The sequence below is a fragment of the Xenopus laevis genome, chromosome 3L, assembly GCF_017654675.1.
Source record: "Xenopus laevis strain J_2021 chromosome 3L, Xenopus_laevis_v10.1, whole genome shotgun sequence".
NCBI classification, from domain to species: domain Eukaryota; kingdom Metazoa; phylum Chordata; class Amphibia; order Anura; family Pipidae; genus Xenopus; species Xenopus laevis.
The window spans coordinates 20927278-21069631 of NC_054375.1; the positions used below are offsets into that span (position 1 = coordinate 20927278).

A 142354-nucleotide genomic window follows, 5' to 3' on the forward strand; every position below is an offset into this window, starting at 1 on the left:
TAACGCCGACTACTCCAACGCCGAAAACGCCCACGCTAGTTGCTGCCGATATGGCTACTCCATCCACCACTTCTGGTCTGCGAATTCCTGCACCGCCTCTCTACAGCGGCGACCCTCAAGCCTGTCGTGGTTTTGTGAATCAGTGCCAGATCCGGTTCGCCCTACAACCTGCGGAATTCAACTCTGAACGAGCAAAGGTTGGTTTCGTGATCACTCGTCTGGCGGGGAAAGCTCTTGAATGGGCTTCTCCACACTGGGAGAAGGAGTCTCCCTTAATTGACGATTCCAAAGCCTTCCTTCATGAATTCCGGACGGTGTTCGATGCTCCCGGTCGGGTGGCGACGGCCGCTTCTCGTCTGTTCCAGATCCGCCAAGGTAATCGCAGTGTAGCGGAATATGCCATTGAATTCCGTACCCTCGCTGCAGAGACTTGCTGGAACAATGATGCCTATCACGCTGCTTTCTACAATGGTCTCTCTATCCGCCTCAAAGATGACCTGGTCTCCCGTGAATTACCCACGCAAGTTGAAGATCTCATTGCTTTGTCTGTCAAGGTGGACACTCGTCAGAGAGAACATCAAGCTGATAAGGACAGAGTCAAGAAATTCCCACCCATGTTGGCTCCTCGCTTTCAAAGACCTCTATTACCTCCTACCTCCTCGCAGCCTTCAGTTATCCCTCCGGAGGAACCTATGCAAGTCGGAAGAGCTCGTCTCTCTGAACAGGAGAAACTCCGGAGACGTACGGCTGGACTTTGTCTCTACTGTGGGGGTCATTCTCACTTTGCCAACTCCTGTCCTGTGAAGCCTCTGAGTTCCCCTCTTCAAGGTAACCTTGCAAAGACTCATGTAGGGGGTGTTACTCCCAAGTCACAAGAGAACTCTCATAGGTTTCTTCTGCCTTTACAGATTCGTCTGCCATCTAAGACCATTGTTGGCTCAGCTTTTATTGATTCTGGGGCTGCTGGTAATTTCATGGACGCTCTCTTTGCCAAGCATATGAATGTTCCCCTGTTTCCATTGACTACTCCTCTCCGTGTCACTGCTATTGACGACAGACCCCTGGAGGCTGAATTCATCTCCATGACGACTGGGGAATTGCCTGTGCAGGTTGGGACGCTGCATAAAGAAAGACTTTCGTTCCTAATTATTTCCTGCCCATCCGTTCCAGTTGTTTTGGGGCTCCCTTGGCTGCGTCTGCATAATCCCTCCATTGATTGGTCCGCTGGACAGATTTCTCGTTGGAGCCCATTTTGTCAGCAGCACTGCCTTCCTGCTGAACCCCTCCAGAGGCTGAATATCTCTTTGTTGGATCTAAAGACTTTACCCTCCTTTTACAAGGACTTCGCTGATGTATTCTGTAAGAAGTCTGCAGAATTCCTTCCTCCGCATCGACTATACGATTGTCCTGTCGATCTCCTGCCTGGAACCATGCCCCCTAGAGGTCGTACTTACCCTCTCTCTCCAGCGGAGACCACTGCCATGAAGCAGTATATCCAAGAAAATCTCCAGCGGGGGTTTATTCGCCCTTCTACCTCTCCTGCCGGGGCTGGATTCTTCTTCGTGGAAAAGAAGGATGGAGGCCTACGTCCTTGCATCGACTACCGGGGTCTTAATAAAATTACGGTTAAGAACCGGTATCCCTTGCCCTTGATTGCCGAACTCTTTGACCAACTGAAGGGGGCTAAAATCTTCACTAAGTTGGATCTCCGTGGGGCGTATAACCTTATCCGCATCCGGGAAGGTGACGAATGGAAGACAGCATTCAACACTCGGGATGGGCACTATGAGTACCTCGTAATGCCCTTTGGTCTCTGCAATGCCCCCGCTGTCTTTCAAGAATTCGTGAACGACATTTTCCGGGATCTCTTGGGAAAGTTTGTGGTCGTGTACCTTGATGACATCCTGATTTTCTCCAAGGACCTTACAAGCCATCGTTCCCAGGTGAAGGAAGTACTCTCTCGTTTGAGGAAGAACTCTCTCTTTGCCAAACTGGAGAAATGTGTGTTTGAAGTGTCCAAGATCCCTTTTCTGGGCTATATCATCTCCCCAGAGGGTTTCGAGATGGATCCTGTGAAAGTGTCTGCAATCCAAGAGTGGCCCCTACCGCTGAGCACCAAGGCAATCCAGAGATTCATTGGTTTTGCCAATTACTACCGGCAATTCATTAAGGGATTCTCTTCTCGTATTGCTCCTATCCTGGCCCTCATCCGAAAAGGGGGTAAACCCAGCTCATGGCCCCCGCCTGCTATTGAAGCTTTTCAATCCTTGAAGGATGCCTTCACTTCTGCTTCGGTTCTCTGCCATCCTGATCCGGAGTTACCTTTCTTCATCGAGGTGGATGCTTCTGAAGTTGGAGCTGGAGCTATCCTGTCCCAAAGATATCCCTCTGATGGGAAGCTGCACCCATGTGCGTATTTCTCTAAGAAGTTCTCTCCTGCAGAACAGAATTATGATGTTGGAAATCGAGAACTCCTGGCTGTTAAGCTTGCCTTAGAAGAGTGGCGTCACCTCCTTGAAGGTTCCTTGATTCCAGTCACGATCTACACGGATCATAAGAATCTTGAGTTCATTCAATCTCTCAAGAGGCTGAATCCCAGACAAGCAAGGTGGTCTCTCTTCTTCTCCCGATTTAACTTTGTCTTGACTTTTCGCCCTGGCTCCAAGAATCGGAAAGCCGATGCTCTGTCTCGAAGTTTCACTCCGGTGGATCGTACTCCAGAAAGACTAGAGCCTATTATCCCTCCTGTCAAGATCATCGCTTCGTTGTATCCTCAGTTTGCTGATCAAATCCTGGCTGGTCAATCTTCTGCCCCTCCTGATACCCCCATTGGAATGGCTTTTGTACCTCCTGAACTTCGGCTACCTATCCTGCAACAGACTCATAGTTCCAAACAAGCTGGACATCCTGGTCCTGTTAAAACTCTTGAACTTTTACGTCGTCTAGTTTGGTGGCCGACAATCCGTAAAGATGTCAAAGACTTTGTTTCTGCCTGTACCGTTTGTGCCACTTCCAAGTCCAGTCATTCTCGCCCCAGTGGGTTACTACAACCGTTGCCGGTTCCCTCTCGTCCTTGGACGCACTTGGCTATGGACTTCATTGTTGAACTTCCTCCCTCCAGTGGAAACACAGTGATCTGGGTTGTCATTGATCGCTTTAGCAAGATGGCCCACTTCATCCCTCTACGGAAGCTTCCATCTGCAGTGGAGTTGTCACAGTTGTTCATCCAGTTCATTTTTCGCCTGCATGGCTTCCCGGCCGAGATCGTTTCTGACAGAGGCTCCCAATTCACTGCAAAGTTCTGGCGTTCCCTGTGCAAAGATCTGGGTATTAATCTTCATTTCTCCTCAGCTTATCATCCCCAGACGAATGGAGCGGCTGAGCGAGTGAACCAAGCCTTGGAACAGTTTTTGAGAAACCACGTTTCCCTTTGTCAAGATGATTGGTCTGATCTCCTCCCGTGGGCAGAATTTGCTCATAACAATGCCTGCCACACTTCCATTGGAAGGTCCCCATTTATGTCGGTGTATGGTCAACATCCTCAAGCCTTCCCACAAGACTTTGTGTTGTCCGATGTTCCGGCCGCTGATGACCATGCAGCCCACATGTCTGCTATTTGGGCCGCAACCAAGTCCAACCTGGAGAAGAGTGCTCTGGTTCATAAGACGTTTGCAGATCGTAGATGTAGACCCTCTCCTCCCTACAAGGTCGGTGATAAAGTCTGGTTGTCTTCCAGGAACATTCGGTTGAAGGTACCATCTCCTAAGTTGGGTCCGAGGTTCGTGGGTCCTTTTTCCATCCTGGAGGTGATCAATCCCGTGGCTGTCAGACTTCAGCTTCCCCCTGAGATGCGAATTCCCAACGTGTTTCATGTCTCCTTGTTGAAACCCGCCACCTCCAACCGCTTTTCCGTTGTCCAGCCTCCTCCTCCTACCATCTCTGTGGATGGCCAACAGGAATATGAGGTGGAAAAGATCCTTGACTCCAGGATCTCCAGGGGCTCTCTTCAGTACCTCATCAAGTGGAAGGGCTTTGGCCCTGAAGAATGCTCCTGGGAAGGATGCTCTGATGTCCATGCTCCTCGTCTGGTGAGGGAGTTCCATTCCAAATTTCCCCAGAAGCCAAGTCCTGGTGGTCCAGAGGCCCCCCGTGAGGGGGGGGGTACTGTAACGATCGCCGCCCGGAGCAGGCCCAGGAGCTCCGGGCGGCGCGTCCATCCTTGCCGGCGTCGCTCCCAAAATGGCGGCGCCCATGGCCGCCACGTGGGTAGCGGCGCCGGGCGATGACGTCAGCGCGCCGACGTTGGCGCAGAGCGTCAATGACGTCGGAATGGCGCCAAATTTGAAAATAAAAACGCCAACTAGACGCCAGAATGGCGCCCCAGTATAGGATTACTTTCCCTAAGCATATCCTGGGTTCCCTGTGTGCCTTATTGCCTTATCCTGTTCCTGCCTTGTATCCTGACCCCTTGCCTGGACTTTGGACTTCGTTGTATTCTGCCTGCCTGTGAACTGTTGCCTGGATCCTGACTATTCTTCGTTTAACCCTTTGGACACCGCGACCTTGTTCCCTCAAGAGGGCTTCCTCCTTGATCCTGACAACCTCCCTGGAGGGAGCTCCCGGCTCCCTGACAGCCTTTTCCATGGCTTTTCATCCACAATCCAATGGGCAGACAGAGAGGACTAACCAGACGTTGGAACAATACCTCCGTTGTTTCTCGTCCTTCCTCCAGGACAATTGGAGTGAACTTTTACCTTTGGCTGAGTTCTCCTACAATAATGCTCTTCACTCCTCCACCAAGCAAACTCCCTTTTTCGCTAACTATGGTTTCCATCCACACGTGCTTCCTAACCTTCCTAAGGGAATAGAGGTGCCCGCGGTTCAAGAGAGACTTTCTTTTCTTCTTGATAATACCCTAAGAATTCAACAAGCAATGTCTCAAGCACAGAACAACTTCAAGGTTTTTGCTGATCGTAAGAGGAGGAAGGGTTCTGAGTTTCAAGTTGGAGACCTGGTGTGGTTGTCTACCCGGCACATCAAACTTCCGTGTCCGTCTAAGAAGTTGGGTAAACGATTTTTGGGTCCTTTTTCCATTATTCGACGCGTGAACGAGGTAACTTCAAAGCTCAAATTGCCAGCTACTTACAGAATTCATCCTGTTTTTCATGTAGCTTTATTGAAACCAGTGGTGAAGAACACTTTTTCGGGGAGAGATCACAGTCCTCCAGCTCCAGTATCTATTGAAGGTGTCGAGGAATTTGAAGTGGAGGCTGTCTTGGACTCTAGATTCCGACGAGGTCGGCTTCAATACTTGATCCAGTGGAAAGGTTTTCCTCCAGAAGAAAATTCCTGGGAACCCGTGAGTAATTTACATGCTCCTCAACTTATTGAGTTGTTTCATAAATCTCATCCTGACAGGCCGGCTCCCACATGCACCCGGAGGTTGCATATTGAGGGGGGGCAATGTCAGGTCCCAGCAGATCTGGCTCAAGCTGAGCCGACGTCTCCTCGGGCCAATATCCCCACACCGGCGCCTGTTGCTAGTTCAGGCGCGTGTTCTGATTCGTGCGCACGTTTTGACGCGGGGGCGCGCATTTGCGTGCGGGCGCGCGGTTTGACGCGAGTGCGCATTTACGTGCACGCGCGCGTTCTGACGCAGGCGCGCGTTCTGACGCAGGCGCATGCGTCCTGGGGTTAAAAGGTCACTCCGGCCTAGGCTCAATGCGAGGTGATCGTCTCTACTGACACTAAGCGTATTTCTACTGATGAATTATTCTGATTACGACTACGGCTTGTTCCTGACTACTCTCCTGATTATCCCTGGATTCCTGTATTTGCTTCTCCTGATCTCGACCTTGGCTTCCCTGACTACTCTACTGGATTTCCCGAAACTGGCGCCTGTTTCTTGATTGTTTCCTGTGTATGACCCGGCTTGTTCCTGACTTCGCTTCTTCTACTGCAGATAAGTGCTGAGTCCCTATTACGAACTGTTATTTCTGCGGGCTCACTTAGCACTCCTGCTATTCCTTATCTGGGACCGTCCTGTACCAACCTTCAGGGCGCAACTCAGTGGGAAGCGTGGGGGAGGCTCATACCTTCAGACTCGCCTTGTTTCCATAAGGCATGTAATACATTAAAAGGAAGTTGCTACTTTGAAAGCTCAGCCAATGATAAAACTCCAAAGAATTAAGAGGGGTTCCCATACTTTCTCATATGACTGTAATTATCTATTGGGTATAGCTGACAGTTGCAGGGAGCTTGTGGGGAAAAAGTAAGAAACAAACTGAAAATAATATTACAATTTAGCTTCTATTAGCATATAGTGCCGACTGAACAAAAGGTGTTTTATTTCTTTGCACCAGTGTTCCAGACCAGTTTTGATACCAGTTTTGTGGAACAAAAATACTGATTTTCTGCTCTTGTACTCTGAAAATTGTTCAAGGAGTTTAAACTTTTGTTTGATTCCTGTTTATTGCAGTCATAAGTCTAGCCCGAGCACTTTAACTGCTCCGTGCTTTGTCTCTTCCCTGGTAACTGAACACTATTTTAACTATCCACCACTTGCAAAAATGACTACTGACTTCACACCCTCTAGCACAGGACTCTGACCTTTGCTTTTCACTTTCCTCTTCCTCTGAAATATATTATACTACAGAACAGTTTTCAGTCGCTGGCAGCATTTGAGAGTTTCTATCACTGTTTTCCAGCATTTCATCTGCAGTGTTTATGCTAGAGTAGCCATGAACTGCCCATTTACTCTTTGCGAATTTGTTTAAAGCAATGGTATTTATATATATTTTTTCTACTATGAGAGCTGAGTATATGTGTTGTATATAAGTCAATGGGAGAGGTCCCTATACTATTTGGAAGTTTCTATGGTCTGCACCATAGGCTTTTTGGGAAAAAGACTGAAAAAAATGTAAGATTCGGGGAAAAACTTCAGAATAAAAGGTACGATTTGGGTTTTCGCTCAATTTTATCAAATTTCCCCCCAATCCAATTAAATTGTGCTTTATTAATAATAAATGTAAAATCATGGATTCTAGTTTGGTCAGACTTTTTTATTTTAAAAAATCTGAAAAATTTGGATTTTGATAAATAACCCCCTGCAAGATCAGTTGCAGCATATCTACACAATAATGTCTATTGAGGGAGTTCTAGATGATATGTTCTTTTTCAAGAGTTGTACATGAGGGGATCTATCAATGAACCGCTACTTGAAGAGTTCAATTTTTGGAGTGTTGGAGGATTCTACTGGAGGAGGTCCGCATGAAAGTGAGTATTATCTGCTGGTGGAGGTCCCCTTGAAGAAGAGTACTACCTACTGGAGGTGATCCTACTAAAAACAAGTACTACTTAAAACATAAGCAATTATTTTGGAGGATTCAATATTTGGCATTGTAGAAGTTCTAGTGAGGGCATCCAGTTCCCTTACATTATTTTAAAAACATTATGTTAGGCTAATTGGCTTCTCATAACATTGTCCTGTGTGTGTGTATTTCTGTGCCTTTGGTAGAAAAATTAGATTGTATGTTTCACTGGGAACAAGTTCCGTAAAACTGGTGTGACGGTGTGAACTGGTGTGAAGGTGTGAACATGTTCAGTAAAACTGTGTAATATACACTACTATAAACTTAAAGGATAGTAATTATGAAGTGAGTTTTATTTACTAAAACTGTATAATTGGCATACTACCAGTCCCTTAAATATATTCAGTCATGCCAAGGAATGTTTTGTGGTCCATTGTCTCTCTTACATTGAAGTGTACATGTGAACTGGATGCTAGAGTTATCATAGGTACGTGATGGTGTTTGTGAGTACATAGACCACGGTTTCCAAAACCATCAAGTAAGTGTCAGTTTTTCCTATTAATGCACCCTGGTTTCTTCATCCCAAGGGGGCTTCTTTTGATAGCAGAGAAACTAAATTTGGCTAATAAAAGGTGAAGGTACTTCATCATGTTTTGGGGTGACCCCGTTGACACACACAGATGTATTGATGTGTTTCTCTGCCAGACCATGAATCTAGATAAGACTTTATTGATTGCTTGAAGCATCTCCTATTTATCACAGGGGTTGATTCATTAGTCTACAATGCCATATAGACAAGCAATTTAGCAATGATGTTAAGAGACACTCACTCTGTTGGTAAACCTATTATACTTTTCTATTTCCAGATTAGAAGAAAACTACAAATGGAGCGTTTGTTGCTCCTTCCTTAAACAGTGTGTTGGTGCATTCAATAATATTTAGTCAAGGCCACTAATCATTAGATGTGTTTATTTGCTTGGCCGTGTATTCTTAAGAGTCCTGTCTGAAGTCCAGTTGGGTGAGCTTTGGGGTGAACATTCTTGGGACAATAGCCAGATGACTTAACAAACAATATTTACATAGGCAGTGGTGAGCATTGATGTCTTGCAACGTTGGGGTCCTTGAGCCAAATTCCTGCCAGGGTATGCAGTGCAGGGTGTAAAATGCAAATTTCAGACGAAAATGCAATAGTTTCTAACCACAATGTATGACTATATAAGTAAAGGATAAATATAATAATAGGTTGGCCAAAGTCGGGCTTGACCAAGTGGTCAGCAACAGGAGAAGAGGAAGTTCAAATAAAATTTGAATTACTTTGATTTTAATTCATTTGTGAAAACGTATAAGTATTGTGAGCATTAGCAAACACCCTCTAAATAACAAGGCCAACTTCCATTATATCTATCCATAGGAAATAGTAAAATATACACTATTTCAGGGTTATGTTTATGTACCATTTATCTTTCTTCTAACTGACAGTAAAACATTTAGGCACATAGAGAGATTTTCTAAGGGGGAGAAATATTTCCTCTGGCACATTTTCACCATTTACAGCGTCTTTTCAACATTTAATCAGAAATTGATCTGTTCTGGGGCATGAATGTTTCCAAGGTGAGAAGATTTGAGGTGTAAAAAAGCAACTTGCAAACTAGTCTCGTGAGAATTCCCTGGAATTCACATCTGAAAAATTGACATTATTTGAAACTTTCCCTTAAATGGATATAAACCTGAACATTTTTGAAATCTAAAAATATGTAATGAATGCATTTTGCAAAGATGCTTAGAATGACAGTTACTTTCATCCGTTAAGAATTTTTTTATTTATTTATTTTACTATCATGCAGGCAGTTATTTTCTAATACACTTTGTAGTTGGTCGGTTTTGTTTTACTTACTGTTTGTAGTAACCAGCCAGTGGTTGCTACACCCCCATCTTAACCATCATTTCTTATAAATCCAACCCTGATTTGCCCACCCAGGCCTGGATTTCAGCCTTGGTCTACCCTGGGTAGCCATCACAACACAATTCTACACCATCACTGCCCTCACTTTAGAGAACCACCTATGCTGCTTCAACAGAAAGTTCAGTTCCTTAAGTGTAAAGTCCCATCCAAGTCGGATTCTTTGATCTTTCTATGGTAAAGATCCCCAACTATCTTCCTGTAATGTTCTTGTAAAGAGTAATCATGTCCCCTCACAAGCACCTTTTCTCCAGAGAAAACAACCCCAACTTTGACAGTCTGCACTCTCTTCAGCTCATTTATATCCTTCTAAGGGCAGATTCGGGGAGATTAGATGCCCCGACGACAAAGCTCCTCTTCTTCGGGGCAACAATCTCCCCGAACTGCCTTACCTAACCTTCCTTCTGGATATAATGAAAAATCACCAGCGGGATGGCACTCGAGGTGCTTAGGCCCGGATTTGTGGCGAGGCCCAAAAAACCCGGGCCCAGGGCGGCAAGACTGTGGGGGCACTACTAGCTAGTGCTCTGGCCCATGCATGCACGCATGAAAACTGGTGGGTGCTAGGACCCTGCTGCGCGACGACGGGAGGTAGCAACTAGATACCTACTTAAATTTCAAACTGGACAGCTGCTAAACAAAAAGCTAAAGCATCAAAAACCACTGAAAATAAAAAGTGAAGTTCAATTGAAAATTGTCTCAGAATATTAATCTCTACATCATACAACCCCAACAAACTACCATTTAGTGTATAACTCACATTTATATCATGCTAGAATTTTAGGGTGAATTACCCCTATAATTATTTGGAGAGCTATAGGGCACATAAGAGCGAGTTTTAAGCTGGCCATAGATGCAAAGATCCGATCGTATGAATCGAGGATTCTCGGTTTTCATACGATTTTCGGACCGTGTGTGGAGAGTCCCGACATTTTTCGTTTGGTCGATCGGACAGGTTAGAAAATTTCTGTCGGCTGCCGATAATATCTCTGTATGTATTGCTGTTTGTACGATTTTCAGTGGGAGACTGTCACTAGCTTTGTCGGACATAACTATCGTACGATTGCTGTCAGGTGCAGAACATCGGCTGATCTGTTCTCTAACTACTTTATTTGATCTGAATGGTAAGACTTTGATCTTAAAGGACAAGGAAAGGCAAAAAAATAAAATCCCATTTTTACTTTCATAAATGAAAAACAAACCTATCTCCAATATACTTTAATTAAAAAAATGTGTACCGTTTTTATAAGAAACCTGACTGTATGCAGTGATATTCTCCCTTCATTTACTGCTGTGGATAGGAATTGTCAGATGGTCCCTAACTGCTGAGCAGGGAAACAATCATACTTATGAACAGTAGGGGGGAGCCCCCGCCTTACTTCCCAGCCATGCAGAATTCAAGCAGCTTTGTTATGACGATCCCTAAGCAGCCCAGACCACACTGAGCATGTGCAGGGTCAGGCAAAGATCTTTAACAAAGTTACAAGATGACAGCCCCCTGTGGCCGACTTTGAAAGCATAAATCATTTGTTTGATTAGGCTTTGTGGTGCAGTAAGTTCATGCTTATGTTTAATATACAAAATAGAGCATTTCTAGCATTATTCTATTTTAGACTTTCCTTGTCCTTTAATGGTTTTTTGGCAGGTCAGGAGATGGGAAAGTCCGGTCATACATTGATTTGTACGATCGGATCTTTGCGTCTGTGGCCAGCTTTAGGGAAGGATAGTTTTCTTTAATTTAATTTAATAATATGGCACAATAACAGTAATGTAGCCACAAGTTGAATTCTGACTGAAGGATATGTTGGGTCACCATGTAAGACAGATGGAAAGATACAGATGGAAAGATACAGATAGATAGAGAGCACAGTTTATTTGCCTTGCAATGACAATAAAGAGTTGAATAAAGTCAAATGACACTGCTATAAATCTAAGTAGCAGTCCTAGACATGTTCATGCTTTATGCTGCTGCCTTATCCTGTTACCTGCTGGCAAGAAAACAAGGTTTGAGGATTCTTTCTGGAACACAGATTATGCAGATGCAGAAGGTGCTATGTTGCGTCCTAACCCTAATTTAAATGGGACGCTACCATCTAATTTAATAGGGGAGTGACTTAATTGCAACCATTAGCCATTAGCATGCACATAAAGGGAACCCTATTTGCTTGTATAATTTGTTATACCGATTCACAGGACTACAATTGTTGCATACACCAACATATTATTAATTAATTACATATGCTGGAGGCTGAGATTAGTGGGCCTTGATATACGTTGTATTGAGCATGTATTATTATTATTTTTATTATTATTATTATCATCATTATTGCCTTATATAGTGGCCACATATACAAAAGTACATACTTTTCAAAACCAAATATAATGCATTCACCCTTGCTCTGTTCCTCTCCTACCCAATTGCTGCATGATAGGAGAGGGGTAGCACCCAACCTGCATAACTATATATACTGTATATATATATATACTGTATATAGGCATCTGTGGGCCCAGGGCCGCTCCGGCCATGAGGCAAGGTAACTTTAAGAGCCGAATTTCCGTTTTTTAAAACGGAAATTCGGCTCTTCTAGCGCAGCGAGCGCAATAGCGCTCACTGCACTAGCGATGCGGCCCCTCCTCCACCCGGGGCGGCATTGGGGCTGCTGCCTCAGGCGGCAGCAGCCCCTTAAAACGTGCCTGTGTGGGCCACCTCTCTGAAGCCCTAGATCTCATTGGTCTATATAGGAAATACAGCCCTCGTTCCTTTCTGCGTTGAGTTTTAATTAAGGATGCACCGAATCCTTCTGCCTGGCCAAACCGAATCCGAATGCTCATTTGCATATGTAAATTAGGGGTGGGGACTTTTTGTCACAAAACAAGGAAGTAAAAATGTTTCCCTTCCCACCCATAATTTGCATATGCATATGCAAATTAGCATTTGCATATGCATCTGCCAATTAGGGTTTGGATTTGGTTCAGTATTCAGCCGAATCTTGCGTGAAGGATTCGGGGGTCCGGCCGAATCCAAAATAGTGGATTGGGTGCATCCTTAGTTTAAATTTTGTGCTCACGTTTGTAAATTAACCCTATCCCAATACTAGGACTCAAGGAAATGTGATCAATCTGTTATCATAGAAGCTAATTTTCTGTTAAACCTTATCAATCTGCTTAGCGGATGAGATACCTTGCTGATAGTAACTGCTAATTATTTTGAACAGGCTTCTGGCTCTAAGTAAGATATCAGATGTGCCAGCTGCTTCTTTGTACATCACAAGCTGCTCAGTAGGGCCAAAGATTATGGGGGTTATTTATCAAAGGTCAAGTTTTAGAACTTTGTGATGTTTTTTATACCTAAAATGAACTCATGCGTCGAATGTTTTCTGATTTAGGAAAAAACTTGAATATAAAAAACTCAAATCTGTGAATTTGGGGTGAAAAAATGAATTAATTGAGTTTGCGATTGAACCCCACTGAAAAAAAACCCCATACATCATGAAGGGTTTTTTTTAAACTTTTTTTTAAAACTTTCTTTAAGATTTATTATACCCCGAACCTGGAAATAGCTTGAATCCCAAAATACTCCATCTAAAACTGTTGAGGTCACGTAGAAGTCAATGGGATTCATACAATAATTGGGATTTTAACAAGACTTTTCCAACCAACTTTTTCATGCTGATTATTTGATAAATTAGTTAAATTCATGGATGGGAGTTAGGTTGACTTTGTTTTAATAAAAAAATTAGATACATTTGAGTTTTAGTAAATAACCCATAATACTTAAAATATATAAATTACTGAATCTGACACTATGGATGTTCAGACCACTACAGCTGGTATCTCTGTTATTTATATATTTATTGCTTTTAGACTTTGCATTTTATAATGTCCAACAAATCCCATTGCATTAATTTATTTTTCTCCTTTTTCTTGCCATTTGGTAATTTAATATTCATTGCTGATGCAATAAAGATGCTAATACTAATTTTCCTTTATCTTCAGATTTAGACTTTGGTACTGATGGTTCTGGCTACATTCTTAACAATAATTATATTCTTTTCATTTTATATCATATTGTTACTTGACAGGTTCAAGTACCCCCCTTAAGAAACCCCATGTTTAGAGTGAATATAAGGGGGCTACAAGGTCAGTTCCTTTAAAGGGGTGGTTCACCTTTCTGTTAACTTTTAGTTTGTTATAGAATAGCTAATTCTAAGCAACTTTTCAATTGGCCTACATTTCTTTTATAGTTTTTTAATTATTTCCCTTCTTCTAAATGTTTCCAGCTTTCAAATGCAGTTTATAAACTAATACAATGATAATATAAGATATAGAGAAAGGAACATAAGAAAAAGTTGTAGTTGACACCACAGAAGAAAAGAAGAAATGTTGACTTTTCACTTTTTCAAAAGGAAAAGGAAAATAAGCCAATGGAAATAAAATAAAAGGGAAGACAAGAGGAAAGGGGATAAAAAGGAAAAAAGGAAAGGGATGTAAATGATCTTTCTTAAACAATGATCCATTCTAAACCCTAATTTGACATTTGTATTAAAGTTCAATAAAAACAAACACTGACTTTGTTTGATATAGTGGATATTGTATTTAGATAGCCACCACCCCAGGTCTTCAGTGTACATAGCCCATACATACATACATACATACATACATACAATACATACATACACTGAACATAGCCCAAAGACTCCTGTTGCTGGCATTCTCTAGTGGGTGCATCTGTATGGTATACACACACAGTGGGTTAAATACTAAAATCCTAATTTCTCTCATAATTAAAATAAAAAAAGCTTGACCAAACTCCCATGCCTGATTTTACTTTATTTATTATATAATAACTCAAATAGATCGGATCTGGAAAAAAAACAATAAAATTGTGTGATTGTGTACGATTTTTTCTGATTTTTTTCCTGAATCGCTAAATTTTTTGGATTTTTTTCCTGAAAACTCCAAATTTATCATATTATTGGGCTAAACAAACCACAGTATCTTCAAATTGGGATAGAGACATCTCCCATTGACTTATACATGACATTGACAGGACTGAGATGACAGATTTTCAGATTCAGGCTTATATAATAATATATCTTGAAAAATTCACTTTTTTTTCTCCACAAAAATGTGAGGTTTTGCCCAGAAAAGCCCAACCTGATAAATTCATGTTTAGTAAAATAACCTCTGCGGTGGCAATGCAAGTGGCATCTTATTTATATAAAGGCGCAGATTCTGCACCTTCACCCACCAATCACTGGGCAGGTGCAAAGTACATAAAACAATGTGCTCTGTTCCTGCTTTTTGCACTCTGTACCCCATCCAGGGGTTTGTTAATGAAGCCTTAAAAACCAACAACCCATGCATTCCTGACACTTAATTGCTCTGAGAATGTACAAACAAAGAGTTGTTATGTTAAGCCACATAACTGGTTGTCATAAATACATAATTATTATCATTATCCAGCTTTATGATGCCCATAATACTGTCTTGGGAAAAGCAGAACAACGGGCAGAATGTCCAACCAACAAAATGTATGTTCACAACACCGACCTGTGGCTTGAGAGATGACATAGTCCAAGTCTGTTTATTCCAGCACCAAGGACAAAACTCATTTTCTAAGGCTAATTGAAACCCTTTTATACTGTTGTTAATTCCTGGGGTTTGTGTGTGGAGGGGGGAGAGCTGATTTATATGCATAGGAATTTTTTCACTCTCTCTGGCCTTGGGGCCAGCAACAATAACAGTCAATAATTCACACTATAGTAGCTCTGGCTGGGGATTAACATTTAACTAATAAACATTTATTTATAAAAAAAATAACAAGAAAGATAATATAAAGCATTTCTCATCTCGACATATGAAGCAATTCTACAAACCTGGGTTCTTGTTAAAACAGAAACTGTTTTTTAAACATTTAGAAAAAATTCTTAAAATAACAATTCTCCGTTCTCTGTATAATTTGCAGATTGACTTTCAACCTACATAGAATAATTAGGTCTCTTCAAACGGGACATAAACTTCATCCACCTAAACCACACCTATGTTACCACAAGACCATGTCCACCTAAATTGTGGTAACACACAGTGGTGCTCAGTGGTGCTCAGTGGTGCTCACTGCAGGCATATCACTTATCACTCATATGTGAAAAATGTAAAGTCATATTAAGATATGCCCTTAAATCCATATGCATTCTCCTCCTCTGTCAGTAAAGTAATTATGGGGTGGTGGGCCTGGGTGCAGATCATGCAGCTTGGTCCGCCCACCAGCTGACCCCCCCTCGGGTAGTTTGTTTTTCAGAGTTTTTTCGCTCAAGCGAATTTCCAGAGGGCTCGCAGGCGGTGCGGGCCCTGGTAATTGTATCCACTGCTCCCCCTTAGTTCCGCCACTGTTCCCTGTGGATAACACAGCTCCCCCAGCACTTGATTCATACAATAGGGGCCCCTAAAAATTATTATTTTTTTTTTTTCAACTTTCTGTTTATTGAAGTTAACACAAGATCGACAAAATGCAATTAACTTTTCCTGTTTACATACACAGCAATAAAAAATTTTCTAAGACGCAATCTTTGTCTATCGCATTATTACACACTCATAAACCTATGTATGTGTTAACAAATTTACAACAAATCCTTATAAAAAAAAAAGGAAAAGGAGAGGGGGGAAAAGGGTGGGGAGGGAGGGGTTGAGGGAGTCCTTCTGGTGGTTGAGGTATTATATTTGTCTGAGCAATAACCCTTCTCTATATAGCCAAATATTCCATACATCCTCAAATTTACTGAGCCTATTATTCATTAAAGCTGTAAGTTTCTCCATTTCGATAGACCACCATAACTTGTTTCGGATTTCCTGCATAGTAGGAGGTGGGCCCTTCCATCTTTTAGCTATTAAGCCTCTCGTGATTAGACAGAGTTGAACACAGAATTTATGTTCATTGTGTGTTATCTGTTCAGGTTTACGCAACAAAAGAGCTAGCCAAGGATCAGGTGGCATCACCGTCGCCAAGGTGTCATTTATCGTTTTAAAGACTTCCTCCCACAGTCTGTATATCATTGGACAAGTCCACCACATGTGCATTTCATCTGCCACTTCCCCACAACCCCTTGGGCATAGATCAGAAGAGTTGAACCATTTATGCAACTTCTTAGGAGTATAATACCAGTCATGATAAATTTTATACGCATTCTCTTTAATATATGTATTTATAGAAGCTTTTGCCATTACCTTGTGAATACTCTCCCACTCCACCATTTCTATGGACTCCCCTAGTCTCTGTTCCCATTTCAGCATAGTAGTAGTTTTCCCCTGAGTATATGCGGCTTCCACAAGACAAGAATATAAAACACTGATTTTATGTTTGCGTAAGGGATGGTTACATAGGGATTCGAAGGAGGAAACATCGGGATATGTCCGTCCCAATAACCCAGAAGCGTAATGAAGGAGCTGTTGAAATCTAAAATGTTCCCTCAGTGGTATATGATATTTGGACCGCAGAATATCCCATGAAATGGGTTTAGAGTTGATAAACATATCCTGAACCCTGGAGAACCCATTATTGATCCACCATGTAAATGTAGCGGAGTCCATCCCTGGAGGGAAAGCAGGGTTGTGAAACAGTGGAGTAAGAGGGGAGGGGAGCGTCCGTGAAGACAGGGTCAATTTAACTTTATCCCATTCAGTCACTGAGTACTTAATAAACACATTCCTCATACTTTGTCTAGGTCTATATTTATGCTCTAGCCATAGTAAATCCGCAGCTGTGTTGGGAGTGGTCAGTTGGTTTTCAAGTTCTACCCATCTGCATTCATTAGGATCTGAGTGCCACTTAGATATTTGAGCTAATACAGCTGCTTTCCTATAATTCTCCAAATTAGGAAAGGCCAGTCCCCCCCGTGTGGTGGATTGATAGCAAATTTTTTTATTTATTCTGTGTCGTCTATTCTGCCAAGTGAAATCGAACAGCTGAAGTTGCAGCTTCTCCAGATCTTTCTTGGGAGGAGGCACGGGCAGTGCCCTGAACAAATACAAAAGTTTAGGAAGTAGATTCATTTTAACAGAGCAGATCCTACCCATCCATGATATTGGCATTCTATGCCATCTTTGGAGATCATGGCGTAAGGAGGTTACCAGTGGGGTGTAATTAATGTCTGCAATTTGACTGGTCATGGGAGGGATCTTCACCCCCAGATATTTTAGACCCTTTTTGACCCATTGAAATTCAAAGTTCAGTTCCAGGAGTTTCTGAGTCGGTTTATCAAGCGTGAGATTAAGTGCCTCAGATTTGGTGTTGTTAATTTTGAACCCAGATACCTTGGCAAAGTCATGCAGCTCTTTATATAAATTGGGCAATGTAGTCAGAGGTTTGGTTATAGAAAAGATTGTGTCGTCAGCAAATAGCGCCACTTTATACGTATAAGAACCTATGGTAATCCCTGATATATCCGGATTAAGGCGAATTCTATGAGCAAGGGGTTCTATACACATTGCGAATAGCAGTGGCGACAGTGGGCACCCCTGTCTGGTTCCATTTTTGATCTGAAATGGGGATGAATAATAGCCACCCATCGCTACACGGGCTGATGGAGCATGATAAAGCTTCATCACTGCCGAAGTAAATACCGAACCACAACCCATTCGCTGCAATGTGTATCGCATGTATCTCCAGTCTATGCGGTCAAATGCTTTCTCCGCATCTAACGTTAAAAGCATGGATTGGAGTTTGTCATTCTCGACCGCTTGGACTATTTGTAGAATCCGCCTTATATTATCAGTAGCCTCTCTGCCCCGTATAAAACCCGTTTGATCTGGGTGAATGATGGTGTGAAGATGTCTATTTAGTCTGTTAGCCAAGATCTTCGCATAAATTTTGAGATCCAGATTAATCAAAGAGATAGGTCTATAGTTCTGACATTGATTGGGGTCCCGGTTTGGTTTCGGAATCACAATAATGTTAGCTCTGGACATATCCCTAGTTATTTCCACATCTGAAGTAAGGAGCTTATTAAATAGGTTAGTAAGAGATGGCATAAGAGTGGTCTGGAATTTCCTATAATATAATAGGGAAAGGCCATCTGGGCCAGGGGCTTTAGAGGGTTTATGCTGGGATATAGCTAATGCCACTTCTGCATCGGAAATACCCGTTGATAGATCCTCCCCTTGTTCCTCTCGAAAGTGAGGCAGCTTGGATTCTTCCAGATATTTTTGTATATATGAGTCATCTAATGTAGGGGCTGTGGTTGTCCCATCATACAATTTCGCATAAAATTGCGAGAAAACATTCACTATAGATTTAGGATTATTGACGGTTTCCCCCTTATCCGATTTGATTGCTCGAATAAGGCCTAATCGTTTTTTGTCATTAAGAGCTCCTAAAAATTATTTTTAAATAATAAACCCCCAGAATAAATACCATGCTTATGTTCCACAGGCAGAGCAAGGCACACACAGGCAGAATATGGCACACAAAGGGACCATAGGGTAGGCAGAGTATGGCACACACAGGGACTATAGGGAAGGCACAATATGACACACACAGGGAGCACAGGGAAGGCAAAACAGAGCAGGAGACAGGGAAAACTATCAGGACCACTCTAATATGTACTACATACAGTGACACAATGTTGGTGCTCCTCCAGCAGTTTGTATGAGTGTGAACAGGTGAACAATGTGGGCATTTTCAATCTGGGTCTCAGGAGTGAACAGTAGAGTGTGAATGAACAACAGAGGTGTTACAAGTGTGAACAATTCAGGGGATTACAGTCTGAATTTGAGGTTTAGGTTTAAACAATGCAGGGGCCAGTTTATCTCTGTAGTGAAACCTTTTAAAATGTACACATGGTAAACAGACACAGCAGGCAGACTTTGATGTGGGGGCCACACAATGGGGGTCACAAGCCACATGCGGCCCACAGGGCACCAGTTGAACAGCCCTGCTCTAGAGTGTCCTTTGATGAACGGGTGTCCTGGCCCTAAACCCTTTTCATGATATGCTTTTTTTATGCACCTGACCCCACTCCCCTCTAATGACTCATATATGGGTGGGAGGGGTTAGTATTATTGCATCACCAAAGGGTAGGGTCAGTGCTTAAAGTTTCACCCACCACCCTTCTGAACCCAGGCCTGGAGCTCACTTTCTTGGCCCAAACCTACCGAAGCTGCAGGCAAACCCACTCATCAATAGTGATGAATGCAATTGTAGAATTTTTATTTGACACAAGCTGATAGTAGTCTCCCCCCTTGGCACCTTGGTCTCTAAGCTGGGGGTCTGTGAAGTTGCAGGTTTCCTGATACCTTTACATATCGTGTTTCTAGAGGACCTCAAATACGTTGAAACCTTTCCTCTAACAAGTCCTAATTCACACGATCCCCTCTTCCTAAAGCCACTTGCCCCATCTTCACTGGGGTATCACACCCCAAGCAATAGGCAGAGGGTGATTTTAATGTTTGGGAGGCCAATAGGGAGGACCTTTTTCTCCCACAGATTACTTCAAAGTGTACCTTCTAGAACACCTCACAGGATAAATGTAGTGCAAATGGGCAAATAACCCCAGAAGACATGGCAAGATAAATATGCTACACATTTCATGCATCCCAGAACACATGACAGAATAAATATAGGACTAATTCCCAATATAATTCCCCCAGAACCCACCATATTATAACTACACTGTTAAATCCATATATACAGTTATTCCTCAGGATACATGGTAGAATAAATACAGTGCCATGTTCATGTATAATACCCCTGGAGAAATAAATACAGTGACAATTGTATGTATAATATCCCCAGAATGGCAATTTCATGTACGATACCTTCATTGCATAATATATAAGGTGGATATCCCCAACACTAAATAAAGAATGTGGGAAAAATATAAAATAAAAAAACATTTTTAAACTTGGACATGATAACTCGATTTTCAGTTGAGTCTTTGTCCAGACAACTTTAGTTTTTAAAGGGGACATAAACCTTCCATAGCAGAGCTGCTCCAACCAAGGGGCAGATTTACTAAAGGGCGAAGTGTGCTTTTTTAGTGAAAATTTGCCAAAATGACAATTTGCAAAGACATTGCCAATTTATGAAAAGGCAAACTAGGCAATTCCCTAGTAATAAGTGGCCACTTCAAGCAATTTCACCAACATCACTAATAAAGACATACATATGACTTGTATGTACCAGCCTTATTTACTGTAAATTGATGTAAGCTTAAGTAAGATAAAGTTTCTCTAGAGAAAACTCGCTAAAAAACTTTTGTGCTGACAAATTTTCGCTAGCAAAAGTAGGCCAGCGTTCATTTGCCAAGACAAATTTTTGCATTTTGATGAATATGCATACTCGTAGCGAAATAACATCTGACATAGTTGCCCAAAGTATTGCAAAGCTTTCCGAAGTGAAAATTCGGACCTAAGTAAATGTGCCCCCAAATGTTTCTGGATTGCAACTTACACTAAATGCTTCACAGCCAAAGCCCTAACATTCCATCACTGGAATCATACACCAAACATTTACCCTTGATAATGTATTGTAGCCTACTGCTCCCTGTAGCCCATCACCATTTGAGGAGCTCACAAGGGTTAAGGGTTTACATCTCTTTTAAAAGATGGTTTGCAACCTATGTTTTCCTTAGCTACATCGACACAACAAGATACAAGTTATTTTTGCATTCGAGGTTGTTTAACTTCAACAAGTTCATTATCTTCTTTTGGCTTCAGCTAGGGGCCAATTCATCACACTAAGCTGCGGTAATGCAGTTGCCTGAAGATGGAGCTTTCATTGACTTGGAAAGCATCAAGAACTCAAAGCAGCAAATGCACGGTAAACAAATAACAGCTTGACAAATGGCCTCCCGCACAATCAATCTAATTATTTCAGCGTCGGAAGTTGGTCGCATTATGGTGAACAAGTTGGAGCATACAAGAAAATATGCAGCAAATAAAATATACTGATAAAGGGGACTTCTGTATATTTGGGGGCAAGCTTAGAGCAGATCCTGGGGAAAAGGACAGTGCAGAGTGGGTAGGCCGTCTCCTAATTTGATTGGAGAGAGATTCATCATGTCCCCGTCAGATGTACAGGAGATCTAATAAAACCATTAATAATAACCAAAGTTGGGCTGCCAAAGGTGAGCAGAACCTGGGTCAAATATTTCCACCAACCCCCAACCAGATACCTTTGTACATGACTCCTGATCTATACCTGCCATAGCAATTGTGTTGAGCCACTGACATCTTCCCATATTAAAACTTCCAGTATAAAACCAAGGGTTAACCTTTTTTAGAATTTAAAGCTTAGATTTAAGAATATATGGGCCTCACATAAGTAGGATTGTGCTGTTGCTATAGATTGTTCTAGGTTCAATTCTGCTCTATGCTGTGCAGCGTGTTTACTGGCAATACCTAATGGCCTGGCACTTAAAGAGTTAAACATTTCTTTGAGCCCAATAAACCTATGTCAGCCCTTCTGACTTTTATTACTGTAAATCAACAATCAGAGTAAGCTACCTATGTTAGATAAAGGCAAGGAGATTTGGAAGGCAGGAATCTGAATGGATATTCCTGGTGGTGCTGAAATTTATTTTGGACATGAAAGTTACTGTATAATGTACGTGAAAAGATGTTGTGAATAATGAGTCTGGTGAATTCTTTACACCTATTTATGTGTGGCTTTATTACATTTTTGCAGTATTTGTTTATGATATTGGGTTTTCAATAAACTGCTATAAAAGTTATATTGAGATACATTAATAATTTTAGAAAAATCTATTTTAGTGGAAGCACTTAGAAGATTTTATTCTGTCCTTTTACTTTGTAATCCTCCCATAGCACCCCCACTCCCAGTTTATTACGGCTGCATGACTGCCCCTAGCACTGCCACTGCAGTTTTAGCTGCTTACATTTCATCACCAATCAGAAGAGAAATATGTATAAAAGTCTGCTCTTTGTTCATGTGATGCTGGAAGCAACTGAATTTTCTGCAGTGTCAAACACACAAACTTCATTATGTTCTCCCTCCACTTATTTGATCACAGTGTCATATCAGAGAGGTAAAATTACTCATTAGGTCCCCCCCCATGAGTTGCTGCACCCCCACATATGCAAATAGTTGTTTTCTCCTGTGCAACTGCACCTCATGTCCACTGGCACTCAGAATAATTGGGTGCAAGCAAGGGCCCCACACGTGGCCTCCAATGTGCCACACGTGCAAGCCTTACATGGCAGGTACGAGTTGCTGAAAAATCTTCAACAAAAAAATTGAACCCTGTATCAGGACTATTAGTAGTGGGTGTAATTTTTAAATAACTGGTATTTTGGGTTTAGTGCTCCTTTCAAATATGTTCCAACTGCTCTGCTGAAGAGCATAATAATGAGATCTCCCCAAAGCCAGGAGTGGAATCCACCACCCGAAACTGCCCCAGGGCTGTACAACAACTGTGAAAGACCCAAGGCACCGTCCCTGACATTTCAAGTCCCTCTGATAGGAACATTATATTGTACTATGGGGAGACACTGACATTTTGCCACTGCCATGTTTGTCACCATATCGTATGCCCTAGCCTTTCTGGGCCCAGGTAATATGGTACTGTACCAGGGACACCTCAATGAATGCCAGTAAATAGGTTTCCCTGTGTTTAGAGTATGTGTCTCCTCTCATCTCTATGATTTATCCTCTGATACTCAGCAAGATATCCCACGCTCCTGTACATGGTCAGGTTGAACTCAAGCAAGTATCATGCCCATTCTGTGAGTGGGGTTGGGCATTTTCATTTTCCCCTACTGACAGTTCCATAATAGCTCCATGTGCCTTGAATAAGCAGGAGACTGAAGTAAACAAGTCAGTTGCTATCATTTCTTTAGGCCCTAGAAGAATTTCCAACCAAGTGAAGCCCACGGACTGTTTGTCATGACAATTTCTTAAGATCTTTGATCCCTAGGGAGACAAAACCAAACCAAATTAATGACCAACATGAAGGCTTCGAAGTGAAACCAAAAGCTCATCAATCAGAAGGAGAGGAAACCTATGACAAAGCAATTTCAAACCCTGGCCCAGTGTTCTGTCATTATTTATAAAGCCGTCCTGATCCACCCAAACCTGAGGTCATAAAGGCAGGCACTAGGGTTGCCATCCTACTTTATGGGGAAATCCGGGTGGGGAGGCAGATGCTGATGTCATGGAGTGGGGTGATCATGTCACAGGGGCAGGGAGTTGACATCACAAGGATGGGGCTATGGCTTGACGATGAGATAGTGGCCATTCACCACATCAATCTAATTTGGAAAACTGGGCAAGTAGTTTTAACCCAGACAGTCCTTCCAAAAAGCCAGGCTTTCCAAAACTGGCAGCTGGCAACCCTAGCAGGTGCGAGTATATAAATAAATGACGATAGGCGCCTAGAGGATAGGGTGTGCTAACATCGCCACCAACTAAAAAAGACTTACTCTGCCCAAATCCTCCAGACTACTGGGTTCTGGGTCAGCCAATGCCATACTAGTACCCCTGTTCAGTTTTCAACTCGGTAATTTTAATCAATGGGGGGTGCCTAACAAATCACCACTCCTAGTGATTAACCCCCTTCCTTCTTTTTCCTGGAAGAAAAAGTCCCAGGGTCTTGAACAGGAACTTCATAAAGGGAAGCCTGATTTATTTTCTTTGCTCATATCCCATGCATTGTGCCATACTGACTGATGCTTCATTTATATTTTTTATTAAGACACCTCTTATCAGCCCCATTGCTTCTGCCCATGATTAGCACTGAATACACTGCCTGGCAGATGGAATATCTGTGCCGGATACACAAAAGCATATATTCTGCTCATTCCCCACTTCATTATGTTGTCTTTTCACAGCCACAGCCTGTTTTGCTGGTAGGGGGGCCTGGGGTTTGTAGCAATGTAGAATCCACTGATGGTCTGTCTGGTCGCTCCCCCCCCTTTATTAGATCAAGTGTGACATTCTGTGATTGGCCACTGCACTGGGCTCCTTGGAACAGAACACTATTTAAATAGCACTTACTCCACATTGAGGAAGATGCAGGCGTGCAGCAAGGGGAGATACAGAGGGAGAAGGCATTCCGAGGAAGAACGCTGGATGCATATTGCATGGTAAGACACTGGATTTTATTTCCCTGTATGTATATATGGTAATGGCAGATATCATCTCAATTTATATTGTAAATTAGAATATCAAATGCAATACCAGTTATACCATTCGCTTATTGTTATGATAGGGGGATATGATTAATATCTATGAAGCAGTATTATAAAGGGCTCATTCATGAGCTTGCCATACTGCTTAACCTGCCCCTATTGGTGCCATGTTCCAGTACCGATATCAGCATGGGTCATTTGGTCAGCCTGGGAGTACTAAGCTTTGTCCCTGTGGTTTTAAGATATTTACTGTACTATATGCCAGCACCAAGCTAATGATTTGCCAGTGATAAATATTTGTGTGTAATCATTACACTCAAGCAATTTAACTGATTAACAAGTTGATCAGCTTGTGTTCAGCCCTGATCAATAGCTTTCAGGATACATCTTCCCTTTCCTGCTATGTTGCAACAAAATGAATGGAATGGTCTAACCAGGCAAATTAAAGGCAAATGAAAGAACCTACAGTTGCAACCAGAGTTTGTATGTGTTTGTGTGGGGTTTCATATTGGTTGACCTGATGTGATTCACTCAAATGGGTTTGCTGTGAGTCAATTAGATTATAAACTCTATGGGGCAGGAGATGATTAAATACAATACCAATGACAGTACAGTAGTAGAACTGTCTTATGTCTAATGAAGTCACTCCAAGCAACTGTACCTTTAAAATGAAACATTTTCAATTGTTATTTGCAAATATTATTGAAACTGAAAGTGGTGTTTGTTTATCCCTTTCTCTTCTCTGGGTCTGACTCTGGAAACAGTGCAGAAGAAGTCCGTTCTCCTCCAGGTGTAAACATTGTTACAGTGTTTTCATAGGCAGGACCAGCAATCGAAAGAGTGCACACAGGCAGGTTCTGCTTTCAATTGCAGATACAAATCCCTTAAAAATTTAATTATTGCTTATCATAGAGGTTCTTAAAATTACACGTTCCTGTTACATGTTTTTAGGTAGAGTTTCCCTTTAAAGTGTTTTTTTTTTTGGACATTTTAGAAACAATTTGCAACTAGATTTAATTTTTGGGGTGACCTTTTTGTTTTATGTATTCTGCCTAAGTGACCCCAGTAATTGGAATGCTGAATAACCCTGTGGTGAGATTTGTATTGTTATTATTATCTTTTATCATTCTATTCAGACTTTTCCCTTATATCACCCAGTCTGCTGCTGAAACCATTTTCTGGTTTGTAGAGTAAGTGGGACCCTAGCAACCAGGTAATAGTTTAGGTTACGAACAACACAGCCTCAGAACTGTTAATCAATTAAAACATAAAAATAAAAACCAACTGCAATTTTTTTAGGATACCACTGTCCCTTTAAAATGTGTAACATACCAAGTCCATTATGGGAATATTTCTGTTGAATATCTGTTGAATCCTGCATTAGAGGCTATTGTTAAAGTAGTACTTGGAAACAAATGAAATAGGCTTGCTAATTAAAGGACACGCAAGACCCATTTTTAAATGGTGGCTCCATGCAGGGGTGGGTCCCAATTCCCTCTTTCCCTGTTCCTTGGGAGCAGCTCAGCCTGGTTGGCAGCCACCATGTCTGGACACATCACAACCAATGGACAGGATCCGCTATGGGGACCACTGTCTACAGAACAGGTCCATTTGAGGGGTGGGTATTGTGTGCTGCACACCACCTAAAACTTTTGTTGCATTACACCAGGCCTCATTAAAAATCAGAACCGGGTGGGAAATTCTTGGGGTGCCATGGTCCCCCTTGGTTCTGATGCTTATGCCAGGAGCATATCCATTGAAACCCAGGACTAGATTGGCAGCCTCCTGCCCCACTTTGAGGGGGGGGGGAAGATTCTTATGTGAGCAGCTGTGGTGTGGGAAGGGGGGACCTGTACGAAGAGGGGGGCATACTTTTACATTTAAGGGGAATTGTAAACATAGTAGCAAGTTTTTAATTTTCTCCTTATACATTTTAGTGAAGATTAACAACACTGAGTTTAGGAGATGTTCCTACTCTGCTTATTTGCATTTGTTGCACATAAGTAGGAGCTGCCATGTTGAAGCATTCTCCCTAGACCTCAGCACAACACAGCCATGTACTTTTGTCCATTAGTCATTGGAGCTGTACAGTATTGTATCTGGAATGACTCAGCCAAGAGAATCATTATGGCATTTACTGAAGAGTTACTGACAATTTGCTGTACAGTTTAGGGGGGAAATGTCATCCTAATAAATATATATTGTCTCTTTAAATGCAGAGGGGAATTGAATGTGAGCTTTGCTGACAGCGAATTGTATCATCAAGACAAACAGTGTCCCCTTTAATCTGTAAATTTAAGTGGCTTTCCCCCAAGGTAATAATCCATGACTGGAGGGACCCCGGGTCACGCGCAGAAGTCAAATAAATGCGCTTGACATGGGGGCACAGATTGTCTGCTCTGTACAAATGGCTTAAGTGCCAAGCAGATCATGTATAAGAAAGAATCGCATTTAAAGGAATAGTTCAGTGTGAAAATAAAAACTGTATAAATAATTAGGCTGTGCAAAATAAAAAATGTTTCTAATATAGTTAGTTAGCCAAAAATGTAATCTATAAAGGCTGGAGTGACTGGATGTCTAATAAAACAGCCAGAATCCAACTTCCTGCTTTTCAGCTCTACAACTCTGAGTTAGTCAGCGACTTGAAGGGGGGCCACATGGTACATTTCTGTTCAGTGAGTTTGTAATTGATCCTCAGCATTCAGCTCAGATTCAAAAGCAACAGATATGACCCATGTGCCCCCCCTCAAGTCTCTGATTGGTTACTGCTAAGTCACCAGGGTAACCAGTCAGTGTAAACCAAGAGAGCTGAAAAGCAGGAAGTAGTGTTCAGACTGACTTGTTATACATCAAATCACTCCAGCCTTTATATATTACATTTTTGGCTAACTAACTATATTAGAAACATTTTTTATTTTGCACAGCCTGTCTATTTACCCAGTTTTTATTTTTACACTAAACAATTCCTTTAAGCAAATGTTTTTTTCATGCTTGAGTGTATCTAGAGCAGGACCCACGCATTGCTCATCCTACAAGAAAATCCAATTTGAGAAAGAAATATTCAACTCAATGGGAGTGTTTACCCTTTCCCTTTGAATTTTCTACAAGTATCCAAAATTGTTCTCATCGACAGAGCAGGTTTGGGTGGATCAGGTGCAGTTACCCACAACAGCAGGTCTGTCTCCCACTGTCATAAAATTGAACCTAAGTAACCTAAATTAATGCTCCAGTGAAATATCATGATACTAATCTCCAGCATTTTTAAAATATGGCAACTTTCCTCACTGCACTTGGACTTTTGATGACCCCTTTTCATTAAATATATTAAAAATAAAAAGCTCTTTAAAGGAGCCCCTCTATTCCTCCAGTTGTCTGTGTCTCAGGTTTACAGAAAAGGAGGAGTGCCTTTTCCCAAAGAGCCTAACTGTTTCTGAATTCAATACAATTGCTCTGAATGACCAAGGAAATCAGGAATTGAAAGTACTTGTATTCTTACTGTTCTGTGCTAATTGGAGCAATAAATAACAAATAGCATAGACATGAATTAAACTAGGTAGAAGTATGTTCGGGAAAAACCATATTCATTGTTCCCTTGAATATTGCCCCTTTAATGCCTGAGGGTCTCCCAGCTGAGACTCCTGCTGGTTCTGTGCACAGTCAAATCAATGTTCTGTGTTTATGTTTCCATCCCTGGGGCATTAAACACCTCAGTGAAGCACCTAAACAGGACATTTTCTGCTCTTCTGATGCTTCTTACCAAGTTTTCCACATCAGTTTCCCTATATTAGAGAACACAGGAATTAAGCACTGGTAGGCAAGTTTCTCACCAGAGAATTCTTTTTGTGCATCATAAATCGTGTTAAGGAGTGACTATATCTAGACATGGGGCATAACCTGGGGGACCAGGTGAACCCCCACAAAAATCACGTGTGAGTAGGAAGCAGACCCTACTGTGTCCCCTGCTCTCCCTCATGCTTCCTCAGTAGTTATGCCATTGACCTAGACTGATTTTAGGCATTAGCAAGATGGCACGAAGCTCCATTTAAGTGGACCTTAACCAATGCTTTTTAGACTCCTTCAGTTCAGGCCCCCTATTGGCTCATAACAAGGTTACACATATGAGAAAATATTAATATACCAGTCTGAATTTATAAAAATGGAAACAAGTTTTCACCCCAAATCTTACCCTAAATAACCTTAAAAATTATGTATCTAGACCCAAATCTTACCCTATCTGGCCTTCAGGCTAAGTCCCCCTTGCTGCTGCTTCAAACCTCAGAGTGCAGCCAGCCCCACAGGTTACATAGTTACATAGTTAAATCGGGTTAAAAAAAGTCCATCAAGTTCAACCCCTCCAAATGAAAAACCAATATCCATACACACACCCCTCCCTACTTTCACATAAATGATATATACCCATATCTATACTTACTATAGAATTTAGTATCATAATAGCCTTTGATATTATATCTATCCAAGAAATCATCCAAGTCACTCTTGAAGGCATTAACAGAATCAGCCATCACAACATCACCTAGCAGTGAATTCCACAACCTCACTGACCTCACTGTAAAGAACCCCCTAATTTAGTCTGAAGGGGTGGCCTCTTTATGGGTAGAAAGGTCCCCTGCTATTTGTCTATAATGTCCTCTAATGTATTTGTAAAGTGTAATTGGGAACTTGTTAGAAAAATCTGCCAATGACCATTCAGGGTTCAGAGGAATGTGATAAGTTTTATACTCGCTGCGAGGGGACAAGCAATACAGAAGTAAGCTGCAGGTTGACCAGCTAATACAGAAAGTAGCTGGCTTTTATAGATACTGTAAAATGTTACAATCTTTCTGCAGCTGATCTGGCCCCACATTCATGTCATTTATTCAGGGGACAGTTAGCTGTGTACAAATGCACTGTTTCAAATTATCACAAAGACTTGTTATTGTTAAAGAAGCTACAATTATCACAAGGACATGTTATTGGTAAAAGAAGCTACATTTCACATATCATGCGTTTCAAGTATTAACTCAAGAATTTCCTTACATTTCCACCCTTTTTATACTTGTAAATGCATTATGTGTGACAGAAAAACATCAGTGATCAGGACTAGCATAGCTTTTCATCCTTCGTGTCATATATCTGTGTTATAATTATCCACATAGTCATAAGAGCAGAGTGAAGCTGCAGTATACATGGTTTTAGTAAAAGTAGTATCGATAAGATGTTGCAATAAGCCACGAATACAAGGGATGCAACAGCACCCACAGGTTACCAAAATAGCTGCAAGTATAGCAGTTGAAATTATCACGCTGGATACAAGTCCACTCCATTTCCTGAACCAAGTCTTAAGAAAGTCGGTGAAATTGTTGGATATCCCAGAGTTTTCCGCCAGTTCATTAGATAACATAGCCAGTCCTTCCAAGGCCTTAGTGATACTCCCATCAGGAGCTGTGTTATTTGGGATGAAGGTGCAACACATATCACCGAAGATTTTGCACATGCCACCTCTCTCGGCAAGAAGCATGTCCAAGGCTAAACGATCTTGCCAGGCAACCGAGGTGGCTTCCAGTTGACTTGCTAAACCTTTGAATCCATCATGGGTAAAGTTGACAAATCTGTGTTGGTTGTAGTAGATGTAGTTGATCCAATCGACGTTCTTGTTTATAGTTGCCCACCAGGCGAGGAAGGATTCAAAACCAGCGGTGATTTGATTTCTGGCCTTATATTCATCTGGGACTCCTCAGGGTACTCCTATATCATCAATGTATACATGATTGTTGAAAGACCCTTTAAGTCGGACTTCTCATTTGGAGCGGTGAATCATTTCCAATCTTGGTACCTGCGGAATAGAGGTTATGGGAAAAGCATAGAAAGGCAATATCAGTTGTACTAAACAGCAGCTCCCACTCCAGAGACTTGGAAGTAAGGGGCGCAATTTTGTGTCTCCACATAACCACCATATATCTTGCCCACACACTACGGTGGTCCTGGAACCATTGTTTTTAAATGTGGTGTCATTCTGTGTCAGAACTTTATTTCGGGCACAAAAGGAGGCTGGCAGTGCCAGTAATTTCTGACCACACCCTTGACTATGGAAACAGGTGTGGTTACCTGCATATACTGTAATGGAAAGTGGCAAATCTAGCAGGGCAGAGAAAGGACAGGGTGGTACCGTTTGCGGGTTGCTTTTGAGTATATAACTTAAGCACACACTACAACCCTTCTAAGTCATTATCAGGGTTTAGCAGGAATGGCACCGTACCAATGGCTGGCCGTGCTTTTGCGCAAGCGAATCAGTTATCTTTCCCTGAGCGGGGGGACATGTTTGGGACATATTGTAACCATTTGTTCCCCTCGGGGACACCTGTCTCTATTCCAAAAGCTTTTTCAAGGGTGAGATTGGGTAAGTAAGTAAGTCACCCTCCCTTCAGAGCATGGGCTCAGAAAACCAGAGATAGAGATCTTTTCTTTGAGGAATGGGGTTGTGGAATCTCTCTTTATGGCCTTTGCCCTATCTATGGTTACATTAATTAATCCCATGGGGTCTGTTCCTGTGATGGTAATCCCGAGACCAAAAAGTTTTTGGTCTCTGGGATGTGGATTTTTAATGGTTTGGAGCAGTGGGTTACATGACTTGATCGTGCAGTAAGCAGATGGGGCTTTCTTTATTATGGAAATCTGCTGCTGCATGAATTTCTTTAAGTCTCCTACCCATGGTGCTATCTCCCACCCTTGTGGATCTGTACTCCACCAGACTGTGGACCAATCTGGGCAGGGCTTTAGTCCGGGGTTGGGGGGTACAATGATGCACATATACTTATTTTCCCAGGCAAAGGACTTAGCAGTCTCTAAGGAATCATTCTGAATTCACTGGCATCAAATTCAACTGTGGTAGTGGTTCTTTCGATAGTGGTAATGTCTAGAGGTTTGCTCCACGGTGGATATGAATAATCCTTGGGAGGTAGTCCCCAATCCTGTCTGCCTGTTGTACCTACACTCTGGGGAGTCCTATTTCTTGGGAATGAGGGATGCTCCCCAACAGGTGTATTATTGTGGTTGGTGGCATTATGTTATAAGGGGAAGAAAAGCCAAGGGAATAAGATGAAAAACATTATTAGTTCTAACATGCCTGCACAACCCCACCTTGAGAATGGTGTCCAGGTATCATATTGTTCTACTCTTTCCCTACTTCTGCTGCTGCTCCCAAATAGTCCCATGGTTCTTCACTGACGTTGAGACGACCCCCTCCCTAGTGGAGAGAACCCCCTTTGTAGTCAGACTGTATCTAAAGGACTATTTGGGTTCCCTAGCTCCCTAGTTCTTTTACTAGTTTACAATGACTGGAGTGTACCCAGGACACTCTTTCTGCGATTTCACCTGATAAGGCCCTTCCCACAATGGAGTCGACCAATTCTTCATTTTTATTACCTTTACCCACATGTAGCCTCCAGGCTTCACAAGTTCTATGGGGATGGGCTCTCCGGTATCTGGAAGAGAATTTGGAGTAAGCTCTTGTTTATTTAATATTCTGCACATGTTCCGCCAAACTTTGGTCTGCCTCTTCCTCGATGATCTGAAAAAGGCATCTATAATTACAAGGCAACATTTCTTGTTCTCCCATCTATTGAGTTTGATAAAATCCATGCAGATCTAAAATCTAAAATGAGTATGTTATTTACCATCCCTCCTGTTGAGACATGGCTTTGCCCATGACTCAAAATGGCAGCATAGTGAAAGAGTGTAGTAGGAAGGATTGGTTTTCCTTTTGGGGCAATAATATATGCCCTGTTTAAGTTGGGCCCCTTTAGAAACCTATTTGTGGCATTCTGCTTCACTGACATTATTTTGCACGTCTTTGAGTAACCCTTGATCTTAAAAGTTTGTGTCTGGTGATGCAGTTAAAGCTTGAATGTGAATGTGCTTTAGCAGCCGCATCAGCTTTGGCATTTCCTAATGAGATCTTGGAAAACGGCCTGATTTACTGCTTGTAGGTCCTAAACCATGCAACAACTCCCATCAGGTTTTCCTCATCTGTTAGGACAGCAGGTCCACCACAGGCATTGACCCTCTCTTTAAATCTGGTTGCATACTGGACAACAGACTCTTGAGCATCATGGTTAAATTTGAAAACTGTTTCCCAATAAACTTCTGGAAAAATGGTGCCTTTGGTACCTTCCAGAGCACGTAAGCGGAACCCTACTTGGGCTGGGTCAGCAGGATTAGTGTCCCAATTCATTTTGACCAACAAATGTTGGTAAGCCCCTGGACCACACACATGTTTGAGTACAACTAACATCAGTCCAATTAGGGTTGGACAAACATGAGTTCCTGTACAAATTTGTGTGGATTGGTGCGGGGATGTGGAACCTCTTGAAAAATCCTTCTAAGATCTGATGCTGCCCATGGAATGTACTTTGTGTGTGTAATGTGACGTGTTGAAGCAGCAGCCCCCGCTTCTACCCCTCTTCTCTAGTTTGTATTTACAGGCGGGGTAGAACTTGGCTGGGGGGCTGGGAACTGCTTTTTCCTCAGTATCAGAGCTGCTATTTTCAGCACTGAAAGATAAATTGTCTCTAAGGTGTTTTTCCTTTTGGTGTTGTTTCTCACTGTTCACTATTTTCTGACTTAACTCCTTTGCTAGCAGCTTTATCTCTCCCTCTAGCTTTCTAGCTTCCTCATCTTTTGTGATTGTGTAAGAGGTTTGATTGGTATTTGATTCGGGTTGGCTGCTATTCTATTAAGCGGATGGTCGCCAAAGGCAATTAACCATCCGGGTGGTTATAAGGCACTTTCCTGATCTCACCAACATGTCCCTTCCCAGTAAGTTGAATGGACAATGGGAAGAGAGAATGAACTGATTAAGAATAGTCTGTTGAATGTCAGGGTCAGTTACGGCTAATAGTGGGGACAAGTATACTTTATCTAATTGTCCCCCTGCTATTCTTAGAAAAGTAAATTCCTCAGTTCTTTGGATAGTTGGCACATCAGGGGGGTGTATAAGGAATCTACATGCCCCAGTGTCACATAGGAAGGTAATGGATTTTCCCCCAACTTCAAGTGTGAGTTGGGGTTTCGACTTACATAAGAGACTACATTCTATGTCTTTTATATTAAGCATTATCCTCAGTTATTTATAGGGGAATGTATACTCTCAGATAGTCATGCCTCCCCAAGGGGGCTCCTGTCATCCCCATTGCTCAATTCTGCTCGGCATTCTCTAGGAAAATGCCCCGGTTTCTCACAATGAAAAAACCTAATTTCTCCTACGTCTTTTACTTACAGTATTTCCCTTTCTCGCTTGTCATCTCAATGGGGTCTGAACCCCCCCTTCTCTCTGCCTATCTCGTCCTCTATCCTGCTTTACCACATACACATCTTCCTCTACTAAAACACATAGTTTAACCCTCGGTTTTTTTGTTTTGTTTTTTGGAGATGTCTTTCAGCATGTCTGGCATACTCAAGGACTGCTTGCAAACTGGCTACCCGGTGGTCTACCATATGTTGACTCACAAAACTGCTAAGACATCCTCATAGGAATGCATTTTTTAGTTGTAGCTCATAAGGACTATCATTAACCATGCCCTGATCTGGTATAGGCACACCACTATATGTGTCAAAGACTTCCTTCAGTTTACAATAATATCAATCCACAATCCCTTCATTATCTTATTACCTGACATATAGTTGATCTTGTACCTTGCCTTTCTTGGCATTCCTTTCTTTATTTTCCCTCCTATTACATTCCTCATAATATTGCATTGGAAAGAAACTTATAACTTCACAATAACGTATTTGCACAATGCTTTTACATTACCTGTCTGATGCCCAATGCTCCTGTATGAGGAGGCTGCCATATTTGTGCAGCAGGAGGCCGTTAGCATTAGAATCTCTAACTGACAGGCTGACAAAACAGTCAGGTTTAGAAACTTCATCTAATAATTACTTACAAAAACAAACCTCCCAGGAAAGAAAAAAACAAAAAAACAATTAACGTGACCTATAGGTAACTTTTGATGTACATTTTTTATCGTCAGTACCTCTCCAACAAGCAATCTATACTGTTCCTTGTCTAATATAGGGTTAAAATTAGAATCCTCTTTCTACCTTTTAAGAACCTGATATTATTTGGATTCTGATCACGCATGAACTGAGCATCCTCAGTTAGATCATTGATACTTTTACAGCATTTATTTCCCATGGTTAGTAGGTATAGATGACAAACAATTGACAAACAATTTTTTTTTTTTTTTTTTCAGTTTCAAAAAAGCTTTATTGTAAATTAGCAGTGATACAAAGCTGTAAACGCATTAACAGTACCAAATGCATATGTCCATAACAGTTAAGCAAACATCCACAATGTCTCTTGCAAATGCGCTGAAGGTTAAAGTTCGCAAAATGACAGACTTACAGGTAGTAGTCAACAGTGTTTCACAGCGTAACAGCCAGAAATCATAATATTTCAAAACAGAGGGAGACATACATAAACGTAATAACAGCAAAAGAGTAAGTAGAAAAGAAGGGGAAGGTGGGGGGGAGAAAGAAGAAAGGGTGCAGCGGGACGGTATTGGGTCCACAACTCATGAAAGGTAAGTTTTGTAAAGATCAGTTTCCTTAAATAGGAACCATCGTATCCAAGTAGTTGAGAATTTTGTGAATTGCTCAGGGGTATGGGATGACATTTCCTCGAATCTGCAAATTTCCGTAATTTTGTTGAACCAATCTTTAATAGTAGGCACATATGTAGTTTTCCAGTGTAGAGGTATCAACAGTTTAGCGGCATTAAGCAGTTGAGGCTCCAGACCCAGGTTAAAGACCGCGGCGGGTACTGTGTTATGGAAGAGCAATATTTGCGAAGGATCTGCCGCCACAGTGCCCCCTAGGATTTGCCCAGCCAGTGAGCAGACCTCAGTCCAGAAAGGTCTCAGAAGGTCACAGTTCCAAAAAATATGGTATAAAGTGCCTGTTTCTCTTGTACAACGCCAACAAATGCCATTGGAGTTCTTATTTATATGCTGTAATTTAGAAGGAGTATAATACCATCTCGTGACTATCTTATAGTTTAGTTCTTGTATGCGACAACATGCGGAGCTCTTGAGCAGTTTGGAGAGAATATTTTCAATCTGTACCTCCTCCAACTGGAGATTAAGATCTCTAGACCATCTGTGGATAAATGAGTCTGATTCCCAGTTAGTAGGTAATTGTAATAGTTTGTAGAGGTGAGAGATAACATGACGCGGAGGGTCAGGTGTCGAGCAGGCCAATTCAAATTTGGTAAGGTCACGACCTAATGTTTGTGGACCGCCTAAGCTGTGAAAATAGTGTGAGAGCTGTGCAACTTTAAGGTGATCTTTCTGCTTGAAGTGTGGCAAGCTTTGCAGTTTTTCTTTGGGGAGGAGAGTTTTATTTTCCATAAAGTGGATAAGTTGGAGGTTTCCATCTATAAGCCAGTCCTGAAAGCTGTTAGGCAGCAATCCCGGGGGGAAGGCTGGGTTGTTAATTAGGGGTATTAAGGGCGATGGGTATGTTGTGAGAGAGTATTTCGTACGGCATTTATCCCAGACAGCTAAGGTGTTAGAAAGAAGAGGGTGGTCGGGGTGCTTCAATCTTCTATACAAGTTATCTATCCAGGGTAAATGCAAAAGATAACAGTACGTGGACTGTTGCTCTATTTCTATCCAGAGTTTAACATTAGCATAATGGGACCAGTCTATTACTCGTAGTAAGACAGCAGCATTATAATAAGTCCTGCAATCGGGAAGTGCTACTCCGCCCTGCTTTTTAGGTTTTGTTAGCATTTTGTAACTAATTCTAGCTTTTTTACCCTGCCATATAAAATTGTTTATCAGGCTTTGAAGTTGGTGCAACTGGGTGTCTCCTAGTTGTAAAGGGAGCGTTTGGAAGATATATAGAATTCGGGGCATTATGTTCATTTTTACGACATTCATCCTTCCCATCCACGATATAGGTTTATCCCTCCACGCATTGAGGTCCTTCTTTATCTTTGATATAACCTGTTTTAGATTGAGGTCCGCCCAGTTCGCAACGTCCTTGGAGATCAGGAGACCTAAGTAGGTAAGTGTACGTGTGGCCCATTTATAAGGGAAACCGGTAGATAGAACTTGCAGAGTGGCATCTGGGACGGAAACATTAAGTGCCATGGATTTAGAAAAGTTTATCTTAAAATTACTGAGAAGACCATAAGTGTGAAGCGTCTGGTTAAGCGCCGGTATGGAAGTCCCAGGATTAATGAGGAAAAATAGTAAATCATCCGCGTACGCGGCTATTTTATGTTGCGTGTTACGTACAGGGATGCCCGTTATCTGAGGATGTAATCTAACATGGTTCAACAGGGGCTCAAGAGCCAGTATGAACAAAGTAGGAGACAAGGGGCATCCCTGTCTCGTGCCGTTACGAATGTCGAAAGAATCGGATAAACCCCCGTTGATTTTGAGCCTTGCCGAGGGGTTAGTATACAGTGACGAAATCCACTTTAGCATGTTAGGACCTAGTCCCAGGCGTCGAAGACAGGCAAACATGAATGTCCAACTGACCCTATCAAACGCCTTTTCGGCGTCAGTAGATAACAACATGGTTTCAATTTTGTGTTTTTTAGCCCAAAAAATTAAGTTGACTAATTTATTCGTATTATCCCTACCTTCTCGGCCCGGGACAAAACCCACCTGCTCCGGATGGATTAAATTTGGGAGAAACATTTGTATTCTATGAGATAAAATCTTGGCTAACAATTTTATATCAGTATTTATCAGCGAGATGGGGCGGTAATTACCTGGGTCTATTGCATCTTTGCCCGGCTTCAGAAGTAATGTAATGTGTGCTGCGAGCGACGATTTGTCGAAGGTTTTGCCCGAAGTGATGCAATTAAATGCCGAGCACATAAACGGTAAAAGTTTCTCTTTAAACGTTTTATAATACGAAATAGTGTAGCCGTCGGGTCCTGGGCTTTTGCCGGAGGCTGTGCTTTGGAGGGCTATCTCCAGTTCCTCCAACGTAATGGCCCCTTCCAGTTGCTCCATCAAGTCAGGGGAGATAGGCTTCAAATTCGCTGATGTGAGGAATTGGTCAATGTTTTCTCAAAGTGAAGGCGGATGAGCTAGGGTCTGATCAGGTAATTGGTAGAGTGAGATATAAAAATCACGAAATATGGATGCAATTTTGTCCGAAATATGTTCAATGTAACCTTGTTTGTTTCGTATCGAGGGAATAAAGTTCTTGGATTGTGAGGCTTTTAATACTCTGGCCAGCAGTTTACCACATTTATTGCCATGTTCATAAAAGCGGTGTCTCGTCACAGTAATCACTTTATTAGTATAGTATTCTAGGTGGTTTGCCAACTGTTTTCTAGCCTCAGTCAGATCAGAGAGGGTGCTCTCTTGCAGGGTGAGTTTGTGTGTTGTTTCTAAAGAAACAATTTTTTGTAATAGAGTATGGTATGTTTTTTCCCGTTCTCTCTTTCTTCGGGCTCCTATTTGAATCAAAAAGCCTCGTATTACACACTTATGGGCTTCCCAGCAAGAGATTGGCGAGGTTTCAGGCAAATTATTTTCTGTGAAGTACAGTGTTATTTTGGAGGTTATGTCCTGAATTACTTGTTCATCTTTCAGCAAGGAGTCATTGAGTCGCCATGAGCTATTTTTCTGCCTATCGGAAGGAGTCCGTAACGTAAGTGTGATCATAGAATGGTCAGACCAGGTCCTAGGCAATATTTGGCTATTGAGAACATCCCGTAAAGCATTATGTGAAAGGAATAGATGGTCTATTTTAGAATAGGTATGGTGTCTGTGTGAGTAAAACGTGTAGTCTTTTACTGTTGGGAAAAGAATTCGCCATGGATCTGCCACTTGTAACTGGTGTAATAGTTTTTTGGTTTTAGATATGTGTGACCGCGGAATCGCAGTATGTGTAGCCGAGCAATCGAGCGTGGGTTCCATGGGGAGATTGAAGTCCCCTCCGAGAATGAGGGTGCCCTCGGAGAAGGAGAGGAGTTGATCCACTATGCGAGTGAATTCAGTCACCTGGTCTACGTTAAGGAGGTACAGATTGGCCAGGGTGTACAGTCGCCCGAGAAACGTGCCCTTTACAAAAATATAGCGGCCTTGGGTGTCGCTTTTTCTGTCCGTGGGTAGAAACTCAAAATTTCGAGCAACTACTATTGCAACTCCTTTAACCTTCGTGGGCTGAGGCCGGCTGTGGTATATATCTGGGTAATGTTTATTATTCCACTTGGGGGTGCAGCCTTCCTTGAAGTGTGTTTCCTGTATAAAAGCTATACTAGCTTTAGTCTTCTGCAGGTCCGAGGAAAGTAGGATCCGTTTTTGGGGGGAGTTAAGTCCATTAACATTAATGCTTACGATCCGGAATGAATCAGACTTGTGTTTGGACATAGTGTAAACAATATGTATGCTAATTAGTAGCAATGGATGGGGTTGTGGAGCAGTGTGGTTCCCGCTGCACCAGAGGTGGGGATGTAGAGAGTAGTATCAAGCACGGAAGAGCGAAGAGGAGAGGAGGATGGGGAAGGGTATCAAGGGAATTCCCTTTCTGAAACTAGAGGTAGAAAGGGGGAGAGATCGAAAAGCGCTTCTGCCCAAGGGAAGCCTAAAGCATTCCCTGAGTAGATAAGTATAGTAGCGCAAGTGTAGAGGGTGGGTAAGGGTGGTCGGTGTAGTTAACTAAACGGCAGAGCCCCGCCTCCCTGGGCTGTAAAAAGTGAATATCTTGGCGAAATCAAAGGTAGTCAAGGCGTAAGGAGAAGGGCTGGTGGGGCGTCTTGAGTTAAGTAAAGTAGTGGTAATCCTGTGGGGCGTTCCCGAGTATAGGAGGGTGAGCTGAGACGTGAGGGGACATGTCGAGTAGAAGCTCAAAGAAAGACATATAGTTGAGAATGGGCAAAGTAAACATGTGATAAATCATAACCCGGAGCAGCTTTTCAAATATTAACCAGAACAGCACCTGGGACATACATTAAAATGGGGATAAAGTGAGGCCCAGAAAGTATGGTGAGGGAAATCCCAAATTTAGTGCTGGGGAAAGCCCTGTAAAGAGGGAGGTAGCGTCAGACCACAGTCCCATGCTGGTATTATCCATATGGGGCAGTAAGGAATACCGTAATACCCCCACGAGCTATACTTGTGTCAAATAAAGTGTAACCCCAGGATCGGTTTGGAAGACAATAAGTAACAAATTATAAGGTTGGGGGATCCCCCTGTATGTGATGGCCATGGAACATGTAGGAATAGGTATCAATATTCCCTCCAGTACCTGAAAGAAAGGCATATGCATACAAATGTACAAATAGAAACACAAGTGCACTTCGAAAGACATTCCCTAATTTGCAGTGGGGGCACTAACAAAAAAAAAAAAAAAGGGGGGAGGGCATCGGTACGGAAGGCAATAATTAACAAACTAAAAGGTTGGGGAATCCCCCATCAGATTATGGCCATGGGTCATGTAAGTATAGGCATCAACACTTTCACAAGCACCTGGAAGGAAGATAAATGTATACAAATATAGACACATGCGCACATCGAGACACAATCCCAGAAAAAATTTACCTAGTATGAGATAAATGAAATACATAGAAACGTAATAGGCCATTAGCTGTCGGAAAAGGACCTTGCGAAAGTTGAAGGAGTAAAAAAAAAAAAAAAAAGGGGGGGGGAGGGAAGGAACCATAAGTATCCAGCTGAAAAAAGGCAATGGATCAACATCTGGAAGGGTTCGCCAAGTAGTGCAAATTAGAAGTGGACACAACTGAGAACAACAACATATAAGTACAGTAAATCAAGAATAGTAATGGAGAGACTTCGTGGAACTAGAGTCTGTCTGAGAGCTCCATAGAACAGCATAAAGGGGAAGAATAAATCCAAAATGGGGTATAACCAAGCAGAAACAGTCCGTGTAGGAACAGTGCAAGGGTGTAGCCGAAGCATGCGATCCATGTGTGGGGGTGTGTGACGCAACAACCCGCAACTTGTGTGGCTTTGTCCCACTATGCGGAAAGTGACATGAAACGTCAGCAAGACACCTCTCAGGGGAAAATTACAAATAACCTCCGGTGTATATCTTATAACATCACGGCAGAATGCGGCAAGTAATAACAAAGTACCTTGGGGTACGAAAAACTCACGTGTCCCGGGGTTTAGCTCGATCCAAGGGCAGGTTGTCTTCCGCGTACACAAATCTGCTCCATTCTTGTAGGTCTAGGCATGGAAGGCCCAGGGTTTCAAAAAAGAACGGTGCGTCTGAGGGTTCCTTGAGAGCATGGGTTTTTCCATTTTTGTTGGCAATAAGGGCGAACGGAAAGCCCCACTTATAGCTTATATTGCTGGACTTCAGGAGAGAAGTAGCTTCCCGGAGTAGGCGCCTTTGGAACACCGTAGAGTGGGCCAGGTCTTGGTAGAGTTCGATGGTGTCTTCTCCCAGTTTCACCGTCTTGGCTTCTCTGGCTTTGCGCAAGATCTGTTCCTTAGTAGTGAAGTAGTGGAGACAGCATAATATGTCTCGAGGCCTGCCGGCTCTGGCGCTTGCGACCCTGTGGACTCTATCCATGGGGATCTTCGTATCGGCCTCTTGTTCCAGGAGTTCGTTGAAGAGATCGGTGAGTAGTTGTCTTAGCTCCGTTTGGGGTACATCTTCTGAGACCCCCCTTATCCTCAGATTATTGCGCCTGTTGCGATTTTCGGCATCCTCAAGCAGTCGTCGAAGGATGAAGAGGTGGCGTGCCTGCTTAGTGATTTGGGCTGCGTTGCGTTGCATCGATATCGCTAGGCCCTCTTGCGCAGTCTCAAGCGTGCTGATTCTCGTAGACAAGGCCGCCAGATCCTGTTTGATCTCCGCGGTTTCTCTTTTCTGAGCCTCCTTTATATCGTCTAGCAGACGGGTCAAATCTGACTTTTGCGGCAGGGCAGCAATTAGGGCCAAGATGTCTGTCGAAGGTAGAGGAGACAGCATTGGCGGGGAGGGAGGTTGTGACCCTCTCGGGGAATCACCCGCATGGTCTCCGTCGGCCATATTGGAGTCGCTATCGCGTGCTGGCGATGAGGAGGATTTGTTGAAGAATTTGTCAATTTCTTTTTCTTTTCGAGTCATTGGGGGCCGCTGTGGCAACCCCTGCGAAGAACCCTTTTGGGATTTCTTCATTATTTCGGTAAGAAATTCCGATAATCAGGCTAATTGTAGGCCACGGAAGCGGGAGCTCTGACTCTGTGCTGCTGTTCACTCCGCCATCCAAGCCACGCCCCTACAAACAATTTTGTGGAGTCAAACGCCTGGTGAAGCAGTACTCACGGATATGGCCTCACAAGCTTGGAGCTCGGCCAAGTAAAACCTGAGGAGCAAGGTAGTCCATTTGCCGAAAACGTTCACCGGTCACTGTATCGCCCTTTACGGCCTGTCTGAGGGGTTGACCATTCCCTCTTTGACTCCCAAACACTCTCTTTCACACACTTTCAAACACAAATTCAGCGGTCCCCGGAGTACTCTTTATCTTTAACGTGCACACGGAGTTAGTTATTCCTGTAGTCTTCTCACACAGACTATGGACTTGTCCGCTTGTCACTCTGTTTCTTTATCAAAGGCGGGCGATTATGCCACTTAACACCTTAATATCAACAGTCTAGGTGACCGGACCCACTATCACTCCCTGTCTCTTTATCAAAGGCGGGCGATTACGCCACTTAACACCTTAATATCAACAGTCTAGTGACGGGACCTTTACGTAGCAACAGTCTAAGTGACTGGACCCACTATCACTCCCTGTCTCTTTATCAAAGGCGGGCGATTACGCCACTTAACACCTTAATATCAACAGTCTAGTGATGGGACCTCTACGTAGACAACTAGTAACAACAACAACAAAAAGAAAACATATACGTTACCAGATTCCAGTGACCCTGGTCGCTGTGTTCTTTGGAAACCGTCACTGTTCCCCCAAACGAGTGCGACTGGCCTCTCTTTACGACAGCTGTCGGAGGTCTTTCGGTTCAGTCCGCAGAGAGAATAGGATTAACCCTCTGCAGTGACCACAGTCACGTTTCCCGTTTGAGAAGACAGATGTTGGTTTCCGGCTCGAAGGACCAAGTTGTTAGAAAAATCTGCCAATGACCATTCAGGGTTCAGAGGAATGTGATAAGTTTTATACTCGCTGCGAGGGGACAAGCAATACAGAAGTAAGCTGCAGGTTGACCAGCTAATACAGAAAGTAGCTGGCTTTTATAGATACTGTAAAATGTTACAATCTTTCTGCAGCTGATCTGGCCCCACGTTCATGTCATTTATTCAGGGGACAGTTAGCTGTGTACAAATGCACTGTTTCAAATTATCACAAAGACTTGTTATTGTTAAAGAAGCTACAATTATCACAAGGACATGTTATTGGTAAAAGAAGCTACATTTCACATATCATGCGTTTCAAGTATTAACTCAAGAATTTCCTTACAGAACTATTGGTGTAAAACTATCCCAAGTTACTTATTAAGGAGCCACTCCTTATTTTTGTTGGACCTATATAAATAATCAGGTTTGGAACTAGGGGTAGGCAGAAGAGGAACATGCCTAGGGTACAATGGTGCGGGGGTTCGTGGGACGAACCTCTTGTGTATGCCTTCCTACCCCTATTTCCATCCCTTCTGTAACACTGGCAGCCATGAGCAGAGAAAGGCATTAGTGAGTAATGGAAAGGAAGAGGGGTTGAGCAAGTTGCCAAGAAGTACCGCGGTGATTGCCTTGGGTGCCCACTTTGCCCTGCTGCTCCTGACCTAAACTAAATAATAAGAGCAATGGTACATTGGGTGCTTTGTCGTGGGAAATTTCTCTCGCTGTGGGCAACAAATTGCCCAAAAATACCCTAGTACTGAAAATCATTAAAATCGATGCAAGCAAACCGGTCATTTCACAGTCACACAAAAATCTAAATTCTTTTTGTTCGTTTCCACAATGCTAATTTGTTTTAATATTTTTGGGTGCTTTGTCACCCCACGGGTGTACAATTTTCCATGGACAGCAACGTGCCCCACGTCCCATTACTCATTACTCGTAGGCCTAACGTGCACATTGCAAAATGGCAAAACTCCCCTGTCCACCTGTCACGGCACTAATGAGAAGCACCATGGAGCAGTGACATGCACAGTGTCTGTCACCGATCAACGCGTTTCGCAAGCATTGCTTCTGATTTTCTGAACATTAGTGCCCGTGACAGGCTTGAGGGGTTTTGATGGCCACTGTGCACCTCTGGTGATCAAAACTTTTTGTGCCATAGACTTTACACAGCTCAGGAGAGGAGGGACAATGAAATACTCATAATAACAGTAAATATCAGCAAAAACCCACCGGCACCAGGAACAGCAAGTGAGAGTTTCCCTTTAAACATTTCACTCCGCCAGCACTTTCCTTGATTTTTAAATAGTCTCTTTCAGTGCAGTGCCAGTGGTCACGGAGAGTAAATTGTTTGCTTAGAGCGGGGGGTAAGCCTTTCTTCCCTGTAAATGTTGCCGATTTTTATTCCTACTGTCTTCATCCTTAACTTAAATTACCCAAGTGACAATACCTTTACATTTAACTTGACTATGGGCTTTTGATCTTATGCTCTTCAGTGTCTGACAACGAAATGCATTTCTCTGCACCAGCTCCAATTATATAATCTTGCCTCTGTAGCCAGCTAGAAATGGAAGAATGTAGATTTTAAAAGTTTGAGTTTGTAAGAGATGGGTACCAATATTTCCAAAGCCAAAGTGCAATGTCCCAAGTTCAAAGTGATCACATACAGAAATAGACTCTAATTTAGAAAGAAAGAGCCCCAATAACTCCTGACCAAAAGTCCTGCAGAGGTCTCTACCTCTGCAATGAGGCTAGGGAGGCTCCCTTCATCCATGGCCAAAAGGCTTGCTAGGTCAAGAGTCCACCTTTGTCTCAAGACTAGGAAGGTTTCAATTCCCCATGATGTCAACTGAAGCTTTGCCCAGGTCTGCATCAGAGAAGCACGGAAGGAGCCTAATGGGCACACAACTGCCACCCAGATCTTCAGGTTAAAGTCATAATGGGCCTATCACTCCTAGGGTTGCTATGTATTTTTTGTATTTTTTCCAGCCTAGCTGATAAAATAATATACAAGGCCAGTATTACAAATTTGCCGGTAATGTAATACCCTCATCTTTTCCGCCTAATCCCTCAGAATCTACTGGCGATACATGGATGTAGTCACTCCTCCCATCAACATCATTGTTCCTCCACTTTACAACACTGTCCTGCCCCTCTTACGTTATCAGTCTGTACCCAGCATGCCCCAGACAGCTATTGTAACCATACGTATGTCCGAAAGACATCCAGCACCACTCCCAGAATTTACTTCAATAAATCAATACTAAAGATAGTGGGGTATCTTTGAATTTGTCTCAACATTAAATTCTAGTTGAAGCCTGTGCACCGCTCACCATTAGAATCCAATGGCCCAGGTGCAGACGGCCCGAACCAAACACTTTAAAGAAGGGAGCTGGTAGAATAACTCCTCACACAGAACTACAATCAAGTTTTCAAAAGAACAGAAACATTGTAAATCTTACCCCTTTGTGACCCGGGTGCTGCCGCCCCGAGTCCGTCACTAGGGGGGAATGTTGCCAGCCAGTCTGTAAGAAGATGCAGAGTACTCCTGAGCCCATTCCACAGATCGCTCAATTCCAGACCATAGGTAAAAGCAATGTACTTTATTTAAACATATGATTAATTATAAACAGCGTCTGAGGTCTGACGCGTTTCGTGTTTGCACACTTCCTCAGAGACCTCATGTCCCATCACGTTACCCACAATTTAAACTCACCCACCCCATTAGCAAATAGACAATTAATTATTTAAATTCATTTAAAAGAGCTTTTATATATCTTAGAAAAAACTAATTGGTTAAAAACAATTACGTCAAACAGTTTATAATTAATGTACAGTTTAAATCCCGTTCAGTTTACTATTTAAAGTATCAAATCCATAAATCTAGGGTGTTCGTCACACTTTATACTTAATAATTTATAAAAGTATCTCTCCCATTGCCATTCACAATTTAATCTTATCTTGAAGTTTTTCTCTGGAGACAATTTGCAACTTGTAACCATATTAACAATTAGATATAAAAAAAAAGAAGAATTCCTACCATACTTACCGTAATTCTCTTTTCCTGGCCACTCTCCATATTAGCATTACATACGGGGGATTCCCCGTCCCCGCCCCCTGACCAGATAGTCCCTCCCTCCTAAGCCTTTAAAAGGTACCCCTGGAGCACACTCACCTTGTCTAATAAAAAGCATCTGTACTCACAAAAAGGGGTGGGAAATGCTAATATGGAGAGTGGCCAGGAAAAGAGAATTACGGTAAGTATGGTAGGAATTCTTCTTTTTCCTGGCCACTCCATATTAGCATTACATACGGATGTATATAGCCATGTCCCTTAAGCAAGGGGTGGGTAAAAAAAAAATGAGAAGTAAAATTTCCACTAATATGCAAGGGTTTTATTGAGTCGTAAAGGCCAAGTGAGCTCCAGTAGCAAAGGAATGATTGCTCGAGGAGGACATATCCAGCCTGTAATGTTTCACAAAGGTTCGTGCCGAAGCCCAGGAGGCCACCTCACAGATGTGTGGGGTAGGAACATCTGCCAATGCTGCCCAGGATGTTGACACAGCCCTAGTAGAGTGGGCTCTTAAACCCTCCGGAGCTAGCTTGCCCTGTATTTCATAGGCCTTGGAAATACACAAGGAAATCCATCTACTGATGGTAGAAGAGGCAGCGGCCTGCCCCCTTCTACTCCCAGCTGGAATAACAAAAAGAGTATCTGACTTTCTGAAGGCAGCCGAAACTTCCAGATAACGTCTTAGGCAGATGACTGGGTCTATCTTCCTTAATTCCTCTGAGTTTTCCAAATTCTCCGGAAAAATGGGAAGAGTCACCTCTTTTCTCAGATGAAATGTGGAGACTACCTTCGGCAAGAAGGATCTTGTAGGTTTTCAAGAAACCCTGTCATGAAAAAAGGAGATATGTCCTTGGGCACAAGAGAGGGCTTGCAACTCTCCTATTCTGCAAGCTGAGGCGATGGCCAGCAGGAATAGAGTCTTAAGAGTGAGTAGCCATGTAGATATTGATTCCAAGGGATCAAACGGTGTTGTTGATAGAGATTTTAGGACTAAAGGAAGACTCCATGCCGGAGGAGATTTGGTGACAGGAGGTCGTATCTTTAAGACTGCCTTGAAAAATCTTTGTACTGTCGGGTCTGCAGACCAAGTGGATCCAGATAGAGCTGACAGAGCTGAGGCATGCACCCTAAGGGTCCTATATTGTAGGCCCTTGTCCAGACCTGACTGTAGGAATCCTAAGACTTGAGGAAGGGAGATGTTATCCGAGATATATTCACTGTGTGAGCGCCAGAGCATAAATCTTTCCCATATCCTGTAGTATGTGCGAGATGTTGAAGACTTCCTTGCTTTGAGTAAGGTGTCTACCACCTCCCTGGGGAGGCCTAGTGTGGCCAATCTCTTGCGCTCAACCTCCAAGCCTGTAGGGATAGGGCTGCTGGGTTCGGATGCAGAATAGGGCCCTGGCTGAGCAAGTCCTTCCTCATTGGTAGTGGCCAAGGAGGAGTTGTTGACAACTTTAGGAGCAGGGGATACCAAGGCCTGCGTGGCCAGTTTGGTGCAATCAGAATCAGATCTCCTCTCTCCTGAATGAGCTTTTGAAGAACTCTCAGTATTAGAGGGAATGGAGGAAATGCATACGCCAGCTTGAAGGACCATGTCTGCAGTAGAGCATCTGATCCTACTGCTGTCTGGCAATATCTCCTCGAGAAGAACCTCGGGACTTTTGCATTGAGGTGAGAGGCTAGGAGGTCGCACTCTGGTAGACCCCAATTTCCCACTATGCTCTGAAAAACCTCTCTGTTCAATGCCCATTCGTGGCTTGAGATGCTGTTTCGGCTCAGGAAGTCTGCCTCCTGATTCCTTACCCCTGGGAGGTGTTCCGCCGTCAGAGCAGACAAGTTGCTCTCTGCCCACTGGATTATAGGCTGAACCTCCTGAAAAAGAGATTTGTTCCTTGTTCCTCCCTGCTTCTTGATATAGGCCACCGCACTTGTATTGTCCGTGAGGATCTTCACTGATGATCCCTTTAGGACTCTGGCGAAAGAGAATAGAGCTAGTTTTGCCGCTCGTATCTCTAAGATATTCGAGGGGACATTGGTTTGAAGAGACGGCCAAAGCCCCTGTGCCCATTCTGGTCCCAACCGGGCTCCCCAACCCCGGGATGATGCGTCCGTAGTCAGAATCTTCCATTGAGGTTGTGACAGTTGAAACCCTCTCGCTAGGTTTCTTTCCGAAGTCCACCAGTGTAGGGAATTCTTGAATGATTGGGAGAGGTAAATCCATTGCTCCCAGTCCTTCTGTTCCCTGTTCCATTGCTCTAGAAATAAGGCCTGGGCTGGACGCATGTGCCACCTTGCCCATCTTGTGACTGGTATGGTAGAAGTCATGGATCCCAACAAAGACATTAGATCCCTGGCCGACAACCTGTCCTTCGAAAGAGTCTCTGAGGCTAAGTTGACCAGACTCGAGATCTTTTGGGGAGGAAGTGAGACTAAATCCTCCAATGTGTTGAACCAGGTTCCTAGATAGACCAGGGACTGGGATGGGACTAGTTGGCTCTTCTCCCAATTTATAATCCATCCGTGGGATCTCAGATAGGAAAGGACTCGATCTCTGTCCTTGATCAGAGTTTTCTCCTCTTTGGCTGATATTAGGATATCGTCCAGGTAGTGCCAGATCGATATTCCCTCCAATCTTAGTTGGGCAATGAGGGTGACCAGAATCTTGGAAAAAACTCTCGGGGCCGTGGACAGGCCGAACGGAAGGCATCTGAACTGGAAATGTCTTCCCCCAATGGCAAAGCGAAGGAAGCACTGATGGGAACTTGCAATGGGAATATGCAGGTAGGCATCTCTCAGATCGATGGAGAGGAGCCAGTCTCCTGGAAGGACCGCTGAAATGATGGAAAAGATGGATTCCATCTTGAACTTCTGGATCCTCAAGTATCTGTTTACTACCTTGAGGTCTAGAATAGGCCTCCATCCTCCAGATATCTTCCTTACTAGGAACAGTGTTGAATAATATCCCTTGTTCCTTTGTTCCTGTGGGACTGGTAATATGGCATGCTCCCTTAAAAGCCACTGCTGATAGTGGTCTATGGCTCTTCTTTTTTCCCCCTCTTTCGGAAATGTTGAAGTTACAAACTGATTCCCCGTAGGAACCCTGAGGAACTCGAGACGGTATCCTCTCGACAGGATATCCAACACCCATTGGTCTGTGATGGAAGATCGCCATTGTTCTTGAAAAAGCTGTAGTCTGGCCCCTACTCCAATGGTATCCGACGGATAGTCAGGAGGATTTCTTGCTAGGTTGTGCCTGTCTGGATCTATCGTTTCCCTGAAAAGAGGACTGTCCTCTTTTCCACTGAAAAGGTCTGAACCCCTCTGCAGAAGACCTATTTTGCTGGTGTCCGCCCCTGAATCTTCCTGAGCCGCGAAAAAAGGGAGATTTGAAGTGCACGGGTTTTTTATCTTTCTTTTCCTGAGGCAAGAATTGGCTTTTTCCCCCCGAGGCCTTGGTTATGACATCATCTAGCCTGGGGCCAAAGAGTCGTCCCCCTTCAAAGGGTAAGGTGCAAAGACTCATCTTTGAAGAGACGTCAGCTGACCAGGTTCTGAGCCAGAGGGCTCTTCGTGCTGCAACCGCAAGGGACATAGATCGGGCTGCAAGTCTAGTCAGGTCTATTGCCCCCTCAGAGATGTATCCGGTCGCCAACTTGAGTTCTGCAAGGCTAGAAGAAATTTCTTGTTTGTCGGCGCCCTCCGAAAGGGCTTTGTCAATGCCTTCTATCCAAAAGGACATAGCTTTGGCCACCGAAATGAGGGCCACTGCTGGCTTACATGCCGCTCCGGCCACCTGAAAGCTCTTCCTGAGGTCTGATTCTGCCTTTCGATCCATAGGATCCCTCAATGCTGAACTGTCATCTATTGGTAGGGTAGTCCTCTTTGCCAAATGGATAACCGCCGGGTCTACGGCAGGGGCAGCGATCCAATCCTTGACATCTGATTCCTTAAAAGGATAAAGTTTTGAAAATCTCGTACCCTGAGATAGAAATGACACTTTTTTGGCTGACTTTTTCCACTCCGTCTTTATGAGGTCCGAGACCTCTTGGAAGAGAGGAAAAGTCTGACGGCTCTTAGAGGGGTTTGGAAGCACCTTGAGAGATACTGTACCCTCTGGATCCTCTTCTGCTCCCAGGGTCAATTTAACTGCCTTTATGAGAGGAGAAACCAAGGATAAGTCAAAGGAGCCGCTGGACCCCTCAGAGTCCTCATCTGAATCGATGTAAGAATTTGAAAATCTCTCTTGTTGAGATTCCTCCTCGGAGGAGGCTTCCGCTGTGTCCCAGACTGCATCCCTGGACGGAGAGTTCTCCTGGCTATCTTCCCAAACCTCCGTAACTCTGGTTGAAGGAGGAAAGGCTGAACTGCAGAAATCCTTCCAGCAGGTGCTGCAGAATTTTTTGCCCGGAAGAGGAGGGTTGAAACATCCCATGCATTCTGGATGGTGAGAGGAGACAGCAGCGGCTTTGCGTTTTCTAGAAGTCCCTTCTTCAGGCAAGCTGAGGAAGAGAGAGAGAGGACAGCTAATTAGAAAAGGAGAGAGAGACAAGAAAGATAGAAACAACCCAATTGAGGGACCTACCTAGCTTGGGGGGCAGAGGCATTGGAGGCTGAGGAGTCCATGAAGCAAGAAAGACAAAGCCTAGCAGGAGAAGAGAGCATGAAAAAATGCACATGCTTAAGGGCTAAGGATGCCACCATAAAAGAATCTTACCTGTAAGGCTGAGGGGAGAAAAGAAGCACGAACCTTTCCTTGGAAGGCAGAGGGTGGAAGTGAGCAGCACGAGCGCTGCCTTGTCAGGGCCTTTTATACTGCCGGCCCTCTAAAATCCGCCCCTCCAAAAAAAACATGGCCGCCTGGAGAGTGCGCCAAGCACAAAATGGCCGCCGCCAGCGCGAGGATGCGCACAGGGAGAGCGCGCTAGGCGCTAATGAGGAGGCGATGCAATCGTAGCGACCGCATTGGCCTCTGAAACCCCCTGTGTACCGGAGCGGTCGTCTCCTCCCCATACGAAAGAAAAGGTCCGCAGCATGCCAACCACAAGATGGCCGCTGGACAGGAAGTTGACTGAGACAGGAAATAGCACGCGTCTCAGTAGTAAGAGAAAAGGAACTCCTCGTGACACAGGCAACTTTGAAGAGTTACCTCCATGTCACACCTCTCTCAGCAGGAAAAGCAGAGTCGTGCTGTGGTAAGGATGTCCCTCCTGCTTAGGCCTTACACACAGACGTTTAAAACGAATGGGGGGAAGGCATAGCACTCTGCCCAAATTCACCTGTAAAGCTCGAGGGCTTAGGGAATGAACCCAACCAGGAGAAAACCCTCAGGTCAGAAGAAGAGTGAGGACAGAAAGAAAAAAGACAAGGTGAGTGTGCTCCAGGGGTACCTTTTAAAGGCTTAGGAGGGAGGGACTATCTGGTCAGGGGGCGGGGACGGGGAATCCCCCGTATGTAATGCTAATATGGAGTGGCCAGGAAAAAGTAGCGAATTCAGCAGATAAACAAAACAATGTAGGATGTAGTCGGCAGATGTTACATAATTAACTTTTAAAAGTAGCAACTTATGTCAAACACTGAGTTGAGCCCTACAGGCTGTCTAGTATGTAATTAATATATACATTTAACCTCTGTTCTTAATAGCTTTGCTTGTAAATGTCCACCTCTCTGGCCCAGGCTAACCCTTTCTATCCCTTGTACTGATATCCACTCGGCATCTCCACCATTACATTCTCTAAAATGGCTCGACACTGGGTTGTTCTCATTTCCAGATTTAATATTATTAAGATGTTCTCTAATTCTGTTTTTGAGATTCCTCATGGTGCATCCGACATATTGTTTCTGGCACTTTAAGTAAGTTATTAAATAAACAACAGACTTAGTATTACAGTTAATATAGCTCCTGATCTGAAATGTCTCCTTTGTCGCACTACACATAAATGTGAATCTGAAACACAAATCACTTCGCATGTAACACATCTAGTAGAGCCACATTTCAACATTCCATGGCTATCCAGCCATGTTTCTAATCTGAGCTCCTTGACCAACATGCCAATGTCATAACCAGGGTCGGGCCCTCCTTGCCACCACTTGGATGCCTGCTTCTAATAGTTGTTTGAATAATTTATCCCCATAAAGTATGGGTAACCACACACCCTGCTAGCCAAGGTGAAAAATAAAAAGAATAAATTTACAAAACATGGAGTGCATAATAATTTTTTTTTAAATTACATAAGATACTAAGAAAATTATCCAATGAGACTGTCTACCATCGGCAAGTCAGCCATCTTGCTGTTATCTAACAAAGGAAAATTACTACTCACGTTTTTGCTTGCTGATATTACATTGTGATCATGCATCAAGATGATGGACATAGTATTTGTTGCTTGTAAAGAAACGTGTTTAATGTCTCCAGCTGCAATTATAATACACAACACAGGGAGCTAAGCAAATTGCTCACTGAAGCATCCTTTTGCATGCAAGCCTGCTGCTTCTGGACTACAGCTTCATATAATACCAAGAACAGAGAGTCAATTGTAAATATAGAAGAGGGGCTTCTCATTGGGCATATGGAATCAGGGAACCTACAGAGCTGGCACAATGGTATTTCCATGCCAGCACTTTCTACTATCTACACTCAGCATGGGAAGGTTTAGATGCAACTAGTGCAGCCCAGCAATATAAGCCACCCTGGAATTTGAAAAAAAGAAGTGTAACTTGTCCAGTGCTCTAAATAGAGTTGCCACCTGGCTGGTACTTCACCAGCCTAGATTGTAAATTGCCACCTGAGACCTGGACCAGCATTACAAATTTAACAGCAAAGGGTTTCCCTCCCTGATCTGCTCTGATTATTTGAAGTATAATGTTTATGTAAATAGTTATTGTGGTTATTCCAGGGGGAAGCACCAGGAGGCCTAAGTTCAGCCGCCTCAGAGAGGTACCAAGACAAGCCAAGTAGTTAGATTAGATGGGCCAGATTTGTAGAGTTTACTATAGGTGGTGAGAGATAGTGGCAGGGTAGCTAGCTGAGCAGCATATGCTCCAGCAAAGAGTAGAGGCCAGTGCCCTGGCGGTAACTCTCCATTTAGGGACCCAGTGTATAGGGAGCTATGACTAGGTAGGTCCTGGTGCATAGAATGCAACCCCTGGTACCACAGACCTTGCCCATCCCCCTACCAAAAATAGATGCTGGACCTAGTGCATGCCTCTGTTAGAAAGGCATGCAATTGGTTGGTTATGTATGCATGTTTAAAGAGGAATAGAGAGTGAGAAATGTAGAGGAGAAAGAGTTTTGCAACCTTATAGTATTTACATTATATTGTAAGTTGTATATTACAGTACATTAAAGATTGGGATGTGTTAATGTCTGCTAATAGGAATAAATCACAGTGCTCTTCCTGCAAACATGCCTGTTAACAACTAAACAATATGGCAACTCCTCAACTGCATTTTTTCAGCTGGAAATTGATTTCCTGCATTTGTTTTATTTCAGCGTATTGGCAAATGTTTAATATCCGCATAATGACATTCAGAAATCGTTAATGCCAAGCATTTATGAATAGAGATTATGTTATTTACAGCACTTTTTTTCTGGGGGGGGGGCAACTGCTGATACAGTGATGACTGCCTGCTGTTCATGCCATAATGGGGTATTAGCTTTAACTAGGGACCTGGGTGCTGATGTTCACAATAAATGGTGCCTTGCCTAGATTTTTCAGACACTATTACAAATGTGGAGTGACAATTTCTCAGCAGAGTAAAGCTGCTTTTGGGGATCTTTAGATACTCGGTGTTATAATTGTTTGCTGAAAAATCCATAGTGCTTCCCCGCGGTGCCTTGATTCCCTGGGCAATGGCGCCACACATGGCAAGTCAAGCATGATATAGAAAGCAATGCCACCAGCAAAACGGGGTCGTTATGAGCAAATCATAAAAATGGGACAGCGTGGAGGGAGATTAACGGGAGATTGCACCATATAGATTTTTAAAGGTCATGTACATAAAGGACCCGGGTCATTAACTGCGGCTGTTAAAGATACGGAGAACATGATTTACAGAGATACGGTCCCACTATATTGCAATACTTTTTAACTCCTCTGTATAGCTACTCTCATTAAAAAATGCATTTCAATGTTTTCATTTCTATAATTAAAAGACAAGGAAGGGTATAAGGTTTCATGTTTGTCTGCAAGTGCTGAGAGCAAAGTGCAATTTTAAGCTCAATCACCATGTTTTTTTTCCCACAATGCAACATTCCCCCCCCCCCAGAATTCTAGCATATTTGCTGTTACAGAGGCTCAATGCTCTTCCTACTTCGCTTACCGCAACTGCAGGTGCACTTTGATGCAAATCCTTGCACAGAATGTTTTGGAAGTCTGCCTTGTGCTTGTTTGGCATATGCTCTAATATTTTGGCTCAACTGAACTTTGGTGATTGACACAGGGTGCTGTTTCTATAGGCACAGCAGTGCTCAATTCTGGAGGCAGGAAGCAGCGTTGGACTGGGTGACCTGGGGCCCACCAGGGCTGCTGCCTCAGGGGCCCCTAAACCCCGCCCCAGCCACAAAGCCCCTTCTGGCCCCCCTCCACCCCCACACGTACCTTTTTCTTCTCACAGCCACGACTGGGGCCAGGGAGGGATGTCAGGGTGGCACCCGCAATGGTTTCAGACAGGGAGCAAGTCTGGGCTGGTGGGACCCAGACCAATCCTGGTGGGAAGGACTGAGTGACTTCTATACAGAAGTGCAAGGAGCACATTTTGATGCAAGTACCTGAAAACTTTAATGAAAGGTGTTACACACAACTAACTTCAGGTAAAGTACCAGGACTGCAACTGCACTTGTGAACATAGTGGCAAGTTGTTAGAAACCCCACAGTGATTATAGTCTCTTGGTGCTTCGCTTTAAAAACTACACTATTCCAGGGTTCGCTTGTAAGCGCTGAACTACAATCCTCTGTCAGTTTGGGTGGGTGTATTTGCAGTAAGAACTATTCATGAAATTTCTGTACTGGGCATGTGCAATGCAGAATTGTCGAAGGTGACAGAAGAAGAAAGAAGAGGGTAGCAAGGTGCCCTATAAGTAGTAAGGAGTACCCTATACTAGTGCAGTTTTAATCAAAAATCTAACTTATATATGCCAGTACTGGCGACAAACTCTCAGGTGCTTAGGCCAACATTTACATATTTTAAGTGGATTTGGACTTTAATCAACCGACCAGAAGAAACCAACAGACAGCTGACTGAGCTTCCCTATCTATGGCCACTTCTGTTCGGAAAGCATATATTAGAAGACTTTATTGACATGGAGCAGACAACATTCTCTCTTTTTTTAAAACTTTTTATTATTTAATAAGGATGACAGATTATGGATAGTAATGTTCAGAATAATTTTGTCCTATGCATTGACAAATGGAAACAACAATAAAGATTATCTTTCTTCAAACTATTTCCGTGTCCTGTGTTTACTTGATTTTAGAATGTTAACAAAAAGTTGTTATGTAAGGATGTAGAGGTCCTAGTTGCCAGACAACATTCTCATTAGAGAATCTGCCAACCAGTCTACAGTCTATAGGAGAAGTTTCCAAAAGAAGATCAAACTATTCTTATATTGCTCTGAAACTTTAGATTGATATTGTCTTGTCTGTTCTAAGTAGACCAACATCAGAAGAGTTTATCTTCTTCTTCTGAAATATTTTTCGTCTGTAGCCCAGAGGGCAGAACTGACCTGCAGGTGGTGCTCTTGTTTTAATTTATTGTATATCTTGAAATACAGGAAAAAATATCTGGTGTAAATTGCTAAAGTGTTTAAAAGAGCACACTAAGCAATTTTTAATTCATTTGTTTTGAGGGTTCATATTTCCTTTCATATGAATATCAACCATGGACAACAGTGTTCACTCATTACTCGCCCATATGTTGCTGACCTGGCTATTGTAATTCTTCTTTAGAACATCCATAAGTGTGCAGACTACTATTTAATTTACACAAACTTTGTGAGTTTTTCGGAATGTATGAGCACTGGAGTTTATAATGAATCATGACCAAGTAACACCCAACGTTGCTCTTTTCAGTTCAGTTAATTGGATGCATTTTGTCACTAAAATCAAGAAAGGGTCAATATTGATCCAACTAATTTTTAGAGCTTCATGCCAGCATTTAGTCTTCATTTAGAACTTGTCATGTAAAAAAGCCTGACAGTACATGTAAAACCCAACTATCGGTATCAAAGAATTGGAGTGTGTGGTTAGTAAAACAAGTAGGCAGCAGAACTTTATTACTTTATTTGGCACAAAATGTTCTTATGTAACATGTAACAGAGCTGTAATACACATGAATAATTTTTTCTACTCATTTTATGTGCCCTGAAGCATACTGAGCAACTCAACGCTCTAGCAACCACTACTACATTCCCTTTCCAGATACTATTATCCCACTGCAACTATAGACACCATCTCTTCCTATATACCTGCTACCCCAAAGCCAGAGTCACTTCCCAGAGACTATTATCCCACTACTAGTATATGCACCATCTCTTCCTACTATATCTGCTATCCCATAGCCACTATCCCTTCCTAGAGACTATTATCCCACTGCTACTATAGGCACCATCTCGGCCTACTATACCTGCTATCCCACAGCAACAGTCCCTTCCAGAGACTATTATCCCACTGCTACTATAGGCACCATCTCTTCCTACTATACCTGCTCTCCCACAGTTATTTCCCATAAACTATTATCCCACTGCTACTCTAGGCACCATCTCTCGCTATTATACTTACTATCCCACAGCCACAGTCCCTTCCCAGGGACTACTATCCCATTGCCACTATAGGCACCATCTCTTCCTACAGTGATGCACAATGTGTTGGCTCTCTATAAATACATGTTAATAATACTATACCTGCTATCCCACAGCCACAGTCCCTTCCCAGAGACTGTTATCCCATTGCTACTCTAGGCACCATCTCTCCCTACTATCCCTACTATCCCAGAGGCTGCTACTATAGGTACAATCTATCCCTACTTTTCTTGCTATCCCACAGCCACCATCCCTTTTTAAAAATGTTAGTATCTCCAAAGTCAAAATAGAGGGTTATTTACTAAAAATTCAAATTAATCTCAGTGTGAAAACAAAGTCGATCAAACTCCCTTTAACAAATTGAACTTATTTATCAATCAAAACAAAATTGAATGTCAATTCGTTTGTATGATTGACACTCCAAAAACTCAACTTTTTTGAATAATCAGATGGAAACCCTGAGTTATATCCAGCACAAATCACGAAAAAAATAAGGTTTATTAAATGGGGCCCTAGGTGTTTCTGCTCTGTGTGTGAATATATGGTGTGTTACACTATTCCAACTTGTTATTCAGAAGTGTCCCTGTATGCTCTGTGTTCAAGGAAGGAGCTTTCTGAATTTACAGCAGTCTTGACACCCGTGCAGTAATCATGAGACCTGAACTCATGTGAGATTAAACCACATAAAAATTGCTTCTATTCATTCCAGTTCATGCATTTTTGTGCACATGAAGGGGAACCACTAAACCGTGCAAACTCAGTGCAGAAACCTGCTCGGATTATCTTAGATCAATACATGCTTGACCTGAACCACTTGATGCCTTTCTTGTCACCCCAATACCAATGAGCCGCCATCTTCACTGCTTTCTCCCACTACCAGACACTGTGTTTTTCTAAACGGAAATAGTGAGATTCTGTTAAGAATTAGATGATGATGCCTTACAACTATTTTGCTTTAATCACCATTCAGAAATAACCGAAGGCATATGGTAATCAAAATAAATAAATGTTTTTTATTGATTGATGGTGGAAAATGTTTTATTACTAATGGGGATATACATTGTTGATCCACAAACAGTCCAGCAACATTTGGGTAACCCATGGTAAAGTGATAATGTTACAGAAGATTTTGGTACCCTTAATATTAGGGGAGTCAACCTATGGGGGTCCTTGCTCTCTGGGATTGGCCTCTGTGATCCCCCTTAAAACATTGACATTTCCACCACCGAAAAAGATAAAAAAGCAGCTCTGCCTTAAAGGAACAGTAACATTAAAAAATAAAAGTGTTTTAAAGTAATAAAAATATAATGCAGTGTTGCCCTGCACTGGTAAAACTGCTGTGTTTGCTTCAGAAACACTAACTTAACCTGTGCTATATAGCCTTTTTCCAATTCCCGCCATTGCTACACAGCAGCTTGATTATTTGAACTATATTGGTGTTTCTGAAGCAAACACGTCGTTTTACCAGTGTAGGGCAACACTGCGTTATAGTTTCATTACTTTAAAACACTTTAAATTTTTGGTGTTACTGTTCCTTTAAATATACTGAGAGAGACTTTTCCTTTAAATGTATACATTTATATGTAAAAAGAAATATGTGTCCTCCATTTATTTTATTTGAATATCTCAGGGCCATCATCTTTTATTTATATAGAGCCAGCCCATTCCATTCAGCAGATCTTCTCATACATATTAAAGAAAAAAAGACTCGTGGGAACCTGCTGTGTGTTCATGCTAGGGGGGGGGCACAAACTGCAGGATCTCCTGAACATTGCTGAGATTCTGAGCCCATATACTGCAGGTATCAGATTATTGTAGATGGCCTAACCTGTCTGATAGAGTGTTTGCAATATTCAGAACCCAAGGTACACAATTCCATGCCAGACAATAAATCTGTTGGTAACTGCGAATGAGACTTAACGCTTATGTAAATCAATACTTCCTCAGATCGATATGCGGAGCTCTCTCAGACACTGTTCTTAAGGTATTTCGCTCCAGGAACTCCCATAGGAAGGATCACAGGAGATTAAACTGCCATAAAATGGTAGACTTACATTTTTAATTAACCCGCAAGTAGAGTGATCCGGAGGCTTTGATGAATATGTTATGAATATAAAGATATATGTATAAAACAGAGCACAATATGAGGATTGGCAGTGAATTTTTACAAAGTTGCATATGAATTCAGGGCTTGTTCACTGCAGAGTTTTATCCAGTGAAGAAATAGGTTTTTCTTCAAATCTGATAGGATGAAATTCCATGTAATATTAAGGAAAACAATCACTTCCAGGCAAACCACTTTAGCCATTTTCAGCCCAGAGTTTTTGCCCTGGCATGATATATTTAGGGGCAGATTCACTAAGGGTCGAATTTCGAAGTAAAAAATACTTCGAAATTCGACCCTCGAATTGAAATCCTTCGACTTCGAATATCAAAGTCGAAGGATTTAGCGCTAAACTATCGTTCGATCGATCAAAGGATTTTTCGTTCGATCGAACGATTAAATCCTTCGAATAGAACGATTCGAAGGATTTTAATCCAACGATCGAAGGAAAATCCTTCGATCAAAAAAAGTTTAGCAAGCCTATGGGGACCTTCCCCATAGGCTAACATTGACTTCGGTAGGTTTTATCTGCCGAAGTAGGGGGTCGAAGTTTTTTTTAAAGGGAAAGTACTTCGACTATCGAATGGTCGAATAGTCGAACGATTTTTCGTTCGAATCGTTCGAATCGAAGTCGAAGGTCGTAGTCGAAGGTCGAAGTAGCCCATTCGATGGTCGAAGTACCCAAAAAATACTTCGAAATTCGAAGTATTTTTCATTCGAATCCTTCACTCGAGATTAGTGAATCGGCCCCTTAGAGTCTATCAAAATTCAAATTTGTGAGGTTTTAGAAATTTTTTTCTACTTTGAATAAACTCACAATTTAAAAATACTCAAATGTTCGTGCAGTGCTACATTCATAGGGGAAGAACAGAACTGGGTTGGCGGGGCCCACCAGGTTTTTCCCACCAGCCCAGTCCGGCCCAATCCATTTGGTTGAGCCTGGATTATAATGACCCTGCTCTCAGGCCTGGGTCTGGGTCTTGGGCAGCAAGTATACTTGAAACGTTTGAGGAATTGCTCAGTGTAAACAATTGTATCAACTGTCGCCACCCTGCAGTACTCCAGTTAACTAGTTCAGGTGCTTACAGAAAATTGCTCAATTTAAAATTCAACTTTTATTTCTCTCATTTAAAAAACAGACCACGCTGCCTAATACACACAACACAACGCTGAAAATCCATTTCAGAGAAGCTGGACCATGTCCATAAAAAACACACACTTTAAAAACATAGGATGAACAAGTGGGGATATTACACAACGGTAATTAACCAGCCACAGACCAAAGTGGTATTCCAAAAAATATAGATTCGATTAACTACAAACCCAATCGCTTCAATATTCAAATCATTCTGTTATCAGCCATTCTTGTGGCAAAGTATTACATAGATTGCCCACACCTCCCTTCCGTATTTTCCCCAGAGATTACTACCTGGCTACATTGGGATCGTGTAGGAGCTGGTCCCCTACCGTCGACCTATGCCTCCCGACGCGTTTCACCGGTTATCCGGCTTCTTCAGGGGCATAAGTGAGTTGCGCGTGTTCAGTACGGGTTTAAATAGGGTTCCGGTTTCCTTGCAGAATTGAATGCGCCTTGACTTCCGCATACGTCACCACAGTCACGTGACGTTGGATTTCTGCCTACCGATCGGTTCAGCGCTGCTTCTGTCTAATGTGAGCATGCGTTTCCCTGCATGCGAAACAGCCACTGATACGATCACTATACGCTCACCATTGGAACAGTGCGATTGTGGAATATATTGAGCGTCTAAGCTTCTGCCATATTTATTTCTTGGTATGAGTATATGACAGTCCAAGTATGCCCATAATAGAAGTATTACCATCCATAAAATTATTATTATATTTAATTTTTAAGTTGCTTTAGTGCATCTCACTTAAAGCTTTATAGTTACATGGTATTGGGCATACCTGATACACAGTACATGTTTTTTATCTGTAAATACAGTTTGAAGGCATCAGTCTTGCCAGATTTAGAAGGTGGAATGAACCCAAATACAGTTTCCTCAATACTGATGTAATTATTGGAATAATTAATACTTTAGAGAAAAAATCTAAATCAAAAATAATCATGAAAATAAAGACTAATAACAAAATAAATGAAGTAACCTTAAATATTATACTATAGGAAGTGGCTGAATGTGAAGCCCTCATTCAGGCCAGCAGGTACCTTGGTATTTAACCAATAAATCCATTCTGCTTCGCGTTGAAGTAATTTATTATCTATGTCCCCAATTCTGGTGGTAGATTTAATGTGTTCCACAGCAGTGAATTTCATTGCTCCATTATCTCCATTATGATAAAGATTAACATGGTTAGCAACTGATGTGTTCCTTTTATTACGTACATCTCCTACGTGTTCTAATATACGTCTTCTAAACTCCCTTTTTGTTTTTCCTACATACTTCTTGCCACATACTCAGTCCATGACGTATATTACCCCCGTAGTTTTACAATTCATAAACTGTTTAGTGACGTATTCGTTTATATCAAATCTGCCAATGATTTTGGTGCTTTTGCATACATATGGGCAAGCTAGGCAGTCCCCACATCTATAACATCCCTTGGTATTGTGTGATAACCAGGTTGATTGTATTGGATTCCTATAATGACTTTGTATAAGTCTATCCTTTAGATTTTTGCTTCGTCTATAGGTTATTTGGGGGTAGTTACCAATGACTTCTTTAAGATCTAAATCTTGTTCGAGAATGTGCCAGTGTTTTTGTAGGATATTGAAGATTTCTCTATATTGACTACTAAAGTCACCAATCAGTCTTATTTGTTGTTTACTATTTGTCGACTGTTCCAATTTTTTATTATTGTTATTGTTCTTTCTGGGGATTAACAGACTACTTCGATCTGATTCCAAGGCTCTTTTGTACGCTCTTTTTAGACAATTGTGGCTGTATCCCCTCTGTTTGAACCTGTCATAGAGTTTCTTCGCTTCAATTTTAAAGTTACCTGGAGTGCTGCATAACCTTCTAACACAAAGGTATTGTCCTGTGGGTATCCCTTTAATGAGATTACTCGGATGTTGGCTCTTGGCGTGTAACAGATTGTTAGTGGCGGTGTTTTTCCTATAGACCGAAGTCTGTAAGTTGTTCTCTTTATCCCGGTAGATATGAATGACAAGAAAATTGACTGCCTCATAACTAATTTCTGAAGTGACTCGTAAATTAATTGTATTTGTATTCAGTTTTTTGACAAATTCATCAAATTTAGTTGTGGTTCCGCTTCATATCAACACTACATCGTCTATATAGCGCAGCCATAGTGTGATATATTGTGAATATTCCACTAGGTCATCACTGAAAACAAAATTTCTTTCCCACCATCCCAAGTATAAATTGGCATAAGCAGGGGCACAGGTACTACCCATGGCGGTCCCCCTTATTTGATGATAGTATTTTCCACTAAAAGTAAAATAATTGTGTTTGAAGATGAACTCTAATAGTTCTAATATAAACCGATTGTGTTTGCTGTATTGTTGACCTCTTTGATTGAGGGTGTCATTTATTGCTCTTAATCCAATCTCATGTACAATACTCATATATAGAGATTCCACATCCAAACAGGCTATGAACTGATCCTCCTGAAGGGTGATTCCTTCCAGGTGTCTCAGTGCATCCATGGAATCTTGTACAAACGATGGTAAGCTCGTTACAAATGGTTGTAGAATTTTATCTTGGGCAGCAAGGTTTTAGGGGTGGCCGGCAAGTTTTTAGAGGCGGCATGCTCACCTAAGGAGCAACAGGGATGCGTACTTCTGTATTCGTAATCCCCAGTGCTCCATCGCATATGGGGGGTCGTCTTTGTGCTCGCGAGGGCGCAGTGTGTTAGGATCCAGCAGCATAGGGGCACCCAACCCAGAGTCCGGGCCTACCTACCTGTCACCCTTTTCATGGAGCAGGCACGGATTTCCACTAGTGATGTGCACACCCAGCCCAAGTCCATCCACACCTGCCTCCTCCCCTTTATTTATAGGCTCGCGCTGACCCACAAAGGACCCATATCACTAATTTTCACTGCTAAGGCTTACCCAGGCAGCCTGTCAATGGATTGGTCCTAAGTGATCATGCATGGATCATGCAAAGATGTCAACTTCCCAGGGCCAAAATCAGGACCACATATTACCCCCTTACCCAATCACACCCAGTTACACCCAGTCCTGGATCCCTTATCCAGCACTAAAAATTCCCAGGGAGCCCAATTTCATTAGACAAGGTACAAAGGGGGAGGGGTGGAGTGAGAGCAGGGTGTGGGCAGAGAAGAAACAAATTGCAATATTTTCTCATGACCAAATATTGATAAAACTTCAATCTACTATAAATGGGGCAGGGGACATTTTTTCTAAAAAATTTTTGGTTTTGTACTCCAGAGTGCCGACTACTTAGTCCCTTTTTTATCCAGTGGATTCAGCCACAATATAAAATGTACATTAAAACACTGTCATTTGCTGAAATTGGTTGTAAAGCTTTTTCTTCCCATTGACTGGAGCTATTTGTCTGAACAATCACTTAATGAAGACATTGCTCCCTTTCTTTCCCCCTGCATTTTCATTACAAGGTAAATCTGATTACTTTGTCTTTTTTAGACACTCTGTCACCTATTACCAGTTAATGATGTTTTGATCCAAATGGGACCCAAGAAACGCAATGGGCAATTTAAAAAGCAGCCGGGCCTTCATCGATCGATTGTATTAACCACAATCAAGTTCCCAAGATATTATAAGAATCAATGTTTATTTTTTATATATATTTCTAGGCAGAGTGGTGAAGATAATTGTATTTTGCACAAAAATATATAAAAAAAAATATAAAAAATGCGAGAAAGACCAGGGACATACTTAATTAAAAACCTTCTTCAAAAATACATGTTCAAAGATGAATACAGTACTTTCTTTTTTTTTAAAGGGGGCTTATACCAAAATGACTCCCACCTAGCTTTCACAAGGCATACAGGATTAATTTATGTGATGTTAAATATCTTGCAATGAGAATGATCTGTACATCATTGTAACGTACTAGTTAGTTGGAACCTTTGGTGATTGCGGGTACACACTGATGCACAGGGCACCCCTGTGGATTCCGGTGTTCACTGCCGTTTTGGGGCCCCGGGCTTTCTGCTTGCGGAATCTAGTAGTGCAAAATACTAACAAGTCCAAAACAAGGTACTGGCAAGGATTAAGCAAAGACGTAGTCGAAGGTCAAGCAAAAGGATCAGGGCAGATGGCAGGAAACAGAGTCAAAAAGTCAGGCAGAAGTCAAAAACCAGGAATTCAAACAGGATAAATACACTTCTGCAGGATCAGTAAACTGAAGTCTGCTTGGACACTCTCAAAATGGAGGACTGGGCTTTTAAAGCTGTTTTGGCAGCAAGAATTTGAATTTGTCACCTTTTCATGACATCGCGACACAAGCGTCATGACGCTCAGCATTAAGCGCTAGCGTCACTTTAGCCCTGAGCCCGGAAGTGAGAGAGACACGCCAGGAGGTAGGAGATGGAGAGAATCTCTCGGCCCATCTCATAATCATACTGTTATATAACATAGGGAAGAGATTATTGTGAAGGTGTGGTTTTCTGATATTACACTGATGATAAAATATAACAAGGACAGATCTAGTGCTGTATATGTGTTAGAAGATCAAAAAAGTAGCCATGTGTTCACAGAGCAGCTGGATTCCCATTGGATGATTCTCCTGCATTAATTAGGCCATTGACGTATTGTTATCCAACAGTGCTCCTGCCAGGTTTTAACTCTTGTTGACATTTTTAACTATGCTTGGGGTTGCCAACCAAGACAATACTAATTGGACCAACCTGCCCCCTGCCCATCAGCTGCCTCCCCCACCACCCAGCTGTCACTTACTCAATTGCTTTTTTTACCCTCCCACCAGTCTACTTGCTGGCTCAACTGCCCCAGGGCGCTTGCCTTCCCAGCCAACTGCTTTCTGGCAGGTTATTGTTTCTCCTACTCAATGTAACTGAGGGTGTCACACTGGGACATGGATTTTTACTATTGAGTGCTGTTCTTATATCTACCAGGGAGCTGTTATCTGGTTACCTTCCCATTGTTCTACTGATGGGCTGCTGGGGGGGAGATGACATCAGTCCAACTTGCAGTGCAGCAATAAAGAGTGACTGAAGTTTATCAGAACACAAGTCACATGACTGGGGGCACCTGGGAAATTGACAATATATATAGCCCCATGTCAGATTTAAAAATAAATATAAAAAAAAAACAGTTTGTTCTTTTGAAAATGGATTTCAGTGCAGAAGTCTGCTGGAGCAGCACTTTTAACTGATGCATGTTTTCCCATGACAGTATCCCTTTAAGGAAAAGTGGGATAGAAAAGGTCACACATTATAGAGTGGGTCAAACCAATACACCTAGGAGGTAGAACTTGTAAAGGATTAGTCTCACCACTCAGGCATACCTCCAGGAAAACCCACTTGGAGGTAAAACTAGCCTGAGTCACTTCAAAATCTGTGATCCCTACACATAATCACATGAAAACTCCCTGCTGCCAAGTAAGATCTGGGCTGGCATCCTGTCAACAACTCCCATTTCAGCTCTTCAGCTTCTAGTAATCTGAGTACATTAGATAATAGCAAGATTGCTGATATAATTCTAATTGGTTGAGTTCCACCTACCCTATTACCACCAGACAAACCCTGGGTGGCTAATATTCATTAAAGATTGCAGTGATTAAATAATTACTTTACACCCATGACTGCATATACACCTCCTTCATTGTTTTTGCTCCTTCATTGTAGTGGAGAAAACAGATTTGTAATAACTTACTTTTCATTTAATTAAAATATTCCTAATTGCTAGACAGATCTCTCAAAGGAGTCTGCAGTGATAGAAGTTTCTTTTATCAGATGTGATTTCCATATTGAAGGATTTATCTAACTGAATCAACAGTTTCACAGACAGGATGCCAATTGTATTGCAGTTTGTACTCAAGTCATTACAAGGAAAGAGGCATTAATATTCCTAATATAACAATGTTTATAGTAGCAGCTGGGATAGTAGTCTCTGGGAAGGGACTGTGGGATAACAGGTATAGTTAGAGTGGCCAACTTTTCTGGAAAAAATACCAGCCTTCCTATATATTTATCTTTTTTTCCCTATTAATAACATTGGGATCATAATTTTTACTGGAAAGGTGGGTAAAATACCAGCCAGGTGGCAACCCTAGGTATAGCAGGGATAGATGGTGCCTATAGTAGCAGTGCGGATTGTAGTCTCTGGGAAGGTACTGTGGGATAGCAGGTATAGTGGGGAGAGATCAATGCTTATAGTAGCAGTTGGATTATAGTCTGTTGGAAGGGACTGTGTTTGTGGGATAGCAAGTATAGGAGAGATCAATGCCTATAATAGCAGTGAGGATAATAGTCTCTGTGAAGGGACTGTGGCTGTGGGACAGCAGGTATAGTGTAGAGAAAATGAAAACTAAAATGAAAACTAAAGTAAATCTCCCACCACCCTTCCAGCAATGTTTAGATATTCAATGACCTTTAATCCAATTTCACTCAGAGGTGAAGTGAGGACTTAGTTGCTTTGTCTTTGCCGCAATCCATTACCCTGACCAGCAAACCTGCAAATTAAAGGAGCATTGTGGCAGGCAGAAGTAGAGGGATATACTTTCATGTTCCAGCTTCCTGTTTATATAGGGGCACATGTGAACTGGAAGGCTTGATATAGCGAGCATTTATTTATAGTCTGGCTCTAGTGTGCATTGGGAGCACTGTGATTTAGATTGCATGTGGGAACCCAGTGGGAACCTTTGCTTAGTAACAACTTGGCTGTACATAGGAACAATTTATTGGGACCAATTTTTCAACATTTACTTTTTTCTCCTGCTCAATTTAGATTTCTACAGGTGGCTGTCATGGTCTGGGCTGAATTTATAAAGTTATGGACTATAAATTTGCACGAAACACTTATGGAAAGTTCATGTTTCATATAATTTTTGAGAAGCAAGTTACTAGTACCGTATTAATTATTGATTGTAGAGCTTTACTTTGACTTTCTTCTGTGCAGATTTTATTAGCTAAGCTGCCCTGATTTTAGGCTGGTTGTTCACAAGCATCCATATCAATGTTTACAACTCCTGTAGCAGGAACCCACCATAACAGAAAGAATTTCTGCATCATTGCTAAGTTCCCCAGAATCAATAGGGGCATCTGCACATAATTCTTCATAAGGGTCAGATGAACAAATGGACACTCAGCTCATCTCGTTTATGGGTGGGTATATGGAGTCTGTTTGGGTACAAATACCCATTAAATAGCCTCAAAATATGCACAGCCTTGTGCCAATTTTAGCTTGAATACATTTGTGTTGGTAGTTGAACCCTACAGACCCTTTTATTGTGTCTAAAGATTCTGTCCAGTAGTGTGAGCCTCCTACTACTTACCCGTAGTTGATGTAAGATCTCAATGCATATATACTGTACAAGATGTAACCCTAGCACTGTGCTTATACTTAGTACTTATACGTCTGTCTATACCCTGTAATGTGACATTTAACAGGTTACTACATATACTAGATGGTTACATCTACCATGTTCAATAAACTTGAATTGTTAAAAAAAAAAAAGATGATCACACAAAGTGTCGCACTTCTCCATGCCATTGAGCTGTCAAGGAGGGGGACACAAGGGACTGAGCTAGGGGAAAGCCAGAGAGGTGCTTCCCTGGTGTAGCTCCACCTTTGCTCCCTAGGCATGTGCCTCTGCTGCCTGCCCCAAGTCCCGGCCCTGGTGGCTTCATGCAGGTTCATTTAGAAGATGATGAGTGGTAATCCTTCTAGAATTGGGTTTTTATCATTGCCTAGCCTCCTAGTCCAGCCAGTATATGGCTGTACTAGATGAAATCCATTGATCCTTACCCAAGATGGTGGGCGCATGTAGGTTTTTTCAGATGTGATGATGAGTTTTAGTCCTTCTAGAATTGGAAACTGAACACAGTTGTCACCCGGCCAATGATTAACTTGCTTAGCCTGTAAATCAGCTGCTGAGGCCAGGGGGTATTACAAATGACTCCATTATGTCATTGCCCAGACCCCATCTGGTCCTGCTGGTAAAAGCTTACACCCACCCTAAAAGTGACACCCCCGATTTAAAGGGTGATACTATAGCATTTAGGTAGACCTGGGTATGGGTGCACAGATAGATTTTTGACTGCCCTTGTACAAAATTTTCCCCTAAATATCACTGCTTCAACATCTTCTTTAAAGCACAAAATAATTTTATAGTTTCCTATGCATTTTTTTTGACATTCCGGGTGAATTCAGGCATCAAATTATTCGCCTCTCTTGTATGAAAATTCCTCAGAAATATGTGTTTTTTAATCACAAGGTGAAAAGATTTTTCCTTGCAAAATGTGATATAATACAGCTATGTATAAAATGTGCTGGAAGAGGTTATTAGCCTGAGTGCATTTGTTCTTAAAAGATGTATTTTTTTAAAATATTTTTTAGCTGAAAATGTGACCTCTCCCGGTGTGTACAGAGCTTGCCTGCGGGGGTCATATTTTTGTTGCTGCTTTGGATTGACTGGCAGATTGATGGGCACAAAATAATAAAGAATGCATTCATGGCAAGTATATCACCAAATGGGTCGTTAAGACATGCTGAAGTGCCTTATCCAGCCCTTCCGGAGTGCTCCAAAGAGGTCATGTATCATCTCGCTGATGTCCAGTCGGGGGAACACTGCGGGGCTCCTGCCAAAGAGACCATTAGAGCCCCGCGGTGTGGCCTGACTATACGGCAGCAGCTAGTTTTATGTGTTTGTTAATCTGAACTGACACTTCTACGATAACCATGGAAAGGAGGAGAAAGAAACACATATAGATAGATATAGATACTGTATAAACACCCTGAAATTGGGTATCATTCATCTATAGAGATGTATCCACTCCACTTGACAGCTCTCCTTTGGAGAGTACTTGGGAGCTGGCATTCAAAGATCAGAAGGGCAGACATAAAAAGACTCAAAAAAGTGCACAATCCCATGTTTTATTACCCAAAATGCAGCATTTTTTCCCTGAATGTCAGCAGAATTGGTAAGTTATAAGCAGCAGTTCCCTAAATTTTAGGAATCATTTTCAAATGCACCTGCAGGTGTAATTGCTCCAAAATGGAGATGGCATATTGACACAACTTATAAACCGCTGCTATTGAAGCTGGGGATCCCTGGAGCTTCCACCATGCTGAACCTGGTAGCAGCTTATCCGTCCTACAATGGGTAGCGGCAATAGGTGCCTTTTTTACTGGCATGTTGAATGTGATCAAGAGCATGGTCACAGTTATGCTAGAATTATTGTAGGGAAATACTGTATAATGGGGAAAAAACATGGCAATTTGTGACCAGAATTGCAATTTGCACACTACATGTGCATTTGCAAATGGCCCTTTCAGGGCCGGATTTACATAGCAGGCTCCCCTAGGCCCACTGCTGTTCTTTGAATCTATACCCTCCCCTTAATAGGGATTGGCTCATGGGAAATTTCATCTCCAGCGCATCCCCAGTGTTTTTGAACCAATGTGGGTGTGGTTGGGCAGCATGCCGCCCCCTAAAATCCTGCCACCCTAGGCCCGGGCCTTGGAGGCCTTTCCACAAATCCGGGCCTGGGCCCTTTCTGTGTTGAAAAGGTGTTACTTGCACAAGCTCAGGGTTTAAGGTGATTACAGGGTTCCTTTAAAACAATGCATGCACTTGCACCTATCTGAGCAGGCTGGACTTGAGGGTAGTTCATCTTTCTGTTGAAGGAACAGTAACACCAAAAAAATAAAAGTGTTTCAAAGTAAATAAAATATATTGTAGTGCACTGGTAAAACTGATATGTTTGCTTCAGAAACACTACTATAGTTCATATAAACAAGCTGCCGTGTGGCAATGAAGGAGATTAAAAAAAGGCTATATGGCACAGGTTGAATAGTGGATAACAGATAACACCATTATGTTCTACAGAACTTGTCTGCTATCTACTGTGTAACCTGACCCTTTTCTCCTTTGTATGGCTGCCCCCATTGCTACACAGCAGCTTATTTATATAAACAATAGTAGTGTTTCTGAAGCAAACACAGCAGTTTTACCAGTGCAGGGCAACACTGCATTATATTTCTATTACTTAAAAACATTTTAATTTTTTGATTAACTGTTCCTTTAACTTTTAGTATTTTATAAAATTGGCTTATTCTAAGCAACTTTTCAGCTGGCCTTCATTTTTTCTTTTTTAGTGTTTGATAGTTCTAAAAAAATTTTCATGGTTATAGTAAATCTTTTCAGCTTTCAACTGAGGGTCACTGACCCCCATCTAAAAAAACAAATGCTCCGTAAGGCTACACATTGATTGTTAATGCCTCGTTCTGTTCAGTCCCTCTCCTATTCATATTCCAGTCACTTATTCAGATCAATGCATGGTTGCTAGGGTAATTTGGACCCTAGCAACCAGATTTGCTGAAGAGTTAACCAAGTCAGCTTTAATACTGATACTATTGTCTGAATAGCTGCCTTTCATTTTCAGTCACATCTCGGTAAAATGTGCCTCGTTTAGGTTTCCTAATGAATCTGACAAGTAGCAGAGGCAGTCAGCTCGCTAGGTGCTGGGCAGATGGTATCTACTATATCTTTGTGCGTCTGTTCTCTGGAGTGGATCAATCTAATGGAATCACAGAGTGAGTGCTGAAGCCTAATTGGATAATGCAATCTTGTGACCAATATGTCTTACAGACAGCAATTAACCTTCTCTCTCACTCAGGCAAAATAAATGTAGAAAGGGTGTTTTTTTTCCTCCCTGAAGACTCTGCAAGTACCAATGCTCCTGCATTATATGCAGAGAATAGTACAGAAATATATGTATTCATCAATCCATTAGAAATCCATAGCTATCCAGATCTGGCACAGCATGAAACACTTTGAAAGTAAGGGGTTTAACCTGCAGGCCAGGACTGGCACTCTGTGGGTTCTGGCAAATGCCAGAGGAACCGCTGTAAGTTGCCATAGATAATAACTATTTATTGGGCTGAAGGGAGGGTGTTTGGGCCTCTGTGTTCTTGAAATGCCAGGGCCTGTTTTGAATACCAGTTAATCTAGATGTACTATGCCCAATATTTGCTGCTGGCTTGGCCATTCCTCTTTTATATTTGGCTCTTGTAAATGCCAGCCAGACTGGTTGGTGACAGGTAGATATTGGGCAAGGATTACATCCCTTGATGCCGTGCTCTCCCAAAGGGTGCTCATAGGTTTTTTTGGGTGCTTAATATTTCATGAGAGTGTAAGAGCTCTCTACTGCCCTTGAGTAAAAACAGAATGTTGCTGTTTTGCAGTTTTATTGCATCCCAAGCTATAATGCTAGATATACTGTGATAATTGTCTCTTCCAGCACCATCCTTCATCTCAGTGTAGTCAACCATATAGAGATTAAAGGAGAACTAAAGCTTAACTACAGAAGTAGGCTAGAAATGTTGTACATAATTGTAACCCTTTCTTGGCAGGAATATCCAGTATAGTATAGATCCCAAGCCTCCGCTAAGTGGGAGATTTGCTGGGTTTGGATAAGTTAAGTGCCTCCACCCAGGGCTAAAACCAGATATTGGTGGCATACAACTCCCTGGGAACTGCAATAGCAGTGATTTTGGTACCAATTGTAGCAGACAATAAATCACACAATAGGCAGATATGCAGTAATATGTAATATTAGAAATACAATATATGCAATGCAATAAGAACAGTGACATAACAATAATACAATGAATAATAGACAATATAATAAGTATCACCCTTTGTATGAAAATGTCCACTGTCACTTTAAGAATGGTGAGAGTGCACACTATGGTCTGCAGGGATATATTAGTAATCCCAAATTAGTAAAATCAGAGTTATGTGTTGAAACACCAGATTGATGCACCCCGGGGTGTGTAAAGTGAAGGTCTCAACTCCCAGTGGTAGTGAAAAAGAAATAGATCCTGTGAGGCAGAGCAGATACAGGGAAGCAGTCTGGCAGATTTAATCCACGCTGAGCTTGGAATGCTGGTGTAGGGAAAGGCTTCCTAAATTCCTGAGGAGATCCACTGCACCTTTTTACGGAGGCTGATGGGAAATCCACAGTCCAGATCCGGTGTACACAACGGCAACTCACTGCAGGGTTGAAGTCCTATCTATCCTACAGGGATTACTTCCCTAGCAATAGCTCAGGCAGCTGCACTAGTTCCACTCACTATGATGGCTGACTGGAAAGGGTTAACTTACTCCCTGTGCTCTGACTATGGGATTCCCTATTTCCTGTTCCTTTCACATGGCAGTGGGCACACAAAGGGTTAATCCCTCCTGCCGTGAGAAAGGCACAGGAAGTGACGAATAAAAGGACTTCCCCCAGCTCTGGCGCCCATTCTTTTTCTTCCTGTCATGCAATACCCCCACAATGTACCAGCAGAGCCGCTCTCCTCTGTTTGAAGCTCCTCTGGCCGAGATACAGGTTCTCATGTGAGCCGCAGGAGAAGCCGGCGGGCTTATGGCCATCCGTTGCCTGCAGCGCTGTAAGTCGCAATGCCGATCTTCAGACGGCGCATGCGCAATAAGACGCTGATGCGCCCTATGACCTCACGCCTAACCCGGAAGCACTACTGCGCATGTGCGCACTTCCTGGTAAGATTTAAAGGGACGGGAGGCGTGGTATAGACAAACATTTCAACCATTTTATGCTGTTTTTTGTCTGGCGTCTTACTGCTGTTAAAAAGAAGCAGAGTGCTTGAAGTAGTGCATTGCTGGTCCCAGGTGTAAGTAGTTACCTGTGGATATGGATTAAATCACGCTGGGAGCTCAGGTTTGGTAAAATGACTAACCTGTGGTGTGCATATCTCTTGCAGGCTGTCTGTAATGAGTCACAGGCGTTCACACTCAGGCTCAAGGGGGTAAGCATTATCTAAGGAGAGAGCTTCTGGGACAGACTTTTCAAAATGTAAGTAACTTTACTCCTTTTTATTTATAGGAGCCCATCACAGGAAAATCAGCCAGAAAGATGCAAAAGTTCCAGACGGGAGTGTATAGCATGTGGTGAACCAGCCATGCTGGATAAAAGGCTGTGCAAAAAATGCCTAATGGAGGCTAGCAATCCTCCCATGGAACAACTGAATAGCATGATGGACTGGATGCAATCCACCTTCAAGCAATCCATGGCTACTATGGTAGATGAAGTCACGGGTAAAGTAATGCATAATCTGAGTAAACAAGGATGCATACCTGCTGCCAGTGCAGGGACGACAGCCGGATCATCTAGAACAGTACAAGAAAGAGACTCTATTTCCTCTGAAGGGGAAATATCAGAAACAGATACAGATGAAGCAGAGGAATCAGCTTTCAATATTGATTTTATTGAGCCTCTAATAAGACACATGAGAATCACACTAGACTTAGATGAAGAAGAACAGCTACCCAAACAAGATAAAATGTTCAGAACTAGAGAAAAGAAAACACAGGTGTTTCCGGTCCATGATGTGATTGCTAGCATGATAAATGCCGAATGGGAAACCCCTGACAGAAAAATGGGGGAATCTAAGAGGTTTAACAGAATGTTTCCTTTTTCAGAAAAAGATGTGAAATCATGGAATGCTGTTCCCAAAGTAGATGCGGCAATCACCAGAGTGGCTAGACGAACAACATTGCCAGTTGATGAGGGTGTTTCCCTCAAAGATGCCATGGAAAGAAGGCAAGATGCCATTCTAAAGAAGCTGTACCTTGCAGGAGGAAAGGCTTGCAAAACAACGGTAGCAACCACATCACTTACCAGAGCCAACAGCATTTGGATATCTGAGGTTGAGAAAGCGGTTAAAGAAGGAGCAGATCAAGATAAAATTCTGGACATAATTCAAGACATTAAAACAGCAAACAATTTTGCTTCTGAAGCCTCCCTTGAGGGAGCAAGGGTGGCAGCCAGATCCATGGGCCTTGCAGTTGCAGCCAGACGAGCACTGTGGTTGCGTCATTGGCATGCGGACTCTCAGTCCAAGCATAACCTCTGCTCCCTGCCATTTAAAGGAGAATTCCTTTTTGGGGAACGTTTAGATCAAATAATCTCCAAGGCGTCAGCGGGAAAATCAGCTTTTTTGACGCAAGATCGCAAGGATAGAAGGAATTTCAGAAATCAGAAACCATCATTCCGGGATACCAAACAATACAAACCAGGAAAGCCCTTTGTCCATCAGCCCTGGAGATCCAGGTTTCGTAACCAAGACAAAAGAGATCAGAAACCTGAGAAGAAAACAGCATGAAGGTGCGCGAGCCCCTCTGGCCCAAGTAGGTGGCAGATTAAGGGCGTTTGGGACAGTGTGGGCTCAACATATACAAGATTCCTGGGTCATCAATACGATTGTGGAAGGTTATGCATTGGAACTGATGAATATACCCCAAAAGAAAATTTGTGTCATCAGACAGACAGAGATCAGACCAAGACAGAGGATGTCTCCAATCTGTCATCATGGATCTCTTGGACAAGGGGGTCATAGAGGAAGTTCCAAAAAGAAGTCATTTTTCAGGAATATATTCCCATTTATTCCTCAGACAGAAACACAACGGTTTGATTCGAGTAATACTCAACTTGAAAAGTCTCAATCAAAATCTCCATGTAAGAACATTCAAAATGGAATCCATCAGAACAATTACAATGCATATCTGCCATGGAGATTGGATGGCAAAGATCGACCTGATGGACGCCTACCTTCATATTCCCATATGGGAACCACACAGGAAATTTCTGCGTTTCTTCATTTTGGGGAAACATTTTCAATACAAGACAGTCCCTTTCGGGTTGGCGACAGGTCCCAGGGTATTCACAAAGATCTTGGCACCTCTTTTAGCACACCTTCGTATGAAAGGAATTCAGATCTTTGCTTATCTAGACGATCTGTTCATAAAAGCTTCTTCTTGCCAGTTGCTGACCGAGCACTTAAGGATTGTGGTAACCACTCTACAGAGTTGGGGCTGGTTAATAAATTGGGAAAAGTCACTTCTGACCCCGACTCAAGAAATATTGTTCTTAGGAACAACAATCAACACACAGGAAGGCCATCTGAGACTCCCCCTAGAAAAAATACCAGATATTCAATATCAAGTACAGCAGATTTGCGCAAAACACAAAGTTTCAGTGAAATTCTGCTAGCAAGTCCTCGGGAAACTGAGCTCTACAATAGACTCGGTCAAATGGGGAAGGATTCATACGAGAACACTACAGATGGAATTCCTAACACAATGGAGCAAGGGCCATCCAGAGTCGAACCAGACCATTTCTTTATCAGAGAAAACTATACTATCCCTAGCTTGGTGGTTAGAAGAAAAAAACTTGAAAAAACCAATATCTTTCATGCCAAAGATCATGGAGACAGTCACAACGGATGCCAGCAGAATAGGCTGGGGAGCACATTGCAGGACACAAACGTGCCAAGGAATTTGGTCCAAGGAAGACAGCAGAAAGAGCTCCAACTGGAGAGAATTGAAAGCAGTCCTACTAAGCCTGATAAGATTCCACGAAATAGTCAGAGGAAAAGAAGTCCAGATAAAGTCAGACAATCTTACCGTGGTCAATTACATAAACAAGCAAGGGGGCACCAAATCAAAAACCTTATTGACCACGACCATAGCTATTTTTTCGTGGGCGGAAGAGAACCTAATAGGTCTGTCGGCCTGTTACATACCGGGAGTCCAGAACTGCCTAGCAGATCAGATCAGCAGGAGATTCCCGACAGTGGGAGAATGGGAACTCAGTCAAGAAATTTTCAATCTGATCAACAACAAGTGGGGTCCCTTCTCCATAGACCTGATGGCAACATCTCAGAACAAGAAGATCGCGACATTTTGTTCTTGGGGAAAGAACAGTCAAACGATATTTTGGGATGCCTTTTCTTTCCCATGGAAATTCCGAATGGCTTACATCTTTCCACCTCTAGCTGTGATTCCGAAAGTCCTCAAGAAAATCAGGACAGACAAGGCAAATGTGGTCATTGTGACACCTTGGTGGCCCAGAAGAGCTTGGTTTCCGACACTGATGGAGCTCAAACAGGAAGAGCCATTCCACCTTCCAATAGTTCCAACTATTCTCCACCAGGGAATGGTGTTACATCCGAACCCAGGCCGTTGGGCCTTAACAGCCTGGAAACTGAAAGGCTAAAGCTTAATCGGTTGGGATTATCAGACTCCACAGTATCTACCATATTAGCTTCAAAGAAAAAATCGACACACATAAAGTACGCCAGAACTTGGGAGGTCTTTATTGATTGGTGCAAAGCAAGAGGTCATGACCCTCTCAGAATATCTGAAGTCACCATCATAGAATTTCTACAAGCAGGCGTAGAACGCAATTTAAGTATTTCTACGCTTAAAGGACAGGTGACGGCGATTTCAGCACACACTGACTTTCACTGGGCTTCGGGTATCCTATTGAAAAGATTTTTTCAGGGATTGAAAAAACTTTGCCCTATCATCAGATCAGAAGTTCCACCTTGGGACCTATCGTTGGTCTTAAAAGCGTTAATGGAACACCCTTTTGAACCATTAGAGGAAGCATCTTTAAAAAAATTTGTGCCTCAAAACAGTATTCTTGTTAGCCATCACATCTGCCAGAAGGGTAGGAGAATTGCAGGCATTATCAATTAAACCGTCTAAGCTATCCTTCTTTCCAGACAAGGTGGTACTCAGAACGGAAGATAGATTCATACCCAAAGTACCATCTAGATTTCATCAGCAACAGGAACTGATCTTACCTGCATTCTATCCGGAACCACAAAATCAACAAGAAGAAAAGCTTCACTCCTTGGATGTAGTCAGATGCTTACGGATTTACCTTAAGAAAGTGGCAACTTTCAGAAAAACAGATTACCTTTTGGTGACCATTGGAAGTAATAATTCAGGAAACAGAGCTGCTAAAAGCACGATTGCAAGATGGTTGAAGCAGTGCATCGTAACAGCATATTCATTACAGTCAGCACCTGAACCAGCACCTAAAGCACACTCCATCAGAGGGATGGCAGCTTCCTGGGCACTCAGAGCCCAGGTATCAGCAGAAGAAATCTGCAGAGCGGCCACTTGGTCATCTTTTTGCACTTTTTCCAAACATTACAAATTTGATACATATTCTAAGGATCTAGCCTGTTTTGGGCATTCAATTTTGGAGGCGGCTACTGCTGAATAAATGTATAACTGCAGTACTTGGTCTATATTTGTTTTGTCCCTCCCTAAATGCTTAGCTTGTTAAGTCCCTTTGTGTGCCCACTGCCATGTGAAAGGAACAGGAAAACTGAAAATCATATCATACTTACCGAGATTTTCATTTCCTGGACTGGAACATGGCAGTGGGCAGGGGCTTCCCTCCCAGGGGTATTGTAATCAGTCAGAAAGAATGGGCGCCAGAGCTGGGGGAAGTCCTTTTATTCGTCACTTCCTGTGCCTTTCTCACGGCAGGAGGGATTAACCCTTTGTGTGCCCACTGCCATGTTCCAGTCCAGGAAATGAAAATCTCGGTAAGTATGATATGATTTTCAGTTATAATATTCTATAGGTGAAATCCTTAGCTTCCTACTCAAACAAATCAGCAGGAACACTCACCGCAGAGAGGAGAAATCTCAGGCTGCCTCTCAGTAGTTCTGTGCAGAGACCATGCTTTCTTCTTACTGATTAACCTCAGCCTCACTTTCATTTTGGCTCCAAACTTCTTTCAGAGAGGTCATAAGGTTGGAAGCAAATCCTTCTTGCTGATTGGCCAGGCTGTGGCTGAAATCTGTCTCACTGCAGTGCAAGCAGCAGCCATGCTTTTGGTGGCTCCAGATTTAAAGTCACAGGGTTATGCAGTTAGGGAAAGGGCAAATAACACTTCCCTACATAATGTTTTGGGCTTCTGTACCAGCCCAAGGCAACCACAGCGCTTAAGCAGGGAAGATCTGTGCCTCCAAACATGCCCCAGTAGCCCCATCTTCTTTTCTGCTGATTCACTGCACATGCTCTGTGCTGCTGTTAGGGTTGCCACCTTTTCTAGAAAAAAATACCGGTCTTCCTATATATTTATCTTTTTTCCCTATTAATAACATTGGGATCAACCATCATTTTTCCCGGCCAGGCTGGTAAAATACCGGCTAGGTGGCAACCCTAGCTGCTGTCAGTTACTTTGCTTAGGGACCCACTCACAATTTACAGTACACATTGAATAGAAATATCTCAATATAAGGCTGATTAGTAATTAATACAGATACTACATGGCAGCACAAAAACCATGCAATTAGCATCAGAATATAATAATCAGCCCTGTAGCATCATCTTATATTACAGATCAATCTAATTTTTTGAACACCTCCCAACTGTCCCTTTTTCGGAGGGACAGTCCCTCTTTTGACAGCTCAACTTGCAGTCCCTCATTTGCACTGGAAAGTCCCTCTTTTCTCTGCACTGAACAGCCAGAAAAACAAAGTTTCAAACTTAATTGGCTTTTGGCAGAGAGCCCAGAACAGCTAACAGGTGCAACTAAGATGCTTTGTAACAATTTTGAGATAAGAAAATAAGTAATTTCAAAAGTTTAGATAAGGAGAAATATTTTCTACATTATATAACCTGCCAAATTTGGTCAAGTGAACATGGTAATTAGGGGGTGTGGCCACAAAAATAGGTGTGATCCAAAAAAAATGTGCCACACTACATGGCAAAAAAATGTTGTCCCTCTTTTTACTTCCAAAATGTTGGGAGGTATGTTTTTTGTTTGATAATTTGCGACGACCCCTAAGCTTAGCTTTTCAACAACTGCTTAGAGCCCACTGAGCATGTGAGTGCCGCAGACACTTTCCAAGATGGTGACACCCTGTGACAAGTTTGAAGTCCTGGATCATTGCTGCTATTGAGAAGCTGAAACTTTAGGCTGGTGCAATAAGTTCATTATATGAAACATGGCATTTTATAGCCATATTCATTTTTAGGGTTTAGTTCTCCTTTAATATGCCATTTTTGCTTGCCAATATTTGCACTGACGTCAGCAATTGTAATGGCTGTTGGAGTGCTCTTTTGGTATTCAGAGATAGACACAAAGGGGTGCAAAAAATGGCTACAATACTCAATTTGTTTTCCAATTCGCCTTCCTTCTGCACCAATATCTCTAGCTGCCCAGGTGAATACAGATATCGGGTCTGCTATCCAGAAACCTCCCATAGACTCCATTGTAATCAAATAATTCAAATTTTTAAAATAATTACATTTTTCCCTATGATAACAAGATAGTAGCTTGTACTTGATCACAACTAAGATATTATTAATCCTGATTGGAGGCAAAACAATCCTATTGGGTTTAATTACGTTTGAATGGTTTTTTAGAGATGGAAGGTGCTAGTCCAGGTGGGCCCAGACCACCAAGTCCAACGATGTTATCAGAAGCTCCTGAAGGGGCAGAAAAAATTAATGAAGGTTTAATGGAGTAAAATATGCTTATATTGACAGCCAAATCCCAACCTGCAACCCACAGATCTGTTGTACCCGACCCGATGCAGGACTCTACTTTGGGAGGCTTACCTTCTATACATGCCACACTAGATTGCACCTGGGCCTGCACCGCTGTGGGCCTGCCGGAAATTTCCACAGGTTTTTGATGTAGAGGTGATGGTGCAAGATTGATTTGCACATGCAAATCCCATGCGCAAATCCTGCACCAGGGCCCATGCAAGTATAGTTATGTTAGTGTGTACAGGGTTAAATTCCCAGCAAGCTTTGTGCCATTGATCAAAATATCACCAACACTTCTGGTAACAGAGGCGATTGCACGTCCCCGTTCTCCACTGGCACATAATCTTCATTTTTTTCTAAACAGAAAAGTTCCAAATGTCGCAGAGAGCCGGCATTGTACTGGGAAAAGAAAAGTGCCACTTATTGATTGAGGTTTTAAATGATGCGGCTAATGGTCATATTGATGAATGCAGGAAGTCACATGAGACAACGGCGAACAGAATGTCAATTCCAATTATAAGTTCAGTACTAAATAGTTCATTAACGGGCCCGGTTGCTATTGTATTGTTTCACGTACGGAATACAAATCGGATTTGAAAGGGAAATGCGGAGCGTGTAGTAAGTACATTTCATTGCTTCCTGCTCACCATAATTCTGCTGGAGATAAATTTGGCTTTAAAGAGGAGCTGCCATCACTCATCACAATAAAAGGTTCACCAAAGTGCAGTAAATGTTAAATAAATCTGTTTCTTAATAGCCTTTATTACTCTTTCTCCTAGTTTTTGTGATAGTTAAACCTCTGGCTGCAAATTCCTTGCTCACGCTGCCATTCACAGACTGATACCAGGTAATATTGCCCACACCAGGTAGAAAACATAGGCACCTGTGCTTTAATGTAAATTGTTCAGTTAATTAACAAACATATCAGCTCAGTGTTAACCCACCTCAACTGTCACCCACAGTGACAGTCCTGTCAACTGTAGTCAGTAATTTGCACCCAAAAATCTTACCCCTGTCCATAAAATTCATTGAAGTGTCACTCTGATCCTCAGAAGCATTTAGACAGGAGATCAATGACAGGGGGCATAGCCTGAATAGGGGTGTGGCTGAGGTGTAGTGGGCATGATTAAAACAAACATGGATCTACAGGAATCTATGCAGTCAATTATTTTTGTAGTATATAATATCACCATCAATTAGTAGTTTTACAGTGCTAATGTAGTGATATTAAGCAACAACACCACATGTGCCTGCTGGAAACTGTCGGTAGAAAATCACATTAAAAAAGGATGATTTTATGCTCACTAACTTTATTTTCTGGGTCAGACTTGCCCATTGGAATACTGAGGAATATCCCAGTAGACCCAAGACTGGTCCTGCAGCCTCTGTATGGCTGATGTTTTTCCTGTCCAGGCTGCAGTCAGGAAAAGGTATATGCAATATGGAGATTTATAGTCAAGAAAGGATGGAAGCAGCACTGCCCCGATCATGCCTGTAGTGTAGCCTTGTCCCTATTCTCCTGCTTTTCTCCTGTTGGATCCTCTCCTTCCCTTTGCAGTCTAGAAACTCACCTCCCTTCCCTGAGAGTATTTATTTTTCCTTTTGTTTGTCTTCCCCATTGCAAAGCTATGTAGAGAGATCCTTCAGAATCCCTGCAATAGTCTATGAACCACCGGGACTGGACAAGCAGCAGAAGTGTTCCGGTGTTCTGAAGGGTTTCTCTGCATCGTTTTGCAATGGGGAAGACAAATGAAAAATAATAAGAAAATCTTCTCGTATTAAAAGAGGCAAGTTTCTACACTACAAAGGAAAGGGGAGAAATTACAAGAGAAGCACAACAGAGGCAAGTTAACAGCTAACCAATGTTCTAACAAGAAAGCCAAATAATAAGGATGAAGCCTGTAGGGGGGTGCACTGGAAAGTAAAAGTAGTGCACAGGAATGGTGGGGAACATTAAGAAGGGGAAAAAGGGGAAATGGTTAAAGAAAGAAAAAATGTGACATGTCTATGGTTAATGTACTCCTGCTTCACCATAAGTCTCTTTTTGTCACCATACCACAGGCAGCGCTGAGTTGCACAGCAGCCAAATGAGCCTTTTGCGTCAACAGACTTTTCTTTCCCACTGACATAATTTTCCTTTAAGCTGGACATAAATCGGTTGGGCAAGTTAGAAAAACCCATTGGACAATGGGCTTATTAGGCTAAGGCCACACTAGGCGATAGCGCCGCGATTTGACTCGCGGCGACTTTTCACCGCGACTTTTAAGCCGCAATCGCTGGGGAAACTTTTGTGCTGGCGTCTATGGGGAATCGCGAAAAATCGCCAGCGTAAAAACACACGCGGCGATCTTTTTTCTATTGTCGCTCGAAATCGCCTAGCGAGGCAATTTCGAGCGACAGTAGAGAAAAGATCGCCGCGTGTGTTTTTACGCTGGCGATTTTTCGCGATTCCCCATAGACGCCAGCGCAAAAGTTTCCCCAGCGATTGCGGCTTAAAAGTCGCGGTGAAAAGTCGCCGCGAGTCAAATCGCGGCGCTATCGCCTAGTGTGGCATTAGCTTTAAGGTAGTCTTCTGCCGACAGACTCACATTATAATCAGATCTTTTGCTCAGGACCCAAACGTCTTGCATTTTTGAATATAGTGGCGCAGAGTCCTGGAACTAACGTGAGCCCTGTTTCTCCTAGGACTAACCATTATACAGTACGTCTACTCAAAACTGGTAAAATATTCACGACTTTCACAAATTAATGGTTTCTCCTCTAGAGAAAGAATTAGTGAATATGCAACTGAAACACAGTTTGTCTCCATTCTGGGCAGCTTCCCGTTCAAAATGTACTAAGCACCAGTCAGACGAATAACTGTATTGTAAAGATCTATGTGTCATGATAAAAAGCTGGTTCCTCTGATGTTATTATACAGAGCCGACCTGTGTTTGTGGCACCGTGTGCTTGCAGGCACCTTAGACAAGTGCCTATTCTGCCTATTGATGTATGACTTTGATGTATCATTATACAGAGCAGACTGCTCATTATAAGCTTGCAGATAAGCGCTCTCATTATACAGAGTGCTCATTATAAGTGTATAGTCAGCACTGTCATGTATTTGTACTGCAGGATCTCACAAGCAGTGCCTTGTTTAAGCTGACCGTGCACAGCCAGATTTAAGCTGCCGATTTGGCGAGTGTATGGTCTCTGTCCTACAGCCTATCTGATCTAATAGATATATGGCCAAAGACCACATCAGATGATGTGGTCCTCTCCAGGCAGCCTACACACTGTTCAGATCATCCCGATAGAATAATCAACCTTTGTACTTGATCCCAGCTGAGATATGATTAATCATATTAACATATTGAGATCCAAAATATGGAAAGACCTTTTATCCAGAAAACCCCAGGACCTGGGTCCCATACCCGTGTGGCAAATTACTTTTTTGAGAAAAATAAAAAATCTTCCCAGCCGCCGATGGAGACTTGTGACTAAATCCAGTGGTTAAGATAAGTGGGTTACAAAGTGCAATATTCTTTGCATGAAAAGTGGAAATAACATCATGCATGTCTGGAAGTGATGTAATTTCTGCAAACTGGGGGAGCACTTAGGTCCAGAGCCTCAGGCCAGGGTCTGGTGTCCTGCTGGTCCAGTCTGATCCTGCCATAAAATGCAGCATGCCTATATAGTTGTATTCTAGCAATATCTGGGTAGTCCTTCACTGCTATAAAAAATGTATGTCCCCTTTAAATGAGGAACTGCTGTCGAAGCCCAAGTTATATGAAAGCAAGGAACACTACTCCAGTTTGTTTGGAAAGTGCTTTATTTTAGCTCTTTCCCTACTTTCTTTGTAAATATTTTTACAGATATTTATATTAAATTTCACCCCCCCCCCAAATTTATTTAGGAATCCAAAAAAATTGTTTCCTGGGGCTTTTTGAGCTGGCTGTGAGAAGAAAATAAATGGAGGTGTCACAGTGATGGCGCAGTTGGCAATTATAAATGACACACATCCAGCAAAACTCCAGTGTCACACGTGTAATTCTGATTAATGATCTGAGCAGTCAGGGAGCAGTAAATATTTTATCCACAAGAAATCACTGGGGGGTACAGACAAAACTGCCCGACTGCACTTTCTGTGCAAGGCTGGAACCGAAATCTAATTGGATTTCAAAAGGCAAATGAAAGGAGACACGTAAATAATACATCCGAGGTGTTCCTAATCCCCGTGTAATAATGATATATGCTTGGGAAACACTGTCATTAAATATAAAACTGCAGATATGGCATCTCATGATGGTTGGGCATCCTGCATCCTGCCCCCTAGCTCTACAATTAGCCATCCCAAACAATTACATATGAATGAAGGTTCTCCAATTGGAATCCTGCCAGGATTAAACGTATATCCCGTTACTGGGGCCCCTCTGCATCTAATACAGAGATTTCAAACACTGTGGCAATTCTGCTGTTATTGAGCTACAAGTCTGAAGCCTCCCATATAAGTCCCATAGCTAATATTGTGGCTAGAGGAAGACCACTCAGTGGAGAAAGAGAGAATGGTTGGACCAGTTAGAAACATGCTGACTTGAAGGATAAAGAAATTGAAATATACAGGCAGTTATAGTGGAGATTGGCTTATTAGAGGGTGTAACTTGGTTGCCCAGGGGAGTAACTGGACAGATCAAGACCATAAATGGGTAGGCTGGTGGGGGAAGATTCTAAGGGTACCAGAAGTTACAGTGAAGGTAACATTTTAATACTGGCCCAAGCCTTAGAAATATTTTACTAAGCAAAATAACTGCCTGATGGCAACCATTGTTGGGTGGTTGGTGCTTTCATGCATTAGATAAAGTAACAAAGTAACATAGTAATTTAGGTTGAAAAAAGACACACGTCCATCAAGTTCAACCTTTTAACCGCTAGTTGATCCAGAGGAAGGCAAAAAACCCCATCTGAAGCCTCTCCAATTTGCCTCAGAAGGGGAAAAATTTCCTTCCTGACTCCAAAATGGCAATCGGACTAGTCCCTGGATCAACTTGTACTATGAGCTAACTTCAATAACCCTGTATTCCCTCACTTGCTAAAAAGCCATCCAACCCCTCATTAAAGCTATCTAATGTATCAGCCAGTACAACTGATTCAGGGAGAAAATTCCACATCTTCACAGTTCTCACTGTAAAAAAAACCCTTCCGAATATTTAGGTGGAACCTCTTTTCTTCTAATCGGAATGGGTGACCTCGTGTCAGCTGGAACGACCTACTGGTAAATAAAGCATTAGAGAGATTATTATATGATCCCCTTATATATTTATACATAGTTATCATATCACCACTTAAGTGCCTCTTCTCCAGAGTGAACATCCCCAATTTGGCCAGTCCTTCCTCATAGCTAAGATTTCCCATACCTTTTACCAGCTTAGTTGTCCTTCTCTGTACCCTCTCAATAATGTCCTGTTTGTGTGATGGAGACCAAAACTGTACGGCATCTTCTAGGTGGGACCTTACCAGTGCTCTATAAAGTGGAAGAATGACTGCTTCCTGCCTTGAATCAATGCCCCTTTTAATACAGCTCAAGACCTTATTTCACCTTGACTGGCATTTCTTGCTACAGCCAAGTTTATCATCTACAAGGACTCCAAGGTCCTTTTCCATAATGGATTTGCCTGGTGCAGTCCCATTAAGGGTATAAGTGGCTTGGACTTATATGCATGACTTAACATTAATCAACATTGAATCTCATTTGCTACTTAGCTGGCCAGATTTGTCAAGATCCAGTTGCAAGGATGCAACATCCTGGATGGGATTTATTTGGCTGGATAGTTTTATGTCATCTGCAAACACTGATACATTCCTTACAATACCCTCCCCTAAGTCAATAATGAACAAGTTAAGTAAAAGTGGACTAACTAAGAACCTTACTCCAAGTAGAAACTGTACCATTAACAACCTCCCTCTGTACCTAATCCTGTAGCCAGTTTCCTATCCATGTGCAAATGACCTTAGTTTAGAAAGCAGTCATTTGTGGGGCAAAATCCAAATAGATCACATTGACTGCCCCCCCCACTGTCCAGCATCTTACTTACATTTTCATAAAAAGCAATCAAAAAGCCTTCAGATAATTTGCCCACCACAGATGTCAAATTTACTGGCTTATAATTGCCAGGCTGGAATCATAATCCCTTTTTAAATATTGAAATTACATAATCTTTTCTCCAATCCATAGGTACCATACCAGATGAAAGCGAATCTGAGAAAATCAGAAATAGGGGCTGGTCTAAAACTGAACTAAGCTTTCTTAGACCCCAGGGTGTATGCCATCAGGCCCTGGAGTCTTGTTTACATTAATTCTTATTAAAGATTTATGGATCATATCCAGAGTCAACCACTGACTATATTGGGCTGAGCCATTACTGCAGCTATGAAGTGATGGACCTTCCACAACAGGCAACTCTGATAATCTTTTCATTGATTTGGGTTGCATTCTTGTAAATGATTGAGTCACTCTCTCTTTCTCTTTTGATTGTAAACTGTCCTGATGAAAGACTGCACAAGGTTGATGTTTTGATGAAGGTACTCTTAGCCAATAGCCTGTATCTCCTTCATCTTCAGAGTCACTTGGACTTTCACTGTTAGTCTCTTTGTTCAAGTCTCTGTTTCTTAAACATCTTTTCCTTTGCTGTGGTTGTTTCTTCTTTTTACCTTCAGTTGTGTGTGATAAGTCTACAGAGATCCACTAATAACAGTAGGTTTCTATGTAGTGTTCTTGTCTTTGTTTTATCCCCGGATTCCAAGTAAACCATATAAACTGGGGTGTCATTGATCTGCTCTTTGACTATGTAGATATCTTTTTCCCAGTATGACCTAAGCTTACCGGGTCCTTCTCTCTCACTGTTATTTCTGACCAGTACTCAATCTCCTGGATAAAGAATCACGCCTCTCATTGTCATGACCGCCACCCAATACCAGAACAAGTGCCAAGTACCCTGGTCTCGGCTCGGCTTCACCAGTAGTGTGACCACCTTTGGGCTTTGGGAGGAGCCCTCAGCTTACTTGGGTGCCACCTGGACTTAACGAGAGGTACAAGGTGAGATGTTCTGGCTGGCAAAGGGGCACGGCTGGCAGCAGAGTCTTTTGGCCCGAAGGTCACGGTACAAAGGATTAGGCAGAAGGATGGTCAGACAGGCTGGGTCGAGGCAGGCGATCAGAATCGTCAGGCAGGCAAGGGTCAAAACCAGGTAGTCAATCAAGGGGTTAAGATAAAAGAGTTGTCGTAGGCAGGCAAGGGTCAGGATACACAGTTCTATCACGGGCAAACGGCCAGCACATTTTGGCGTGAGTTTTGAATACTATTTAAGGGCCACTTAAATAGTATTCAAAACTCGCGCCAAAATGTGCTGGCGCAAACACGCCAGCGCGCCTGCACCTTAAAGAGGCACGCAGGCGCGCCACACAAGCTTTGGGATGCAACCCATTTACAATAAAGAAAGGGGACTCCCCAGAGGAAGAATGGGTAGCATTATTGTATGCAAATTCTGCCCAGGGTAACAGTTCCGCCAAGGGGTCTGGTTGTCAGACAAATAACACCTGAGGTACTGTTCCAAGGACTGGTTTACCCTCTCAGTTTGACTGTTGGTTTGGGGGTGATAAGCAGAGGAAAAGGATAACTCAATCCCAACAGAACAGAAGGCACGCCAAAACTTAGAAGCAAATTGAACCCCCCTGTCAGAAACAATATTTTCAGGAAAACCATGAAAATTATGGGTAACAAATAGGTCAGCCAAAGTCTTAGCAGAAGGGAGGTGTGGAAGGGTAACAAAATGGCTCATCTTGCTAAACCTATCCACCACCACCTAGATCACCGTTTTCCCCTAAGAAGGGGGTAAATCAACAATGAAGTCCATTGACAGATGGGACCAAGGTTTTTCTGGAATGGGTAAGGGTAACAGACCCTGGGAAGAATTTTCGAGAAGACTTTTATCTTTGGCAGTCTGGGCAGGATTAACGAAGGCCTTAGCATCCAGTTTGAATGATGGCCGCCAAACATGACGGGATAACAGGGACACCGTCTTTGAAATGCCTGGATGCCCTGCCATCTTAGAATCATGAACCTCCCTCAATACTTGCTCCCTTAACTCCTGTGGTACAAACCATCTCCCCGAAGGGGTATCCGTAGGAGCAGATGTTTGGTGAGGGAGCAATAGAGAAGAAAGGTCAGATTCAAGGGTGGCTATGATCATTTCTCTGGGAATAATGGGAGTACACTCACTAGAGTCAGAAGAAATGGATTCGAAACTCCTAGAGAGTGCATCCGCCTTAGTGTTTTTAGTCCCAGGTCTGAAAGTCAAAGAAAAATTTAAACCTTGTGAAAAATAGAGCCCACCTAGCCTGCCGTGGATTAAGGCGTTTAGCGGACTCTATGTATAGTAGATTTTTGTGGTCAGTATAGACCGTCACCAGATGTTTTGCACCCTCTAGGAGATGCCGCCATTCCTCAAAGGCCCATTTGACTGCCAACAATTCCCTGTTACCTATATCATAATTCACCTCTGCAGGTGAAAACTTCCTCAGAGGCGTCAACCTCCACAATAAAAGGAAGTTGTAATAAAAATACCTTGCCCTGGCAGTCTAGTGGTGTGGCGGGGACGCCTGCCGCACTTCCGGCTTTTGAAGGTGCATGCGCGCTGGCGCGATGACGTCAGCGCGCAATGGCGCGAAATTTAAAGTATTAAAGGGGTATTCATACTGTTTGTCATTGCCCGTGATAGGATTGTATTCCTGGTACTCCTGAGCCTTGTGCTATTTGTCTGCTTTCTTCTGAACCTGTCTGATTCCTGTTGTGACCCCTGCCTGGCTATTTTGACTATTCTGACTTCTGGATCCTGACCTTTGCCTGCTTACAACTACTCTTCTGTTAACCCTTTGATTGATCACCCGGTTTTGACCCTTTTGCCTGTTTGACGATCCTTGCTATCTGCCTGCCTCGAACCCAGCCTGCCTGACTACAATTCTGCCTCATCCTTTGTACCGTGACCTTCGGCCCAAAAAGACTCTGCTAACAGCCGTGCCCCTTTGCCAGCCAGAACATCTCGCCTTGCACCCCTCGTTAAGTCCAGGTGGCACCCATGTAAGCTGAGGGCTCCTCCCGAAGCCCAATGGTGGTCACACTACTGGTGAAGCCGAGCCGAGACCAGTGTGCTTGGCACTTGTTCTGGTATTGGGTGCCGGCCGTGGCAGAAGTGCAGTGTCGGGGTGACAAAGGATTGGGGCAGAACTGAACTCCTTTTTGAGGAATTCAAATGCTTGAACAGCCTCAGGGGGCCACATGCTGGGATCAGCGCCTTTCTTGGTTAAATTAGTGATGGGGGCCACAATGAGGGAAAAATTCTTAATAAACTGACGATAATAATTAGCGAAACCGAGGAACCTTTGGGTTGCACATAACGAAAGGGGTTGAGTCCAATCCAGGACTGCTCTCACCTTGCCTGGATCCATTTCTAAACCCTTGCTGGAAATGTTAAATTCCAAAAACTGAACAGAAGAAACCCCAAAAGTACATTTCTCCAGTTTCGCATAAAGATTATTCTCCCTCAGGCTTAGTAAGACCTCACGAACATGTTTTTGATGCTCCTTCGTGTTGGAAGAAAAAATCAGGATATCGTCAAGATAGACCACTACGAATATCCCCAACAGATCCCGGAAGATGTCGTTGACAAACTTCTGAAACACAACGGGAGCGTTACAGAGACTGAATGGCATTACAAGATATTCGTAGTGGCCACCCCTGGTGTTAAATGCAGTCTTCCACTCATCACCCTCCCGGATACGTATCAGGTTATAAGCCCCCCCAAGATCAAGTTTGGTAAAGACCCTAGCATCTTTAACCTGATCAAAAAGTTCAGAAACCAAAGGGAGTGGATAGCGTTTTTTTATGATGATCTTATTGAGCCCCCTATAATCAGGCCCGGATTTGTGGGAAGGCCACCTAGGCCCGGGCCTAGGGCGGCAGGATTTTAGGGGGGCGGCATTCTGCCCAACCACACCCACATTGGTTCAAAAACACTGGGGATGCGCTGGAGATACAATCTCCATGAAAATTTGCATGAATAAAGGGGAGGGGACAGGGGCGACAAATGGCAGTGGGTCTAGGGCCGTCCGCTATGTAAATCCGGCCCTGCCTATAATCAATACAGGGGCGAAGACCACCATCTTTTTTCCCGACAAAAAAGAAGCCCGTCCCCGCAGGGGAACTAGAAGGTCTGATGAAACCCCTTTCTAAATTTTCCTTAATATACTCTTTCATTGCCTGGGCTTCGGGCAATGAAAGAGGGTAGGTTCTAGCACGAGGAAGAGTTGACCCAGGGACAAGATCTATTGGGCAGTCATACTGCCGGTGTGGGGGTAAGGTTTCTGCTGCCTTTTTAGAGAAGACATCAGAAAATTCTGCGTATGCAGCAGGTAACCCCTCAAGAGATGTAGTTGCTACTACAGAGGGAAAGCATACCCCACCACACATAGTACCCCATTGAACCACCTACCTTGAGACCCAATCAATCAGAGGGTTATGCCTCTGGAGCCACGGTAACCCCAAAATAAGAGGAGAGGAAGCACCATCTATGAGGTAAAAAGCTATCTCCTCACAATGCAAATTATTAATACACATGGAAAGAGTTACAGTCTCCTTAGAAATTACTCCTGACCCAAAGGGTCTTTTGTCTGCTGCCATAATTCTCATGGGGGCTCTTAGAGGAACTAAAGGTATACAGAATTTAGCTGCAAAGGCAGAATCCAAAAAATTACCTTCCGCCCCTGAGTCCACAAATGCGGACACCTTGACAGAGCCCGTAGGCCAGGTTAGTTTAACTGGTAACAAAACCTGAGGCAGATTGAGGAGAGGAAACTCCTGCACCCAAATGGAGCTCCCATTTTCCATTTAGGCTTCGGAGTTTCCTGGCCTCTTAGAAAATTGGTTCAGACAATGTCCCTTTTCACCACATTACATGCAATGACCCAGGGAACGCCTGCGTGCCTTTTCCTCAGGAGTTAGATGGGATATGCCTAATTGTATAGGCTCCTCCTGAGGTAGAGGCACAGAGGGGTTAGGAGATTTTACATTGGTCACCACATTAGATCTTATATTAGTAACCCCAGAGAAATTTGTACTCCTCTCATCCCTTCTCTCCCTTTGCCTTCTATCTACCTGGATGGCAAGGGACATGAGACCATCCAGGTTAGAAGGTAGGGACTATCCTTTACTGAATCAGATAACCCCAAACGGAATTGACTCCATAGAGCCAAATCGTTCCACCCAGTTTCCACTGCCCACCAGCGTAATTCGGTGCAGTACACCTCCGCATCCCTTTTCCCTTGGCGCAACTCACGAATCGCGGTATCGGCAGAAGATACACAATCCGGGTCATTATAGAGGATTGCCATGCTGTTAAAGAAAGTGTCAAGGGAAAAACGAGCAGGGTCAGAGGAAGGCAGCCTGAGGGCCCAAATTTGGGGGTCACCCAAAAGCAGGGTCATTACGAACATTACTTTCTCCTCACCGGATTGGAATGAGGGAAAAAACTAAGGTATAACTTACATGCCTCTTTAAAGAAGAAAAATTGAGTGCGATCCCCACTGAATTTCTCGGGGAACACAATTTTGGGTTCATGGGGTTTAGATGAGTTACCCCAATTGGCAGAAGAACCCACAGGAGGTGCACGAACGGGATTAAGAGGCTGCTGCGAAGGCCCCAACTGACGGGTCAGATTGTGGAACCCTTGAAGCAAATACTTCTGCTTTTGCTCTTGCTCTTCCATACGTTGCAGCAAAGTGGAGAGCAACATCTCAGTGGAAGTTTGAGGGGATGGAGTAGCAGAGGTAGCAGCAGCTTCGTGACCGTCGTCCTCCATGGCCCGTGATAATGTCACGACCGGGACCCAATACCAGAACACGTGCCAAGTACCCTGGTCTCGGCTCGGCTTCATCAGTAGTGTGACCTTTGGGCTTCGGGAGGAGCCCTCAGCTTACTTGGGTGCCACCTGGACTTAACGAGAGGTACAAGGCGAGATGTTCTGTCTGGCAAAGGGGCACGGCTGGCAGCAGAGTCTTTTGGGCCAAAGGTCACGGTACAAAGGATTAGGCAGAAGGATGGTCAGACAGGCTGGGTCGAGGCAGGTGGATATCAGAATCGTCAGGCAGGCAGGGGTCAAAACCGGGTAGTCAATCAAGGGGTTAAGCTAGAAGAGTTGTCGTAGGCAGGCAAGGGTCAGGATACAAATTGGAGAGTAGTCAGGAACAGGCTGGGTCAAACACGAAGAATCATTTTCAAAATCAGAATAACTGGAAATGGCACAAGGCACAGGAACCACAGAACACAGTTCTATCACGGGTAAAGGGCTGTACACTGAATGGCCCTTAAATAGTATTCAAAATTCGCACCAAAACGTGCTGGCGCAAACACGCCAGCATGCCTGCGCCTTTAAGAGAACGCCTAGAACAACATGGAGCCGGCGCTTGAGGTCCATGCGGCGGGCGTCCCGCCGATGGTGTGGCAGGTGACCCCGCCGCACAGGTACTTTCATTACACTCATCTTCTAATCATAGTAGGATTTTCCCCTTGAACTTGATTGTTTACTGTTTTCACAGGCAATTTGATATGCTTATTTCATCCTCTTATCCCAATTTTCAGCATATCCCTTTGTGGATACTCTCTCAAAAGGTCTATGGGCAAACGTGGATGTTGCCCATTCAATAGGAAAAAAGGTGAATATCCAGTGGATTCATGCCGTGTACAATTATATGCATGTACCATTTGCTTAAGGTTGTCTTTCCACCTTTCTTTCTCCTTATCACCAAGTGTTTTTAACATCTGCAGCAGAGTTCCGTTGAACCTCTCAGCTGAATTGCCTTGAGAATGATAAGGTGATGTTCTCGAATATCTGATACCTGCCAGTTGCTGAAGAGTATGGAACAACTCATTTTCAAACTCTCACCCTTGGTCATGGTGCAGCTTTGCTTGATATCCAAAGTGTGAAGTCATTGAAAATACGCTCAGCAGCAGTAAGACCTGACTTGTTTTTGAATATAACAATTTTACCAATACCCAATATTTAACATGGGGTAAGTTTGAACAAACCTTGTGAAGTGATCCACCACTACCAGGATATATTCATATCCCCCTTTACTGGTGATATAATTTTCAATCTCTTTTCTCATAAATGGCCAGTAGAATCTTTCTCTTCCTAACCATACTAATCTCTCAGTACTAACATGACCCATGTCATCATGAAGATATTTCAAAGTTGTATGTCTGTACTTGGTTAAAAGGACTAGTTATCGCCTTTTTCAGGTTATCCTGTACAAGAGCCCTTGTTCCAGGTGTAATTTACTCCACTCATACAATAATCTGTGTGTTGCTCCATTAAGGGCCTGTTTTACATTTCGCTGTAGCACTTCTCCTACTTCTTTGAGTCTGATGACCTCCCCAATCACTGGATCCTCACGCTGCGGCTGCAGGGGGCCCAGGAGGTATAGGGGGGCCCATGAGGTCCTAATTATTGAGCAATTTTAACATATATTGGTAAAACAGGGCAACCTCTGGATATGTTGAGGGCCCTAAAATTAATTTTCTGTGGGGCCCAGTAACATCTAGTTACGCCACTCATAATACTGAGAGCTGAGAGCAGCAATCCAAGCAACATCTCTCTTCTGGTCTGCTTTACTACCATCCCAAGAGGCACAAATCACATCTGTACACTGTACCATATACTTATCAACTAGACCCAGTGAAGGCCTACTGCATTTAGCTTTGCAGTACTCATGACATATGCTAAAGGATTGTTATCTGTGTAAACAGTGAAGTGTGGTACATAATAGAGGTGATCCCTGAATTTCTCACACACAGCCCATTTCAAGGCCAAAAACTCCAGCTTCCCACTATGTAGTCTATAATTCTTCTCTGCGGGAGTTAATGTACGGGAACCATATCCTTTTACTCTGAGCTTCCCATCTTGATGTTGATAAAGGACTGCACCAAGCCCCTGTTCTGAAGTATCAGTGTGGAGTGTAAATGGGAGATTGAAATCAGGATAGGCTAAGACTGGTGGACTGGTAAGCATGTCAACAAGCTGATCTAAAGCCTACTGTTGTTGTGCTTGTCCACAGGATTGCAGTTCTGGATGGTAACTGGGGTCCTTTAGCTTTGGAACGTTGGGACTGTTTTGGTACTGGCATTAGCTTCATTTGCAAAAGCTCAAAAATTGGTCTAGCAATTTGTGAGAAGACCTGAACATAGCTGCGATAGTAGCTGAGAAACCCCAACAATCTTTGCACATCACTGACTGTCTTGGGAATCTTCTCCTTTAGATATTTTACGGCTTCAATATACTTTGTGTCAATTTACTCCTTCTGCTCATACTATACAACCTAAATCCCTCACTTCATTGCAAAACAGTTCACATGTCTGTGGCCTTAACTTCACACCATGCTTCTGAAGTACTTTCAGAACTTTACGGACCCCTTCAAGGTGCTCCTCAAAAGATTTTGCATAAGAGGACATCATCCAAGTAAGGGAATGCATAATTATACATAATCTATACATAACGATAATCTATACATAACCCGAGTGAGCCATCCTTCTTTCAAACGCATATCACAGGAGCAGCATATGGTGACCTTGAATTAATTATCCATCCCTTTGCCAAGAGGTCTTGGATGTAGTCCTTGACTTCCCTATACAAAGGTTTTGGTGTTGCTGTGTAAGCCTTTTCTACTGGTGTGCAGTGTCGGACTGGCCCACCAGGATACCAGGAAAACTCCCAGTGGCCCCAGGTGTCAGTGGGCCCTCATGCTGCTAAACATTTGGCCTATTTCATGGCCATTCCCTATTTTTAAGAGAACAAAGAGGCCAAATAGATGGAATAATAAATGATAGTATGTAAAGAAAAGACACTAGGAGAATAAAGGTTGAGTGAGGAGAGGAAGAATAATAGTTCTGAGAGTGGGCCTCCGGTCTAAGGTTTTTGGGAGGGCCTCTGATCTAAGGTTTTTTGGTGGGCCCCTGGTGTCCCAGTCTGACACTGCTTGTGTGTCATCTTTAAGATTTAGTGACATTTGCAAACTTGGTATGCAGCCTATGTCCTCATAATTTCTTGCAAAAGCTGCCAATTCCTCATATAGCATGCATTTAACAGTCTCTTGTTGTTTTTTGCTAAGATGACTTAGGTCAAGCGGTGGAAACCAACGTATTGATAACTGCTCTTGAGATAAAGAAGTACTGTTTCTCGCTTTCATTTACCATTTCTGTTGGTCTGGCATATCTCTTTCTACAATCTTGTGAATGTCCTGAATGCTGCCAATAACTGCTCTAGGTTGGAGGATGACATCATGCTTTGTACGATTTCCTACAGGCACTACCAAGTAGGGGATTTTGCTGTTCTGGATTTCCAGAAGACCCTCTCCTATGTCCAATTCTTCCATAGCAAAACTATTCTCCTCTGGCTGATTCATTCACTTCAAAGTTTGGTGGTACTCTACACCTCATCCAAGTCAGTTTCCCAGCTGGAATGACTAGTTCTCTTTGACCAGTACTTAAGCGTGTATGTGAGTTTCCATCTTTTTCGATTTGAACCAGATTCACTGTGTCTTGCTTTATCACTTGGGACTGAAATAGCACTACATAGAAGACTAACAAGAGTAGTTTTTACTCTTTCCGGCTGCCCTTGAATTAGTTCTTCGATGATGTTGAACCCAAGCAGGGGTCTGTCCATTGGGTGGCGACTCACTAGAAAAGAAACATTTATTGCTAAATCAGGGTTTTCATTTCCTAGCATGTTTACAGTTATCACCACCCAGCCATCAAATGGTTTTAGTTCTCCATCTATAGCATACACTTCTAGTTTATCTTCACCACCAATAAGCTCAGCAAGTGGTCTAATTGGCAAGTTCAGTAAGTGTTTGTCCTTCCATTGCTTATCTATAACACTGACCTGAGCATCAGTGTCTAATAAAGCTGTGATAGTGAGACCATTGAAACTGCATTTTGCCAGGGCCTTCTTTCCAATAAGTTTGATGATTATGATCATTTCTCTTTGCTGGTGGATCTGATGAGTTTGGTGATAGAGTGGTAAATTGTTCCTTGGGTTTACTTGCTTCTGTACAGTCAGATTGAGACTGTTTTGGCAGCCCGGGCACTGTTTGTCCCTGTACAGTGACCGATTCTTGAGAAATGCTGTAACATTTTGTGCGTAGGTTTTTCCCTCTTCCCCTTGTTGAAGAGCTGTTGTGACCTGGGGCACCACGTTGAGTCAATTCTGGTTGCTTAGGAGGTATCCTCATTGAGTTGACAACTTTAGTTGTTTTTTCAGTCAAACGGAGTATAACATCAGCTTCAATCTTACTATCATGACTGACCTTGTCGGTTTGCTTGTCTTTCACTTTTACTGTTTCTAGCTAGGCACCATGTGAATTTGCATGTTTTTGATTTGAATTTGAACCAAGTTATTTTTCTCTCATTCCCATCACTTGTGAGCTGTTACTTGCTTCAGTATAGTCTCTTTAGTAACTTGCCTGCCTGACAATAAGAGTTTCAGCTCTCGCCTAATGTCATTGTGTTTAGAGCCTATGACCTGGTACACTGTGTGCAAAAAATACATCCTAGACAGTATCTGGATCATATTTGATGCTGGAATTTACTTGTTTGGATTTGAAAAGAACTAGTCTTTTTAACCCCATGACCAGGTATAAGAACTGCTGTCGACTCTCTCATTCTTTCTGTTGAGTGAACATTAGCTCTTAAAATTCTGTTCTTTTCCCCAAGTTGTGATTGTAGGAAACCCTTGAGTTCAGTCACCATCATATCATCATTGTTCATGAGCATATCTTTAAAATGGCCAGGCTTTATTATTCTAAGCACCCCCTGAACAATTTTAGTTTCACTGAAGTTCTCCTTCATACCCTTGTCTATTTGCTTGCAGGTGTTGTTGTAAGTGATATCAGATGTGTCGTCACTAATCTGACCTCCATGTATTTTAAATTCTCTGAGATGAAGGTAAAGGTCCCTTATGGAGGTTTCTCTCAGATTTCAGGTGTTTTCCTGAGTCTGCTTGGTTGCTATGACAGTTGTCTGGGTTGTCAGAAAGCATTTTACAAGGAGTTACTGTTTCAACCTGTTGTGCTGTGGCTGTACTCTGTAATTTTACCCCTTCAGCATTCACATTAGTGCATAAGCTGGCCTTGCTCTCAGAAACCATTGCATCAATTGCATTTTGAAGCATTAACAGTTCAGCCATTCCCCTATCCTCGGATTCTAACAAATATTTACTATACATGAATGAATGGATGTACTCAAAGCAACCCTCTTCATTTCCCATCTCAAGCTGTAATGGGCCTGAATCTGGTACTGGGCAATCTGGAGAATCTGGAGAAGTTTCTCTGCTGGCCAGGTGAGCAGGCTCTTGCTCCCTTATATAAGTTTTAAATCCTGCCTAACAGACATACCCCTCCTCATCTTCTTGCCTCTGTCCCTCCAAAACAAAGTATATTAACTGCCCAGTCACGTGACTCATTGGCCACACCAGTCATCATATTTTCATGCCAGACTCTCCAGTCCTCCCATTTTACCAGTCAGGCTCCTTGCATTTGCAAACATACATTTAAAGGAATTGTTCAGTGTGAAAATAAAAACTGTATAAATAGATAGACTGTGCAAAATAAAAAATTTTTCTAATATAGTTAGTTAGGCAAAAATTTAATGTATAAAGGCTGTAGTGACTGGATGTCTAATATAATAGCCAGAACACTACTTCCTGCTTTTTAGCTCTCTTGTTTTACACTGACTGGTTACCCTGGTTACCAGGCAGTAACCAGTCAGAGAATTGAGGGGGGGGCACATGGGTCATATCAGTTGCTTTAGTATCTGAGCTGAATGCTGATGATCAATTGCAAACTCACTGAACAGATATGTACCATGTGGCCCCCCTTAAAGTTGCTGACTAACTCAGAGTTATAGAGCTGAAAAGCAGGAAGTAGTGTTCTGGCTATTATGTTACACATCCAGCCTTTATACATTACATTTTTGGCTAACTAACTATATAAGAAACATTTTTTATTTTGCACAGCCTGTTTACCCAGTATTTATTTTCACACTGAACTGTTCCTTTAATACTGGTACCACTTTGAACAAATGACATGCGTTCCTCCCTATCCTTAACCTTAACAGTACCCCCAACTAAATCTCCTCCCCCATTTTTCCTTCCTTTGCCCACTATCTCATCTAACCTGTCTTCCACTGAATCTTTTACTGAACCCTCCCCCCCACGCCTAGTTTAAAATCTCCTCCAACCGTCTAGCCATCTTCTCCCCCAAAACAGCTGCATCATCATTGAGGTGCAGCCCATCCTTAGCAAAGAGCCTGTAGCCCAGTTCGCCAAAAACCCTTCTCCCTACACCAATCTCTCAGCCACGCATTAATCTCCCTAAGCTCCCGCTGTTTTCGTTCCTCGTGGCACATGTAATATCTCTGAGAAAATTACCTTGGAAGTCCTCGCCCTCAACTTTGCACCTAGTTTTTTAAAATTGTTCTTGAGGACTTCACCACTTCCTCTAACTTTGTCATTGGTACCTATGTTTACCAAGACTGCCAGGTCTTCCCCAGCCCCTCCAGCCAATAATCTGTCCACTTGTTCCACCACATGCTGAACCCTAGCAACAGGCAAGCAGCAGACGGCAGGAAGGGTCCTTACCCTATCCACCTTTCTAATAATTGAATCCCCCTATAACTAGAATTTGCCTTTCATTCCTTGCTCTCCCCCCACCACCCGTATTAGAGCCACTGCCTCCCAGGGTCCCAGAGTCAGCCTGATCCATACACACCAGTTCATAGCTTTGCTCCCCAGCATCTTCAGCCAAAATGGTTCCCCTTAGAAACCATCTCAGGATAAAACACAAAAAGAAAATAAATGCACTAAATGTATCTACCAGTTTACCCCAAACAGAAAAAAAAAAAAGAAAAAGCTGTTTGTCTCAGAGCACATGGCAGTCAGTTATTTGTACTTACTCCCTTCTTGCACCCAGCATGCACAGCAAACACCAACGCCTTAAGGCTTTAAACGCTGCCTAACACTTAATTCACATGCAACACTTAGATCTCATGCAACACTCGCTTAGCAGCTCCCACACTCGCTTTGAAGTCACAGAGTTAAGGATTCAAACCTAATAACAAGACAATTACATAACTCATAATATTGGCAATGTATCAGTAGGATCAAAGGAGGCCATTTTGGGTATAGACGTTCTATACCTGCGACAGTATAAATATGTCTGTAGAATGTGATCCATCCATAGGTGCTTTGCCAAGGAACCACCATTAAGGACAAGAAACTCCTCCTTGACCAGTTTAAGTTCCCTGAAGGTCTGACCTTTGGTCAGGGCCCCACTTAATTTAATACGAGATTATAGACATAGAACTACATTGATGTATCAGCCATTCAGCCATAGTTCCAAGGATATCTAGGACAGCAAAATAAGTGTTCATCAATAATCTCAGATTAATTGACCTTCAATAAGAGCTTTTAGGTGTATTCAGGATTGCAAATAGGCATTCTCCCTAATTCTACCCTAATCCTCAAAATAAGCCCCCTGAAACTGCTCCTGCCACCCCAGTGGGCCCAGTCTCATAGTTTGGAAACCAATGAAAACATTATAGCAACCAGACAGGATTTAAGGTTAAAAAGTGGCAGAACAAGGCAAATCATTCAATATCAATAAAAAATAAATAAATAAAAATACTAAATTGTATAGACAATTCTTTGTATTCTAAATGTGAATATATACGTGAACGTTCCCTTTAAGGCGATAAACTTTTTTTTTAGGGCATATATCTTAATGTTCACTCTTCAACAGATCTTATGATCCAATTGAAGCCAATTCACGTCAGTTTATGAAAAATAAAGTAATGCTTCCACTTGCCTCGGCTGAGAGTGAATGAGGGTCCTAGCCCTGATTATCTTAGCACAAAGTAGCTGTTCTCTTGCAATGCTGATAAACACAATACATCCTGGAGCCTATGGGCTGCTTTGTGTCAGTCTGCTATGGTAAATTCCCTTACTTAAGCAGGAGCAAAGGCTGTTATTCTGTGGCTAGTGATAAACGAAAAAAGCCCAGCAAGCCTATAAAGAATGTCATCAATGTATCCTGTTCAAGCAATAAAAGGAAAGGGATGGAGAGGGGAGATTTGTGTCACCTGAAATTTGACAATTTACTCTAAATGTAAAATATGTCACGTCTGAACATACAATAAAATTTCTCCTGAAAAAAAGCAATCAAGCTGAGCCCTCCATCCTTTGTATGAGCTTTGCCTTTCATAGCCGAGCGCAATAGATTAGAGCCTGCTGAATACTCAGAGAGGGGGGTAAGTGATCGTTTTATTCCAAAGCCAGGGTTACCTGCTTCAACGATTTGTTCCAGACACAATAAAGCTTGTGCTGTGCCTGCAAAAGGGAAGTCTGCTGTGTTCTAAATGGTCCAGAATATAACAGATAATGCTGATGAGCAATATAAATAGTTTTTCAAGGGCAAAATATACAAAACTTATTGAGAGAGTTTATCTTCTATGTATTTTGCCAAGTACAGACAGTAAAACACAAGGGCATAACTTGCCCTGAGGCTGCCGTCAAGGGGGCATACGGGGTACTGCAGTCAGGGCCACATGAGAGATAAAAGTGGAGTTTGCAAGAGAGTGGGCAGAGTATGGGTGGATTGTGTCAGGTGTTTGCAGGGCCAGAACTAGGGGTATGCAGAAGAGGCAAGTGCCTAGGGTGCAATGGAGGAGGAAGAGCACTAAGACCCAAGGCACATACTTCTGCTGCCCCTCTTAACTCCGGCTCTGCACATATGATAGAACCTCCCCTCTCTGACATCATCTGACCTCCCCAAGCCTTCATTGAAATCTAAAATCTGACCATGAATATGGGGTTCATAAATATTATTGTATTACAGCATCCCTCATTCACAAAATAACAACTTGTGTCATGTTTTTGCCTCAGACCTATGGATGGAGCTATGTAAATCCTGAACAATGGAGTGTTCTTGGAAGGCGGTGGTACTGTTAGTGTTCGCTTCCCTGGGAATCCAGTACACGGCCATTAAGTCCTTGAGAACGGCATTCAAGTCTCCTTGTCAGGTAATGGGAGGAGAGAGTCGCTGCTTCCAAAGAGACCTCAGAGGTAAGAAGGCTTGTTAATGGCTCCAAAAGCATCATCAGGTTAAAACTAATTATAGTTATTATGCTTTATATAGTAAATTATGTACCCCTATTGTAAAATCTAGGGATATGACAAGTCCATTTTTTATAAAGGGCATTGTCATGGAACTGTAATATATTTATGCTGGCCAACTAAGTCATCCCAAAGTGGTTGTGCTCACCACTAATTTTTAAAACCATTAGACGGGGGAGCAATGAGGCTGTGACCACAAAATACATACATACACATTATATATATATATATATATGCTGGCGGCTTGAACACGTAACTTTTGGGGGGAATTAGTCAATGGTGAGCAGGCAGCATAGGACAGAGAAGCATAAAGACAGGGACACACAGCTTCTTCCACTTTAAACAAACACAGTGAATTATCCACAGACACAGGGGTGACCATTGTATCATACAAACAAATCATAAAACAAAACCTAGCCCACTGGGCACTACTTTCCAACTTTGGAGCAGTCCCTGACTAGGCTGGGCCCCTTGTGGACTACCAGCAAACAAAACAATGTTGTGGCTCACCCCTGTACTTACAGGACTCCTTCCTGGTAGATTTTTTTGCCGGCGGCGCAATCACTAGTACTCACAGAAGCATGGGGTGGTAGGAGCACCCCCTCAACTTTTGTGCTAGGCAGTTGCCTTCCATTCTTACCTTGAGTTCCGGCCCTTTCCCAAGCTGGTATATAAGAAGGCCATCATGCAGTTATACTGCTTCCATGAGTTTGTGACAGATTGCCCTTGGTAACCTAAAGAGCTGAAACTGTATTTTTTTAAAAAGAAAGGTATGGAAAGGTGGCGTTTCCTCAAGCACCGCGAGGGGTGGGGGGGGGAAGTGCCACCTTCTCAATATGGGAAAGCCCAGGTTGAAGGGCAGACTAAGGATAAATTGTGCAACAGTGAAATTTGCATACCAGATTGTTCTGCTCCTACAGCTCTTGATACCATCTATAGTGATGGGCGAATTTATTCACCAGGCATGGATTTGGGATGAATTTCCATGTTTTGCTGCCCACTAATGTTTTTGCAAACTGCGGTGAATATTTGCTGGCATAAAAATTGTTGGCGCATAAAAATTTGTGCATAAAAATTATTCAGACACCTATTGACTTTAATGCATTTGGACAAAATAGTCGCAAGTATAAAAACGAGACAGAAAAAAGCGAAACCGTACAGATTCGCCCATCACCATCACTGTCTGTGAGCAATATTAATCCAATAACAGGAACAGAAAGGACCACACTACATCATTTTGTATGTCCCCAGCAACTGTGTATGAGTCTGATAGTATCTGCTAGTTCCTAAATATATAATGAAAGATTTATGCTAGTAATTGAATTTTTACATGTTCTGACATCCCCCTACCTGATACGACTAAAAGAATTGTAGTTCCACACTTATATATATATTAGTGTACCGAGCAGCACAGGGGAGACATCAAGGTACAAATCAGCAGTTAGGCACGCACTCCACAGGACTCCAGGTAACGGTAAAAAGGTTATTACTTTATTGCACAAACAAATATCAACCTAACGCGTTTCGTATGTTACCACACGTAATCATAGGCATTAATGACAATTACAATCACATGGTTTAAAAAGCATTGGAAGCTTGCGTCACTTAGGACGTACTTCCTCCTTAAAAATTTCTTAACTCTTTCAAAGCTGTTGATTGTGTTCTAAAGTTTTAGTTTTTATTTATAAAAAAGATTCTTACCAGTTATTTTCTATTCAGTCTATAATTATTTATGTTTTTCTCAACTTCACCAACATTATGTCATATCGTTTAACCCTTTAAGTGCCACAGAACGTAGAATCTACGTTCTGTGGAAAAGTAACTTGAAATGCCACAGAACGTAGATTCTACGTTCTGCAGCACTTCCGGGTTCTGGAGCGGAGGAGCGGCTGTTAGAGCCGCTCGCTCCGTTCCGCATCGATCCCCTGCCCCTAGGCAACGAGCAGAGCAGGGGATCGAGTGGCCCCTGGGGCGCGATCGCCCAGGGGCCCAAAAACAGCAGCAGGCACGTGTAACTTACGTGTCCTGCTGCTGCAGCCTACACCGCGCTGGATATCTCCGCCCCCACAGCACAGGCACACAGAGGACGTCGCAGATCTCTTCCTGAGGCCCTTCCAGATCGCCTGCAACAGTATCCAGCAATTTTTTCAGGTTAGTGCAACAATTACACACACAAACACACCAACACACACTTATTACAGTAATACACACTTAGATTCACACTTACACATACATTTTTGGGGATTGGGGGGGTCACTTACACTCACTGCACTTACACACATGTGCACACGCACACACGCGCACATAACATGTAATTTACCATTTGTACACACGCACACGCACATACATGGCATTGTGGCTTTTTTTTTTTTTTTCTTATCGCATCGTTTCTTTTTTTTGGCTGAAAAAAATGTTTTATTGCCATTACGAATAGCGTATTCGCTAACCGTACTGTGCAATATCTTTTTTATGTTATTTCTGTGATTATATTGCAATTTTGGGTATTTTGGTGCATTTTTAGCCATTTTATTGAATTTTTAGCCATTTTATTGCATTTTCATCTCTGCGTATGTTGTGTTCACTTGTTTCTAGCCGTATAACCTGTTTGGCCCAGCTAAAATATTCAAACTGTGATTCTGACGGCCGATAACACGAGTCTGGAAAAAAAACATTGATTTTTGTGGTTTTATTGGATTTTTTTGCATTTCACTCTTTACTGCCTTATTTTGTTTTGCCTTGTAAATTTTATTTACTATATATCCATTTGGGGGTCTCTGTGCGCCACATAGTTTGGTATATCTATGCATATTGGGCATCAAAGTGTTCAGTAGACCCCTGGCGTTCATATTTAGGATGTTTTATGCTGATACGTTACGAAATGTGGGGCATATAATGGGGTAAAATTCAAGCTTTGTGACGATTTTCAGAAATTTGATAAAAACCGTTATGTTCAGCATTGCTTTGCAGTTTGGCAGTTTACAGTAGAAACATTTATTTACCCATATTGTATTCGTCAGAATGTGTACTTTCTGAAAATATATGGTTTTCTGGGGTCTCTGTACTGTTAGGGGGGTCTAATGTCGCATAATACACACACCAGGTGCTCAAATTGAAGCAGCCAGCACGTCAGCCGTGAAAATGTATATACACTATTGTCATTTGGGGGTCTCTGTGCGCCACATAGTTTGGTATATCTATGCATATTGGGCATCAAAGTGTTCAGTAGACCCCTGGCGTTCATATTTAGGATGTTTTATGCTGATAAGTTACGAAATGTGTGGCATATAATGGGGTAGAATTCAAGCTTTGTGACGATTTTCAGAAATTTGATAAAAACCGTTATGTTCAGCATTGCTTTGCAGTTTGGCAGTTTGCAGTAGAAACACTTATTTACCCATATTGGATTCGTCAGAATGTGTACTTTCTGAAAATATATGGTTTTCTGGGGTCTCTGTACTGTTAGGGGGGTCTAATGTTGCATAATACACACACCAGGTGCTCATATTGCAGCAGCCAGCGCGTCAGCCGTGAAAATGTATATACACTATTGTCATTTGGGGGTCTCTGTATGCCACATAGTTTGCTATATCTATGCATACTGGGCATCAAAGTGTTCAGTAGACCCCTGGCGTTCATATTTAGGATGTTTTATGCTGATACGTTACGAAATGTGTGACATATAATGGGGTAGAATTCAAGCTTTGTGACGATTTTCAGAAATTTGATAAAAACCGTTATGTTCAGCATTGCTTTGCAGTTTGGCAGTTTGCAGTAGAAACACTTATTTACCCATATTGGATTCGTCAGAATGTGTACTTTCTGAAAATATATGGTTTTCTGGGGTCTCTGTACTGTTAGGGGGGTCTAATGTTGCATAATACACACTCCAGGTGCTCATATTGCAGCAGCCAGAGCGTCAGCCGTGAAAATGTATATACACTATTGTCATTTGGGGGTCTCTGTGCGCCACATAGTTTGGTATATCTATGCATATTGGGCATCAAAGTGTTCAGTAGACCCCTGGCGTTCATATTTAGGATGTTTATGCTGATAAGTTACGAAATGTGGGGCATATAATGGGGTAAAATTCAAGCTTTGTGACGATTTTCAGAAATTTGATAAAAACCGTTACGTTCAGCATTGCTTTGCAGTTTGGCAGTTTGCAGTAGAAACACTTATTTACCCATATTGGATTCGTCAGAATGTGTACTTTCTGAAAATATATGGTTTTCTGGGGTCTCTGTACTGTTAGGGGGGTCTAATGTCGCATAATACACACTCCAGGTGCTCATATTGCAGCAGCCAGAGCGTCAGCTGTGAAAATGTATATACACTATTGTCATTTGGGGGTCTCTGTGCGCCACATAGTTTGGTATATCTATGCATATTGGGCATCAAAGTGTTCAGTAGACCCCTGGCATTCATATTTAGGATGTTTTATGCTGATAAGTTACGAAATGTGGGGCATATAATGGGGTAAAATTCAAGCTTTGTGACGATTTTCAGAAATTTGATAAAAACCGTTATGTTCAGCATTGCTTTGCAGTTTGGCAGTTTGCAGTAGAAACACTTATTTACCCATATTGGATTCGTCAGAATGTGTACTTTCTGAAAATATATGGTTTTCTGGGGTCTCTGTACTGTTAGGGGGGTCTAATGTTGCATAATACACACACCAGGTGCTTATATTGCAGCAGCCAGCGCGTCAGCCGTGAAAATGTATATACACTATTGTCATTTGGGGGTCTCTGTACGCCACATAGTTTGGTATATCTATGCATACTGGGCATCAAAGTGTTCAGTAGACCCCTGGCGTTCATATTTAGGATGTTTTATGCTGATACGTTACGAAATGTGTGGCATATAATGGGGTAGAATTCAAGCTTTGTGACGATTTTCAGAAATTTGATAAAAAACCGTTATGTTCAGCATTGCTTTGCAGTTTGGTAGTTTGCAGTAGAAACACTTATTTACCCATATCGGATTCGTCAGAATGTGTACTTTCTGAAAATATATGGTTTTCTGGGGTCTCTGTACTGTTAGGGGGGTCTAATGTTGCATAATACACACACCAGGTGCTTATATTGCAGCAGCCAGCGCGTCAGCCGTGAAAATGTATATACACTATTGTCATTTGGGGGTCTCTGTACGCCACATAGTTTGGTATATCTATGCATACTGGGCATCAAAGTGTTCAGTAGACCCCTGGCGTTCATATTTAGGATGTTTTATGCTGATACGTTACGAAATGTGTGGCATGTAATGGGGTAGAATTCAAGCTTTGTGACGATTTTCAGAAATTTGATAAAAACCGTTATGTTCAGCATTGCTTTGCAGTTTGGCAGTTTGCAGTAGAAACACTTATTTACCCATATTGGATTCGTCAGAATGTGTACTTTCTGAAAATATATGGTTTTCTGGGGTCTCTGTACTGTTAGGGGGGTCTAATGTCGAATAATACACACTCCAGGTGCTCATATTGCAGCAGCCAGAGCGTCAGCCGTGAAAATGTATATACACTATTGTCATTTGGAGGTCTCTGTGCGCCACATAGTTTGGTATATCTATGCATATTGGGCATCAAAGTGTTCAGTAGACCCCTGGCGTTCATATTTAGGATGTTTTATGCTGATACGTTACGAAATGTGTGGCATATAATGGGGTAAAATTCAAGCTTTGTGACGATTTTCCGAAATTTGATAAAAACCGTTATGTTCAGCATTGCTTTGCAGTTTGGCAGTTTGCAGTAGAAACACTTAGTTACCCATATTGGATTCGTCAGAATGTGTACTTTCTGAAAATATATGGTTTTCTGGGGTCTCTGTACTGTTAGGTGGGCTAATGTCGCATAATACACACACCGGGTGGTTATATTGCAGCAGCCAGCGCGTCAGCCGTGAAAATGTCTATACATATTGTCATTTGGGGGTCTCTGTGCGCCACATAGTTTGGTATATCTATGCACATTGGGTATCAAACTGTTTAGTAGACCCATATGTTTATATTTAGGATGCTTTATGCTGGTAATGATACATGGACAATACGATGCTGGAAAGTTGAAGCTTTGAGGCAATTTCCAGATATTTCACCAAAACCGACAACTTTGGGAAAGCCTTGCGACTCAGTAGTTTGGAGCAATAAGGCATGGGTACCCATTTTAGATTCTGTAGAATGTGTACTTTCCAAAAATGTATGGGTTTGGGGGGTAAACATATATTTCTGTGTTTTTACCCCACAAAAATGCAGTCAATGTGTTGATTTTTCATTAGCTGAAGTTACCCACGGGACTGTTTGTATGCGCTAACTTCATTTTGGGGCCTCTAAATGCCAGATACTTTGGTAAACCTATGAACAATGGCCACCAAACTGTTCGGAGGAACCCTGGCAATCATATTTAGGGTGCTTTTTCTTGGTGCATAACGATACATGGGTGATATGGTGCTGAGAAGTTGAAGCTTTGAGGAAATTTTCAGATATTTCACCAAAACCGACAATTGTGGGAAAGCCTTGCGACTCAGTAGTTTGGAGCAGAAAGGCATGGGTACCCATTTTAGATTCGGTAGAATGTGTACTTTCCAAAAATATATGGGTTTTGGGGGGTAAACATATATTTCTGTTTTTTACCCCACAAAAATGCAGTCAATTTGTTGATTTTTCATTAGCTGAAGTTACCCACGGGACTTTTTGTATGCGCTAACTTCATTTTGGGGCCTCTAAATGCCAGATACTTTGGTAAACTTATGAACAATGGCCACCAAAATGTTCAGAGGAACCCTGGCAATCATATTTAGGGTGCTTTTTCTTAGTACGTAATGACACATAGGTGATATGGTGCTGGGAAGTTGAAGCTTTGAGGCAATTTTCAGATATCTCACCAAAACCGACAATTGTGGGAAAGCCTTGCGACTCAGTAGTTTGGAGCAGAAAGGCATGGGTACCCATTTTAGATTCTGTAGAATGTGTACTTTCCAAAAATATATGGGTTTTGGGGGGTAAACATATATTTCTGTTTTTTACCCCACAAAAATGCAGTCAATTTGTTGATCTTTCATTAGCTGAAGTTACCCACGGGACTGTTTGTATGCGCTAACTTCATTTTGGGGCCTCTAAATGCCAGATACTTTGGTAAACTTATGAACAATGGCCACCAAAATGTTCAGAGGAACCCTGGCAATCATATTTAGGGTGCTTTTTCTTAGTACGTAATGACACATGGGTGATATGGTGCTGGGAAGTTGAAGCTTTGAGGCAATTTTCAGATATCTCACCAAAACCGACAATTGTGGGAAAGCCTTGCGACTCAGTAGTTTGGAGCAGAAAGGCATGGGTACCCATTTTAGATTCTGTAGAATGTGTACTTTCCAAAAATATATGGGTTTTGGGGGGTAAACATATATTTCTGTGTTTTACCCCACAAAAATGCAGTCAATGTGTTGATTTTTCATTAGCTGAAGTTACCCACGGGACTGTTTGTATGCGCTAACTTCATTTTGGGGCCTCTAAATGCCAGACACTTTGGTAAACCTATGAACAATGGCCACCAAAATGTTCAGAGGAACCCTGGCAATCATATTTAGGGTGCTTTTTCTTAGTACGTAATGACACATGGGTGATATGGTGCTGGGAAGTTGAAGCTTTGAAGCAATTTTCAGATATTTCACCAAAACCGACAACTTTGGGAAAGCCTTGCGACTCAGTAGTTTGGAGCAATAAGGCATGGGTACCCATTTTAGATTCTGTAGAATGTGTACTTTCCAAAAATGTATGGGTTTGGGGGGTAAACATATATTTCTGTGTTTTTACCCCACAAAAATGCAGTCAATGTGTTGATTTTTCATTAGCTGAAGTTACCCACGGGACTGTTTGTATGCGCTAACTTCATTTTGGGGCCTCTAAATGCCAGATACTTTGGTAAACCTATGAACAATGGCCACCAAACTGTTCGGAGGAACCCTGGCAATCATATTTAGGGTGCTTTTTCTTGGTGCATAACGATACATGGGTGATATGGTGCTGAGAAGTTGAAGCTTTGAGGCAATTTTCAGATATTTCACCAAAACCGACAATTGTGGGAAAGCCTTGCGACTCAGTAGTTTGGAGCAGAAAGGCATGGGTACCCATTTTAGATTCTGTAGAATGTGTACTTTCCAAAAATATATGGGTTTTGGGGGGTAAACATATATTTCTGTGTTTTTACCCCACAAAAATGCAGTCAATGTGTTGATTTTTCATTAGCTGAAGTTACCCACGGGACTGTTTGTATGCGCTAACATCATTTTGGGGCCTCTAAATGCCAGATACTTTGGTAAACTTATGAACAATGGCCACCAAAATGTTCAGAGGAACCCTGGCAATCATATTTAGGGTGCTTTTTCTTAGTACGTAATGACACATGGGTGATATGGTGCTGGGAAGTTGAAGCTTTGAGGCAATTTTCAGATATTTCACCAAAACCGACAACTTTGGGAAAGCCTTGCGACTCAGTAGTTTGGAGCAGAAAGGCATGGGTACCCATTTTAGATTCAGTAGAATGTGTACTTTCCAAAAATATATGGGTTTGGGGGGTAAACATATATTTCTGTGTTTTTACCCCACAAAAATGCAGTCAATGTGTTGATTTTTCATTAGATGAAGTTACCCACAGGACTATTTGTATGCGCTAACTTCATTTTGAGGCCTCTAAATGCCAGATACTTTGGTAAACCTATGAACAATGGCCACCAAACTGTTTGGAGGAACCCTGGCAATCATATTTAGGGTGCTTTTTCTTGGTGCGTAACGATACATGGGTGATATGGTGCTGGGAAGTTGAAGCTTTGAGGCAATTTTCAGATATTTCACCAAAACCGACAATTGTGGGAAAGCCTTGCGACTCAGTAGTTTGGAGCAGAAAGGCATGGGTACCCATTTTAGATTCGGTAGAATGTGTACTTTCCAAAAATATATGGGTTTTGGGGGGTAAACATATATTTCTGTGTTTTTACCCCACAAAAATGCAGTCAATGTGTTGATCTTTCATTAGCTGAAGTTACCCACGGGACTGCTTGTATGCGCTAACTTCATTTTGGGGCCTCTAAATGCCAGATACTTTGGTAAACTTATGAACAATGACCACCAAAATGTTCAGAGGAACCCTGGCAATCATATTTAGGGTGCTTTTTCTTAGTACGTAATGATACATGGGCGATATGGTGCTGGGAAGTTGAAGCTTTGAGGAAATTTTCAGATATTTCACCAAAACCGACAATTGTGGGAAAGCCTTGCGACTCAGTAGTTTGGAGCAGAAAGGCATGGGTACCCATTTTAGATTCAGTAGAATGTGTACTTTCCAAAAATATATGGGTTTGGGGGGTAAACATATATTTCTGTGTTTTTACCCCACAAAAAATGCAGTCAATGTGTTGATTTCTCAGTAGCTGAAGTAAAGTCCTGAACAATTTGGATGTGCTAACTTCATATTGGTGTCTCTAAATGCCAGATACTTTGGTAAACCTATGCATAATGGGTATCAAATTGTTCAGTGGACCCCTGGCAATCATATTTCAGGTGCTTTTTCTTGGTACCTAATATAGTTTGGGATATGCAGAGCAGCAAAATAAAACCTTTGAAATGATTTTTCAGAATTTTGAATTTTTTGTTGAAAAACCGCTATGTTCAGACAAGCTTTTATGTTTGGTAGTTGGGAGTAGAGAGACATAGTTACCCATTTTGTAATCGGCAGAATGTGTACTTTTCAAAAATGTATGGTTTTCTGGGGTAAACCTACGGTTTCAGGATTTTTTGCCTTGGAATCTAAAGCATGCTGTTTTCTGCCTTAGTGCTTTCAAAATTCGGTAATATACTGCCGGGAGTTTTTGCTGTACAGAAATCCTAAATCTCCCTAAAACTATACATATCTGGTATTGGCACGTTCGAGAGACATAAGGCTTTCCAAATCAGTTGGATTTTCATCCGTAAAATGAAATATTTTTCTGGTATAAATTGATATACGATGAAAAATGGTAATTTTTCATTTTTTTTTGGTATTTAGCACTATAAATTTTTTTGCACAGGTGGAAATACATGAAAACTCAGGCAGATTTAGAAAGCTCAGTTTCTACCGAAAAAAACAATGTATAGTTTTCCTAGGTAAACTATAGGTTTCCCCTCAGAAAATGCCCCTAAAGTGAGAGAGCACAAAATGTTTCAAAAACGGCTGGCATTTCGCGTAACCAAAATGTGAAATTCTGCTGGCACTTAAAGGGTTAATGTATCTCTTACATATTTTCTCTTTAAAAATAAGTTTGTTTCAATCAATTCATTTACTTTGTTTCAATTGCTAGTCTTTCACTTTACTATCTTATGTAGCTTTAGATTTATGAATTCCAGACCTATTTGGTGATTCTGAAACTTTTATTGGGGCGGAGGGTTATTATTTTCGCGTTAATCTTTCTTTTACATTTTTTGTTATGTTGATCTATTCTTTCTATTTCTTTTCTCTTGTATATATTTACGTATGACAGCTTACATCCCATCTTACATTTAGCCCCTTGGGTTCTCGTGTGTCCAATAGAAAAATCCATTTAACTTCTAATTCCAAAAGTTTTTTTTGTTTGTTTCCCCCTCTACTTCAATTTATCACTTTGTCTATTCCCTGAATCCGTAAGTAGGCAACATTTCCTTGATTGCATTGGGAAAAATGTCTAGATACTGTGGTAGCACTGCTTTCTGCCCCTATCTGACTTATATGTTCTCGCATTCTATTTTTTAAGGGGCGAGTGGTGCATCCTACATACTGGATGCCACAATGTGTACATGTTAACAAATACACCACATGGCTTGTATTACAGTTAATAAAACAATTGATATTGTATTCTTTTTGTGATGTTGTACTTACAAATGTTTTTGACTTATGCATCTGTACACATGTAATACATCTTGATGCTCCGCAGCAGTTCGTGCCCTTCACTTCTAGCCAATTCCTTCTGTTTTCTTTTCTTTTAAATTCACTTGGGGATAGTATTTGTCCCAATGTTGGTGCTTTTCTACTTACAAAATTATACCCCTGTATTAGTACCTCTCTCAATTTACTATCATTATAAAGCATTGGTATATGTTTATTAATAATCTGCTTTATTTGAGTAAATTGCCTGCTGTATGAGGTAATGAATAGTGGTTTTTCCATTTTATGGTGTTTGTTAAAATTTCTCGTTTTTAACAGGTCCTCTCTGGTTTTTGAAATAGCTGTTTTAAATGCTTTTTCTAGTTCTTGCATTCGGTAGCCCCTTTGTAGAAATTGATCTCTTAAGTTACAGGCTTTACTTAAAAATTCTGCTTCTGTGCTACAGTTTCTCTTAAGCCTACAGAATTGTCCTATTGGTACCCCTCGAAATACATGTCTTGGGTGACATGAGTCTGCATGCAATAACGAATTTCCTGCACATTTTTTGCGATATACTGTAGTTTGTACCTCACAATTTTCATGGGACAATTCTAAGTCTAAAAACTGTATATTTGTGCTATTAAATGTGCCCATTAGTTTTAAATTTAAATCATTATCATTTAGTGTTTCCAGATATTTTAAATATGTTTTCCCATCCCCTTTCCATACAAAAATCAAATCATCTATATAGCGTTTATAGATAATGATTGCACCCGTGTCCTTTATGTTACCTTCATATATGTGTTTCTCTTCCCACCAACCCATGTAAAGGTTGGCGTATGTGGGCGCGAATTTCGCACCCATTGAGGTCCCACATATTTGAAGGTAATGTGTTTGGTCAAATTTAAAAAAATTGTGTTTTAATAGATATTCAATTGCTTCTAGGATAAATTCCTTAGTATCTGTGTCATAATTACTGTATCTTTCTAAGTGGTATCGAATTGCATGCAGACCTTTTTCATGGGGTATACAGGAGTAAAGACTTGTTACATCGGCGGTTGCCCAAATATAATCTGATTTCCATTGAAAATTTTCAAAGATTTGTAAAACCTGCTTTGTATCCCTTAAGTACGAAGTAAGTCTTTTCACTAAAGGTTGTAAATATAAATCAATTAACTCCGAAAGTTTTTCATTTAATGAGTTAATCCCTGACACTATAGGTCTCCCTTTGGGCGGAAAGACCGCTAAGCAGAAGAGCGTTCCAATATGCAATTTTAACGATACGGCGGGTGGTTAGAGCGCTCCAGTCTCTAATTCTGTGAAAGTATACCGAGCAGCACGTCTAATTATTATAGTTCTATGACCCCCATCTAGTGGTGAATGTGTAGCATAACATCATATCTAACATAATTCTGAAATTCTACAGTGGGGGTGCTGCTCACGCCTGTCTCCTGGACAATCAGTAGAATGTGTCTAACTTGCCCTGGAACATGCAGGTTATAAACATAGGGTAGTACAATAGCTCAGTAGTTAGCACTATTGCTATGCATTGCTAAGGTCCTGAGTTGGATTCAGATCTGGGCACTATTTTCAAAGAGATTGTATTTTCTCCATCTTTCTGCAGTCCTTGAATAACTAAAAGTAATAACTAAAACAACCCCCCCGCCCCTCCCTAGGACCCTACACGTGGACCAAGACGTCAATGATACATATGATTAAGTACCCCTATAGCAGTGAAGCACATTTGGATATCTCATGTCCTGGTAAATGTTTTATGCTGTTGACAATGATCTTATAAAACCAAGATGATCAAACAGGAGAGTTTTAGAAAAGCTTTATATGCACTTTAAAGAAACTCTGTTCAATGTTCAGGATTATCGGCCTGATGAATGCAAGAAGATCCTCCGATCAGAACCCAGGCTGTTATGTGAATTCCCAGTTCCTTAATCCCACCATCTGATCAGGAGGCATTAGCCCAGTAATTATTGCTTCAAGCCTAACCTTTGCTGAGATCACCACCACCACATAACAAGGTTGCAGCTATAGGAAAACATTTGTGCATCGGTCATACAATTCCAAGAATATCTAGGGTAGCAAATAAGTGTTCACCCTCAAATTACCCTTGTATGACCTGTTAGCTGAGCATTGAAGGGGTTTCTAGCAAACTGGCACTACCGCCACTGATTTAGAGACCTCCAGGGGGGGGCAGCCCACAGTTCGGGACCCCCTTAACTTCTGTAAATGAGGAAGCAATCTATCCATTCTGTTCTATAGTCAATGCGTGACGCTGCTCAACATTGGTGGCCTACCAAAATATAACTGTTCTCTCTTCAGGCACAGATTAATGGGAAAGTCTCAAAGTCCTGGGCCTAGGGCAAATTTTTGAGGCGGAAATCCACCCTGCTGGCTACTGCTAGTCATGGAAGGAGGGAGTGATGTGTGCCGCAGGGGTGTGTTTTTACTCCCTGGCCAAGGTGGTAAATCTTTTCCAAATCTGGCCCTGCCTCTCTTGTAATGTTTGGATTGCACAGTAATCTCCCAATAAGGATACAAAGTGACAGTTTGACCTGTAGGATACAAAGGGACAATGACTGCTAGTTATGGAAGGAGGGAGTGATGTGTGCCACAGGGGTGTGTTTTTACTCTCTGGCATAGGGGGTACATCTTTTGCAAATTTGGCCCTGCAATGGTTGGATTGCACAGTAATCTCCCTGTGATTAAACTGTGACAAAGTGCCAGTTTGGCCTGGACAAGGGACAGTTTGATGAAATGTTTATGCTAAAAAAGGGTATGTTTGGTAATGTTTCCTTTATTTTGGCTCCTGCAACACCTAATAACTGGAGGTCCAGAGGTCTGACACCCAGAAAATATTATTAGAAGCATAAGCTGCACCATCAGTGATGCTCAACAGAGTTGCCTTTAAAGGGCATATTGGAATGAATCATTTCTGACATATAGCAGACTGCGGAACTGCGGATGTGCCGCGGCAGTGATGGACGGCATTCACGCCCTTTGCCAAGCTGCTGTTGGTAGCAATCATTTAGTGCACCTCCAGAGAGCACAGGGAGACGTTTATTACCTCTATTATACATCATTAATTCATTATGCATCATCACATTTTTTCACCTTACAAACAGTTCTGCATTAATTAAAAGGCAATTAAGATGGTTAACATTTATAAATGGAGTGCCAGAACACCAGCAGTTTTTTCTGAAGTGCTCAGTCTGAACTTTCAGAAAAAATAAATCCTCATTTTCATTCTGCCAGCTTAGTGAAGTACACACAGTTATACAGGTCAGCCCAATAAAATACTGGCCAAGAACATCTTCCGAAGTTATACATTTGATGATTAAAAAGCGCTACAAGAGTCATAGCATTTAACAGCGGATGATGTATGCTTTCATTTCCTTTATAGTTTTGGAGAAGTAAATATTTAACAAGTTGTTATCAATTCAATATCCCCTATATAGTGTGACCATATGATTATAGATCTTATAGAGAAAAGGCAGCACATAATGGTGGTATTACAGTATTCCATCTCTTTCCACAGTAAAACTTAAGGTTGGACTGGCCTGCCAGAGGATCTCCTGGTGGGCCCCAGCCCTATTGGGATTCAGTCAAGGATAATTCCAGTGTGCCCTCTTATGTCCACCATAGGTCTATTAACACCTATTACATTGTGGGAGTGGGCCTTCAGTGTCAGGTTCTGTGATGTTCTCTAGGAGGCCCAATCCAATCCTAACAGAGGCATGGTGGAGAGAGGGGGCATGGTGGAGTAAATAAATTTGTCCCATGAGGTTTTGGTGCCCAAGACAAGAATGACACCTACTCCCTCTGGCTTGTCACTTAACCAGCCCTACTCTACTTGCTTACCTGCTCCAGCTCCATGTTGCATAGTTCTGCTTTTGGATATGTAATACCCACAGGGCTGGAGTTAGAGAAGGCAGAAGAAGCATCCATAGCACTCTCCCCATGGTGCACCCTAATCACATGCCTCTGCTGTTTACCCCTAGTTCCAGCCTTTGCTCTATGTTCTACTCATTTAATAGTGGCAGGTACTCCAGAATCTGGAGAGATCTGTAGAATAATTAAGTGTGTACCAAAAAGAATCCAATTCTTGGCAAACCAGGGCAGAAGGTCAGGGTACGCCAGACTGTGAAGCACAAAAGTCTTATTTTGTCTTACTTCATCACTAGCCTGTCCAAAGGAGCTAATTCCCCAGGTTCATGAATAGCAATTTCCTCTCCATATAGTGAACACATACAGTACATCTATATCATGACTGAGAGCACAGGCAGCATGGCATTGCATTTTACAATCTCCACCCACAGTGACTCTGTTTAGGATATCTCTCAACTGCTAGTCACCCTAGATATGTACAGCAATCCTTATTCACTGTCCACTTGCTTGAGTTGGCTCAACACTTCTGTTTATTTATTTATTCTTTAGAAGATTCTATTTTCTAAAAACACAAATACTAAATTAACAGTAAGAAAGAAAAGTACAGGGAAGGAAAGGGAGGTCAGTTTATTTTTGTTGCTAGCAGATACGATCCATGATTCATAAGCAACTTTAGTATATATTGTTCTTTTAAAAGCAAAACCTAGTGTGTTATGCTTTAGAGTCAATAAAGAACCCCCGTGTATAGTACTAAAATAATAAGGCAATAATGATCGTAAGTCATATATTAACTACAAAACCCAGTGTCTTGCAGCAAATCTTTCATTGACATCAAGTGGAAGCCATCGCAGAATGAACTCATATTCTTTTGTTCTTATTGTTGCAGATAATGCGTCAAGGTTATTGTGTGAAGATCTTGGCCAAGTCAACAGAAAGCATATCATACTTCTGGCTACCACAAGAAGTGGATCTTCATTTCTGGGACAGATATTTAACCAGAACCCAGATATCTTCTACTTGTATGAACCTCTTTACCATGTCCAGAGGGCATTCACCAATTCCAGTACCCGGATGCAGAAACAGATAGATAGGAGGTCTCTTCTTGGGGCCTACAGAGATCTCCTACATAATCTCTACAACTGTGACTTTTACTTCCTAGAAAATTATCTCAGGCCAGCACCCAAAGATCACGAGACAACTTCTTTCTTCAGACGGGGTGCTAGCAATGCTTTATGTCTACCTCCTGTATGTGAACAGCTACATCCAATAGAAGAACATCTGTGTTCAAAAAAATGCCGGACAGTCAACTTGACTTTGGTCTCCAAATCTTGTCACCAGTATAAACACATGGCCATAAAAACTGTTAGGATCCCTGAGATCAATGACATAAGAACTCTTGTGGAAGACCCAAGACTGAATCTAAAGGTTATCCATTTGGTAAGGGATCCAAGAGGTATTCTAGCATCAAGGATTAACACCTTTACAGATCTTTACAGGGCATGGAAAATTTGGAACTCATCAGGAAGAAAGCCACACCACATAGACCTATCACAGATCACCACCACTTGCACTGATCTCAGTAATTCCGTGGAAACTGGTTTTAGCAGGCCTACTTGGTTGAAAGGCAAATACATGCTTGTAAGGTATGAAGACTTAGCAAGAGATCCAATAAGGAAGGCTAAAGAGATGTATGAGTTTGTAGGCCTGGGGTGGAAAGACAATGTCCAGAAGTGGATAGAGCAGAACACAAATGGTAATGGAGTTCCCCTCGGAAACTTTAAGTTTACAACAAGCAGGAACGCAGCGGAAACAGCAGAGAACTGGAGACTGCACCTATGCTTGGATGTTGTCCTTGCCCTCCAAAACATGTGCAATGTAACCTTATCACTTCTAGGGTACCAAGCGGTGCACTCAGCTCCTCAACTGAAGAACCTCTCGCATACTCTTGTTGAGCCAAGAATATTTTTGCCATTTACGTAAAAAGAGCGGAGACTGGAGGATATTGGCTTCTGTGACTTTAGCAACAAATTCATCAAAGAACATGTTCAGTTTTGAAATGGTATTTAATATGGACACCGAAATCTTTCATGTTGCAAAGTTTGACTGTCTGGAGAAAAAATAAAAACAAACGTTTTTGGGGTTTTTTTTCATTTAAATGTAGTGTTGCTTTATACTGCAAAGATATGTCAACCCTTAATAATATGTTTGACTGTGCTGGTAGTTGTGGTCCACCAATAGCTGGCAGGAGCAATACTGATATGGAAGATTAACTGGCCCGTGCATTGCCTATATGTATGTCTGTTGTATCTCAGAATGTACTCAGTGACATAACTTAAAGGAGAACTAAAGGTCAACAAAAAATTAGAAATTCTATTCTTTATCTTTTAAGCTTCTGTACCAGCCCAGGGCCACCACTGCCCTTCAGCAGGGGAGATCTGTGCCCCTAAATATGCCTCAGTAGCTCCCCATCTTCTTTTCTCCTGATTCCCAGCACAGGCTCTGAGCTGCTATCATTTACATGAGCATATGGACCAAATCACAATATACTTTATATATACAGTGTAACAATACAAGGCAATTCTTAAGTAATTAATTGAGATTCACATTGCATGGAAGCATAAAATCCAATGCATTCTGCATCGAAAATAATAAATAATCAGCTACAAGAACAAATGGAACTTCACTTACTCAATTGTTTTGATAATTTCACCCTAAACTTACCTTTCCAACAGCAGCCCAAAGCACACTGAGGATGTGCAGTGCCACTGACACAAAAGATGCCTAACAAGATCCAAGATAGCGGGCTGCTAATGGCCAACTTTGAAGGTCTGAATTAATATGGTATGTATTACAGTAAGTTCAGTTTAGTTCCCTTTTAAAGTATATAGGCCCACATCAAAATCTTTATAGGACTTACCATCCCCAAAAAATTATAAGAATAGTAATAAAAACCAATAAAAACAAAAAATAAAAAAATAAGAATAAAGTATTAGAAGACACTGAGGGGGCTCCATGTTGATGCAGGCCAAGTTCTTTCATACAGCCCATGGAAACTGAGATGAGTTCTAATATCTTGTATTTTACAATAGGGGTGCATTTTTCTTATAGAAGTTTACAATCCCTCAACCAGGCTCTGAACCTCAGGCACATGAATATGGTCCCTTCCTTTGTAGCATGTAAAGAGACAATAACATTTGTTCACAGTGGGCAATGTTATGTCTATGTGTTTGGCCACATCCAGTGAAGCAGAGTGGCAGCTCCTGCTCAAAAACAAATGATGAGTCAGACTCTCTGCAGAGCAGTTTAGTAACTTCATGTCATCAGGAAGACTGTTATACAACTCTTGACATTTTTAAATCCTTGTTTTTTTATTTGCCTTAAATTTGTATTGCATGTACTGGATATGGTTGCAAAATAGTAGCTTGAAAATGCCAGAAATGAGTCGTCATGTTAGCATGGAGTTGTTTGGTGGCTCTTTTAATCCAAGTACACCCCACCTCTTAGATTTTCACACTTAAGCGTTCTGTGTTCATTGGAGCATGCTGACATATGTCTCTTTGTAGAGTTGTACAGCCCTGTCCAGCTTCTCATTCTCCACCTCACACCACCTTGTATTAGTTTAATAGGCTATGCCATATGTGGATTTATAAAATAGGATTATAACACAATAGGAGACCTATAAGGGGTGATAAGCAGGGTTGTGGCTAGTCTTCCAGAAAGACCATAGCTGCATAGGCAAGACTTTGGGTCTGGCCACACGAGCATATTTGGGGAGATTAATTGCCCCATCGACAAATCTCCTCTTCTTTGGGGTGTCAATCTCCCCGAAGTGCCTTGCCCCTGCCCTCCGCTAGCTAAAATGAAAATCGCCTGGGCCAAGGCACACGCGGAGCTTCGTTTTCCAAAGTCGCCAGAAGTTGCCTCATGTAGCCATGCACCTGTTGAATTTACACCTATCCAAACCCACTGGCATCTAGTTAAAGGGGTGGTTCATCTTTAAGTTAACTTTTAGTATGTTGTAGAATGGCAAATTTCAAGCAACTTTTGCATTGGCCTTCGTTTTGTAATTTTCATAGTTTTTTAATTATTTGCCTTCTTCTTCTTGATTCTTTCCAGTTTTCAAAAGGGGGGTCACTAACCCCATCTAAAAACAAATGCTCTTTAAGGCATGGATTGTTATTGCTAATATTTATTCCTCATCTTTCTATTCAGCTCTCCCTTATTCATATTTGAGTCTCTTATTCGAATCAAAGCATGGTCGCTAGGGTAAATTGGACCCTAGCAAGCAGACTTCTGAAATTGCAAACTGTGATTTTTGAGTTAGCTTTTTTTTCAGCAGCTCTCCAGTTTGCAGTTTCAGCAATCGGGCTGCTAGGGTCCTAACAATACTAGAGCAATATTAAATTGATAGTATACTCTAACCCATCCACACGGTCTCAAAGAGAGGTATGGTACTGAACAGAAAAAATCCACACTAATTAAAAAAAAAAAAAAAACTTATATATTTATAAAGCATAACCTTTATAATATAAAATACCCAGTGATTTCAGGCCTTTAGAATAAGCATAAGGAGCCTTTCACTTACTCATAAATCTTTAATCCATCAGTTTGGAGCCTGGAGGCAAAATCATCCTAAAGAATGTATGAAGTGTACAGCAATGTTACCGGGGCAAATTTATACTGTATCTAGTGTATTAAAGGGTGGTTCACTTTAAAGTTAACATTTAGTATGTTATAGAATGGCTAATTCTAATTTTAATTATTTGCTTCCAGCAACCAGACTGCTGAAATTGCAAACTGGAGAACTGCTGAATAAAAAGTTAAATAACTCAAACACCACCAATGACCCCATCTAAAATCAAATGTATTGCCATTGCTACTTTTTATTACTCGTGTTTCTATACAGGCCCTCTGCTTTTCATATTCCAGTCTCTTTTAAATCAGTGCATGGTTGCTAGGGTAATTTGGACCCCAGCAACCAGATTGCGGAAAATGCAAACTGGAGAACTGCTGAATAAAAAGCTTAACTCAAAAACCACCAATAAAAATTAGCTTCTATAAAATCAATGTTGTTGGCAGGAAAAGGGGTTAATTGAATTTGGACAGTGAGAGCGGCTGTATTATTTCTACTTAACCCTTTAATGCAAAGTAAATGACACCTTGGGTTTAATTGTTAGCACTTTGGAAAATTCAGCAAACATTCCACAGTTTCTCACCCAGAGAAACTTATTATTAACTATTATTTCCCCGTGTGTGTCCAATAGGGTGCAACTCATTCACTTGTATTATAGGCCACAGCCCCGATATGTCCACTGGAGGGCACACTTTTGTGCAAAGCCTATATCTAAGCAGGGTATACCACACTTTGAGTTAAATAAAAACACAAGTCGCAAGTTTTTTGGGCCTAAGATCAGCATTTCAAAACCTGTTTTTATTATTTTTACAAAAGAAAACCCCAAACATTGCTTTCTGCCCTAAAATCGAATAACGATCACATTGCCAACAACGCTAGAAAAATAAAATGCGGTTTACAGGAGAAAAGATATTTTATTATATCTATTCAGGCACAAAAAATATCACACCACAATTCACAGTTCTAGTGGTCGACTATATGTGCACATATCTGAAAGGCTTTTATATATATATTGGGGGGCTAGAACTGTACTCTGCACATTGAGGATCTGCTTATCAACTACGAGACACACACACAAACTGATATATTGATAAAGAAATAGGGTACCACATGCTTACAAAGTCAGGGGGTTATAGTCTCATAACAAAACAAGACTGTTAAAGGGGAAATAAAAAATCTCTTGTATACAGATGGCAGTGGAAATATTAAAGGGTATATAAGTCCCAGAATAAAAACAGTTGTGTTTAAAGGCTGATCATTTCTTGTTTTTGGTTCTGGCTACTGGAAAAATGGAGCAGATAAATCAGTAAAACAGCCTACAAAGCATAGTGGGAACTGGAGTCTTAGCTGGAGAAGAGCTGACTTCGGCTACAGGGTTTCAATAGTCAGAAACAGCAGTGACTGCAGCTTACAGTGACAAACCTTTTTAAAACCATTGATTATTTGTAATTAATGTATATGGGGAAAGTTACTATTTTTCTATTACTATTTTTCTGTTACTATTTTAAGTTGTAATTGGATTTTCCTTGGTATGTTGTACAATCTAAGACAGACCTATACGCAGAGGGACATTGTAACCATTGGCCAATGTATAGGGGATTAAAAATAATGTCCTCTCAGACTTTAAGATATCAGTTGGGGAAATTGGCCAAAACTCTACTGTACACTTGACCTGGATCTCTTATCTGGTTGTTAGGGGCATACTTGCCTAAGCAACCAGCCAGTAGCCTGAATGACAGAGCATATTTTGAATAAAAGAGGCAATGTGAATCAGCCAATAAAAAAAAACATCTGCTTGTCAGTTGCAGACGTACATGGATAAATCCAGGCTATTCTCATTCTGGGTTTTACTTGCCCTTTAAAGCGGTATACATATTATCAAAGAACAACACAAGGTATACATGAGGAAGTTTAGTTTTAGGAACCTCCTAATCTACAAGGCACTAATATGTGCAGAAGAACGACTTAATGGATATAATATAGACTAACAAACATAATAGACGTCTATGTTAAACTACAATTCCCAGCTTCAATCGGCAGGGAGTTGGGAGTTAGCCACAATGGAGTTTAACGCCTTAGATCACAGAAATAAAGAGCAAACTAACATAAATAAAGAAAGAAAATAAATGGAATCCCACAATGATAGACAATGTCCATAACCATTGCAAAAACCAAGCATAATTTTTATTGTATAGTAAACATAAATATGAACATTTTTTTTTTTGTCTCAAGGTGGAGGTGGAGGACTAAAGGGTTGAAATCCTGGACAAGTAAAAAATACAAATGAAACACTTGTAAAAATGCAGCTCAGAGTCCTTCCTCCCCCCATAGAATTCATTGCATTGATTGGAGTTTTTCCTGTGTCTCTCCGGTGATAATCTAGAAAGCAGCCAGTGTTCTATTCTGCTCTACGCTAGAGTCATCCCAATTGTTGAACTAAAGTAGTGTGTTTCTCTCTTTCTCTTTAGGAAAGGAAACGGTTAAAGCATATCCAGGCGGGTCGAGACGGCTGAACATTCACAACAGACATGACTGTAAATGGATTTGGTTTAGGAGTCATAAAATATAACATTTGCATTGCAGTTTCAATGAGCCTTCACAGTCTGCCTGCTGTGACACCATCAGCTAGTTCACAAGCACCGCCGCACCCTGACCCAAAAACCAAAAATGAGAAAAAAAAAAAAAAAAGAAATAGTAAAAAATGTCTTCGATGTTGCGGCGGATACTCATTTGTGCGCGGATGCCCAGTCAGTCCAGCCTATGATAGTTCTCTCAATAAGGAGTTCTTTGCTCAGTCAGACTTGTCTTTCTTTTTTCCTGACACTTTACTGGAGACGGCAGAACCCACAGCCGCGACACTCCCGGTTACGGCAGACACGCTGCCTTTGACAATGCCGACACCTATACTTGGCACCGACGTCACTGCTGTTTTGGTCACTTCGAAGCTCTTTCCTCCAATCCAAGCGACTCCTCCGATCGTGGCACCGACAGCCCCTTTGGTCATGCTGAAGATGCCTCCTGTTACACGAGAGATCATGCCGGGCTGCTGTTGAGGGTGGTCCTTAACGGTACCTAGGGGATCAGACAGAAGAACATTAGCAAATCTGCATCATTTTAAAGAAAAACAAATGAATATTTAAGCAGCAGTTTATATCAAATTAAGTGGCATATTAAATATATTTACCCGTTTGCCCTTTTACATCTCTTGCCTTGAACCACCATTTCATGATGGTCTGTGTGCTGCTTCAGAGGTCACCTGACCAGAAATACTACAACTCTTAACAGGAAGAAGTGTGGAAGCAAAATACAGAACTCTATCTAAGTGGCTCATGTGACCTAACATTTATGGTGTGTTTGCGTGCACCGTGAATCCCAGGGGGCCCTTATTTTTGAAAATGATTATTTTCTATTTAGGATTAACCAATGGCACATAATTGTAAAAAAGTATATTATTATGAAAATGGTTTATTTACATGAAGCAGGGCTTTACTGTACATATAAGCTGTTTTATGCAATACATTTTTATAGACACCTACATTGTTCTTGGGTTATAGTTTTCCATTAATGGGATGGAAAAGCTAATATATCAATTGCAGAGAGCTGGCCTGTTTGTACAGTGCCATGGCCAGAGTACCACCACCTGACACTTTGGAGAACAGAAAGAAGACAACTTAACTATTGCAGATCCCTTTAACCTAAAGACAAAGGACTGGGGGGGGGGGGGGAAGGGGGTTCACCCACAAGAACTGAACCTACAGACAATAGCCAGTCCAATCTCATACCAATGCTCCCTTCCACATTTACATCAATTTCAATGCTGTGAGCCCCTAGACACAATTGTTCTTCGCTCCCCCCACCTATTCCCCTGATTGCATTGCTCTACTGGGCACTAGAAGGAGATTTAAACAGCTGTCATGACTCCCATCCAGTCCAAAGTCTAGATGTAGCCAGTGGGCCACATGTCCCTAGGTGCAGGCCTATGTGGCCTTCCTAAAAATCCAGTCACTCCAATGACCCAATAGGCTCATGATAAACCTGCTCATTAATAGCAAATATATTCTTATTAACAAACTTTGAACAAGACAGAAGGCAAAGAGCAAATTACATCAACCAGTGGCTCTTGCTGTATCAATCATTTGGGCTGGGGTGTGTGCATATGGAATAGAAAGGCGGCCATATTGCGTATCCAACCAACTGGCTTGAGGACTGATAGGTCAGGTACTGACAATACAGGTGATTCCAATGGGAACATGGACAATGTATGTAGGAATTCTCTGCTCTACCTATATATAACTATCCATATGTCTCAGGATTTTGGGCCAAGACAAAACAGAGAATGAGAAAATTCAGTGCCAATCAGGATGTGTGTGGAATAAATGCCAGGGAAATAAACAGCAGCTGTGAGAGACTGCCAGAACAAACACTGCACAGAAATTAAACATCAGTTCTGCTGAACACCACTTCCACTTGCAACAAGATGGGAATATTTGTTTAAGTGACCATGGTCCGGGTCTGCCTGTACCTGTCTCCTAGGGTCATACCTATAGCCTTACAGGGACCTACTTTGGACAGAGTGGCCATTCATTTGCTTAATATTTCCTAAAAGCAACTTTATTGCTTTAAAAGGAAAGCATCCTCTTTAAATTCTCTCTTTACAGTCGAAAGATATGAGAACAGGTTATTCGGCATGAACGGTCTCATAACCTGCATTTGGATCAGTGAGTGCAGCCACAGACTAGTGAAACAGCGCCCTCAAGTGGCACAGCCATCAAACATAGCAAAAAGTATTTGGATCTATTAATGTCTTATTAAAGGAGATCTAAATCCTACCAAAAAAAACTGTCCTACTGGGCCCCCTATTTCCCTATATAAGCTGATGAAATAAAACAGTTATAGATGCAAGAGAACGGACCAATGAGAATGCGGATTCCCAGCCATCTTGCTATTTGGATCATTATCATACACTAGAATCTCAGCATGCTTTAAACTTGATCATATATTAAAGTATGCAGCGATTTAAAGTCCAGTAAATAGTGGTTGAACAGTATTCAGATAATATTTAAGTGTACTGTAATATCGGCAAGTGGATCCACACAATTTTGGAAGCCAATTATATACACAAGTGTAGATTCCATTTAATGAGTGTTGCCAAAGAATATGTTATTTAAAAGAGAGAGAACTTGCTCGGTAGGTTTAACAAGCTGCAGTCAGGCTCATTACTGTCTCAGGTGATTAAGGCCTAAGGAGGGTGTTTATGAAGTTCTGAAGAAAACACTACATGTAATTTTTTTAAACAAATTCATAATGTTGCTGTAGGCGCTGGAGGTATAGCAGTCCCTCTCTGGACTAGTACTCTCAGTTCCTGAAAGGTCCGTGTTGCCCTTTTGGATTCTTTTTACTTATAGTGCCCCCATGACTTTGCATGGGCCTCATGTACCCACTTGTCCACTGTCTGCTGTCTGCTTCCAGCCCACTCAATAGCAGATCATCTATATGCTATATTTCATAGGCCTTAATATAAAAAAAATAAAAAAGAATTCCTCCCTACAGAAGGTGCCAACATTAAGTTTTGTGCCTTATGTATAATAAATACACTGTATCAACCCTGCTTGTGCTTTTAGGCAGTAAGAAGGTGTCCCTATCCCTTGCATTGGGAGAATATAAGACATAATATGTTACTTTGTATGTATTGACATTAAACAGACAGTATTCATGGGTGGGACTAGGATCATGGGGAAGGGGCTCTTGGATTGTCAGTTATCTAACCTCCTAGTGACTGGACCATGTTCCTAAAAAGCCTGATCCCAGGCTCAGGGGGCATTGTGTGATTTGGCCCCCATGGTCCTCTCAGCAACATCCTCTGGCAGTCCGAACAGTAGGGATGGCACCCCTGGAGGTGCATGGAGAGCTGGTAGTGGGCAATGCCCATTGGATGCACCTAGAAGGCCAGATTACAATCCTATAGACTCCTGCAACTATGGCTGAATGTCTGATACACTGATATTTTCTATATCAGTACCCCTTCTATGACCTACACTGAGTTAAGGAGGAAAGAGCCTTCATAGCCAATTATGAGAATAAGAGGTTTTTTTTTTTATTTAGGTTAGGTTTTCACTGGACAGGTAAGGCTCTTGTCTTTGGGACTAATACCCACAGGTCAGTGGACATGGGCAACATCTGTTATTGAAAGTAACAGATACAGTGAAAAAGTTGTGCGTGTTTTCTCTGCATTAACAACATTGGCTGCTTTATGGCAGAGATTCCAGATACACAGATCTTAAAATGCATATGGCAGAGCCAACTACCCTTTCTCTGAAATACGTATATACATCTTTAGATGCTGGCTATATGACAGAGCAAACAAAACAAAAAACTTTAGGCAAGCTGATTCCAGCCTCTACCAGGAGCATTAGCCTCCTTCATTGGCGTCCAGAACCCTTGCGCCAGCTCAAACATACCCAAGACTTTCAGGCTGAAATAAAGCGAGTGTGTTCACACTAGTGGTATCTTATTAAATAGATCGGATGGCAGCATCTATAAATAGCAGTAACAATTATACAGGAGTATTGGCCCTCGGGGACAGTGTTTTCACCGTTACCATCTCCCTTCTGTGCACTTACTGCTTCCCACGAGGAGTCATGGAGGTCAAATGAAACCTGAAACCTGCTTTATACCCCCAGGCACCCTAATTACAGGTTCTCCATCAAATGGCAATTGTCCTCCAGCAATTAAGTTACAAAATAACCCCATGTGCCATTTTCCTAATGTGTATGCAAATGATCAACCTACAATATTGTAATTTTTACCTTAGAGCAGCTACTAGGTTGAATGACTGTTGGTATAGCTCCGAACAAGTCTGTTACTACATGTACAAGTATGGGATCAGTTATCTAGAATGTTTGGGACCTGGGGTTTTCCGGATAAAGGAATTTGGCTCTCCATACTTTAATAAAAAAACAAAAAACAAACCTACCCCCCCTACCCTACATAGACCCCCCTCCCTCCCAGCCTAGCTGCTACCCCGGGCAAATGCCCCATACTCTTTATTTACCCCTCCGTGCAGATTCTGTCCATCGGAGTTCATGGCAGCCATCATTCTCCTTGGCAATCTTCAAAATAAGACCAGTGTAGCAGCGCATGTGCAGTTGGAGCAATTTTCTATTTTGCAACAACTGCACATGCGCCGAAGCGCACGAAAATTGCTGAAGCGTCAGTCTCATTTTGAAGATTACCAAATCGGCTGAAGATGGCGTCCGTGAAGTCGCCCGTTGGACAGATTCTGCACGGAGGGGTAAGTACAGAGTTAGGGGCATTTGCCCGGGGTAGCAGCTAGGCTGGGGGGGGGAGGGGAGGAGGGAGGGGGTCTATGTAGGGTAGGGTTTATTTTATTAAGGGGTTGTTTCTCCTTTAAAGGGATACTGTCATGAGAAAAATAATTTTTTTTCAAAACGCATCAGTTAATAGTACAGCTAAAGCAGAATTCTGCACTGAATCAGTTTCTTAAAAGAGGAAAAAAATTTTTTTATTATTTAATTTTGAAATCTGAGATGGGGCTAGACATATTTTCAGTTTCCCAGTCATGTGCTCTGATAAACCTCAGTCACTCTTTACTGAAAGTTGGAGTGATATCAACCCCTCCCTTTTCCCCCCCATGCAGCCTAACAACACAACAATGGGAAGGTAACCAGATAGCAGCTCCATGACACAAGATAACAGCTCCCTGGTAGATATAAGAACAGCACTCAATAGTAAAATCCAGGTCCCACTGCAACACATTCAGTTACATTGAGTAGGGGAAACATCAGCCTGCCAGAAAACAGTTCCATCCGAAAGTGCTGGCTGTTTCTGAAAACACATGACCAGGCAAAATGACTTGAGATGGCTGCCTACACACCAATATTACAAAAAAAAATACTTGTTGGTTCAGCAATGACATTTTAGGTAGTAGAGTGAATTATTTGCAGTGTAAAAAGTGTAATTTAGAAATAAAAACTACACCATAAAAATCATGACAGAATCCCTTTAAGTCTACTAACAAAATTATTTAAACAGTAAAAAAACTCAGTAGCATTGTTGCTTCCAATAAAGACTCATTTTACTTTAGTTGGCATTAAGTACCAGGTACTGTTTTATTATTCATAAATCATTTGAATTATTTGATTCAAATGGAGTCTATGGGAGATGACCCATCCATAACCTTAAAATTTCTGCATAACGGATACCATACCTGTATTATGGCTGGCCACCTTTAAACCTCACTTTAAAGTTGACAATAATATGGCCTACAGGGTGATTGGTCAGATACCAAATGGTGCTGGCCTATGTATGACTGCCTTTACAATGGAGTTGTCCATATGACACTGTACCTGCAGGTGATTCAGCCACTATAGCAGCAAATTAGGGTATATCACAAAGTGGGTAAATGCAGTCTCATGCTAATAACCGCAGCAGAATTTCCTGTATTAAAGTGAAAGATAAACCCTATACTGGTGATACATGGGAAGGTTTTATGGCAGTGTGCCGTTAGCCCACATATAGCAACAAGAGAGGAGGCAGGGTACTTGGCTCTTGTAAATTTGTCAGATCACGGATAGGTATCTAATCTAAGGAACAGGCTGCTCTTTCAAGATAGTTTTACAGACACTGCTGCTTACACCCAACATATGGTGCCCCAATTCCCAACTCAATAAAGCCAGGTGCAAATACAATACAGCAAGTTCCCTTAAGTAGAAAGGCAGTTACCCTCTGGCGGCTCCTCACACAGGTACGAAGGGACGGGCTCTTCAATCTTCTCTGTCTGACTCATTACGCCTGGGGAAATAACATACACAAGGTTCATAGTGAATTCATGGGAAAACAAAGCTATACTTTCAGCAGGATGAATAAAATAGTGATGGCTGTTTATTTTGCAGAGAAAAGCTGGGGCAGATTAGAGGGCAGCAGAGAATGCAGTTACCCAGGGGAGGCAGTGAGACAATTATCAGCTGTGCCGTCTCTATAAAAAGCAACATCATGTGGCACATTCACATCCCAGTATGGAATGTGGCAGTGTAAATAACCACAGTAACCTGATAATACATCAGCCTTCTGAGACTCGTTATACTGCTATAAAGTCTATCATTTGTGATGGAACAAACTTGACATAATAAAAACACCTTTGAGAGTCGGATATTGAAAGGGGAACTATACCCCTGTAGGTCTTTGTAAAAACAAACCACATAAAAACAGCCCATGTGTAAAACACATTTCATATAAACACATGCACACACATTGGCCAAGCATTCGTGCCCAGCTGTCGTTTTGTTGGCCTGGAGATGAAACAGCTTTCTTGTGTTGTTAAAGGAGTGTTTCACCTTAAAGTTAACTTTTATTATGTTATATTATACAATGGTCATTTGTAAGCAACTTTTCATTTTCATAATTTATTTTTTTATATTATTTAAATTGTCTTTTTTGTCTGACTCTTTCCAGCTTTCAAATGGTGGCCACTGACCCCCATCTAAAAAACAAATATTCTCTGTAAAACATAGTAAAATAGTAAGTTAAGTTGAAGATACACACATTTTATGTATATATATTTAAGTTAGGTTGAAAATACACACATTATACACACACACACACATAAACAAACACACACACACACACACACAATAGACTAGCACTCCAGTAGATTTTCAAATGGTCTATTGTGAAGGATACATACTATTATTGACCATAGCACCCACTCCGAACCGTGGAAGGAAGAGTGCAAGTACTTAAAGAACAGAGATAGATATATATATATAGAGATATATATATATATATATATATATATATCTCCTGCATAACTGCTAGTTAAGCTACAAATTTATTGTTATTGCTACTTATTTTTTCCCATTTCTCACCTTTCTATTCAGACCCTCTCCTATACCAGTCTCTTACTCCAATCAGTGCATGATTGCTATGGTACGGTGGACAGGGTGATAAGTATTGTATTGTCTGCCCCAGGCCTACAAAGCCCTTTCATACATGTATGGGTTCTTTTATCCAGAATGCTGGATTTAGATATAGATAATGGGCCCTTCTGTAACATGGAACACCAAGTCCTCATCTTCAGCAAACTACAGACAGATACTTTTGCATTCAACTCACCTGGAGGAGGCAGAGGGCAATTATGGGGGTGTTGGCACTGAATGATACATTGGGCAAAATGCATCCCAGGTGCCGCTATCCTAACATGGGTCATCTTGTTCTACACTGCCATCTGAAGGAGAAAAGTGGACTAAACCCATGAGCTATCTGTACCATGAATCTAAAGAAGCAAGGATTTTTTTTAAACAATAGGCGAGACACATTTTAGGCCAAGTGCTATTTACTTGTCTCTTTGTGCACACAGGTGTTACTCGTCCCTTCAGCCAAGCCTGCAGCATTGTGAGCAGAATATTTGTATAATGTGCATGCAAGTCCTTCTGAATACACAGGAGACTGTACCCCACCCATGCAACGTTATTTGCACAGACTGGAATACTGATCAGCAGCAGGCTGTTAAATGATCGTTTTTTGGAAAGGTGTGTTCCAGCAGGAGCAGCAGAAGTTTCAGGTTTCATGAAACAAAGGAGCCTGTGTCTTAAGCTGGCCATAGATGCAAAGATCCGATCATACGAATCATCGTATGATCGGACTTCCCCATCTCCCGACATGCCACTAACCTTTCAGATCAAAGTCTTACCAGTGAGATCAAATAAAGTAGTTAAAGAACAGATCAGCCAATGTTCTGCCCCTGACAGCAATCGTACGATATCTATATCTATGTCGGACAAAGCTAGTGACAGTCTCCCACTGAAAATCGTACGATCGGCAATACATGCAAAGATATTAATCGGCAGCGGACGGAAATTTTGTAACTTATCCGATCAAACAAACGACCAATCTCCGTCGGGCGAAATATGTCGGGACTCTCCACACACGGTCCGAAAATCGTATGAATTATCGATTCGTATGATCAGATCTTTGCATCTATGCCCAGCTTTAGAGAAACAGGTGGTCTGTTGGGACAGGAAGCAACACATTACTGCTAGCTGGCGTGACGTCACTTCTGTGCACCGGTTTTTTTTTTCCGTCCAAATTGGAGCAAAAATCCACAAGGTCTGAAAAGTCGGCAGCCTTTAGTACAGGTGCTCATTCGGACATTGGGTGCCAACTGTTGATCAATAACTGATCATCATGTTGACAGAGGATCATAATGTGCTATGGACGTAGTCAGAAGATGGCAAATATGCCCAATCTAAAGTGGAGCAGGGGATGCCTGGGTAGCTAGGAGAGGACAATGGTGGTCTGCCCTGTTATAAACTATCCCAGGCCGTTGCCCCTCTTGCGTCATGCACTAGCCATAAGTCGTTTTCAGCATCTTCCATTCAAACACTGCCTGGTTGCTAGGGTAAATGAAACCCCTAGTAACCAGAGAGCTGCTGAAAAAAAAAATCCACAATAAAGACAAATTGCAAATTGTCTCAGTTAAATTTAATAGGAGAACTATCCCTTTAATAATAATCTGCATCAAACATTGACTGGTGGATACTGGTTACTAGTCCCATTGCAAACATTACTATTTTTATTATATTAACTCTAAAAATCATCTATTTAACTTTCCCCCCATAATGTTTAAAACCTAAACTGGATTAACTCTCTTGTTAACACACGTGTTAAATGTGCTGAATAGGAGTAAAAAGTTTTCATTTAAATGAGCGAATTACAATGGTTGGACAAGTCAGCGATCTCACAGGAAACGGTGCCAACTAAAAGCCTTGCAGCCACACCAGAATGTGCAACAGTTGCATCAGACCCGATAAGATACAAAACACATTTGTCCTACACTCAGGAAATTTCATTAAATTAAAACTATAGCTAAAGCTATATACGGATGCTTTTGTTCAGTATAAGACAAAAAAAAACATCAGAACAGAAATGTTTCTCTCTGGGCAGGCAGGAGTTAATAGCAAAATAAACATTCAAAGAATCTAGAATTACAGTTATCCCTCCTCAAATGCTTCCCGTTGGGATGGCAGACTGTAATTCTAATGGGCAGCAAGATGGCTGCAATAAACAAAAGAGCGTTTAGCCAAAAAGCACAGGGAGGAGAGGGAGTGCAGGGACAAGGCTCGTGTACAGAGCATAGGGAGGTTCTCACTCCGTGCAGTGACGTGGCAGAGATTATCTTTTTATTCCATTCCTCAGCTGTGCCACGCACCACATCACTTACATGCCAGGGTTCTGATGCAAAAAACGCAAAGCAGGGTGGCCAGCACAATTCCACAGATTCTGTCCTTTTAGTGCTGAGGAATTTCGCATAGATACAGGAGCAAGCATGGGCATGCTCAATCCTTGTTGCACGGACAATAGCTTTGGGCCAGCAGGTCAGACTGCTCCACTATATAGTGCAGCCTGTGTTAACCCCATCATAACTGAGCAAACTCAATAAAAATGACTGAGCTGTTTGATCAGCAGCAGCACTACACGGCTACCCCACCAATCAGGTGCATGCAAAAGTTGCAGTAGAGTTAAAGGAACAGTAACACCAAAAACATTGTTTTAAATTAAATTAATGAAAATATCATGTACTGTTGTCCTGTACTGTTGTCCTGCACTGGTTAAACTGATCTCTTTGTTCATATAAAGAAGCTGCTGTGTAGCAATGGTGGAAATTGAAAAAAAAGGCTACATGGCACAGGTTAAATAGTGGTTAACAGACAACACCATTATGTTCTACAGAGCTTATCTGCTATCTGCTGTGTAACCTGAGCCTTTTCTCCTTTGAAAGGCTGGCCCTATTGCAACACAGCAGCTTATTTATATAAACAATAGTAGTGTTCTGAAGCAAACACAACAGTTTTACCAGTGCAGGGCAACACTACATTATATTTTTTATTACTTTAAATCATGTTAATTTTTTCATGTTGGTCCTTTAAACCAGCCTCTGTGCCACACCTAGCAATTTGCAGAAACTTACATGATTTCAGTTAATCGCGCTGTAACCTTTAAATGAGCCGAAGACCCATCTGAAGGTACAACTGTAGCATGAGTCACACACACACAGCAGTCAAGTTTGTGGAAATCCGACCTGCAGGTTGGGAAATATTGGGTTAAAGCCAGGGGCCATGAGTGAAGGAGAGAGCCTCCCTGTGGTCTGTACATAAGAGACGGAATCCTGAATTATATTCCTGAATGAGCTCCTTGTGTCCTTTGGGCAGGCAAATCTAACTCACCATTTACATGGCCAAATGGGAAAAAGAGCTAGGTTAAAGGTAAACTACACTCATCTTGTGAGTGCAAGACTGCGGCACAGACTCACTGCCCTATCCAGACAGCTTTCCTCGTCTGTGCGGCACCGGAGGTATAGCTGTAGGGAGGGCTTGGGGCCCACCATGTCTGGCCGCATCACTTCCTATCCCCGATTACCAAACTGGAGCGAGCTGTGGTTGGTTATTGCCACCAGAAAGCCAAGGAAAAGTGCTACAACCAGCTGCTGACGCCACTGTATTTTCCACTTGGATAAAGGGAAGTTGGGTCGTTTTTGTCGCACATGGGTTTAGTTCTCCTTTAAGTAATTAGTGCAAGATTTAAACTGGTGTGCCTATGTACCTAGTCTACACAATGGAAAAGCTCTGAGACAGTTAAACACAGACTAATTTAGCTTCAATCCCAAAACCAGAGGAGAAGCCCGCCCCTTTCAAAGTACTCCCAGTAAAAAGTCACTGGTGAGGACAGAGGAGCTGATGACGCCGATTGTTTCCGACAAAAAAGCTCCCAGGTGACTTTTATTCAGTGGCACAAAGGGAAAGAGCAGCAACTAAACTTAGCACTTGGATCCATGCCAAAATCCAAGTGGGCCCCAAATCCTAAACTTTTCTTACACATACAAAGTAAAAAGGGGAGGGGCCCAACAGCTCCAGCAATTAACTCCCCCTTCCTGCACATGAGACACATAACCCTCTCACACAGACCCCCTAGGACACAGTCGTTTTTTTGGGGCTTGGAATCAGCCTCCAAGAAACTTTAACGCCATTGGGTCCACACAAAAAGTCTGTTCCACTTCAGCTACTGCATCTGCAGCCAGTTTAGTGAGGGATGCTGGGAGATAAAAGTTCCAAAACATATAATGTCTAGCTATAAATATCATAAAGTGGTATATAGTAATGTCTCATGCACGAGTTCCAGTGAATATAATGGCACATGTTAGATTTTCATTGTAGCTGCTGAACTACTCTACTACCCCCTGCATCCTCTCCAAACAGATGTAGATGAACAACCTTTTGATGACCCAAGTTTGGATCTCAATCGTTTATTGGCAAATCTATGCAGGCCCTTTATTTAGTCCTCCACCCAGCTGTTCTGTCATAATAAAAGAAATAGAATTCTAAGCAACTTTCTGACATAAATTTGAATTATTTAAAATTTAATTTGTGAATAAAATTGCTATTGAAAACATTGGGGGGGGGTCTGTCCATTTCTGTTTCTATGGTTCTGACAGTGTAGCAGAAATCCACTCTCCTCTAGGTGAAGCAGCTGGCTTCTTCCATTTTGTTTCAGGAGTCAGAACCAGCAGCGCAGAGGACATAAATCGCTAAACAGGTCAATTACATTTGCAAATAACTATAAATGTTTAATGTATGCAGAGTGAACAGTTTCTTAGAATTACATTGCATTTCATCAGGCAAAGAAAAACAAATACATTTTGTGGGATTAGTAATCTCAGATGCTGTAGGCCTCCAAATCCCAGCATGCTTTACTGAACAGCTGAAAGTGACAGGAAGTTCCTTTAGATAAATAAATGGTAATGACATTATATAAAAATCAAATAGGAACAAACTAATTGTATTCCAGGCCTGGCTTTGTACTGTAAGCTTATGAATAAATGGTGCATATACTGTATATATAATATTATGGGTAATATAACTATACATGTTATATAAGCATCACATACAGTATAAACTGCGCTGCACAGTTACCTATATAAATAAAGCTATATAATCCCAGCCTTTATCACATACCTGTATACAAAGCTTTCAACCACAACCAGCAGACAGCGAGCAGCAGCCCCCAGGAGCAGGCACAAGAAGATGCCCGAGCAGTACCGAGCTTCACTCACGCCGTCTCTCCGAGCTCAGACTTGACTCTGCTGCTGCGGCTGCTTGCAGACGTGGCGCTTGACGCATTCCTCCAATCCAGCCAATCAGCACCGAGCAGCGCTCGTCCAATGGCTGCAGAGCGATGGAGAGTGACGTGGAAGGTGCCCAGATGTTCCAGAAACACCGTTAGCTGAGGTGTTTAGCTGCGCTCTGGCAAGATGGCGTCGTTGCCGTGTTACAAAGCCCCTGTGTTCTGTGCACGCACGTTGTTAGATTCTTAAAGGGGAACGCCACCCCAAAACAGATTTTCTAATTAAAAACGTGTTATCATTCTGACAAACTTGACACACGTTTCGCCTTATAGATGAGATGGTTTGACCAACCTGTTGAACTGGGGAGAATATTTCAATGGAAATAAAGATGTAGGGGGGGAAAAGTTTGTTCTATATTTGACTTCCCATAAATAGGTAAAATAGTTGCATTTAGGAATAAATTGTAGCTTTTTGGATTGATGAAAATGTTGACTGTTTATGTATTTTGTTTAAGTTAACATGCTGAGAGAAATATAGATATTACCATGTTTAAGGGCCCATTTATAAATTTATGTGCCAGTGTCGACTCGGGCCACAGGCCCATGCAGTTTTCAGCTACTTCCAGGCCTTCTAAGGTGGCTGCCTGCACCCTGCATTGGATACCCAGAAGAATCCCTGTACTATACTGTCCTGTCAGGATTCCACAAGGCATCATATTGCTTGGTTAGCTGAGCCCAGGTGCCCCAAATCCCAGTCATCAGTTTACTGCTAACTTTGGTGGCGCCCTGCGCAGTGAGTCTTGCCAAGTAAGTAGAACGGTGACTCAATTTTAAAAAGTTTCTAATCAAATTCTATGTGGCAAATTTAGTTAAGGGCAAATTTTCCCCTCGGAAGGCTTCGCCTAACTTTGCATGACTTTGTCAGATGTTAATTCTCAACAAATACGCGTATTTATCAAAATGCAAAGTTTTGTCTCAGCAAATGAAAGCTGGTGTACTTTCGCCAGCGGAACTTCATCAGCGCAAACGCTTCTAAGTGATTTTTCCCTAGCGTTACTGTCTTACAAATATTAAATATGGTGCATACAGGTCATACGTATGTCTTTATTAGTGGTTGTTGATGAAATTGCAGGAAGTGCCCACTTTTTATTAAAAATGTCCAAGGAAGCAAAAAAAAAAAGACAAAATCAATCCTAGACATGAGCCCACCCTAAAACAAATGTGTCATGAGCTTCAAATGGTTACAAAAGTGCAATTTTCTACAACTTGTAAACATAATCCCACATTAAAATATAGGGGGAAAAACCCAGTGTTTTGTCTTTTTTTTATGACTTTTTTGGCATACAGGATATGATGTCACTGACATAATGTTGAGGATGAAGCTTCATCTTATCAATTCACCAGGTAGAACCTGTCAAACAGGCTCTGGCGAAAGGGCACAAAATTTCTCTAGCGATGAGCTTTTTCGCTAGCAAATTGTCCTTAACACCTTTTAGTAAATCTGCCCCCGTGTCTGTCATGCCAGAGTTGTCAACCAACCCTATGTCATGAGAGAGACTATAGGCTGACTACGGGGGTGGGGAGCTACCTAATGGCCAATCACAGCAGTTATTTTGCACCACCCAGGAATTGATCATTATCTCCCTCATGACATGGGGTTGGTTTGATAGCTCTCCATTACACCTCGTCAGGGCCGTCATCGGGGGGGGGACAGGGGGGACAAGCGTACCGGGCCCGGGCATGAAGGAGGGCCCGGCAGCGCTGCATTTTTTGAAGTTCCGGGCCCCCCTTACGAGCGCCCGAGCCATACGTCCTCCCTCTGCGTTGCCGAATGCGGAAGTGCCGAAAAGCAGAAGCCGATGCGCCGAAAAGACCTGAAGTCACGGAAAAAGCCGAAGTCCCGAAGCGCTGAAAAGACCCAAAGTCACGAAGCGCCGAAAAGACCCGAAGTCACGAAAACAGCCGAAGTCCTGAAGCGGCGCAAAGACCCGAAGTCACGAAAACAGCCGAAGCCGAAGTCCTGAAACGGCGCAAAGACCCGAAGTCACGAAAGGAGGCGAAGTTGAAGTACTGGCCACCAATTTTTTTTTAACTTGTAAGGGACCCCTTGCCACCAATGTTTTTTTGTTTTTTTAAATTTTTTTTAACTTGTAAGGGGGCCCCTGCCACTTTTTTTTAATTTTTTTGGGGCCCCAATTTATTTTTAACTTATAAGGGGGCCCCTGCCACCAATGTTTTTTTTAAAAAAATTAAAAAAATTTTTTTGGGGGGCCCCAAGTTTTTTTTAACTTATAAGGGGGCCCCTGCCACCAATGTTTTTTTAAAAAACCATTTTTTTTTGGAGCCCCAATTTTTTTATAAGAGGGCCCTAACCATCAATAGCTTTTTATAACTTGTGTGGGGGGGTTACTTTTTTAGCGCTGATGTCTGTGTGGTCTTTTTACTGCGATGTGGAGTGGGCGGCATATGGGTGGAGCTTGGTCGTCAGTGTGGGCGGGGCCCAGGGGGCCCCAAAAATTTTGTTGTACGGGGCCCCGTGATTTCTATTGGTGGCCCTGGACCTCATGGTGCAATTTGCAAATCTGACTGGGGCAAGGTGCAAAGTGGAAAATCAGACTGCTTTTTTCCCACTTTTTCAAATGCGTTCTGTTTTTGTAAATGAGTCCTCAACTATTTACCCTCTTTATTATAGAATTGCAACTGTAAGCAATGTTTTCTTGGAGTGATTTAATATTTCATTATCCATTAGAGAATAAAGGTGGACATACACTGGTTTGCCCAGACCAAATTAGCAGCTTATTTGCCTGTATATAAGACACACAAATGGGGCTTGCCTGTCCGATATCTGGCTGAAAATTTGTCAGGCAGGTTTGAAAATCCCATTAGACAAGGACGGCATTGATGTGTTAAAGCAGTCCATGTCCAACTGGTCTCTGTAGGCCCTGATGTATGATCAGGCCTATTTGGGCTTGCCTGTGGGTAGGCAGTTCATGCCCAGATCCAGTCATTTGGCAACCTCAACAAACAAGTAGATCTGGAAGTGAATTCTCACCGTAAGCCATATGGTAACTCTTTGTCAGTAAGTGCAAATAGGTAGGCTTACTATTTAGTAAAGTATTTACCAAATTTGCTATTTTTTTTTCATTCAAAAAATGTTCATCTGCTCTTAGGATAGAACTCCACGGGCGATTTTAAGTGTGATACCATCCATTCTGACGATCTGAGACAAATCACAGGCGTCACGCCGGATGCGACGAATCTAAGGAAAGTAATAGGAATGTCGGACGTTGTCGCTGCGTGCATCCAACACTACACGACTTCATCTGACAGTCGTGTCGGATGCACGCAGCGACAATGTTTGACATTCCTATTACTTACCTTAAATTTGGCACATCCGACGTAATGCCTGCTATTCATCTCATGCGTCAGAATGGACGGTATCGCACTTAAAATCGCCCGTGGAGTTCTAGCCTCAGGCTCTGTAGACCAGAGTCATTTTCCATGGCCCAATTGTAGAAATTCTTTCCTAGCATTTAAAATATCTGAAATACATTTGAAGAAAAAATGCCTAATTTTTTCCCTTCTCCATTAATTTCTATTAAAGTACATTATTTCACAGAATGAATTGTCTTATTAGCTTTAAGCTGATGGAAGTGTATCGGCTCATTACTTATGCTTATCTGTAGACGTCTTTGCACAGTGTGGCAGGCAGTGGGGTAAATAGTAGTTACTGGGCTCCACAGCAATGTCATTCTGGGTCCACCTTTAGTTACACCTTTACTACCAGGAATGGAGAAAAGTCCCTGCACAAACAACTAGTGCAGATTCACAGTTACTATCCGGTTTGGATGTCAGAGGCTCTATCTCAATCTTAAATCTAATTTTCTGACCCTATTAGCATGGAGTCAGTCTACCCTTTCTACTCCCAGCTTGGGCCCTCAGGCAATGCTGCAACCTGTAAAGCTTTCCATGTAGCACCACCTTCCCTGCCCACAAGAATGCTGGAATTTGTACAACAACCTTCTGCAGCACCAACTGCAGCCTGCCTAGGGATGTGCTGCCCTCAGTTTCCATGTTCTTTGGCCCTACAATTTGGTTCTTCCCAAACTTACTCAGTAGCAGATAGCAACACAATTATTGTAATTGTGCAAGCACCTTTAGGCAATTGGATGCCTCCCCTGAACCTATTAAATAAGGTGGCATTTGTTGCCACTATAAAGATTTTCCATGATGAGGATTTTCTGCACAGCTTTGTAGGCAATGTTCTGTCCTCTATACAAAGGAGGAATTATTTAAAACACATGGGATAGAGTGAAAAATGCATATTAGTTCTAAAACCAATATGTTCTTTGCACTTTATACCCTGCCCCTTGCTTAGTGCCCATAGGCACAGAGTGTGGAAGTTGTCACCTGGCCAGTATTTTACCGGCCTGGCCATAAATATGATGGCTAAACCCAATGTTATTAATAGGGAAAAAAGATAAATATATGGAAAGGCCAGTATTTTTTTCCAGAAAAGGTGGCAACCCTAGGCACAGGTAGAGAACAAAGACCTTTTTTTTTAACAATTCTTTTATTGAGCACACAAAAGCATTTATATACATACATTGTCAGAACCGTAGTACATTATGCTGAAGGATGCTTATACATGTTCTGTAGGTAGTTACGTCAAACAATAATAAACTGTACATAATAAAGTAACATAAATCATAACAAAAGGCATGGTGTCATTCTTTCCCACATTTCCCCCCAGGTTCCTAATTTGGGCGCCAGTGGTAAATACAGATAGAAGAGACCCCCCCGTACTAAACCATTGCTATTCCCAAGTATTCCACAATAGTACCCACTATATCCTGATCAAGGTGTCTCAACCTCAGGGTCATCATCTATCTAGGGATCCCAAACTTTAGTAAATTTCTCCGGACACCCGCTTTTTATATATGTTAATTTGTCCTGTGTAAGTAATTCAACTGAGTCATTTTGTCCCTACTACTAATGACCCCTTCAAATGCCGTGTCAAGTACATTCTCCCATACTTCGTCAGTAATCTGCGGAACATCCCTTTGACATTTCGCACATAGCTGATTAAGAGGGGTGCGACCTGCCTGGACGAGTTGCGCATAAAATCTGGACAGAGGCTTTTTAAAGTCTGGAGAATGAATACCCAACTCCAGTGTTGTCGGCGTGGTAAAGACCTGCAATTCTGTTATGCATACAGCACTTCCTGCAGTTGGCAGTGCTGCATTCATGATTGGCAGGAAATGATGGCAGGATGCACAAGTTAGGGGGTTGCAGAGGGGAGCCTAGGTGTCTAACCCCCAGCCCATCATTCATGAAAACACTGCTGCTGAATGCAGGAAGTACTGTATCAATGATGTACACACAGTTCTTTGTATTCCATTTTGGATCACAAAGACCTGTAGCACTTTGAAATAGTGCAGGGCAGCCTCGGAAGTGAGAAAATCATAGTGGTTTGGACTTTGGGCCTTTTTTTGCACTTTACACCCTACCCTGCACTTAGTAAATAGTCCCTTATATTCTGCCATTTCCACTATCAAAGGTATGCGTGCTAGTTGTGCATGCTGGCTTTTGAAAACTATTTGTCTTCAGCAAGTCAAGTGTGACGCTAAACAATAAAAATACACTCTTAAAATGCACTCTCATAAATGCAAGGAAGCAGTATGTACAGAGGGAAAATATTTTAGTATATTAGCCCCATATTCTTTATGAATGCTGGAAGTTAAACGCATAACTCAATATAATTCTTCCAGGCAGAAATACATACATAGATACATAGTAACATAGTAAGTAAGGTTAAAAAAAAGACACATGTCCGTCAAGTTCAACCTTTTAGTTTTTTTTATCTGCTTAACTGCTAGTTGATCCAGAGGAAGGCAAAAAATCCATCTGAAGCCTCTCCAATTTGCCTCAGATGGGGAAAAATTCCTTCCTGACTCCAAAATGGCAATCGGACTAGTCCCTGGATCAACTTGTACTATGAGCTATCTAATCTATCTAATGTATCAGCCTGTACAAATGATTCAGGGAGAGAATTCCACATCTTCACAGCTCTCACTGTAAAAAACCCTAAATATGGGTGACCTCGTGTCAGCTGGAACGACCTACTGGTAAATAAAGCATTAGAGAGATTATTATACAAACCCCTTATATATTTATACATAGTTATCATATCTCCCCTTAAGCGCCTCTTCTCCAGCGTGAACATCCCCAATTTGGCCAGTCTTTCCTCATAGCTAAGATTTTCCATACCTTTTACCAGCTTAGTTGCCCTTCTCTGTACACTCTCTAATACAATAATGTCCTGTTTGAGTGATGGAGACCAAAACTGTACGGCATATTCTAGATGGGGCCTTTCAAGTGCTCTATACAGTGGAAGAATGACCTCCTCCTCCCGTGACTCTGCCCCTTTTAATACAGCTCAAGACCTTATATGCCCGTGATGCTGCTGACTAGCATTGCTTGCTACAGCCAAGTTTATCATCTACAAGGACTCCAAGGTCCTTTTCCATAATGGATTTGCCTAGTATAGTCCCATTAAGGGTATAAATGGCTTGGATATTCTTACATCCCAGGTGCATAACTTTACATTTATCAACATTAAATCTCATTTGCCACTTCCTGGATGGAATTCATTGGGCTGGATAGTTTTGTGTCATCTGCAAACACTGATACATTACTTAATGAACAAGTTAAATAAAAGTGGACCCAATACCGAGCCCTGAGGGACTACACTAAGAACCTTACTCCAAGTAGAGAATGTACCATTAAAAACCACCCTCTGTACTCGATCCTGTAGCCAGTTTCCTATCCATGTGCAAACGACTTCATTAAGCCCAACAGACCTTAGTTTAGAAAGCAGTCATTTGTGGGGCACAAGAATCAAATAGATCACATCTGACATTTGTCTGACATGACCTATCCTTCATAAAGCCATGCTGATTGCTGCTCATAATGCCATTGACTAGGACAAAATTTTGAATGTGATCCCTTAACAAGCCTTCAAATAATTTGCCCACCACAGATGTCAAGCTTACTGGCCTATAATTGCCAGTCTGAGATCGTAATCCCTTTTTAAATATTGGAATAACATCAGCTTTTCTCCAATCCATAGGCACCATACCAGTTGAAAGTGAATCTGAGAAAATCAGAAATAGGGGCTGGTCTAAAACTGAACTAAGCTCTCTTAGAACCCGGGGGTGTATGCCATCAGGCCCTGGAGCCTTGTACCCCCAGCCAAATCTCCTCCCCCATTTTCCCTTTCTTTGCCTACTATCTCATCTAACCTGTTTTTCACTGAATCTTTTACTGAACCCTCCCCCCCATGCCTAGTTTAAAATCTCCTCCATGCACTAGGGGCACAAGAGCATAGACCCATAGTGCTTATACATGTAGCACATTTACCCATTTGAAATGGCTGTAATGTACATGCTGTGCTGGATAGACAATCTAGTACAATGTGCACAGTACAGCATCAGGGGACCCAGGCCAAATCTGCCCTTACTGCCTGCCTATAGTCCTCTCCTCCTCCATTTCCCCTTTCTTTGCCTACTATCTCATCTAACCT

General features: G+C 42.1%; 3 protein-coding genes across 3 annotated transcripts; 2 read left to right on the forward strand and 1 right to left on the reverse strand.

The window, feature by feature from the left end:
* The first annotated feature begins 24144 nt into the window (after window positions 1-24144).
* LOC108710801 (carbohydrate sulfotransferase 1) lies at window positions 24145-117020 on the forward strand. The gene is made up of 3 exons (XM_018251962.2): window positions 24145-24369; window positions 100010-100189; window positions 115888-117020. Exons 2-3 carry the CDS (start codon window positions 100042-100044, stop codon window positions 116979-116981), a joined length of 1242 nt encoding a protein of 413 aa, XP_018107451.1. The 5' UTR covers window positions 24145-24369; window positions 100010-100041; the 3' UTR covers window positions 116982-117020.
* On the forward strand, window positions 71827-74670 carry LOC121401414 (lamina-associated polypeptide 2, isoforms alpha/zeta-like). Its single transcript, XM_041586029.1, has 2 exons — window positions 71827-72301; window positions 72392-74670. The coding sequence occupies exon 2, from the start codon at window positions 72590-72592 to the stop codon at window positions 73790-73792; it is 1203 nt and encodes a 400-aa protein (XP_041441963.1). The 5' UTR covers window positions 71827-72301; window positions 72392-72589; the 3' UTR covers window positions 73793-74670.
* A 3508-nt stretch (window positions 117021-120528) lies between the features above and the next one.
* On the reverse strand, window positions 120529-134777 carry tmem263.L (transmembrane protein 263 L homeolog). Its single transcript, NM_001094442.1, is given in 3 exon segments — window positions 120529-122706; window positions 128377-128445; window positions 134661-134777. Coding segments are annotated over 2 exon segments (345 nt in total). The 5' UTR covers window positions 128441-128445; window positions 134661-134777; the 3' UTR covers window positions 120529-122425.
* Between the last annotated feature and the right edge of the window lie 7577 nt (window positions 134778-142354).

What these genes read in the sequence shown, in the direction of transcription:
- LOC121401414 (XM_041586029.1), top strand. Translation starts at nt 72,590, where the DNA reads ATGCTGGATAAAAGGCTGTGCAAAAAATGCCTAATGGAGGCTAGCAAT.
- LOC108710801 (XM_018251962.2), top strand. Translation starts at nt 100,042, where the DNA reads ATGGAGTGTTCTTGGAAGGCGGTGGTACTGTTAGTGTTCGCTTCCCTG. An exon ending in CTTCCAAAGAGACCTCAGAG is followed by an intron (nt 100,190 to 115,887) that starts GTAAGAAGGCTT and finishes TTATTGTTGCAG; the next exon opens with ATAATGCGTCAAGGTTATTG.